The sequence below is a fragment of the Palaemon carinicauda genome, chromosome 27 (assembly GCF_036898095.1).
Source record: "Palaemon carinicauda isolate YSFRI2023 chromosome 27, ASM3689809v2, whole genome shotgun sequence".
Classification (NCBI taxonomy): domain Eukaryota; kingdom Metazoa; phylum Arthropoda; class Malacostraca; order Decapoda; family Palaemonidae; genus Palaemon; species Palaemon carinicauda.
Genome location: NC_090751.1, coordinates 1,816,847 through 1,961,025, shown reverse-complemented (window position 1 = coordinate 1,961,025; position 144,179 = coordinate 1,816,847). Strand labels below are relative to the sequence as shown.

At 40.3% G+C, this 144,179-nt stretch overlaps 3 protein-coding genes across 6 annotated transcripts in view; 1 reads left to right on the top strand and 2 right to left on the bottom strand.

Moving 5' to 3' along the window:
• AIMP1 (aaRS-interacting multifunctional protein 1) overlaps window positions 1-18,265 on the top strand; it is a 40,768-nt gene extending 22,503 nt beyond the window's left edge. The window contains exons 4-6 of the mRNA XM_068350683.1: window positions 5,693-5,848; window positions 6,673-6,843; window positions 17,976-18,265. Of these exons, the coding sequence (XP_068206784.1) occupies window positions 5,693-5,848; window positions 6,673-6,843; window positions 17,976-18,209 (561 nt within the window). The 3' untranslated portion in view covers window positions 18,210-18,265. The remainder of the gene's footprint in view (window positions 1-5,692; window positions 5,849-6,672; window positions 6,844-17,975) is intronic.
• A 12,739-nt stretch (window positions 18,266-31,004) lies between these two features.
• LOC137620500 (DNA (cytosine-5)-methyltransferase 3C-like) lies at window positions 31,005-133,995 on the bottom strand. 4 transcript variants are annotated; one of them, XM_068350678.1, is made up of 25 exons: window positions 133,889-133,995; window positions 117,610-118,339; window positions 108,892-109,023; window positions 106,381-106,545; window positions 105,146-105,391; window positions 104,429-104,641; window positions 102,369-102,611; window positions 98,594-98,696; window positions 94,163-94,254; window positions 93,398-93,499; window positions 85,383-85,488; window positions 83,305-83,460; window positions 75,848-75,978; window positions 68,596-68,640; window positions 67,716-67,780; window positions 67,001-67,148; window positions 64,990-65,113; window positions 57,771-57,916; window positions 56,896-56,986; window positions 55,198-55,339; window positions 54,554-54,639; window positions 53,303-53,370; window positions 52,260-52,382; window positions 43,835-44,014; window positions 31,005-34,720 (listed from the first exon to the last, which is right to left on the bottom strand). In XM_068350678.1, exons 2-25 carry the CDS (start codon window positions 118,327-118,329, stop codon window positions 34,715-34,717), a joined length of 3,633 nt encoding a protein of 1,210 aa, XP_068206779.1. In that variant the 5' UTR covers window positions 118,330-118,339; window positions 133,889-133,995; the 3' UTR covers window positions 31,005-34,714. The 4 variants fall into 4 exon arrangements, with proteins under 4 accessions (XP_068206779.1, XP_068206780.1, XP_068206781.1 ...); XM_068350679.1 differs by having other exon boundaries at window positions 106,423-106,545; XM_068350680.1 differs by lacking the exon at window positions 104,429-104,641.
• LOC137620434 (uncharacterized) lies at window positions 41,618-43,796 on the bottom strand. Its single transcript, XM_068350595.1, has one exon. The coding sequence runs from the start codon at window positions 43,619-43,621 to the stop codon at window positions 41,618-41,620; it is 2,004 nt and encodes a 667-aa protein (XP_068206696.1). The 5' UTR covers window positions 43,622-43,796.
• Window positions 133,996-144,179: the final 10,184 nt, after the last annotated feature.

The window sequence follows — 144,179 nt, the reverse complement described above, 5'->3', positions numbered from 1 at the left end:
CCAGAAAATCTGATCGATGCAAGTCGCGTACGCCGGACTCCTACCCTTTGTTTCTCCATAGGAGAAACAGTGCGGTACTAGGAACCTCCCTTCTTGAGTGAATGCTGAGTGTGGTCCTGTAGTGGGAAGAAAAATCAGCGCATGCAATACTAAACTGTTGTCTGTGTACTCTGTATGGGTTTTCACACACCTTTCACCAGGAGGAATAAGTGCCGATAGTTTTCCCGTAACAAAGAAGAAACATGTCGCACAACTCTAGTGCAAGCTGAGCGCACACATTGCTGGTGAGGATATAAAGGCCCTGCCACACCTTTTCCGTTCATGGATGATCCCTCTTTAAGGAGAAAGAGGGACACAGGGCATGCCAAGAGCTGTCGCGTAATGGGAAGACACATCCATACATGGTGCCGATTCAACTTTGTTTGGTCTTGGACAAGGGAAAATGACTGTGGTAAATTTTCCCATAGCAAAATTATTGTTGACACACAATTTTAGGTATATTACCGAATGTAGTGCCCACGACTGAAGACTGCTTCTTTTCTCCCAACGAAGACATCATGGAAGAAGGGTCGATCAGCTGGAGTTCTGCGTCTCCTATCAATATCTCCCCGCTTGCGTGAGGATGGTACTTATATCCCACGGCTCTGTAATTGTTCAGGGGCTACTTTCCTCTTGGTAAAGTTAGAAGAGACTCTAGCTATGGTAGGCAGTTCTTCTAGGAGAAGGACACTCCAAAATCAAACCATTGTTCTCTAGTCTTGGGTAGTGCTATAGCCTCTGTACCATGGTCTTCCATTGCCTTGGGTTTGAGTTCTCTTGCTTGAGGGTACACTTGGGCACACTATTCTATCTAATTTCTCTTCCTCTTGTTTTGTTGAAGTTTTCAGTTGATTCTTAAAATATTTTAATATTCCTTGCTTCCTTTCCTCACAGGCTATTTTCCCTGTTGGGGCCCCTGGGCTTATAGCATCCTGCTTTTCCAACTAGGGATGTACCCTAGCAAGTAATAATAATGATAATGTAACAGGATGAATAGTATATACCAGGAAGAGTTGTATATACTAGGAACATGCCCATCCACAGGCTGCTTTCGTACATAGCTTAGGTATTTAAGTGCTTGATCTTGTACGTGACATTACATACACTCTCCGATCAAGATGAAAGGTACCATACTCATCTTCAGAGAAGTTTCAGAGAGCTCCTATGTGAATGACAGCCCAGTTACAGGATCATGAGTGAGAATACGATTAATGAACAGAGCCAACCTGATGACGTTAGCAAACCATATCTTCACAGACATTTTCGTCTCCCATTCCCAGCTGACAGGTTTTATGGAGACTGCTCACCACAAGACCATTCCACACATTTGGGCTTCACATGCTTGGGCCCCGTGCACCAATTTTCGTCTCGAATCCTCACCACATTATCCATCAGTGGGATCAGTCTTCATGTGTTTAAACCTTCACGATTGGACATCACTCATGTTACAGCACACCTACCACCTGCTGCTTTCCGTTGTGCCACACTGTTGGAGTATGAAGTTCCTACTCCCAGAGATTCGCCACACTGTTGGAGTATGAAGTTCCTACTCCCAGAGATTCTTCCATGCTTTAAGATGTAATTATGCTTGGAGACCAGTCTACGTTATGAGTTTTCCCCATGCTCTGAGACCAGTGAACTACACGAGACCTTCCCAAAACCGAGACTACTCAAAAGTATAATACCTTCCCGCCAGTCATTGCACTTAGTTGAAGCAGGCGTCATCATAGGACCACTCTAAACACACGATCATTAAAACTACATTCACAGTGTATGCAAAATCAAGACTTCTCACAAGCAACAGGTCTTCATACTGTCCAGATATGAGATGCTTGGTGGCATGCTCGTGCGTTCGCTTATCAGGAGCTAAAGCGCTAGTGCTTCTTTTGTCTTCTGAACTATGTACAGTACTTTCCAAGGGCCAAGGCCCTTCAAATGCAATGATTCCAGAAATTCCATTGCTACTTTAATTGGACACTGAATAATACTGCTGTGATCTACAGGACCAGTTCAGCATCCCAAATTGCTTCCTTCCTGAGAAAGGCATGGAAAATGTACCACTCTTCACCCTCAAACTGACTGTTTCAGGTAAACGGGAAGGAAAGGGATAAGGGGTTGTTGAAGTCAGTTTTTCATTACTACAGATGTTGTTAGTGGTGATATTCCCATCTAGACGTTGAGTAAGCAACACTTACAGTGTGTAGGAAGATGGTGAGCAAGAACCCTTTATAATGATTACTGTGACCTCCTCTCATTCTCTCATCAATGACGTTCCTTACAGACTTTCTGGTATCACCCGAAATTGAGGGGACAGAAGAATAATAAGCTTGAAGTTGTCCAGACTCCAACAGTCGATGCTTCTGGATGAAGTCAGCAGGGAACTGAAAACAGAGGTCACTTAATTCTCCACTTTGGAAGAGTTGTTCCCCAGACACCATTTGAGATGGAGATGGCAAGCAGCTTACGGTCAGCTATAAGGAGTCTTCTTCCTTTTATCTGGACCTGAAGAATAATACTTTCAAATCTATTCCCTCTGCCTTCTGTTACATCTTTGGGATATGGTACCAGTTTAAAGCTCTATACTTCTGACTGGCTATTATTGTACCTCCCAAGTGTTTACGCTAATCTCTACTGAAACACACATCTTTTGTCTACTGAAGGATTTTAATGATTGCTACATGTTGGAGAGTTGCTTCAGCATTGTCAGATTTTTTCCTTTTTTGTCATGATCTACTGGTGGTGGTATTTTAGAGAAGGTCTTGTTGGACTTCCAAGCATAGGAGGATCTTGCTGTATGAGAAATGGTTCAAGACAGTCAGGCTGCCTCCCTTTTGCCACGACCTATGGATATTGGTACTGTATATCTGGGGAAGTTTCGACAAAATCCGAAACAGGTTAGAGCATCATGGATCACAAATGACATAAGAATAGCAAGTCTCCCCCTGCAGATGATCGTAGCAACAGAGGGATGCCGAATATTATCCAGATTAGCTGTTTTCTATCTACATTCATCGCGGAAACTCCATAATTTCCCCACAGAGGATACTGCTTGATCCTTGATCCAAGTAGCCAACTAGGATTTAGGCCTTGAATTTTCATGAGAATCGACAAAAGGGGGGGATATCTTGCTCTCATAGGGAGGCCGCATAAAATGCATCACAAGTCCTCGGTGCTCTCAAGCTGAGAGACGGGCGCCAGACAGGGCTTTGACCCTTGAATCTGTCTAATGTACTATCATAGCCATGACAAAGCGAGTAGGAAACGGCATAATTTTTCCTCTGTCATAAATCATTCTGAAGGATAGGGGGAGGTCTATATCATCTAGGTACAGGAGTTTATGGCCAGTAGTACCTAAACCTAGCTGTTTACGACTTCGTCTTTTAGTTTTTCCCGATAAGAAGCAACTAACGGGGACTAGGATGTCATTCTTCCTGTCCTGGAATAATGCCACACCACTCCCTACAGTGATAGACAGGATAATGAGAGATCCTAGAACAACGTTTTTCTCTCTCTCACTTCGAGGGACAATTGGATGTTCTTTTCGTGTGAAGACATAAATGGATACATATCAAGTCTATTCCAGCTCTCAGTAAGAATTCTCAGTGGCACAGTTTTTTAAGGCATGTTGGTAACGACAGACAGTCTCCATGGGCCCATTACTTACTGGCGTATACTTACATGACCTAGGATACTTTTTTCCTTGTCCCGGGGGTAATTGCTCAACATATCTTATAGCAAACCTTACTCCTTTACAGGATAAAAGACATATTGTCCAAAATAGTGGTCGCGATGTAAGCCTAGAATGAGAGAGAAGATTGACTGGCCCCTTTTACCTCTTACTTCCCATTCCGAGGGGTGTAGCAGTGGCTAATATTTGCTGGACCAGGCTGTAAATACAGGTAAACTGCATACAGTAATTGATCAACTTTGCAAATATATTTGCATCAATTCCATCCCCTGAATGTAGATCTGGGCTTGGTGAATCCCTTAATAGAGATTTGGCTAAAATTAGTTCATGGTGCAAATTATGGGATATTAAGTTGAATCCTAATAAAACTCAAAGTATGATTGTAAGTAGGTCAAGGACGGTGGCTCCTCAACATCTGAATCTCATTATTGATAATGTTTCTTTAAATTTATATGACTTAAAATTTTAGGTGTGATTCTCGACAGCAAATTTACTTTTGAGAAACACATTAGGTCTGTGTCTTCTTCAATTGCACAAAAAATTGGCTTATTGAGAAAGTCTTAAAAGATTTTTGGTGATCAATCTATTCTGAAGAAATGTTTTAATTCTTTCATTCTACCTTGTTTTGAGTATTGTTCTCTTGTCTGGTGTTCAGCTGCTGATTCTCTTCTTAATTTGTAGGACAGAAACTTACGGTCTATTAAATTTCTTATTCCTGATCTAGATATTAATCTTTGGCACCAATGTTCAATTAGTTCATTATGCATGTTGCATAAGATTTCTCATAACTCTGACCATCCTTTACATTCAGATCTCCCTGGACAATTCTATCCTGTTCGTAATAATAGGCAAGCAGTTAATTCTAATAGCCAAGCCTTCTCCATCATGAGGCTCAATACTACACAGTATTCTAGAAGTTTTATTCCATCTGTTAGCAAGTTGTGGAATGATCTTCCTAATCGGGTAGTTCAATTAGTAGAACTTCAAAAGTTCAAAGTTGGAGCAAATGTTTTTATGTTGAACAGGCTGACACAGGTCTTTTTATAGTTTATATATGACATATCTGTTTTTGACGTTGTTAATAGTTTATATAGGACATATCTGTTTTGACGTTGTTACTGTTTTTAGAATGATTTATTGTTAATTTATTCTCATCATTTATTTATTTCCTTATTTCCTTTCCTCATTGGGCTATTTTTCCCTGTTGAAGTCCTTGGGCTTATAGCATCTTGCTTTTCCAACTAGGGTTGTAGCTTGGCTAGTAATAATAATATTAATTAGAATGGTCTCCCCTATCCTTCAAGAAAAGGAAGATGGCAGATGTATGCAAACCCATTTCTCTTAAATGTCCCAATAAAGCCTCCATGGATAATATAGGTTCTTTCTTGACTGTCTGTCAGTCCCTGGTAATGACATAAGACTTATACCTACCTCATCTTTGAGCTGATAGAAGATTGACAGGGTCATCACTTTCGCTTCTATACAGGACCAGTGCTGTGACATTTCCTGGGAAAGTAGACCAGTCAATCTGGTTGTAGGGACATTGTCCCTCCCTAAGAATGAAGCTCCTATTGAAGGATGAGGGTTTGTATTCATGTAGGAACAAGTAAAAAATTTGTTAAGTAATTTTTATTTTTCATAACTTAATAATCTAAGTCTTTGAAGTTAAACTTCCTGCCCTTCAACTCTTAGGCTAAAGTCACAATGGCTATTCAAGTTTTAACAGTTGTATCTGTGAATTTATCCAGCTTCACAGAAAGCATTCTCATGTTAAAGGACTGGTTTAGTTAAGAATACAATTTACTTTAAATATTTATGATTTTAAGGTGGTTGCGTGGTAGCACATAATGTGATTTGCATGCTCCTTCATAGATAGTATTTAAGGGTGTTTGCTATTTCCCTTCAGTTCCAGCTGCATTGCTTTTTACCCTTCATTTCTCATTAATTTTTTATGCCTACTTTCAGGAGAAAGCAGATAAACCTGAGAAGAAAGAGAAGGGAGGTGGTGGCAAGAAACCCGAGGATGATCTTCCTGTAGATGTTGGACGGTTAGATTTCAGGGTTGGAAGAATAGTAGAGGCAACTAAGCATCCAGATGCTGATTCACTGTATGTAGAAAAGGTAAACTTCGCTTCACTTAATTCATTAGGTCAGTTCTCTTGTTAGTAAACAGATGTCACCATCCAGCTAGTATTTTGTTGCTTTATTCTGCATTAAATAGCAAAATTGACTGTGGTGTTGTCTTTTATATGCCATATCCATCGTTTCATACATCAGTCCCAAAAAGTATAAATATATTAAAGCTCTATTTAGTAGAATCGCAAAGGTATTCCTAGTTGGCTTTTATAATTGTTTTATCATATACATTTCTTAAATTTATTTTTCACGAATTATGCGACATTACTCCCATCAAATAGTTTTACTATTTTATAATTCTTTTTGTCTGGGATTTGCTTTTCCTGTTATTGTCTTTAGGCTTGTAGCATTCTCTTCTCCTAAGGTTGCAGCTTTGCTTGTAATGATAATACTGTATAGTAATAATTTTAACATTATAAGGCTAAATATCTCTTTCTACCCAGCAAGGAAAAAATGGTTAAGGAAATTTGGGGAGGAGATTTTTATTTGAATATCATTCTTTAAGCAATGTTTTATTTGAAACAGGTTACTGTTGGGCATAATTAGATATTGTTGTAGTTTTATGTAAGCTTTGAAGCAACTTATTGATAAAAATGGATAAAGTTTAATGTTTTCATAAACGTTTTGTTAAGATTGCTTATACTATCTTAATAAATTTTTCATTGAACTAAAGATAACCTATAAATAATCAAGCGCTGAAGATCATATACTTTTATCAGTAACACTTGTGGCTTAAAACAATACAGGACTCGTTAATTTTTGTGCAGGGAAAAAAAAAATATTTTTTCTGTCTACTTTATTTGTTACAGGTGGACGTTGGTGAAGAGAAACACAGAGTGGTTGTTTCTGGGTTAGTCAAGTTTGTTCCAGAAGAGGAGATGCAGAATCGAATGGTGGTTTTACTATGTAACTTGAAGCCTGCCAAAATGCGTGGAGTAACATCTGAAGCCATGGTTATGTGCGCCTCAACCCCCGAGAAGGTCTGTGTAAATAACTTTTTTTTTCATATTTATCGTGATAAGTATTAGTGTAACCATGTTGTGTTTCTAGTTACACCAATTTACATCATATTGTATGACATTTGGTGTGGAGTAAAAATATGAAAATTGCTTTCATAAAAAAAAAAATTGTACATCCTTGTCATTTTATAATTTGCAACTGTATCCAAAATTACTTACCTTCAGATCAAATCACCTCATCTTATATAAATGGCAAGAGTATTGGAATAACAGGTCCTAGTAATAAAGTAAAATGCATGAAACCTAAAAATTTAGGAAAATTAGGAAAAAACTACTTTTTTTATTGAAGTATTTTGTCCCATCTTTTGATTGATGTTGCCTGTTTGACCCATGTATATTTGACAAGTGCCTCAAGTTTAAAAGTCCCATTCTTAATTTAGAAGAATTAAACGTAAGCTCCTATTAGCAATTGGGTCCACTGAGAATACAAATCATCTTTTAATTGGGAGTGTCTGAGGCTTTATAACTGCGTAGCTAATTATTGTTGGGTAGATATTGTGAATGGCACCTCTCTTATCTGATACATATATCCCATCTACTTTATTTTTTTACCTGGTTAATATATACATATTTTGCTCAGAGCTTCACATGTAATTGTCTTGCTGTTGAAACCTTTACCATTTATAACTTACTGAATGGTTGATTGATGTAGGAATTGTCTACTGTTTGCATGGTGAATAGGTCTGCTTCCCCCTCCTCTTATGTGTTCATATTTGTCTCCTTTCAAATGTGAAAGGTTTTCGGTTGAAAAGGAGAGCTATAAAGCTTTCCCTGTATCGTTGCGGGATTCCTTTGTTGAATCCACAGAACCTCTTCTGTAGTTTTTTCCTCTTTCCTGCTCCCTTGATCATGATGGTTTGTTTCAGTTTGGGGTAGTACAGTACATTATTGTACACATTTATAAGGAGTTGACTGGTACACTCCCCCCTGCTCGGAGACCTCATGGTATGCATGCAGACTTCTCTCGAAATGAGGACATTATGTGTATGGAGTTGGGAATACATGACGGACAAGTGACCTTCTTTACCCTTGTTCGTAGAATACCTGTCTAATGCTTCCCACAGCAAAGTGTTGTCTACTGAAGTTGTAGAACAATCTTTTAGGGAAGCCAGTGTATATGGAAATTACTTGTTTATGTGATTTTTCATTCTTGACCCTACCTTTTGACATGCCTGTATGGTATTTCTGTCTGCTGTTTTTTGGAAAAAAAAAAAAAAGTCATCTCCTTGAATATCTTCTTGTAGCCTTGTTGGCGTATTGCATTAATTCAGACTTGTAATGCATGGGATGGTTTGATGAGACTGCTCATAAAGTTATCCCTATGCTTCCTAAGATTATTGAATAACCCTGGATTCCTCCCAACACGTATTACTTTTTCACGTAAGGGTGAGTTGGCAAGGCTTGCAGATCAAACACTTGCTCAATACCCCGGAAAGAAGGTATGCTCGAAGTCTGGTGCTTGTACTTTGCTTTGTGTGGGGCTTATGGTGCTCTTTCTCACATGTTATTTCAACATAATCCAAGTTTAGCTTTCTACTCCTATAGAGGGCTTCTCCTACCAGATGGTATCAAAAGATTTTTGCTGCAGCCTTCCATGTATTTTTCCACTTTTCAAAAGCAGTATTTTATGAATAGAACTTACCTGGCAGTTATATATACATAGCTAATTATCTCTATTTCGGCAGAATTTTTCTAAAACTAGGCAACCGCCTTGTGGTGGTTGGGTGGTAACACCCGTTAAAGGGTGGTAGGAGGAATCATTCCCGTTTTCTGTTCTTCAGTTCATCTCTGCCGGCCGGATCGACAACACGTTGGTCCGTCATTAAGAGTTTTTTCTTCGCTTTCCCTGCTCGGTGTACCAGTCTGCTTTTTTGGTGAAGTACTCTGATTTGGGGTTTTGGCGATCGTTGTATTTTGTTTTCTCTTAGCTTTTTTTGCTGTTTTTCATTATGAGTGAAAAGAGTCATTACCGTATCTGTGCGAATGAGGAATGTAAGGTGAGACTACCGAAAATGGCGGTAGATCCTCACACAGTTTGTTCTAATTGTAGGGGTTTTGTTTGTGCCCTTGATAATAGGTGCGGGGAATGTAAGGTTTTGGATGAGAAAGATTGGTTAATTATGAAGCGCTATGTGCGTAAGCTAGAGCTCGATAGAGTTAGGAGAGCTTCTAGGTCTAAGTCTAAGTCTGTTAGTGGTAAGGAAGACGAACTTAGCGTAGATTTATCTATTGATCCTATTATTGATTCCTCTTTGGAAGTTGATCCTTCCCTTGAGGTAGTAACTCCTGCACCTCCTACAGGTTCCGTATCTATGGATGACCCTCGGTACGCTAGCCTGGCGGCCGAGTTGAAGGCCATTAAAGAACAACTGGAGGCCTTTAAAGGTAAGGAAAGTGAAAGTGCTTGTGTTAGTGCAGTGGAGGTGGCGACTGACCGAATCTGTCATACCCCTAGGCCTAGACCTCTACCAAGCTCCCAGGACCAAGGGAGAAGGTACGTCGATGACCGAAAGGGGGTGAGAGGTACGTACCCTCGGTCAGCCGTCGCCTCAGACAGTCCTGTTGTCGATTCCCAGGCTGCTCTTGACCGTCACGGGAAAGACGTGTCGGATGTGTTGTTTTCTTCTCCGAATTCGTCCAGACGTAAATGGAAGTATGAAGCTTCAAGACCTACTAAGAGGAGATGGAACCGCGACGAACGGTCTCGTTCTTTCTCTCCCGGTTCTAGCAGTTATGAACCTTGTCCGTCGGAGGATGATTTCGACTCCGTGCCTGTGAAAAGGACGAAGCCTGCTGCCGAAGATACGAGTGTTATTCGTCAGCCCCCCCCCTTCGGGTCCGCAAGACCCAGCTGATGTTACTAAATCCTTTATGTCTGTCATGCAGGAACAACTTTTGACTTTAGTACAAGCCTTTAGCCGCCCTCACGCCCAGTCTGACAGACGTAAAGACGACTCGTTGCCGATTAAGAAGTCTGCTTCTAAGAGAGAACGGAGTTCTTCTTTAAAGAAAACTTCTCCCTCTCTACGCCAGGATGAGGAATGTGTGCTTTCGCCAGGCGATACTTCTTCGCGATACCAGGGCGATACGTTTTCTCGTTCTCGATACCGGGACGATACCTTATTGAACGACGCTGCTTCTCGTTCTCGATACCAAGACGATACCGCCTCCCGTTCGCTTCGCCACGACGATACCTCCTCTCGTTCGCTTCGCCATGACGATACCTCCTCTCGTTCGCTTCGCCACGACGATACCTCCTCTCGTTCACGACGATACCGACCCTAGTTCTCGACGCCACGACGATACCGCCTCTCGTTCACGACGATACCGCCTCTCATTCTCGCCGCCACGACGATACCGCCTCTCATTCCCGCCGCCACGACGATACCGCCTCTCGCTCTCGACGACAGAATGACTCTGCCTCTCGTTCTCGGTCCCAGGGCGATACCACCCTGCCTCTTCGGGACTCCAGGATGCAACCCGTCTTTTGCAGGATGATGCCTTTGATTTGCCCTTGTCGGGTTCTAAGGATCCTTCTTCTCTTTCGAAGGATATTGCAGATGTGGATCAGGACCTCGAGGATGTTTCTGATGACGATGATAATCCTGCCGACGCTGTGGGAGATTACAAAGTTCTCTCTCGCTCCCTTCTTGAACTTTTTGGAGAGGAATTCCAACCTGCTGCCCCTTAATCTCCTCAGTCCCAATTTAACAGAAAGAAGGCCAAGAAACAGTCGGCCTTCATCAAGATGAAGCTGTCTATCTCCGCAAAGAAGGCTCTCACGAAGATTGATGACTGGATGATGGAGCGGAGACAAACAGTTAAGACTTCCTTCTCGTTTCCACCAGCTCGTCTTGCTTCAAGAGCGGGTATGTGGTATGCAACTGGAGAACCTTTGGGTCTGGGAGTGCCTTCCTCCTCCAAGGGTGACTTCTCTGGTTTAGTGGACTCTGCTAGAAGGCATGCTCTCAACTCAGCCAAGGTCATGTGGTCGATGTCGGAGCTGGATCATCTCGTCAAAGGTATTTTTAGAGCCTTTGAGGTTTTTAGCTTCCTAGACTGGTCGCTTGGGACTCTCGCAAGGAAAACTGAACAGATGGAAGGAACTAGGGACCTTACCAGTATTATGTCCTGTATGGATAAGGCCCTCAGAGATGGGGCGAATGAGTTTGCTGCTCTGTTCTCAGCTGGGGTCCTAAAGAAGAGAGCTCTGCTTTGCTCTTTTGCTTCTAGGTCTGTTACCAATGCTCAAAAGTCTGAGCTTCTTTACGCCCCCCTCTCTCAACATCTTTTTCCCGAGTCCCTGGTTAATGACATTACGCGTTCTCTGGCCCAAAAAGCCACCCAAGACCTTTTATCTCGTTCTGCTTCTAAGCCCTTGGCAGCCCCTCCTTCTTCTTTGAAACGGGAGGAAAGGAGATTCCAGCAGCCCTTTCGGGGCAGGACTACTTCAAGACCAGATTTTAGAGGGAGAAGGCAAGATTCAGGACCAAGATCTACCAGGGGTTCTTTCAGACCTCGCTCCAGAAAATGAAGTTCGTCTCCTCCAGACAGTAGGCGCAAGACTGTCAGGTTTTTGGCAGTCTTGGAAGAGGAGAGGGGCGGACACCTGGTCCCTCTCAGTCATCAAGGAAGGATACAAGATCCCCTTTCTGAAAAAACCTCCTCTCGCAGATGCTCCGCTGGCCTTAGTAGCCCGGTACTCAGATCCTGGGAAACAGAAGGCCCTAGTAGACCTTGTCAACCAAATGCTAGACAAGGGGGCGATAGAACCGGTTCGGGATCTAGCCTCCCCAGGCTTTTACAATCGCCTGTTTCTGGTCCCCAAGAACTCTGGCGGATGGAGACCCGTCCTGGATGTCAGCGCTCTCAACGTATTTGCGGAGAAGACAAAGTTCTCCATGGAGACGACTCAGTCGGTGCTGGCGTCAGTACGTCCAGGGGACTGGATGGTGTCCCTCGACTTGCAGGACGCATATTTCCATGTCCCCATCCATCCGACTTCGAGGAAGTACCTGAGATTTGTAATGGAGGGCAAGTGCTTCCAATTCAGAGCTCTTTGCTTCGGTCTCAGCACGGCTCCTCAAGTCTTCACCAGGGTAATGGCGAATGTGTCAGGTTGGCTGCATCAGGAGGGGATAAGGATATCCTTCTATCTGGACGATTGGCAGATTCGTTCACGATCGAGGGAGAAATGTCTGGAGGATTTACGGAAGACTTTTATGATGGCTCAAGATCTAGGCCTGGTCATCAACAGGGAGAAGTCTCAGATCAGACCGAATCAGACTATTCTCTATTTGGGGATAGTTCTGAATTCAGTTCTTTTTCGGGCTTCTCCCTCTCAGGAAAGACAGACCAAGTGTCTCGTAAAAGTCAGAACTTTCCTGGACAAGAAGAGATGCACAGCGAAGGAGTGGATGAGTTTGCTGGGGACTCTATCCTCCCTCGAACAGTTTGTCTCTCTGGGGAGACTCCACCTAAGGCCTCTTCAGCACTTTCTTTCGAAGACATGGAACAGAAAGATGCAGGAAGACTCCTTTTCCTTCCCCATTCCAATAGAAGTCAAGACTCTTCTGAAGTGGTGGCTGGACCCAACTTTGTTAGGGGAAGGGATCTCCTTACACAAGAAGAACCCAGACCTAGTGTTGTTTTCAGACGCATCAGAGTCAGGCTGGGGGGCAACACTAGGAAGCAAGGAGGTCTCAGGCTATTGGGAAGGAATTCAGCTGGGATGGCACATCAACAACAAGGAGCTGATGGCCATTTTTCTGGGGCTAAAGGCCTTCAAGGACTTGGTGTCTGGGAAGATTGTGGAGGTCAACTCAGACAACACCACAGCTCTTGCTTACATCAGGAAGCAAGGAGGGACTCACTCTCTGTCTCTCTTCGAGACAGCAAGAGAGCTCCTTCTTTGGGCGAAGGAGAACAGGATAAGCCTGCTGACGAGGTTTGTTCAGGGACAGAAGAATGTGAGGGTGGACATGCTCAGCAGGAAAGGGCAGGTCCTTCCCACAGAATGGACCCTCAACCAACAGGTCTGTCCGAGTCTCTGGAGGCTGTGGGGGAGACCCCTCATCGATCTTTTCGCCTCCAATTTATCCAAGAGGATCCCCATCTATTGCTCCCTAGTTCCGGACAGAAAGGCAATAGCAGTAGACGCCTTTTTGATGGATTGGACGGGGATGGACACTTATGCTTTCCCCCCGTTCAAGATCATCAATCTGGTAGTCAGGAAATTCGCCCTCCTCGATTCGGGACGGATGATCCTGATAGCTCCGTTCTGGCCGATGAGGGAATGGTTCACGGAGGTGGTGGACTTGTTGATGGACTTTCCAAGAAGCCTCCCTGCAAGTCCAAATCTGCTCAGACAACCCCACTTCGAGAGATATCATCAAAACCCCCTCGCTCTCAATCTGACTGCCTTCAGACTATCGAGAAGCTCGTCAGATCGAGAGGCTTTTCAGCGCAAGCTGCGAAAGCTATCGCCAGAGCGAGGAGGGTCTCTTCGCAGAGGGTCTACCAGTCCAAGTGGGAGACTTTTAGGGCTTGGTGTAGGAAGCACAAGATTTCCTCATCCACTACCTCTGTGAGCCAGATTGCGGATTTCTTGTTGTACCTCAGACAGGACGTTAAGCTAGCTGTGTCCACTATCAAAGGGTACAAAAGTATGCCCTCTTCCGTCTGTCGGCATAGAGGCTTGGACTTGTCTCGCGATAAGGACTTACATGACCTCTTGAAGTCTTTTGAGACGACCAAGCAGACCCAGTTAAAGCCCCCTTCTTGGAACCTTGATGTGGTTCTTAAATTTCTGTGCACCAAGAGATTTGAGCCCATCTCACAGGCTCCCCTTAGGGAGGTTACCAAGAAGACCCTCTTTCTTTTGGCCTTAGCAACAGCTAAAAGAGTTAGTGAAGTCCATGCAATTGAAAAACAGGTAGGCTTCAATCTGAATGGGGCAGTTTGTGCCTTGAGATTAGACTTTCTCGCTAAGAACGAGAACCCTTCTAAGCCCTGGCCGAGGACCTTTGAGGTTCCTAACTTGACCAACCTAGTGGGTCAAGAGCAAGAGAGGCTGCTCTGTCCAGTACGAGCCCTCAAGACCTACTTGTCTCGCACGAAAAGTGTGAGAGGCTCTTCTAGCTCCCTGTGGTGTTCTGTGAAAGATCCTCAAAAGCCCCTTTCCAAGAACGCTTTGTCCTTTTTCCTAGGGGAAGTGATAAGAGAAGCGCATCTCTTGTGTGAGGAGGAACACTTCGGACGTTTAAAAGTGCAAGCTCACGAAGTGAGGGCCATTGCGACCTCGCTTGCTTACCGCAAGAACATGTCGCTCCGTGAAATTATGGATGCGACATTCTGGAGGAGCAACTGTGTGTTCGCCTCTCATTACCTCAGAGAGGTGAGGGTGGATTATGAGAAATGTTATACCTTGGGACCATACGTAGCTACGGCTTCTGTATTAGGCAAAGGAGTTACTACCTCCCCTCAACCTTAGTTTTGTTTACTTGTACATAGGTTGGTGTATTTTTTATTGGTTGTCTGAGGACTTCGACTTGTGTACAGTCACCTCAGTCTAGTTAGATAATTTTTATCTACTTTGCAAATGTTAGGTGGTTGGTTTGGTAAAGTTGCGGTTTTTTATTTTGGGCAATAGGTAGTCCTGAAGTCTAGTCAGATTGTTGGTCTCACCCCGTTGACAGACTCGATTGAGTGTTTTCAGCACTGCAGGTCACATCCTGGCTGACACTCCTAAGGGAAAGCGACTCAAGAGGCAGGAACCTTTGAAGTCAGCTACCTTAGCAGGTAAGGAATCAAGGTGTTTATTTATCCTACAACTTTTTTGGTTGTTTCCCCAACGATGTTACTGTCTATCACCCTCCTCCAAGTGTGTTAATCAGCTATGTATATATAACTGCCAGGTAAGTTCTATTCATAAAAATGGAGTTTTTATGATAAAACAAAGTTTTGTGAATACTTACCTGGCAGTTATATATACATTCGAAGGCCCACCCACCTCCCCTCAGGAGACAGGTCGGGCATAGATGAACTGAAGAACAGAAAACGGGAATGATTCCTCCTACCACCCTTTAACGGGTGTTACCACCCAACCACCACAAGGCGGTTGCCTAGTTTTAGAAAAATTCTGCCGAAATAGAGATAATTAGCTATGTATATATAACTGCCAGGTAAGTATTCATAAAACTTTGTTTTATCATAAAAACTCCATATTTCTAAGCATCAAAGCTTTCTAAATAAATAAAATTTTACATAGGGGCTCTTTTATTTTATATCTGATTGTGGGATCCTGTCATACATTCTTGTATGTAATATGTTTCTCTTAATGGAACTTGGAAGAATCACATCATTGCCTTTATTATTTTTAGACTGTTTTCTTCTTGTATTGTTTCTGCCATCGCGGGGATTGATAACTACGACTTCTAAGAACCAGGCCCTGTGCACCTTATGATTTTCATTTGAGTCTTAAAAGGTGTGCCTTCAACAGAAAAGCTCTTTGCGGTCATTACCTTCTTCTAGATCGAACAACGCTGCTCACTGATTCCCACCTTCCCTGTGGAAGGAGCTATTGATGTCAAGCTGCGTTCCCTTCTCTGCCTATCAATCTTCATTCCTCATCTGCCGGAATGTCATCACGGCAGTGGCAATATCACCGACTTGGAATGCTGACAAGAGAAGGAAGAAACCTCATCCTCCTTTCCCTTCTAGCCCTGTTACTTCATCCTCATCCCCTGCTGCTAGATCTTCGACGGCATCACGCAAACCAACGTTGAAGACCAAGTAGGCTAAGTCTTTGAAAACTTCCTTTAGTCCCTCTTCACCTAAGCGTGAATGAGTTGACAAACTCCCTCGAGATGATGATAACTTTACACCCAGATTCCTTCATGGTCTGCTTGGGTGTAAAACTGAACATTTCCAAAATAATCCCAACACCTAAATTGCAGCAAAATAGTGTGGTTGGTCTTGATCTTGAACCTTCTGCATCCTGGAAGAGATCAGTATCAGCCAGTTGTCAGGATACCTCAAGACACATCCCCTTTGAGAGGGCCCAATGTTAGTGGTGGGAAGTCCAAAGCACAGGGCTTTGACCTGACGCACTACTCCCTTGACAATGAAGGGGAAGCACTTTGACTGATGAACAGGTATTTGAAAATACAGGACTTTCAGTTCCACCAAAATATGATAACTCTATGCTAGACTGGAGTTTGAAAAACAAACTCATTCATTGGTGAGAGGTTGATGAGTGTTCTTCAGATTACTTCCCCCACCAAGAAGAGTTGACTGTGGGAATCCGGAGAACTATTTATTGTACTCTATCACATTCAACTCTGCTTCAAGGGCCAGAGCTTTTGGCAATTTTGGAGGGTATCTCTAGAACACCTTCAGAGTGCAAAGGGGGGAGGGGGGCTGAAGAAACTCTAACACCCACAGCTCTGCTTTAGGTTGCTCAATGGCATGACAGGTTACAGGCATCTTTCGTTCGCAACAGCTCCTGAAGGGGATTGCCAACTTCAGCGTTCAGTCCTTTAGAAAGCTCAAGGTACAGCACTGATAGCCCCTTTCTTGGAAGCTGTAGGTTTTGATTGGGCTTTGGAGGCATCCAGAACTTCTTCAAAGACTGTCTGCCCCAAGTTCTGACCACAGCTGCCTTCAAAGGCCTGGGGCCCTTAAGGTAACTACACTGTAGTAGCAATGTCATGGCTCGCCTTTCTTTGTCGGTTTCTCTCTGTCTTGAGGAAAGTGAGACATAGCCTCCAGAGATGGGATGGTTCTCAATGTTGATGTTACCTCTTGGCCAAGCTGTCAAACTTACCTGGAGTATAGGGCACAAACTATACCCCTTCTCTTCAGGAGCCAGTTGGCCCATTGATCCACTGACAGTTGTGTGCTATAAAGGTCACTGCCTTTGTACTAGATAGAACCAATTTGATGTACAATACTTCGTTGACATCTGTATTAGTGGTGAAGTAAGTGACTGCATTAGACCACTGGTCGATACAGCCCATGCAAAATCCCTATCAACACAGAAACTGCGGCATCAATGGGAAGAGAGACACACATTCCTGTCGAATGAGTGAGAGATGCTGAATCTTGCTCAACTGGCTAAACTGCAGTGAATTCTCATGCCTGGAGATTTTAGAATTTGTTCTGGGCAAGACTAAGTGAGCAAGTTTTGACCATAGATACTTGAATGACGTCTTTGATCCTTGATTGGCACCAAAACTTTGATCAATGAGCGTTGAGCCCACGGTAGCCTCTCCGTCATTAAACTCTCTAAGGAGTACAAGAGCATAGACAAATGAACTCGGTCTCCGGATTCTACGCCAGCGTTGACGGGAGTTGGTCCCATTGGGCTGTTGAAAACTTGCCTCATCAAGCCCCCTAGGTTTTTTTCTCCTGTGTATGCATGATCTGGACTGACAACCGAGTTGGGAGTATACCCTAAAATGATTGACAATCGGCATCCCCTTCAGAAGCAGAATATCCTTCTAAACCCACGCCCCCGAGACGTTTATGAAGTACAGTAGTACTAGAGGCTTTGTGGAGCATAAAAGTGAGTCCACTGCGTCTATACTGGTCACTTGGGGGTGAAGAACCTTGCCACTGACTGTGTGTATGCAATACTCCTTAGGTTCAGGTTGTTGTCATACTACCACACATAAGCAAGGGGATAACTGCATAGACATGACCCCTGCAAAAGGCATAAAAATTATGAGATTAATAGTGGCCTTGCAAATAGACCTTTCTCATATTTACAGAAAGAAACTGCATATTCTTTTACTTTAAGAAATCTAAATGTGTTTTGCATATCTGTAAATGCTTATATGCAATGGTAGGAATTATAATGATACATCTTTGTCAACTATAGCAAATTTCAGCAAAATTTTGAATTATACAAATGTTTAGAATTGCAATAATGTAAAGTATATTTTACCCATATTTATTAGTCTAGAACCTTCTTTTATTTCAATAGCACTGGTTGGTGTCATCATATCCCACAATGTGGTTTATCATTAAAATAGAGAATGTAGCATGTCATGTTGAAGTACAAGCTGATATAATAAATTTTCCCATTGCAGGTTGAAATTTTGGCACCACCAGAGGGAAGTCAACCAGGTGACATTGTTGTGTGTGAAGGATATCCTAGAAATCCTGATAGTATTCTCAATCCTAAGAAGAAGATATTTGAGACTTGTGCACCTGATTTAAAAACAAACGACAGTATGATTGCAACTTACAAAGGAGCCCCACTGTTAGTTGAAAGTAAAGGCGTAGTGAAAGCACAAACTTTAGCTAACGTGCAAGTAAAGTAAAATTTTGTAATTCAGAAATTTTGTTTAAATTCTTAATGAAGCATAAAACTGAATAATTATACTTTTTCTACCCTCTGTATTTTAAAAGAAAATTTGGGAGGTTTTTCACAAGTTTATATTATTTAGCAGTTCAAAGCGCTCGCCAGCACTGTTGACCTGTTGTTCACCATGGACAAGACCTGTAGCATGTTAGATAAACCCACTTGTGCACTAAGAGGTCTATGGATTTGCACTCTGGAGATTTTCTAGACATAATCCAGCAACCTTCACTCTGATTTTAACCCACGACTTGTGGGATGGATTGAGGCAAGCAGTGTAAAACGTAAATTATAAATTGCTTTAAAATTTGATTTGTTCCTACGAGGAGATTAAGCCTTAAGCAGGAAGGTTTCTATAACCAAACTGGCTAGTTTACTCACCGGGGGAAATGTCAAGGCACTTGGGTCTTGTACAGGAGCAAAAATAATGCCCCTGTCAACCTCCTAAAGACCTGAAATATTACTGGTGTTAGGCTAGGACCCTATCAGGAGATTGGTAAGTTACGTTCATGGGAGATATTTCCCAAAGGATACAGTATACTGTATGACGTATGAATGTATGGTCATTTACATACATTGCATCCATCCTCACCTTTGTCTGGAAGGAATGAGGAGTTAATTCAATAGAACCTTTGAGGTCAAAAAGTTATTTGATTGCGAGGTTTGCCTGCATCTAGCGTCTGGTTCTGCACACAACAGGATGACTGCTGTACCCAAAGGGAGGAAGAAATTAGAGGAAAAAGACCTTTTTACATTCCAGTTGATCCAGTGGTTAATTGACTGATCTGCCAAGAACATCACTGCTTTCGCCTGAGAGAAACAAGTCTGTGTACTTCCGTGTTGTAAGATTTTCAAAATCTTCGGTCACGACGACATACCCGACTGCCTATCCAGTTGTCAATCTAGGATGTTGCCTATAGGCTAACCAGCTTAGTAGGTTCCTTAGCAGCAGATTCTGCCTGGGTCGCTGCTAATGCTGGATCGATGGAAAGAGATGACGCACCTGCACTTTCCGGTACATGGAACCTCGGTTGTCGAGACAAGAGTAGGCAGAATCTTGTTCAAACAACTAGCGCGTAGGAAATTCCTTGGACTGGAAACCTGAGAATTTACGGTATCAAGATTCCCATGAACAAGAACCAACCATAGCAACGTAAGGGCTGGCTTACTGTTGAGGGGTGATATGGTAGCCTCTCTGAGGTAATGGAACTGACAAATATACGCAAAGAATTAAATGAATGCAGACTTTGTCAAGGGATTCTCAGCTTCCACTGGCACAGGACCAGAGTTGGGTGCCATAAGGTTGATGATGTCCTGTAAGTCCAACCCTCTCACGAAGGGTAAAGGGACTCGACATGTACCTCACAAGACCCCTTCCCTTTGGAGTCTTAGCGGTCCAAGAATAATAATGGGCTATTCCCAGCAGTGAAAGAAGGGACAGAAGAATGACAACTGGACTCCGGTGTCCAAACTACCCCCTAGCCCTCGTGCCCTCAGATGCTGAAGCAGCAATAGGTGGCTTAGCTTTTGAAGGGTGAACAGGAAAGCATGGCAGTCAATAGAGCTCGTAGCATGAGTGCCTGTCCATATGTGGAGAAAAACCTTACAGAACATGTGTTTGCTGAGCATGGTCCTGGATGTCACGTATTCCAGCTCCCTCTCGTATGCAAGCATTGGTAAGCCTCGGCGTGGGACAAAAACTAGTATTAGGCCAGTCACATCGTAGAAAAATATCTCGACATAGACTAGTCGTGGGGTGCCTGAAGATCTTTGTGTTTGGAAGGTCTGTGTGTTGATTGGTGTTGTAGGGTAGGAAAAGGTGAACGGTGATCAGGATCCTTGAAGAAACTATAGTCCATTTCTTTTATCGAGGCAGATTTGCACTGACTCGCAGCGGTGCCCTTTTAGCTCAGAAAAGTTTCCTGATCGCTGATTGGTTAGAATTATCTCATCCAACCAATCAGCGATCAGGAAACTTTTCCGAGCTAAAAGGGCACCGCTGTGAGTCGGTGCAAATCTGCATCGCTAAAAGAAATTGACTATAGTCGTGATCTCGGGATTGAGCATTCTGATAGCGAGGACACAATTCACAAGGTGATGGGACACGAGGTGTCTGATTACAAAGAGCCCGTTAACATAGTGATTGATCATGCAATGATGGAGCATGTGGAATACGTCCCTGGGGTGCAAAGATGGTTACAAAGGTTACAATAATGAGGAAACATATGAACTTACTTCACTTCCATGCATGCTGGAGGAAAGCTCTAGTTGCTTGTATGAGCTAGAAGAAAGATCCAAGGTTCCTCCTCCACCATGAGTAGAAGATACAGAGGAGTCAGTTGAATGTCCATGAATGTGAAGGGGGTGAGGTTGGAGCCAATCATCTTGACCAGCTCGGTCCTGTACGAGATGGAGTACTGGAAGCAGCACCATGAGCTCCTGTACCCATTTACCTTATGCAAGTTGGGTGTCAGTACTGTACTATGTCTACCATGCGTACCCGGTAAGATCAGTTAAAGAATCCATCTTAGCCTTCTTTTTCTTGTCCGAACTCCAGTACGCCTATAACGTGCGGTGGAAGAAATCAAAGTAAGGGTTGCCGTACGCCAGCTAGTACAATCACCTCATTAAAAGTTTAAATGGCCTTTTTCTGCTTTGCCAAAATCTTACTGCAACTAACGGACTCAGGTTTATTTGTGTATGAACAAATAGAAATTCTCCAATAATAAAAAATGAAAGCCATTCATATGGAACAAGCACAAAATCCCATATACTTCAATGACAAGCTATCACAGGTTAAAATGATACCAAATGGTCTGAGTGTACAGGTATGACTGATTAATTTGCATTAAATAGCACTAAATGGCCTTTGATGCACCAGTGCTTGGCTTAAGGCCTAAATTTTATATTCAACTTAACAGAACAGAATGCCAAATTAAACAGGAGAGAAAACAATGCAAAGCTGAATATAGGATTGATTCATGTAAAGATATTTATAAACTGCACTAAAAGAGACATTGACATTACATTTTGTGATAAATAACAATGGGTATTAAGAGTGACGCAGTGACCTTACACTTGACTTCAATACCTTGTGTGACTAGGCAACGGCTGGTACATATTGATATTTGCAATTCTGAGCAATCTCTTTCTTAGCTAGTGGCAGGGACACAACAATTACAGAGAAAAATCCCAATACCAATTATTACAAGCAAGAAAAAACCAGCATAAATTTAGTTATTCTATCTATATTACGGTATGTACAAAAAAAATGGTATATATGGCCACACTCACCTTAAATTGCCTGAAGTCCATGCGGTACGTTGAATCCAGAATGTTTGGAATTTAAGATTCAGCAATTAAAAGGTTTACCGAGATATGTTGGACAAGTGTATGAAACAAGAGGTAAATATATTCACCAAAGCCCAAAAAATATTTTCACACATGAAACAGTGAAAATAATTTACAACAATAACTGGCATAATTCTTAAATGGGTTATTTTCAGTAGGTATATATAAAGAACAAAATAGAGAAATATTTTATGGCTTGATAAAATCAAAACAACATTTATTACCTTAATCATACAAAATCAGTTACTGCACTGATGATCTTAATATTATAATTTTAAAAACATTTCTAATTAAAAATAATAGTTATACAGCACCAAATATCGTATAAATATCATCCTGTAAGCTTATAAGAACAGTGACAATTATTTAGGTACCTGTAATAAAAGAGAAACTTCTTATATTTTACACTGGTTCACAAGTCATACACTAGTGACATAATTGCACTCTCCCAGAATGTATTGGACCAAACACATATATATATGTGTATGGTCAGCGTGGAAGCCCCTCTCCCGAAAGTAACACCAGGTAAAGGATGCTAAAGACTCGGTAGGTAGAGCTGTAGACTCCCTCACCTCCCAACAGGGAGCTCACACACACACATGCATAAAAAAAAAAAAAAAAAAAAAAAGTTTTGGCTACTAAAGAAAACTGTCATGCTGCGAATACACCATGAAATTACAGACCACAATGGGAGTCTACAGTGTTTCTGCTACTACCACAACCATGTCAAGGCGAGTATTGCCTTGCAGTAAAAAAGTACTGTTTATAATATAATAGCACTTGTAAATACCAGCTTACAGTCATTAATTATTTGAGATTCCAAGGTGGCCCTGAAATTCATCTGCCGTATAGTAAAACGCACTTACTTTTGGCTTACTCCTTCAAATTTATATTTTATGATATACATGTAACACAGTTATTGGTTTCATTTGGAAGCTGAATAATAAAAAAAAAATTTTTAATGGTTAAAAATGAAAAAATATCTAAGCTCCATTTTCTGAGCACAAAGATATAGTTGGTTAATAACAGTAATTTCTTTATATCTTATAAATACCAATCTTAAAGGTTGAGGGGTTTATTAACCTTTTGAAACAGGAAAAAGTACAATAAATTTTCTTTCCAACGATTTTGAAAATTTTTTTGCTGCTGATGCTGGTTATTGTAGAGTACAGAAAAACACAAACAGCCAAATTTAACTATTGCTTGTAAAGGCTAGAACAGAGATTCCAATAACATGGTATACTAAGAAAATGTTTTCCCTGCCCTAAATAATCAATGTGTAAGGCATGAACTTTGATGTGTACAAGGGAAACCCTCAGGTACTATTGAATCCAACACAATACTTCCAATGCTTAATTCATCTGCTAACTGGTGACGAACCATAACTACTTACGCAGATGACAATGCATGCTTGGGTGTTTGTTTACACCTGAAAGCCATCTTTTTTTTTTCCTTTTGGAATATATCTTGGTTATATCACATACCTCTTCATGAGACTGAGGCAGGAGAGTTATGAGGACCCCACAGCACCTCCCCAGAAATAGGTATGGTATTAAAACACCTTTCTTGGGATAGGAGCTGTAAAGTCCGAAAAAGGACCAGAACTACAGCAAAATAAGGAAGTTTATACACCCATAAGGGGATAATTACCTATAACAAGGTGAACATATAATGCATGGAAAGGACAATGAGTGAATGCAGTCAGCTCATGAGACAAAACCATTGAAGGGGGAGATAGACAACCATCACGATGCTTCTACGGAGTGATCCCAATTGAGGGTACCAAGCTCTGGAGAAGCTTTTCCATCCTGGATGAGAACTGAAACCTGTCAACTTTACCTTTAATGGTCCCCTCTCTGGAGAGGCTCTCCAATCTTGGATGAGATTGGAAATGAAACCTGTCAACTTTACCTTCGAAGGTTCTCTCTCGGGAGAGACTCTCCTATCTTGGATGAGATTGGAACTGAAACCTGTCAATTTTACCTTCAAAGGTTCTCCCTCTGGAGAGACTTTCCAATCTTGGATGAGATTGGAACTGAAACCTGTCAACTTTACCTTCGAAGGTTCTCCCTCTGGAGAGACTTTCCAATCTTGGATGAGATTGGAACTGAAACCTGTCAACTTTACCCTCAAAGGTTCTCTCTCGTGAGAGACTTTCCAATCTTGGATGAGATTGGAAATGAAACCTGTCAACTTTACCTTCGAAGGTTCTCTCTCGGGAGAGACTCTCCAATCTTGGATGAGATTGGAAATGAAACCTGTCAACTTTACCCTCAAAGGTTCTCTCTCAGGAGAGACTCTCCAATCTTGGATGAGATTGGAACTGAAACCTGTCAACTTTACCCTCAAAGGTTCTCTCTCGGGAGAGAGACTCCAATCTTGGATGAGATTGGAACTGAAACCTGTCAACTTTACCCTCAAAGGTTCTCTCTCGGGAGAGACTCTCCAATCTTGGATGAGATTGGAACTGAAACCTGTCAACTTTACCCTCAAAGGTTCTCTCTCAGGAGAGACTCTCCAATCTTGGATGAGATTGGAACTGAAACCTGTCAACTTTACCCTCAAAGGTTCTCTCTCAGGAGAGAGACTCCAATCTTGGATGAGATTGGAACTGAAACCTGTCAACTTTACCCTCAAAGGTTCTCTCTCGGGAGAGAGACTCCAATCTTGGATGAGATTGGAACTGAAACCTGTCAACTTTACCCTCAAAGGTTCTCTCTCGGGAGAGACTCTCCAATCTTGGATGAGATTGGAACTGAAACCTGTCAACTTTACCCTCAAAGGTTCTCTCTCGGGAGAGAGACTCCAATCTTGGATGAGATTGGAACTGAAACCTGTCAACTTTACCCTCAAAGGTTCTCTCTCGGGAGAGACTCTCCAATCTTGGATGAGATTGGAACTGAAACCTGTCAACTTTACCCTCAAAGGTTCTCTCTCGGGAGAGACTCTCCAATCTTGGATGAGATTGGAACTGAAACCTGTCAACTTTACCCTCAAAGGTTCTCTCTCGGGAGAGACTCTCCAATCTTGGATGAGATTGGAACTGAAACCTGTCAACTTTACCCTCAAAGGTTCTCTCTCGGGAGAGAGACTCCAATCTTGGATGAGATTGGAACTGAAACCTGTCAACTTTACCCTCAAAGGTTCTCTCTCAGGAGAGAGACTCCAATCTTGGATGAGATTGGAACTGAAACCTGTCAACTTTACCTTTAAAGGTTCTCTCTCTGGAGAGACTTTCTAATCTTGGATGAGATTGGAACAGAAACCTGTCAACTTTACCCTCAAAGGTTCCCTCTCTGGAGAGGCTTTCCAATCTTGGATGAGATCGGAACTGAAACCCGTCAACTTCACCTTCAAAGGTTCCCTCTCTGGAGAGGCTTTCCAATCTTGGATGAGATCGGAACTGAAACCCGTCAACTTCACCTTCAAAGGTTCTCTCTCTGGAGAGGCTTTCCAATCTTGGATGAGATCGGAACTGAAACCCGTCAACTTCACCTTCAAAGGTTCCCTCTCTGGAGAGGCTTTCCAATCTTGGATGAGATCGGAACTGAAACCCGTCAACTTCACCTTCAAAGGTTCCCTCTCTGGAGAGGCTTTCCAATCTTGGATGAGATCGGAACTGAAACCCGTCAACTTCACCTTCAAAGGTTCCCTCTCTGGAGAGGCTTTCCAATCTTGGATGAGATCGGAACTGAAACCCGTCAACTTCACCTTCAAAGGTTCTCTCTCTGGAGAGGCTTTCCAATCTTGGATGAGATCGGAACTGAAACCTGTCAAATTCACCTTCAAAGGTTCTCTCTCTGGGGAGACTTTCTAATCTTGGATGAGATTGGCACCAAAAACCTGTCAGTTTTACCTTTAAAGGTCCAATCTCTGGAGACACTGTTCCAGTCTAAGTTCTAGGCATCTCTTTCAATATCTTGATAATCTAAATTTGGAGCTATATAAAGTTGAAGTTTGTGGTTCTCTGCCATCGCAAACAGGTCCACTGGAGTTCCGGAACAATTTCAAGAATGTAGGGAAGCTCTCGTTTATGATCCACTATGTGTCTAGAGAACAGACTGCTCATCATCATTACATATTATGGCACCATTGCTCTACCCATTGGGGTGCAATATCGTTTGCTGTTCTTAGATCCAGGTCCCAACAGGTGAGCCCTAGGGGGCAGCTACACATTGTTTGGATTGGCTCTGTCGGGACACCCAGCATTGTGTAACCCCATCTCCGAAGGTGATACCAGTTTTGTCCTTCCTCTATTCAGGGTGACCCATTTCCTCCTGTTAAGGGAAAATCTCAAGTGCAGGTCTTCACTACAATTAGGGAGAGCATTCTTGGTGGTCAGACTGTCATTCATTCTCCATTTCTGCAGTCTGTATTTTGATAGCTCTGAGGTCTAGTTGTCGATTAAGATTTTGATCTGCGGGTTCCTCATTAAATTTTCTAATGTCAGCAAGACTGACATCAGTTCCAATAAGTATGTGAAATAAGCTGCATAGGCAACCACTCCCTAAACATATAAGATATCCCCTGTGTGACCTCTCCAACCCAACTTGTATGCATCCTTATGAGCAATCATAGATATAGGAGAAGGGGAATACATGAAGAGGCATTGGTCAAGTCCAAAGTCTGAAAATCCTTTTGCAGTCAAGGGGTAACAAGGAACATCTATCCCTCCAATTGAAGACTTCCTCTGGAACTACAGTAGTCTTAATTTTGTGAAGTTGATCAGGAGGCCAAGCTCCTGAAGATCTTACAGGATGTGGTAGGTGTATGTGGACCATAATTTCTTCATTTCTGCCCAGACCAACCAGCCGTCCAGATAAGCAATCAACTGATCTCCCAGCAACCGCAGTAGCTTGAACACAGTCTTTGGTAGTTTTGTAGACAACCGTGAAGCTATATACAAGTTGAATGGCATTACTTTAAAGCTGTACAAGCTCCAGCCTAGTTAAAACCCTGGGTAAGCCCAGAAATGAGAAGTGAAAAGGACGTGGAAGTGCCTTTCAGATCTATACAGTAATACAATTTACCTTTTTCTTTATAATTCTATTATATTGTATTATAATAATCCAAACTATATAAAAATAGCCCAATAACTGTAGGAGCATCCTTGTGTGGGGAAACAATTATTATTTCCATGAATTCTTATAGGATAAATTGATGTGGTGTTTGAACACAGTTTCGGAACCAACGTATGATCTCCAAGGTACAAGAGTAATAAAAGGTCTACTGTAGACTGGCAGTAGCATGCTCTTCTTGAAAGGATTGCCTAAAGTAATGCCCATAGAACATAATATAATGCAACTGAAAACAATAATGTAAACTATATAAGAATGGAAAAGATTCTCATAAATCAGGATTAGCTACTGTGGAGACACGAGTTAAAAAACCTAGTTTTCTAGAGGTAGATTTTCCCAAGTTTACTCGTCCAAAGTCTCAACGATCATGCGTGTTAAAGGCTAGTAGATAGATAGAAAAAATTGTTGAGTATAAAACAAAATTAGTTTTTGTCTTCTTAAATTATATATATCATTCAGATCTGCATTAAGACTGCATAAAACATTGAAAGTGATGAATATACTGTACTTCTAATGTCTAAAGAAATAAGAATATCCTACGGGAGCAGAAAATTGCACAATTAAATACAGAAATGCACTGACCTGAGAAAAATGGCTTTATAATTAGTTTAGATCAGAAAGTGTGAAATCACCAGAGAAAGATGAGGACAAAAGTATAGCACCATCAATTATTACAGATTGACATGATAACAAAATTCCAATTTCAAAGACTTAAGCAGATGGATGTAAACATTATACTGTAAGAATATTTTTTAAATTAAATATTAAAGGAAAACAAATATGTTGTCAAAAACAGATGCACAACATTGTTATAAAGGTTATAAGGACAGAAAGCAAAGTACAGTGTAGGGAAAGATGTGGTTTAGGTAAACACATGAACCCTTATAGCAAAATAGGGAGATTCATGGTCTATGAGTTTAAGACCTGGAAGAAGTAAAACAAGCGATAAAATGTAGAAGGAAGATATACTACATTACTGGATTTATGTATCCCAAAAGAAGGGAAAATAATGATCCATCACCTGGATATCACACTATCTATCTACCATGGCACTTCCTACAATTAAGGGAGGTAGCCAACATTAAAAAACAAAGGGGGCATTTTTTTCTCATCGTTTCTCCCTGCCTAACGAGGGATTCAGCAGTGTTTAGTTGGCATTTCTACGGTAGCAGAACTCAGCCTCCCCCACCTGGACATAAGTGTAAATTTCCAGACACTAGACAATCCCATGGTAGAAAATTACTTTTACCAAAATCTTTACAATTTTAAAATATGAAAAAACAAATAGCAACAAAATTAACCTGAAAGATATATAGATTTAACAGCATCGCAAGGACTATTGCCACTGACACTGAAGTGTTCTAAGCTAATACCCTGACAAAGTTTAAGATAAAATTGTAGTTAACCCTTTTACCCCCAGGCTATTTGGAAATTTCCAACCCTTAACCCCCGGGGGGTTATTTTTTTCCCAGCACATTTTGCAATATATATATTTTTTAAATTGCTCTAACAGCCTTAATTTTTGTCATAGAGAGGTCAGGTTGGTCTCATTCTCTTGGAAAATGCCTGAATGTTCTGAAAAAATTATCAAAAATATGAAAAAAAAAAAAAATTTAGCATTTTTTTGCAAGGACGTACCGGAACGTCCATGGGGGTAAAGGGATGGCTTTTGTGAAACGTACCAGTACGTCCTTTGGGGGTAAAAGGGTTAACTACTGTACATCCCTTTGGATTACTACAAATCTACACAGAGGAAATACATACTCATGTACCATATACAACACACTTAGATGAAAGTGGCTTGAAATTTCAAGAAAGAAAGATAAACTCGTATACCAAGTTTTCACGTTATTTGAGGTGCTACACTCTAGGCAGTGCATTGTCATATATCAAATATAAATCTGAGGTGCATATATGTACAGGAATATAAGTGTCAATTTCTTAATACTCATAAATCACAGTGCTTTGTGTAAAAACTAAAAAGCTGTTTCCAATAACGTCTATCGTTAATTACATAGTTCCATTATCCATAGTCTAAGTTTAATTCATAATTTAAAAATTGTCAGATACTTAATTTAGTTGAATAATTGTACTTACTTAAAGGGCAGTGCTTAATTTCTATTTTCATAAAATAAACTACTTACGATATAACATTCAAAATTATGAAAATGTAATATTGTACAGCTTGTTTATACATTCTTCAAAATAACATTCCTTATTTAACGTCCTTATTCCTATCAGGTAATTCAACCCGCTTGTCCTCATTAGTCAATTGTCCAAATAAATACATGTTAATATTAATTTAGCATTAAAAATTTCAATTTTAAACTTCCAGCAGAAGCTTCTAAAGGACTAAATGTTTGGTGATAGTTTTAGCTCCAAACCACAGAAATATAACAACACATTATGATGGAATGAACTCTAAACATGAAGAATTTTGTCCATCATACACAGATCATGAAAATATGTACTATGAATGCAGACCATTCAACTGTTTTTCAGTTGTGTTTCTGTAACTTAGTACATACGGATATCAAACGACATGGTAAAAAATATTTTAAAGGAAGAGATCTTAAAAATGAAAACATCTCTAATAATAAGATATCTATCTCTAGGACACATTGCTTACATCTACAAATAGCGAGCTTTAGATCTTATAAAAGAAAAAAATTCTTTACATACTGGGGATAATAAAGGTAGGACACACACAAACTCAGGGAAGGCAGAACCTGAATATCTCGCCCAATTCTTTAGTTCTCAAAATTTGACACTGATAGAGACTTCAAGTAGTACATATACCACTTGACTGTGGGGAGGAGGGACGGCAAACATGTGACCTAGAGCTAAGTATCAAAATTCTGTTCATTTTGATTAATATACCTCAAGGTCACATTGCTGACTACTGTATCACATTCAGTGGTAATCAGACAGGACACTGAAAAGTCAATTGAAATCCTTATCAGCTATTCTTGTCTTTAAATCTACATCATGTAAAAATAAAAATACAACCAAATAAATAGAGGAACTGTGTATACACATTTCAGCCTGATACTGTCATTTGTAGTCAGAGTTAATTTCCAAAAATCTAGAGGAAATGCAACCACAAATATCTCCAACACAGAAAATTCCGTATTCAATATTTACAATGACTTTGGCAAGCCAAAATGTGCTAAAGAATATGAAATGAGAACATAACATTTAAAGCTTGACCCTCACCCAAAGAAGCTTAGTGAGGCATCAGGAGCTGATGAATGATTGCCAAACATATCCATAATGCTTATGGCAACCATATAATAATCCCATAAGTTTTGATAAACAAAATAAAATGGAGGTTTAGTTTAATTTACTTTAAACCACACTCACTATAAGAAAGCATAATATTAATAGGAAAACCAGAATATTATGCAATAAAAAACCAGAATATTATGCAATAAATAAAGCTGTTACTGCCAAAAATGAGAATTCGGGACCTTGTTGCTCGAGATATTGGCTTCCCGACTGGATGGGAACCAGTAAGCACAACCATGAGCATTTTAGATGTGTGTAAGCAAACAAGATGGCTGCTGTAAATAGGACGTGCTCTGTGACGATGGCTTCTCTTCCCCTGAACCGCTATCGAACCCACTATCGTTTTTTGTTCCTCTTCCATTCACGTAACATCAAGAGAATACACATTACTGCAGCACATTTTGCAACCGTCCCAAATTTCTGAGTCATCTGATGATGTCAGTTGATCGTGTTTTTTTACACTTTTCTACTGCTCCTTGAACCACGAGATCGCAGTGTGAAGCTAAAACTTTCGCTCGCGAGCAGCAGCTAGGCATTGGCCAAAACCTTGAGCAAGAAATGACAAGTGTGATTCAAGCATAAAGAGAGAAAGGGGGTACGTATACCCTATTGGTTCCTTCATGGCAATTTAGGTATTATCCCCTATGTTGCCAAATGTACTTCTCAGCAGTGTTTAAAGGTGTACCGTTCAAGTTTACCCATTTAAATCCTGTATGAATATCTCTTGGAAGCAATAAAGTAAATCTCTTTTTGAATCTTCCTAAGGATTATCTCGTGTTTCGAGTTAATGCACTTCTGCAATTACTAGTTTTTACTTTAATTTACCTACATATATCTGTAAATTCCAAGGTTGTAGAAGTAAAAAAGCTCTACCATTTGTTGGATGATATATATATATATATATATATATATATATATATATATATATATATATATATATATATATATATATATATATATATATATATATATTTATATATATATATATATATATATATATATATATATATATATATATATATAAAAGGCCCATAAAAGAAACAAAGAAAATAAAAATGAATCACCATAATTTAGCCAAATACACATTGGCCCTCTTCAGTAAAATGAGATAAGAAATGGAAAGAGACAATTCATATATGAAGGCAAAATGATGTTTCCCTTTAATATAAAAAGGTTTTGTGCATGGATGGATTAGCCAAATTTAATTTCATCCAAGTGCATCTTCATATTCTTGACCAGATTGGAGGTTGATGTCTTGACCTTTGATGGTAATCTGGCGGTCAATCTCGCTGGATTATCTTCTAGATAATCGGATTCAAAAGGGTGATGTCCACTATGTCGGCTTTCCACTGACCTTCGGATAAGTTCATTGTATTTTTTTGGTTTATGAAGGCCGATTCCAGAATTATTCTTTTGTACGGACTGACACTTTTAACTCTTTTTACCCCCACCATAATGTTGAATTTCGAGCACATTTTGCTATATATTTTTTCCAAATTGCTCTAACAGGCTTAATTTTTGTCCTAGAGAGGTCAAGTTGGTCTCATTCTTTTGGAAAATGCCTGAAGTTTCTCATAAAATTATCAAAAATATATAAAAACATGTAATTAACAGTGTTTTGAGTGTTTTGCAAGAACGTAACTGTACGTCCTTTGGGGGTGAAAGGGTTAAAAAGCAAAGATGACTCGTTCCAGTTAGTTTAATGCCCTAAATCTCTAAGATGAACAAAAATACCAGAGTTCTCAAAGCCATACCTGAAAAATCTTTTGCATTCAAATAATCTTTGAGATCCGCATAAACTTTTCCACAATCTCCACATGGTGCTTTGTAAACTCCGGATTCTATATGCATTTTGTTTTGATAAACATTAATAAGGGCACTTTCTATGGTCTTGAGATACGTAAAAACAAAGGGGTTCTCACTTTTAAAATGATTTGTTATATTTTTAATACCTTCTATATATAGGAGTCTTGTTGCTACTGCCAAGAGGTTGCCAGACACCTCCACGCTGCTGTCAGACATCTGTCAAAACTAAAAAAACAGCGAGTTTGAGAATTCTGTCAGTTGATTTGGAAAGTGTTAAGAAGATGGCAGTATATTCAGAATTAATTTGGGAATGAATGACTCCTTATATACCGTATGATTCATTTACCTGTGAGAATTTACATTGTTTCTAGCCTGGAAAACAAGTTCCCAATTTGGAACAAAACTGTTTTTGATACCTGCATGAGGACAGCTTTTCCCAGTAGGGGTTTAATCCCGGTGGAGGCATGGGCCATTCCACCTCTCAATGCACTGAAGTCGGTTTAAAACTTGAGATAGAATCTGACTGATTCAGTGATAAATTTTTGAGTTTTCTGGCATCCTGACATCAAAGGTCATTGACGCCAATATCATTTGTTATAAATAAACAACAAAAGGAAATTCAAATTAAACCCATAAAAGTAAACAGGCTGGTATAAAAGTTAAATAACTTTCGAAAACTGGCTTCTGAAATAAATCTAAAAACACCGGTAGTACTCTAGGACACATTATGCCCAAGAATCTTGGTAAGGACAAACCTGCCATCCCTACTGCAAGCCACTAACATAAATTAATTTCTCAAGTACCTATGAGTTGGGCATTCGGTCAACAAATGCCTCACTGTCAGGGGTACCAGTCGTTCCAATATGGCTGATGTTACCTGACATCAAAGGCCATTGACGTTGATATCATTTGTTATAAATAAACTACAAAAGGAAATTCAACTTAAACCATAAAAACAAACAGGTTGGTATAAAAGTTCAATAACTTCCAGAAGACTGGCTTATGAAATAAATCTAAAAACACCGGTAGTACTCTAGGACACATTATGCCCAAGAATTTTGGTAAGGACAAACCTGCCATCCCTACTGCAAGCCCCTAACAAATATTAATTTCTCAAGTACCCAAGAGTTGGGCATTCGGTCAACAAATGCCTCACTGTCAGGGGTACAAGTCATTGCAATGTGGCTGATGTTACCTGACATCAAAGGTCATTGACGCCGATATCATTTGTTATAAATAAACTACAAAAGGAAATTCAACTCAAACCATAAAAACAAACAGGTTGGTATAAAAGTTAAATAACTTTCAGAAGACTGGCTTCTGAAAAAAATCTAAAAACACCGGTAGTACTCTAGGACACATTATGCCCAAGAATCTTGGTAAGGACAAACCTGCCATCCCTACTGCAAGCCCCTAACAAATATTAATTTCTCAAGTACCCAGAAGTTGGGCATTCGGTCAACAAATGCCTCACTGTCAGGGGTATCATTCATCGCAATATGGCTGATGTTACCCGACATCAAAGGTCATTGATGCTGATATTTGTTATAAATAAACTACAAAAGGAAATTCAACTTAAAACCATAAAAAACAAACGGGTTGGTATAAAAGTTAAATAACTTTCAGAAGACTGGCTTCTGAAAAAAATCTAAAAACACCGGTAGTACTCTAGGACACATTATGCCCAAGAATCTTGGTAAGGACAAACCAGCCATCCCTACTACAAGCCCCAAACAAATATTAATTTCTCAAGTACCCAAGATTTGGGCATTCGGTCAACAAATGCCTCACTGTCAGGGGTACCAGGCTAATGTAACCGGGTCATCAAAAACTTACAAATTGTAGTCTCCCACTTTTGGGGTATCATATTATTTCTCCAAGGAGAAATAACACTCGTTAGTTCCCTCATCTTATTTCTGACTAGAGTATCGTAATTTTGCCGCCAAATATTATAAAACAAACAATTTACACTGGCAGCGCTGTAAAATTTACCTGCCACGTTTAAGAAGAAAACTTTTGTTTCATAGTTGTTAAAAACTAGAAAATTAGGCGGCCATTTAATAATTGGCAAAATATCATCAGAAACCAATTATATTTGCATTGTACAACTTATGCAGCTTTCACATACCACAAAACTGGCCGTGCCCTACCCTTTTCGCTACGAAGGAGACGATATAGACTATAGTTCCTTCATCCTAAAATGACACAACCAATAAGACTAGAAAAGAAATCACCCCTTTATCATATGGCAGTCAGATCACAATAATCAGAACATTACTGACAAACTTTAAATACATGCAGCAAACTGACTAGAATATAAAAACGCTAAAAAAAATGCTGTGATAAAAATCCACAAAGGGAGAAAAACTCCAAAATAAAACTTGTTAATATGCAGTGGCTAGGTAATCGTAGGCACACAGCATACCTGAATAATCCTGGCAGTAAATTGATTAAAAGAACTGATAAAATACTGCATGGACTTATTCAAAACTTGCTAAAACGAAAAATCACAAAAGCATTACGAAAAATGTCATGCTGCTCTGACAACGTAAATAGCGTGAGGATATCTTTTTCTCTTTGGGTTGGGGATCCTTCCCTGGCGATCCCTGGAGGATTGTGTACGTAAAAGAACTTTTACTTTTGTTAAACATCGAAAGCTCTTGCTTTGTAGATAAAGGCAATGTGACCTAGTAGTAAGATTCATCAAAATAATACCACAGTAAATAGGCTAATACTTGCCTAACCTTTAACAACTCTTCCCTCCATAGCTTTCTTACATTACTTACATTATTCATGAAAAATTTTGCAAACATGGCCTTTTGTCAATTTACCTTTACGAGTTGAAATGGACCAGTTTCAACTCTGTGTCTTCAGTGAAAAAAAAATCATAGCTGCATCTGTCTTATCAGTCTGCTGGGTCTATATAGTTTTCTCTTCCTTTTCCTCAGTTCTGAAATCAATAAAATAAAATTAATGATAATTATAGTATGCAATACTGCATAAAGGATAATACTAATAAACAGCAGTGTTGTAACATTAACCTGGTAACTAATCTTTTATAAGTTTGCAACTATATCTACTATTTTATATTTTTCACATTACTGATAACTTGATCTAATTCTTTGTTTTCAATGTTTAAGAAAAATAACTAGAATCATTAAACTTATTGTAAAGCATACAAACCTTACTCACTAACACTGTAATATCCTAATATCCAACAATAGACTTATAAGGTATACATGATAAGGGGTTCACACTTGAAGACCATTGGTCTGCAGCAATTCTCCTACATGTTCCAAGTCATGCCTTCAGAGCTTCAGAGAAAGTCCTTCAAGATCTCTTTCACTGTCTTGGGTAAGAGTTTTCTTGCTTGAGGATACACTCGGGCACACTATCTTATTTCTCTTCCTCTTGTTTTTGTTCATGTTTTTATAGGAAATATTTATTTAGGTGTCTATTTTCCCTGTTGGAGCCCCTGGGCTTATAGCATCCTGCTTTTCCAACTAGGGCTATAGCTTAGCAAGTAATAATAATAATAACCCCAACATAATTAAGTGATGTATGGATCGGAGTTGTGGGGAATGAAAGTGATGGAGAGACAGAAATTGAATGTGTTTGAGATGAAGTGTCTAAGGAGTATGGCTGGTGTATCTCGAGTAGATAGGGTTAGGAACGAAGTGGTGAGAGTGAGAACGGGTGTAAGAAATGAGTTAGCAGCTAGAGTGGATATGAATGTGTTGAGGTGGTTTGGCCATGTTGAGAGAATGGAAAATGGCTGTCTGCTAAAGGTGGTGATGAATGCAAGAGTTGATGGCAGAAGTACGAGAGGAAGGCCAAGGTTTGGGTGGATGGATGGAGTGAAGGAAGCTCTGGGTGATAGGAGGATAGATGTGAGCGAGGCAAGAGAGCGTGCTAGAAATAGGAATGAATGGCGAGCGATTGTGACGCAGTTCCGGTAGGCCCTGCTGCTGCCTCCGATGCCTTAGATGACCGCGGAGGTAGCAGCAGTAGGAGATTCAGCATTATGAAGCTTCATCTGTGGTGGATAATGTGGGAGGGTGGGCTGTGACACCCTAGCAGTACCAGCTGAACTCGGTTGAGTTCCTTGTTAGGCTGGGAGGAACGTAGAGAGTAGAGGTCCCCTTTTTGTTTTTGTTTCTTTGTTGATGTCGGCTACCCCCCAAAATTGGGGGAAGTGCCTTGGTATATGTATGTATGTAATTAAGGATAGGCATACCTATGGCTGGGTAGCACTTACACAACAGGTAACTTGCAAGTTGCCACAGACATAAAAGCAGCATCAAACCAACTTTTAGAGGCATTTATCAAGTTCAGGGAAAGGGATCCGACAGCTCCACCACAGTGACTTACCTCGGGAACCGGTTAGAAACAATCATAACAGCTGCAACACCTGATTGGTAACGTCTCTGTCTGGTGTTTGCCAGACGGGGGTTCGAGTCCCGCTCAGATTCGTTAGTGCCATTAGTGTCTGCAACCTTACCATCCTTGTGAGCTAAGGCTGGGGGGTTTGAGGGAGCCTATAGGTCTATCTGCTGAGTCATCAGCAGCCACTGCCTGGCTATCCCTGGTCCTAGCTTGGGTGCTGATTATATAATATATGGATAGTCTCTAGGGCATTGTCCCTTGCCTCTGCCATTCATGAGCAACCTTTAAACATGGGCCAAACAAACAGGATAAAGGCCATTCCAAGATTTATGCCCAAAAGGTGGAATATCACTGCTGACAGTTTCGGTCAAAGATTCGTAAACAAAGGCATTATAGTCATATACTAGATTACCTATGGGAATACAAGAATTCTCGTATAAAGAAATGCAATCTGATCTTGCCTTGTTTTACCTTCATGAACTCATAAAGTGACGGATTTGTACTTCAGGGGGCTGTTAATCGTTGGGATGGGTGAAGGAGGTGTCAAGATTTAAAGATGGTCAAAGATATAGAGCATTATTTCCTCTATCTCTTCCTCCTAACCATTACCGTGTCAGTCACCAACATTAGTGGAATTTTCTTTAAGATTATCCTACATCCCAAATGAATAGTAATGTTATTTCTGTAGCAGTAAAATACAATGAGTATAAACTTTGCTTTACTCTGGGTGTTTAGCTACTCATAATAACCCATGAGAATATGTTGGATACCATTCATTTTTAGAGACAGTGTTACTCTATACTGACATTCCACAGGTATAGATAGTAATACTTGTTACTCTACAACCATTTCAGTCTAAAAGACGTGAGAATTGGTTTATCTGGGATTAACGTGCCTGTGATCTAGGATCAACACCATACGTGGGTTCAACAAAAAAGTTACGTTAATTATGTTAAATAATCTAGAGTTTTCATCCAAATCAATCGACTGTTAATGGTTTACAACAGACAGATGCATTAAAACCAGTTTTCTTTACTTTCTGTTGCTGCTTAATATCAAGGTTCCCCCCTATCCCCTTCAAGGGAGCTGAGACATGAAATGGACATTCAAATTTTCCTGTGGAAATGAAAATCGAATGAAGTAAAATTATTTTCACTAATAGCTTTGGAAATTCTTAAAAGTTGCAAAACGATTTAGTTGTGATCAATAATCATTAGTGAAAGAGCACAAATGCAGTATTCATTCTGAATTTTAGGATTAAAGCTTATGTGAAAATAATACATGAATTGAAGAGTTATAGGAGAGGAAAAGAACATCAAACTGGAACCAAATTTTTGCAAACTTATACAAAGTACTTGTACTGTAGCTAAAATAATAAAAAAAGGTACCTCTCTTCATTAAGCTAATATGCCAATTACCACAAAATACACAATATACTGCGCATAAATAAGCAGAGTACTTAGCTGATTTTAAACAATATGGTTTACCCAATGGAAAGACAGGGTATTGGCAAAAATGTAAACATGTCAAAACTAATAGAAAAATACAATGAAAGTTGGACAAAGCTAGATGCGCTATACCTAAACCACTTCTGAATTAACTAAAATGAGTTTCGAATGCTTGTGTTTTTCATATCAAATAAGTCTCATTATTGCTCGTCAACAAACTTTTAAAGCAAAAAATTTTTTTTAATACAGTATTATATATTCTTTTCTTTTAACATTAATTTTTATATCAAAATCAATTATTTGTGTTTATCTGAAAATCATGTGTTATCCACTTTTCAAATAAAAAGTTCATCTGTGAAAAAATTCTTTTAAAAAATGTGTGTAAACCTTTATTCCCTTTTACTTAGAGAAAGCAGGGGAATATATGACTCAATACAAACAATTCCAACAAAAGAAGTGCTAATCATTCAATTCCAACATGAACATACAAATATATAATTTCAAATATTAAGTCTCATAATGATAAATATAAATGATTTCTACTGCAAATGAAACGAAGAGCCCATAATAACGTCTAAATTATACAGCTTAATTAATATACTGACAACAGTAAAATTTCTTTGATGTTTGCCAAAAAAAAATTAAATGAAGAGAAGAGTTATTGTTGTGAACCGAGAGCTCAAAGACGGAGCTAGCCTTATCGTGTGATGAAAACGAGATGGAGAACAGTTAATCAGAAATGCAGCAGATATGGCAAGATGGAATAATAAAAAAAAAAAAAAGCGATAGATAGGATAAGGACCTAATTAAATCTACTATAAAAGTGTGCGTAGGACATACGAAAGAACTTGCGTCATGTCTAAACAAAGCAAAATCATAAAAAAAAACTTATAATAATGAGGTATTTTAGTTTGCCACTGATTTACAACTTTTAACAAAAATTATATCACTAATTTTCTAGTCTGATACTTTCAAGGCTTACGAAAAATTAAAGAAAATACAACGCTCAATAACCAATTCACAACTGAGAAAATATAAGTACTTAAATTGAATGTTAAATTGCACATAAATTGCAGAAATTGGGAAAAATATGATTCACTTATGGCTACAATGCAAATATTAAACTTTTACAAAAAATATATTTCTAATATTAGATAATTAAAGCTTTCAATTCAGTATAAAAATATGCTATGCTCTTAAATTCTTCAGGTACTGTGATTCTGTTCTATATAGTTTGTACAATCAGGGTCCCATGACTTGGTATGGCACTTCAGACACAATAATTATATAAAGTCTACATAAAAAATACTTTTCCAATGATGCACGTAAATCAACACCGAATAAGTCCGATAGAGTAGGAAGAAAGTTCTGTCAACATTGGATTGCACTATTTTGCATTGATACACAAATACAATCACAAATGATATACAATCAAGAAAATCAACAGAAAATCAAAAAAAATAAATGAAATTGTTTAAGACTTCTCCTAATAATACACATAAAACACGAAAATACGTACTTAGCAGTAAAACCTCCTTATCTGCTGATTCGACTACATGCTGTCGAACTACTATCATTATAAAAAAATAAACTGATGTGTTATCCTTTTTCCCCAATACATACATACATATACCAAGGCACTTCCCAAATTTTGGGGGGGTGGCCGACATCAAACAAATTAAACATAAAACGAGACCTCTCCTCTCTACGTTCCTCCTAGCCTGACAAGGCACTCAACCAAGTTCAGCTGGTACTGCTAATGGGGCATAGCCCACAATCACAGTTATCCATCACAGATGAAGCTTCATAACACTGAATCCCCTACTTTCCCCCAATATAATCTATTAATTAATTTTATTTATTACTGAATTTGTATAGAAGAATTTATGGCACAAAATTTTATATAAACTTCTTTCCCAGTCTTTTCCCAAAATAAAGTATTATATTTCAGAGCATGTTGCCCATTTTTCTATCTAACCTCACCCCCTAAGAACTGAATAAGTGAAGTACGCAAGAGATAATTTTCAATAACTTCCTAACTATACTCAATTTATTTTAATGAGGCACATTTGCACCTCCTCGCAGCGGCGCCCAAAGCTAGGAAAAGTTTCCTGATCGCTGATTGGTTAGAATTATCTTGTCCAACCAATCAGCGATCAGGAAACTTTTCCAAGCTAAAGGGGCACCACTGCGAGTCGGTGCAAATATACCTCGCTAAAAAAATTGACTATAGTTCACAAAATAATGCTCGTTTATAGTCTAAAAGGAAGCTCTTTAAAGGTATAACACAAAAACATAAAATATGTTCAGCTCTACTTATCAATCTTTTTCAATGCCTAATAAACTATTGAGCGATTAACTTTATTGAACTAAATGGCTATATAGGTAAATTTTAATTTCGTTTTGACTGTAATATTTAAATTCATAATGAAATTAATATTGGGTAAAATTGAACATATACGTTATCATATTTTTATATCTTTAGAGACCTTTCTTTTAAAAGAAGTGCAAATTTTTCGTTAAGAAATAAAATTTTTCGTATAAATTCTAACTCTATTTTTTCTTCATGAAATAACACAATTCTTCTAAATAAAGAATTATTTAAGATTATGATAGAATAAAAAACAAATGAATTCCTACAAAGTGCAAATTTTTCGTTAACAAAATAGAAAAAACTTCATATAAATTCTAACTTAACTATCTTTCTTCATGAAATAACAAAATGCTTCTAAACGAAGAATTATTTAAGATTATGCTAGAATAAAAAAAAATTGAATTCCTACAGAGAGAGAAATAATTTCTATCGTGTATCTTATATCATCAAAATTTACATTATCATATATAAAACTACAATGTTATGGAATCTCTTAATCATTTTAATATGTATCTTATATCATCAAAATTTACGTAATCATATATAAAACTACAATGTTATGGAATCTCTACATCATTTTAATATGTATCTTATATCATCAAAATTTACGTAATCATATATAAAACTACAAAGTTTTGGAATCTCTTAATCATATCAATATATAATCTCCTATCATCAGCGGAACTTCTCTTGGAACGTAATGACATGACTGCAGATACGAAGGTTTTACTTGTATGTAAATCGCAAGTTAATTATGAAAATAAAATACAGTATATCATTTGAAATATAAAAATTAATAAAATAAATAATTAATATTTGCTATCAGTAGGGGATTCAGCATTATGAAGCTTCATCTGTGGTGGATAATGTGGGAGGTTGGGCTGTGGCACCCTAGCAGTACCAGCTGAATTCGGTTGAGTCCCTTGTTAGGCTGGAGGAACGTAGAGAGTAAAGGTCCCCTTTTTTGTTTTGTTTTGTTTCAATTGTTGATGTCGGCTACCCCTCAAAATTGGGGGAAGTGCCTTGGTATATGTATGTATGTATCAATCAACATTTGAATTACAAATTGAAAATACCACACGCCCTAATACTCAACCGATACCTTTACTCTGGAATAATTACTTGTTTGCCAGCAATAGTTGTATCAATTTTCCATGCTTTACTCACTCTGCAGGAATCTCGGTGTGCAATACATTGGTGGTGTCTGTAATGCATTGTGTAGGGACAATATCCCTTAAGAATCTAAGCAAATTTTTCATGAGACCCTGCATTTGTTATTTAATTATCTGAAACAAGGTGTTCACGATACTAATGGTCTCCAGGGGCCAAGTGAGAAAAATCAAATTCACAAGAAAAATGCATTTGGAAATAGGAAATTTTCAAACACATATATCTATTGCATATCTACAGATTTTAAAAAATGTTCGAGTCTTTATATCCAAGTACCCTTTTAAATGAGTTTTTTTTTTATCAGAAGACACTGAAGGAATTAAAAAAAAATAATAGGATTTTGAGGTCTAGAGACCCTTCGTATTGTGAACGCCTCTATTGTCAATTAAATCTTACGAATACCAATCAATATGTGTCATTAGAAAATAAAAACTCAAAGGCTATTATCACTTGGTGCATCAATTGCACTTCATTCAGATACATCACCTTGATAAGCATCATTTTCGAGTGATATGAACGTTCCCAGACTACAATCAGAAAAACTGTCTGTACCCCAATCTTCCGTAGGAATGTTATTTTCATCTACCACAATACTGTCTACGTTACAAGAAGTGCTTGCATTGTGTGAAAGGCTATCATTGGTGTCTAATTTCCTCTCTACTATGGGAACTCCTATTTCATTTTCATCTTTGTCACTGACTGACAAGTGCCTGCTAGAACTACTTAAAGGATTGATATCATTGCCAGTCTTGGAAATATACTGTGGTTCATCCCCGATCGTCATAGCAGAAAAACCTTCCGAAATGTCACATTCTTCCATGAACTCCGGTTCATCCCTGATCGTCATAACAGAGCTAAACCCAGAAAAACTTTCTCCATTGTCAGAATCTTCCATGAACGCTGGTAATCCTTTGCAGGCTGAAGAAAACTCGCCATCTAATGGAGGAATAGTACTGGTGTCTAATTCCAGGTTAACTAAAAGATTTTCAGTCTTTGCTATGGGAACTCCTACTTTATTTCCGTCATCATCATCTCTGTCAGGTAAGTACTTGCTAGGACTACTTAAAGGATTGATATCATTACTAGAATTGTGTAAACACTGAGGTTCATCCCTGATCGTCATAACAGAGCTAAACCCAGAAAAACTTTCTCCATTCTCAGAATCTTCCATGAACGATGGTAATCCTTTGCAAGGTGAAGAAAACTCGCCATCTATTGGAGGAATAGTACTGGTGTCTATTTCCACGATAACAAAAAGATTTCCAGTCCTCTCTGCTATGGGAACTCCTACTGTATTTTTGTCATTATCACTGTCGGATAAGTATCTGCTAGGACTACTTAAAAGTTCGATATCATTGTTGGAATTGTGTAAACGCTGAGGTTCATCCCTGAACGTCATAACAGAGCTGAACCCAGAAAAACTTTCCCCAATGTCAGAATCTTCCATGAACGCTGGTAATCCTTTGCAGGGGGAAGAAAACTCGCCATATAATGGAGGAATAGTACTGGTGTCCAATTCCACTTTAACAAAGAGATTTTCAGTCTCTGCTATGGGAACTCTTACAATATTTTGGACATTATCACTGTCGGGTAAGTAGTTGCTAGGACTACTTAAAGGATTGATATCATTACTAGAATTGTGTAAACACTGAGGTTCATCCCTGACCATCACAACAGAGCAAAAACCTGAAAAACTTTCCCCAATGTCAGAATCTTCAATGAACGCTGGTATTCCTTTGCAAGCTGAAGAAAACTCGCCATCTAATGGAGAAATAGCACTGGTGTCTAATTCCAGGTTAACAAAAAGATTTTCGGTCCTCTCTGCTATGGGAAGTCCTAGTATATTTCCGTCATCATCACTGTCAGGTAAGTACTTGCTAGGACTATTTAAAGGATCGATATCATTGCTAGAATTGTGAGAACACTGAGGTTCATCCCTGATCGTCATAACAGAGCTAAACCCAGAAAAACTTTCTCCATTCTCAGAATCTTCCATGAACTCTGGTAATCCTTGGCAGGCTGAAGAAAACTCGCCATCTAATGGAGGAATAGCACTGGTGTCTAATTCCAGGTTAACAAAAAGATTTTCAGTCCTCTCTGCTATGGGAACTCCTACTATATTTCCGTCGTCATCACTGTCAGGTAAGTACTTGCTAGGACTACTTAAAGGATCGATATCATTGCTAGAATTGTGAGAACACTTTGGTTCATCCCTGACCATCACAACAGAGCTAAACCCAGAAAAACTTTCTCCAATGTCAGAATCTTCCATGAACTCTGGTAATCCTTCGCAGGCTGAAGGAAACTCGCCATCTAACGGAGGAATATCAGAGCAGCTTTGCTTGTAACGATCAAAAACACTATGTCCGTTGTCATCCCAATACAATAAACGTCTTTGGTGTAATCTAACATTTCTCCTACTTAGTCTTAACCTTTCCGACTCACTCTCGCTGGTTGGATCAATCCCTGTCATGTCAGTCGCCCTAATTCTGCGCTGTCTCGAAAAGCCTCCACTTTCAGAGTTTACTTTATTCTGAATGCCAATCTGCAAATTTTCATCTAAATCTCTCCTATCTTCTGTGAATGTATCCTCAATGGCAGTCTGGATCCCTGAATTCCTATCATCAACGTCCTCATTTACGTCCTCATTTTCGTCAACTTCAAGCTCGATGTCTGTTCTACTTACCTCACTATTAGAGGAAGCTTCGTTTTCTTTTCTTCTGTTCTGACGAACAGGAAAATACTTTGTTAAGGGTTTCAAAATATATTCCACAACTCCTACACTCCATGACCTTCCGAGTAACGCCTGTCTTTGTCGAATATTTAGGTTTCCAACATCTGTATAATGAGCTGGGAAGCCAAAGATCTGAAAGATATAAATTAACGATTCAATATTTTAAGGCGATGAAGTAATCAATTTGTTTCTTATGATTTATGAATGATCTGATCGCAATACTGACCACTCCAAATCTACCAACAAATAATCATTAATGCTTTCAAATCAGGTTTTGCATATTTACAAACACTAGTTTTTCTTCAACGAAGGGAAGGACGAAAAAGGGAGCAAGCTGAAATGCCAATATTTCAAAATGACGCAGCTAACTCCTTTAACATGCACGCAATTAAACAAAAAACAAATAAGACAAACTATTCATGAATATACACAGTGAAAAAAATAAAAATTAATATAGAAGCAATAATATGTTATTTTTATTAGTAAAATAAATTTTTGAATATACTTACCCGATAATCATGTAGCTGTCAACTCCGTTGCCCGACAGAATTCTATGGAGGGATACGCCAGCTATCACAATACTAGAAGGGGGTGTACTTACCAGCGCCACCTGTGGCCAGGTACTATAGTACTTCTTGTTGACACCTCCTCAATTTTTCCTCGGTCCACTGGTTCTCTATGGGGAGGAAGGGAGGGTCAATTAAATCATGATTATCGGGTAAGTATATTCAAAAATTTATTTTACTAATAAAAATAACATTTTTCAATATTAAACTTACCCGATAATCATGTAGCTGATTCACACCCAGGGGGGTGTGTGAAAACCAGTGTACAAGATTAAAGGATAGCTAAGTATCCCATATTTCATATAACAGTTATCTCAAATAACAATGAAATAATAAGTACCTGGTAAGGAAGTCGAATTGAACCGTTACTCTGCCTCTTTTTTAAGTTCGTCTTCCTTACTGAGCGCAGCGTTCCTCTTGGAGGCTGAATCAACTCAAAGGTGCTAAAGTATATAGGGCTGCAACCCCTACTAAAGGACCTCTACACAACCTCTAACCCAGGCGCTTCCCAAGAATGAATTGACCACCCGCCAAATCAAAAGGATGCGGAAGGCTTCTTAGCCTACAGTAACAACCATAAAAACAACAATAAAAGCATTCAAGAGAAAGGTTAAAAAGGTTATGGGATTAAGGGAATGTAGTGGCTGAGCCCTCACCTACTACTGCACTCGCTGCTACGAATGGTCCCAGGGTGTAGCAGTTCTCGTAAAGAGACTGGACATCTTTAAGATAAAATGATGCGAACACTGACTTGCTCCTCCAATAGGTTGCATCCATTATGCTCTGCAGAGAACGGTTTTTATTAAAGGCCATCGAAGTAGCTACGGCTCTTACTTCGTGGGTCCTTACCTTCAGCAACGCAAGGTCTTCCTCCTTTAAGTGAGAATGGGCTTCTCTAATCAGAAGCCTTATATAATACGAAACCCCGTTCTTGGACATGGGCCTCGAAGGTTTCTTGATGGCACACCATAAGGCTTCTGACTGTCCTCGAATAGGTTTAGACCTATTAAGATAATACTTGAGAGCTCTGACAGGGCAAAGAACTCTCTCTAGCTCGTTACCTACCATGTTGGAGAGGCTAGGTATTTCAAACGATCTAGGCCAAGGACGTGAAGGAAGCTCATTCTTAGCTAAGAATCCAAGCTGAAAAGAACATGTTGCAGATTCGGTCGTGAAACCAATGTTCTTGCTGAAGGCATGAACCTCACTGACTCTCTTAGCTGTTGCAAGGCAGACGAGAAAAAGAGTCTTGAGGGTAAGGTCCTTGAAGGAAGCTGACTGGAGAGGTTCGAACCTAGGTGACATAAGGAACCTTAAGACTACGTCTAGGTTCCAGCCTGGAGTGGATAGACGACGCTCTTTAGAAGTCTCAAAAGACTTAAGGATGTCTTGAAGGTCCTTGTTGGAAGAAAGGTCCAAACCTTTGTGGCGGAGAACTGAAGCCAACATACTCCTGTACCCTTTAATCGTAGGGGCTGAAAGGGATCTCTCATTCCTAAGATGTAAAAGGAAGTCAGCTATTTGGGTCACAGAGGTATTGGTAGAGGATACTGCATTGGCTCTACACCAGCTCCGGAAGACTTCCCACTTAGATTGGTAGACTCTACGAGTGGAAACCCTTCTTGCTCTGGCAATCGCGCTGGCCGCCTCCTTCGAAAAGCCTCTAGCTCTAGCGAATCTTTCGACAGTCTGAAGGCAGTCAGCCGAAGAGCGTGGAGGTTTGGGTGCAACCTGTCTACGTGAGGTTGACGTAGAAGGTCCACTCTTAGAGGGAGAGTCCTGGGAACGTCGACTAGCCATTGAAGTACCTCTGTGAACCATTCTCTTGCAGGCCAAAGGGGAGCAACCAGCGTCAGCCGTGTCCCTTCGTGCGAGATGAACTTCTGAAGGACTTTGTTTATTATCTTGAACGGTGGAAATGCGTAAAGGTCGAGATGGGACCAGTTCAGCAGAAAAGCATCCACATGAACTGCTGCTGGGTCTGGAACTGGGGAACAGTACAGCGGAAGTCTCTTGGTCATGGAGGTGGCAAACAGATCTATGGTAGGCTGACCCCACAAGGTCCAAAGTCTGTTGCACACACTCTTGTGGAGGGTCCATTCCGTGGGAATGACCTGATCCCTTCTGCTCAGGCGATCTGCTGAGACGTTCATGTTGCCCTGAATGAACCTCGTGACTAAGGTGAGGTTTTGACTTCTTGACCAAATGAGGAGGTCCCTTGCGATCTCGTATAGGCTCCTCGAATGGGTCCCTCCTTGCTTGGAGATGTAAGCCAAGGCTGTGGTGTTGTCTGAGTTCACCTCCACCACCTTGCCTAGCAAGAGGGACTTGAAGTTCAGCAGGGCTAAATGAACTGCTAGTAGCTCCTTGCAGTTGATGTGGAGCATACTCTGATCCTTGTTCCACGTTCCCGAGCATTCCTGTCCGTTCAAGGTCGCACCCCAGCCCGAGTCCGATGCATCTGAGAAGAGATGAAGATTGGGGGTCTGAATAGCCAACGATAGGCCCTCCCTGAGAAGGAGATGGGTCTTCCACCACAAGAGAGTGGTCTTCATCTCTTTGGTGACTGGGATAGAGATGGTCTCGAGAGTCAAACTCTTGTCCCAATGAGCTGCAAGATGGAATTGAAGAGGGCGGAGGTGGAGTCTCCCTAGTTCGACGAACAGGGCCAGCGATGAAAGGGTCCCCGTGAGACTCATCCACTGTCTCACCGAGCAACTGCTCCTCTTCAGCATGCTCATGATGCAATCTAGGGCTTGGCTTATCCTTGGGGCCGATGGAAAAGCCCGAAAATCCTGACTCCGAATCTCCATTCCCAGGTACACAATGGATTGGGAGGGAATGAGCTGAGACTTCTCTATGTTGACTAACAGACCCAGTTCTTTGATTAAGTCCAAAGTCCAGTTGAGATTCTCCAGACAGCGACGACTCGTGGAGGCTCTCAACAGCCAGTCGTCTAAGTAAAGGGAGGCTCTGATGTCCGATAAGTGGAGGAACTTTGCTAAATTCCTCATCAGAAGCGTAAACACCATAGGAGCTGTGCTTAGGCCAAAACACAGGGCTTGGAATTGGTAGACAACCTTTCCAAAAACGAATCTCAGGAAAGGTTGGGAGTCTGGATGAATAGGAACGTGAAAGTATGCATCTTTCAGGTCCAACGAGACCATCCAGTCCTCCTGCCTGACCGCTGCTAGGACCGACTTCGTCGTCTCCATCGTGAACGTCTGCTTGGTGACATACGCATTGAGCGCGCTGACGTCCAGCACCGGTCTCCAACCTCCTGTCTTCTTGGCCACCAGAAAGAGACGGTTGTAGAAGCCCGGGGATTGATGGTCCCGGACTATAACCACTGCCTTCTTCTGGACGAGAAGCGACACCTCCTGATGCAACGCTAGCCTCTTGTCCTCTTCTTTGTAGTTGGGAGAGAGGTTGATGGGAGAAGTGGTCAGAGGGGGTTTGAGGCAGAATGGAATCCTGTAACCCTCCCTCAGCCAACTGACAGACTGGGCGTCTGCACCTCTCTTTTCCCAGGCGTGCCAGAAGAACTTGAGTCTGGCCCCTACTGCTGTCTGGAGATGAGGAGAGTCAGTTTTTTCCTTTAGAAGCCTTGGAACTTTTCCTAGACTTGCTCCTGGAAGCGTCTGGACGGGAGCTTCCTCGGCTGGGGGCTCTACCACGAAAGGGCGGTATGAACCTCGTAGCAGGAGTATCAGCCACTGGAGTGCGATAGGTCCTGGGGACTGAGGTAGAAACCTTAGTCTTACGAGCCGATGAGGCCACAAGATCATGTGTGTCCTTTTGTATCAGGGCAGCAGACAAGTCCTTAACAAGCTCTTCGGGAAAAAGGAATTTCGAGAGCGGAGCGAAAAGGAGTTGAGACCTTTGACAAGGTGTGATGCTGGAGGAAAGGAAGGTACAAAGTTGCTCCCTTTTCTTAAGAACCCCTGACACAAACATCGAAGCAAGCTCGCCAGATCCATCTCTAATGGCCTTATCCATGCAGGACATTAAGAGCATGGCAGAATCTTTGTCCGCAGAGGAGGTCTTCTTGCTGAGGGCCCCCAGGCACCAGTCTAGGAAGTTGAACATCTCAAATGCTCTAAAAACACCCTTCAGGAAGTGATCAAGGTCTGAGAAGGTCCAGCAAACCTTAGAGCGCCTCATAGCTGTTCTACGAGGAGAGTCTACCAGACTAGAGAAGTCAGCCTGGGCAGAGGCAGGTACTCCCAAGCCTGGTTCCTCTCCTGTGGCATACCAAACGCCCGCTTTAGAAGTGAGCTTGGTCGGAGGAAACATAAACGAAGTCTTTCCAAGTTGTTGCTTAGACTGCAACCACTCCTCTAAAATCCTTAACGCTCTCTTAGAGGACCTTGCTAAGACGAGCCTAGTATAAGAAGATTTAGCTGGCTGCATGCCCAGCGAAAACTCAGATGGCGGAGAGCGGGGAGTAGCGGAGACAAAGTGGTCTGGGTACACCTCCCTAAAAAGAGCCAAGACCTTACGAAAGTCAATAGAAGGTGGAGAAGACTTGGATTCATCCACGTCTGATGAGGGATCCAGGTGTGCAACCTCATCATCAGACACTTCACCATCAGAGTGTAGCGAAGAGATCGGTAAGGTATGCTGAACAGCAGAGTCAGAACGAGCAGGAACAACAATATTAGTGGCTTCCTCTTCAAGACTCAGTTGAGGGAGCACCTGAGGCTCAGTCTGCAAAGGCTGATCGACCGACGAAGCAGAAGGTAGGCGCATGGGTGGAGGAGGCTGACTCCTGGCATGAGTGGCTGAACTCAAGGGTTGCGCTTGCTGAGCGGTAGGCAGAGGCGCAGTAGCGAGTTCCTGATGAACGAGAAGAGGTTTCTGCGGTGAGAGCTGTGAGCGATGAGGTAGTGGCTGCGCAGAACGCAGTAATTGTCTCGCGAGTTGAGGCTCCTGAGGCGCAAGGCTAAGGTGTTGATGCACTTGCCTTGAGAAGGGTTGAGCTCGGTGCAGCGAGGGCTGAGGAGACCGACTCATAGGTGGGAGAGGTTGTTGTACCTCAATAGAGTGTTGCCTCACTGGTGGAACTGCAAGCGGAAGCGGAGGAAGGGTATAAGCTTCCTGTTCCCATTGCTGTCTTGAGGAAGGCGGAGGGGGCTGCACACCGCTTGAAACAGTAAACTCAGAACGTGGTAAGGTATTCTGAGGAGCCTCAACATCGTACGCCTGGCAGGCAGTACTGCGGTCAGGCGGAGCGATCGCAGGAGGAGGTGCAACCTTCTCAGCCTGACACTCACTCATCAAGACCGCAAGTTGTGAATGCATGGACTGCAGTAGAGATAACTTGGGGTCGGCAGACACTAAGGTCTGCTGAGGTAAAGCCTTAACAGACGAGATCTGTTGCGGCAGAACCTTACTCCTCTTAGGCGGAGTGCAATCAACTGATGACTGCGGCGAGTCAGAGCTGAGCCAGTGACTGCAGCCCGGTTGAGTTCTTGAGGACTGGACTCTGCGTTTGAGTGGTCTTGAGACCTGGGTCCAGCGTTTCTTCCCTGACAATTGATCAGCAGACGAGTAAAAGACTGGCTCAATCGTCTGCAGGTGGGAGTGACGGTCTCTGGAAGACACGCCCGCAACCACCGTGGATACTTCTGTGCGCCGATCAAGGCCTGCCGAACCCTTTTGCCCTTCGACATTGCTTCTCCCCTGGGCTTGGGAGCTTGCAAGAGGTCCCGGACTGGGAGGACGACTGGCACGCACAGAAGTAACCTCACGCACCGCACTGACACTGACACTAGCACTTGGCACTGCACTGACACTAGCACTCGTCACAGCACTGGCACTAATACCACCCACTGCACTCTTGACCTTAAGCTCCTTGACTTCGGCCACAAGAGACTTATGATCACTAACCACTGACTCTACTTTTTCACCTAAGGCCTGAATGGCCCGCAAAACACAGACATATCAGGCTGAGGGCAAATAGTAGGTTCGGGGGTAGCCACTACAGGGGTAGGAATAGGTAGGGGATCATGAGATGAGGAAAAAAGTGAAGAGTGAGAAGAACTCCTCCTAACTCTACCTCTCTCTAACTTAGTTGAATACTTCAGAAGACGGACAAAATCAAGTTCCGAAAGTCCGGCGCACTCCTCACATCGATTTTCTAACTGACAGGGCCTTTCCCTACAGTCAGAACAAGCGGTGTGAGGATCTACCGAGGCCTTCGGAATACGCCTATTACAAGACCTACATCGTCTATGGGTGGGGGCTTGTGAAATGTCAGCCATCTTGAATCAAAAGAGTTAGCCAAAAGGGGTTTCAAAATCAAGCAAAAGATCGTTAACCGTTAATCAGGACTAAATAATAGCTATCTAAGCTAATATAGAAGTTTTCCAGTAAAGCGACAGCCGAAATCTGAGAGAATACTTCACCAAACAGCCGTGAAAAACTCCAAGATCATAAGCGTATCCCAGAACGTCTTGCCGGAAGCACGACAGAGGAAAAATTGAGGAGGTGTCAACAAGAAGTACTATAGTACCTGGCCACAGGTGGCGCTGGTAAGTACACCCCCTTCTAGTATTGTGATAGCTGGCGTATCCCTCCATAGAATTCTGTCGGGCAACGGAGTTGACAGCTACATGATTATCGGGTAAGTTTAATATTGAAAAAAAGAAAATTATGAGTGAGAGAATAAAAACACTAATTTAAAATGAATAACTGAAAACTATAAACAGAAGACCCTTACTTAATCAGGAGGGGAACAAACAAACTTTTAACAGTGGACATGTAAGGAAAGTATCGGCTTACTCTATACACTAATTGGATAAGCAAAATAGAACTAAGATTTTGTATTTCATCCCTGATCAAAAGACATTTTATTGTATCTTTGATATTTTTTGGCTTTACATTCAATTATCTATCCAAACGCTTTCTAAAATCTTTTGTCAACATCTTGACTACAAGTTTCTAAACAAAATAAACATACCAATTAGCAATCAATGAGATTTCACACATGCTGGAAGTTTGAGTCTAAAATCAGCAATTACATAATAACTTTCAGCACAAAACAGATCTAACCCTGGAATCTATAGTTTCCTGTTCCTCTGAAAAAGCCCAATTCTTTATCTTCACTTGTTTCTTATGGTTTCTCAAAGCAAGAAATACATTATTAAATCTACCACAGAATCAAAAAACTAAATAATTTTGATAAAATATTTACTTGGAGGAACACATTACAGTAAAAACTAGAGGGGCATTCAATAGAGCGAAGACCTCTGCCGCGGCAGCTTATTTCTCAACCTTTTGCTTGACCTTGACATGTATTAATTGGTGTGGATTTTCATTGCCTCCAATATGAACCAAGTTTGAAATCTCTGTGACAACGATGTCCAAACTTATGGCTGATTGCGTGAAATGGATATTTTGCTAGACCGTGACCTTGACCTTCCAAAATTTAAACATTTCCATCTTTTTATATAAAACTTAATCCCTGCAAGTTTCATTACTCTACGATTAAAATGTGGCCAGGAAGCTGTTCACAAACAACCTTTGAGTATAACATAACCTCCTTCCAATTTCGTTGACGGAGGTAATAAAAACATTCGTGCTATTAAAACAGTAAACTGCATGCTGGAAGGATAGGCAATACAGATAGGTACATCAGGATTAAATCTCTTCGTTGTCGTCGTCGTCTTCGACGTCTTTTTCAAGTAAGTAAAGGGACAGAGAGATGATCTGAACGGATGCAAGCACCCTTATTATTAAAAAGAAGTTTTAAAAATCCAGGATTCAAAAAAGGAACCTACTATCAGACATGGAAGACCTTAATTTACCTTCTCTATTTCAGTAATCCAAGGCAAATCAGGATAGTCGTTCATCTTAAATACCGCCTTCAACGAGTTCTGGTTTGTTGTTATGCAGTTGACCTTCTCTCCGAAAGCTACCCTATTCGGCACCTAAATTCAAACAGAAAATGAAAAGAATCAGATTTTAACCCTTTTACTCCCTAAGGACGTACTGGTACGTTTAAAAAAAAACCATCCCTTTACCACCATGGACGTACCGGTACGTCCTTGCAAAAAAATGCTATAAAAATTTTTTTTTTCATATTTTTGATAATTTTTTGAGAAAATTCAGGCATTTTCCAAGTGAATGAGACCAACCTGATCTCTCTGTGACAAAAATTAAGGCTGTTAGAGCAATTAAAAAAAAAATATACTGCAAAATGTGCTGGGAAAAAAAATAACCCCCTGGGGGTTAAGGGTTGGAAATTTCCAAAGAGCCTGGGGGTAAAAGGGTTAAAGTTTTTAACAACTTTTCCTTTGTTAGAGGCCATTTGGCCTTTAGGTGAAACCATGGCTAAAACCCCGCAGTTGTAATATAAAGAATAAGTTAAAAGAGATCGAGCAGAAAGATGCAATGAAGTATGAACAGATTTAACGTAAGTGCCCCCCCCCCCAAAAAAAAAGAAAAAATAAGCATCTAGTGGACGATGGGATGTTGCAAAGTCCCATTTATGGTTATGCTCATAACTAACCACCTTACCTAAAATATTGTTATCCCACATAAAAACAGAAACGACTATGATAGTACTTGGACCTATTTTTCCATATGATGCCTCATTATCCCCAATTATGATCATAATGTTTGTTCTTTAGTTTCTACAAAATATCCAACAATACTACTTGACGTATCTTTTAATCTTATCACCTCATCAATTGCTGCGCTAATTTTATTCCCTTAGCCTACTTTACTATGTTTACTAACATCTTTGAACTTTGTTTACACCTCAAATACTTTTTTCCACATATCCCCTACCAAAGAGTAAGCACATACATGAAACAAATGAGATACTGAACAATCATGATAAACATACCTTAGATATATATTTATCTAGAGGAAAAACCCTTTTATAATAATCTTCTGGAAGAGGTTTGTACATGTCTGAAAAGAAAACAAGAACCATGATTAGCTAAATATCAAACCTTACTCGGTGTCTTCCACTTAAATTATGGTTTTTGTTATTGTAATGGGCTTGTTACGATTTAAATACAGTATTGCTTTTTAAAAATAAACTTTTCAATTACATAAATACATATAGCAAAGCACTTCCCCCAATTTTGGGGGGTAGCTGACATCAAACAAATGAAACAAAAAAGGGGACGTCTCCTCTCTATGTTCCTCCCAGCCTGACAAGAGACTCAACCGAGTTCGGCTGGTACTGCTAGGGTGTCACAGCCCACCCTCCCACATTATCCACCACAGATGAAGCTTCATAATGCTGAATCCCCTACTGCTGCTACCTCCGCGGTCATCCAAGGCGACTGGAGGAAGCAGTAGGGCCTACTGGAACTGCGTCACAATCGATCGCCATTCATTCCTATTTCTAGCACGCTCTCTTGCCTCGCTCACATCTATCCTCCTATCACCCAGAGCTTCCTTCACTCCATCCACCCACCCAAACCTTGGCCTTCCTCTTGTACTTCTCCCATCAACTCTTGCATACATCACCTTCTTCCATCCATTCATCTATTACATATACCTACTAATTAATTTCAATGTCAAACTTACTATTCCTACTGATTTCTATTAGCTTTAAGCAAAACTTCATACGTAATAAATTTCTTGCCTACCCTGAGCCCCATGATTAATAGGAGCCTTAAGTATGGCTACACTGATAAAGAATAAGCTTCATTTTGTTAGGGAATGTAGTGTCCAGGAAGCTAGAGTTCTCTTGCTTCAGGGTACACTCAAGCACTCTTATTATATGTTTCCTTATTTCCTATCCTCACTGGGCTATTATCCCCGTCGGAGCCCTCGGGCTTATAGCATCTTGCTTTTCCCACTAGGGTTGTAGATTAGCATGCAATAATAATAATAATAATAATAATAATAATAATGTAAACAATGGCTTTGTATTAAAAATATTGATATAAAGCCAGGGGCAGGGGGAGGTCCCCAGGGGCAGGGGGAGGGCCCCAGGGGCAGGGGGAGGGTCCCAGGGGCAGGGGGAGGGCCCCAGGGGAAAGGGGAGGGCCCTATATTAAAAATATTGATATGAAGCAAAGTATAATTTCCTTTCGTAATGAAATCTTTATCCATAGAAAAATTGGTTACTTTAAAATACCTGGAATATTTCCCCAAAAACAACGTGGTCGACTCTGAGGGGAAAAGTATTTGGCATCGATTACGACGGGCTCTCGACCTAAAAACCTGTAAGAGTAAAAGTAAAATATCATAACAATGCGATGTATTTACCAACAATAGAGAATTGTCTCAGAAAATAATCAAATCATGATTTAGTCCAGCAAGCAATTTCACCATTACTCTCTATTTCATGACAATCTTAAATGTATAGCATCTTAACCCTTTTACCCCCAGGCTATTTGGAAATTTCCAACCCTTGACCCCCAAGGGTTATTTTTTATTCAAGCACATTTTGCAGTATATTTTTTTTTAAATTGCTCTAACAGCCTTATTTTTTGTCATAGAGAGGTCAGGTTGGTCTCATTCTCTTGGAAAATGCCTGAATTTTTTCAAATAATTATCAAAAATATGAAAAAAAAAATGTTTATAGCATTTTTTGCAAGGACGTACCGGTACGTCCATGGGGGTAAAGGGATGTGTTTTGTGAAACGTACCAGTACGTCCTTTGGGGGTAAAAGGGTTAGTATGGAGATACTGTCTCCCCTCTCCCTTAAAAACTACAAATTGAGGACCTTTGTCTAAAATAATATTGCTAAAGCAATTCTTATGATTCGTATTACTTACGTATTGATATGAAACTTAAATTCTCTTGGCATATGATTCACATTCTCGAATAACCAAAACAGGTGCCTATCCTTATTATGTAGAAGAATAGTTTTCAATGCCCGGAAATAGTGGAAAAACAGTATTCCAGTGCCGGTAGGATCTGAAAAGTACAATAGTAAGGAATTATATCAACCTTAAAATCACAAATTTTAAGTAATATCACAAATTTTTAAGTAATTTGTATTTTTCCTAACATACTTACCTAGAACTACCTTCTTAGGAGTTACTGGTTAACTCTACCTAACCGACCAGCTTTTTGTATAGTTTACCCCCCTCTTCCCGTTTTCTACGGGGTCAACCTCTGGCAGTGTGGTACGTGCCCTGAGGCGACCCCGGGGTCAGGCAGCGTGCTAGCTCAGGTCGAATCGCCAGTAAGTTTCTGGTAATTGTATTTTTCCTAACAGTACTTACCTCGAACTACTTTCTTTACTCCATAACGAACCAGTAAAGCACCACAAGACACAGGAACACAGAGGGAAAAGGTAGGATAAGGTAAGGTATGAACACAAGAGGACCACGTGGGGCCCGCGTGGGACACAAAGGGTCGCACTGGGTAAGGGGAGCGCGGCGAGATGTTATCACGACGCGACCAGAAAACTTACTGGAGGTCGAGACCTGAGCGAGCACGCTCTCTGACCCTGGGTCGCCTCATGGCGCGTATCACTCCGCCAGAGGTTCCCCCGCATAGAAAACGGAGGTAGGGTAAACTAAACAAAATTCTGGTCGGTTGGGAGGAGATCCTATATCAACCTTAAACTTGACTTTTCTTTTACGATGGTGATATTCTCTGCATCAATTCCATCTCCTGAATGTAGACCTGTGGTTGCGAAACTCCTTCATGGGGATCTAGGTAAAATTAGTGCATGGCATAGATTATGATTGTAAGTAAGTAACCAAATATTTGCATTGACAAGATCTCATTTAAACTTCTAGGTGTGATAGCAAATTTACTTATGAGAAACCTCTCCAGTCTGTGTCTTCTTACACTGCTAAAAAAAGGAGGCATACAGTATTAAGTCTAAAAATTTTTGGTGATTACCTTAAGAAAATGTATCAAATCTTTCATTCTAACATGTTTTGAGCATTTTTCTCGTATCTGGTCTTGATTTGTTGGACAAAAACTTCATCACTGATCAGGATATTAACCCTTTTACCCCCAGGCTCTTTGGAAATTTCCAACCTTTAACCCCCAGGGGGTTATTTTTTTCCCAGCACATTTTGCAGTATATTTTTTTCAAATTGCTCTAACAGCCTTAATTTTTGTCATAGAGAGGTCAGGTTGGTCTCATTCTCTTTGAAAATGCCTGAATTTTCTCCAAAAATTATCAAAAATATGAGAAAAAACTTTTTTATAGCATTTTTTTGCAAGGATGTACTGGTACGTCCATGGGGGTAAAGGGATGGGTTTTGTGAAACGTACCAGTACGTCCTTTGGGGGTAAAAGGGTTAATCTCTGGCACTGTCATTTAGTCTTTTCTTTATACACATTATATCTTATAAAAAAATCAAATGTACATGATGCAAAAAAAAAAAAAAAAGTAATAATGGCAACTGATATTGCAGTAGACGAAAATCACATTTTTTCTCTAAAAGGCCTCGTACTGCATATAAGTACTGTATCTTCACCTCAGACTAAGAAGAAACCTGATCACTTACCAAACAACCCTTTTCTATTAGGGTTAACAAAGCTGAGATCATTACACGGTGAGCCACCTATAAGGAGATCAATGGGACACATTTCTGCAATCTGTAAGAAATATACATAAAGCCTCGTTGAAACTTCGGCTGACTAAAGAATTTTATTTTTGGGTACAGCTGTATGCAAGTTTAATGAAGACAAAAAGTACAACTTGCAATAAAAATAAGGGAAGAGAACAATACATTCCTCCAACAATTAGAACAGAGTTTACAATTTGTAAATAAAGGCTTGAGTAACAACAAACATGTCTCAACAGTGCAATGACTTCAATATAAAACAGGTGAAATGCCATGCACAAATAACATCTGGTAAAAAAACAACTGAGAAAAGAAAGTAGACTGAGGTGGTATTGTCATGTCATGAGAAGAGATGAACAGTATATTGGGAGGAGAGTGATGGAAATGGAGGTACAGGGAACGAGAAGGAGAGGGAGACTGAAGCGAAGGTGGATGGACTGCATCAAGGATGACCTTCAATCAAAGGGATTAACCGGTGATGAAGTGTGGGACAGAGGTAGATGGAGAACGCTGGCCAGAAACATCGACCCCACATAAAGGTGGGAAAAGATGCAGACAAAGAAAGAAAGAATGAATGAAAGAAAGAAAAGGGAAGGAGAGAAATTTCTTTTGGGATGCACTTTAAATGGATATTGAACAAACACCTGTTACTCTACTAGCAAGCAAAAAACTACCTGAATGGTAGATTTTCATGGAAGTATATAACCTTAAGTTTAAAGGATAAAATAGATAACCTTAAAGGCAACAAATCTAATCTGCATGATAAGAACGCAAATATAAAGATGAGCAAGAACGTGAGAATTGAATAAACCCACCTTCTTGTCTGTGACCGCTTGTACGTCACCAATGTTGACTACTCTTGAGCCAAAATTTATTGAAGCCACATTTTTGGCAGGTTCGTTGATTTCTGCTGCGTAATACACTTCAACGTCTAAGCCCAGTTTATCCAGTACAAAACGACCTGAAAAAGAAGGCAATCAGTTTTCAAACTAACTACATCATTATTTACCTACTAACAGATTGTAAAGTACTGTGAGTGGTTACAAATAACCATAGCCTAGTGATTTGAAAACATAATTCTATATTAGTGCCTTGGTAAATAGATTTTGTTATAAATCTGTCGGTGTTCAATATAACTCATGGAATTCTTCTACAAAATCATGGCTGTGGTAAGGTTTGGGGACTATCAGATAGTAATAGTTTATATATGAAAGATTTATTTCAATATTACTGTATTGTTCTTAAACTTCTCTTGCCATTTTTCCTTATTTCCTTTCCTCACTGGGCTATTTTCCCTGTTGAGCCCTTGGGCTTATAGCATCCTGCTTTTCCAATTAGGGTTGTAGCTTAGCAAGCAATAATAATAATAATGCTGTCCTAGTCCATAAAATACAGATAATGGGGAATATTAATTGTACTTTGGGTATTATAGCACATGCTCATTATCTAAATTCCAAGAGACATTAATACAATACACAGGTAACTAATTATTAAAAAATAATTTTCTTGGTTCAGCAGATAGTAAATCCTTTCTAATTTCAAGACCATAAATAATATATTTTCTATGAATTCAAGCGTTAAATTCAAAATGATAGACAGCCATCTATGTCTAGCGCCATCTTCCCTGCATATGGTGTAGTGCATGACTTTAATGGAATTCCTGAACCTTGACATAAAACTTTATCTAATAAATGATTGAAATTACCACTTCTATCGTTACCATAAAAGTAAAATAAATGAATGGGAAATCCATCTCGTGATGTGTGAAAGAGAAAACTTGAATTTAACCCTTTTGAGAAAGATTATCAAAACAACAAATTTCTAATTTGTTCAGTGTCTGACACTATTATTATTATTATTATTAAATGCTAAGCTACAACTGTAGTTGGAAAAGCAGGATGCTATAAGCCCAGGGGCCCCAACAGGGAAAATAGCCCAGTGAGGAAAGGAAATAAAGAAAAATGTTATTTTCATAAGTAAAATAAATTTTTGAATATACTTACCCGATAATCATGTAGCTGTCAACTCTGTTGCCGAAAGAAATCTACGGTCGGGATACGCCAGCGATCGCTATACAGGTGGGGGTGAACACCACAGCGCCATCTGTGGTCAGGTACTCTAGTACTTCTTGTCAACACCACCTCAATTTTTTCCTCGGTCCACTGGTTCTCTATGGGGAGGAAGGGTGGGTCAATTAAATCATGATTATCGGGTAAGTATATTCAAAAATTTATTTTACTAATGAAAATAACATTTTTCAATATTAATCTTACCCGATAATCATGTAGCTGATTCACACCCAGGGTGGTGGGTGGAGACCAGCATACATGTTAACACAGAAGCTAAGTATCCCGTATTTTATTTTATTAGTTATTCAAAAATAACATAAAATAAATAAGTACCTGGTAAGGAAGACGACTTGAACCATTACTCTGCCTTTATTAAGTACGTCTTTCTTACTGAGCGTAGCGGTCCTCTTAGGATGCTGAAGTATAAAGGGCTGCAACCCATACTAAAGGACCTCATCACAACCTTTAACCTCGGCGCTTCTCAAGAAAGAATTGACCACCCGCCAAATCAACAAGGATGTGGAAGGCTTCTTAGCCGACCGTACAATCCATAAAAAGTATTCAAGAGAAAGGTTAAAAAGGTTATGGGATTATGGGAATGTAGTGGCTGAGCCCCCGCCTACTACTGCATTCGTTGCTACGAATGGTCCCAGGGTGTAGCAGTTCTCGTAAAGAGACTGGACATCTTTGAGATAGAATGATGCGAACACTGACTTGCTTCTCCAATAGGTTGCATCCATAACACTCTGCAGAGAACGGTTCTGTTTGAGGGCCACTGAAGTAGCCACAGCTCTCACTTCATGTGTCCTTACCTTCAGCAAAGCAAGGTCTTCTTCCTTCAGATGAGAATGTGCTTCCCTAATCAGGAGCCTGAATAGGTAAGAAACTGAGTTCTTAGACCTTGGAAGAGAAGGCTTCTTGATAGCCCACCATAAGGCTTCTGATTGTCCTCGTAAAGGTTATGACCTTTTTAGATAGTACCTAAGAGCTCTAACTGGGCAAAGTACTCTCTCCAGTTCGTCCCCCACCAAGTTGGACAGGCTTGGGATCTCGAACGACTTAGGCCAAGGACGTGAAGGAAGCTCGTTTTAGCAAAAAACCGAGCTGCAAGGAACATGTAGCTGTTTCAGATGTGAAAATTATGTTCCTGCTGAAGGCGTGGATCTCACTTACTCTTTTAGCTGTTGTCAAGCACACGAGGAAAAGTTTTTAATGTGAGGTCCTTAAAAGAGGCTGATTGGAGAGGTTCAAATCTTGATGACATAAGGAACCTTAGGACCACGTCTAGATTCCAGCCTGGAGTGGACAACCGACGTTCCTTTGAGGTCTTAAAAGACCTAAGGAGGTCCTGTAGATCTTTGTTGGTGGAAAGATCCAAGCCTCTGTGGCGGAAAACCGCTGCCAACATACTTCTGTAACCCTTAATCGTAGGAGCTGAAAGGGATCTTACGTTCCTTAGATGTAACAGGAAGTCAGCAATCTGGGTTACAGTGGTACTGGATGAGGAAACTGCATTGGCCTTGTACCAGCTTCGGAAGACTTCCCCTTTAGACTGATAGACTCTGAGAGTGGATGTCCTCCTTGCTCTGGCAATCGCTCTGGCTGCCTCCTTCGAAAAGCCCCTAGCTCTTGAGAGTCTTTCGAAAGTCTGAAGGCAGTCAGACGAAGAGCGTGGAGGTTTGGATGTACCTTCTTTACGTGAGGTAGACGTAGAAGGTCCACTCCTAGAGGAAGAGTCCTGGGAGTGTCGACCAGCCATTGCAGTACCTCTATGAACCATTCTCTCGCGGGCCAGAGCGGAGCCAACCAACGTCAGCCGTGTTCCTTTGCGAGAGGCGAACTTCTGAAGTACCCTGTTGACAATCTTGAACGGCGGGAATGCATACAGGTCGAGATGGGACCAATCCAGCAGAAAAGCATCCACGCGAACTGCTGCTGGGTCTGGAATCGGAGAACAATACAACGGGAGCCTCTAGGTTATAACGGTAGCGAACAGATCTATGGTTGGCTGACCCCACAGGGCCCAAAGTCTGCTGCAAACATTCTTGTGAAGGGTCCACTCTGTGGGGATGACCTGACCCTTCCGGCTAAGGCGATCTGCCATGACATTCATATCGCCCTGAATGAACCTCGTTACCAGCGTGAGCTTTCGATCTTTTAACCAGATGAGGAGGTCCCTTGCGATCTAGAACAACTTCCACGAATGAGTCCCTCCCTGCTTGGAGATGTAAGCCAAGGCTGAGGTGTTGTCAGAGTCCACCTCCACCACCTTGTTAAGCTGGAGGGACTTGAAGTTTATCAAGGTCAGATGAACCGCCAACAGCTCCTTGCAATAGATGTGAAGTGTCCTTAGCTCCTGATTCCATGTTCCCGAGCATTCCTGTCCGTCCAAAGTCGCACCCCAGCCCGTGTCTGATGCGTCAGAGAAGAGACGGCGGTCGGGTTTCTGAACAGCCAAAGGTAGACTTCCTTGAGAAGAAAGCTGTTCTTTCACCACGTGAGAGTAGAACTCCTCTCTTCGGAAACAGGAACTGAGATCGTCTCTAGCGTCATGTCCTTTATCCAGTGAGCCGCTAGATGATACTGAAGGGGGGGAGGTGGGGTCTCCCTAACTCGATGAACAGTGCCAGCGATGAAAGTGTCCCTGTTAGACTCATCCACTACCTGACTGAGCATCGGTTCCTTCTCAGCATGCTCTGGATGCAATCTAGGGCTTAGTATATCTTTGGGGCCGACGGAAAAGCCTGAAAAGCTCGACTCTGAAGATCCATACCCAGGTAGACAATGGTCTGGGATGGGACGAGCTGGGACTCCTCCAAATTGACCAGGAGGCCCAGTTCCTTGGTCAGATCCATAGTCCATCTGAGAATCTCCAGACAGCGACGACTTGTGGGAGCTCTTAAAAGCTAGTCGTCTGACGGAGCCGGACACAAGATCATGGTACTGCTGCACAGTCTGTGAACTGTCAACCATGGGGAAGCGAGGAAGTACAGTGACAACCCGAAGCTGTCTAGACTGTCTGGGTCGTACAGACAACTCCTTATCGGGTTGCTGAGGTTGCCGCACTGCGTCACAACAAGACACTTCTGCTGGTTGTTGAACGTCTTCCCTTGCTGCCTCGAGGATGGTCTTACTGCAAGAAACTCTTGCCTCAAAGGTAGAGGAGGTTGTAAGGCATAAGACTCCTGTCCCCATTGTTGAGGAGGTTGCCGCGTGGTAAGAGGTTCCTGCCTCAAGGAAGGTGGAGGTTGCTGCACAACGCTGGTATCTGGCAACTCCCAACGCGGTAGCTCACGCATGGAGGTAGCTTGAGGAACCTCAACTTCGTACGTCTGGCAGACTGGACTGCGTAGAGGAGGAGGAGCGCTCGCAGGAGGAGGTGTGTTAACCTTCTCTGCCTGAAACTCCTGCATCAACACCGCAAGCTGAGACTGCATTGTCAGCAGCATAGACCACTAGAGTTTAAGAAAGACAACAACAAACGGAGCTACTGTCCGTTGAAACTGAGGGTCTAAAACAGCTGGTGCGGCAACAGACGGAGTTACTGTCTGTTGCGATACCACCTTGCCTCTCTGGGAGGTGTGCAGTTGTCGTACTGCAGCAAGTCCGAACTGACCCAGTGCTAATGGCACCACCTAGGAGTTGGACTTGCGCGGAAGGGACCGACTTGCACTTAAAAGCTGCAAGATTTGGTCCATGGTTTCTGCAAGAAACCTCTTCCGCAGACGAGGAATAAATGGGCTCTCTCGTCTTAGTGTGGGTGGGGTGATCAAGTCGGCTACGTGAGTTGGTTACACCCGAAACCACGGAGGGAAACGTCTGTTTGTCGATCAAGGCCTGCTGAACCCATAAGTCCTTCGACATTACTTCTCCCCTGGGCTTGGGAGCTTGTAAGAGGTCCCAGACTAGGCGAACAACTGGCACGAACAGACGAACCCTCGAACGCAACACTGTAAAACTTTGCGCCTATCACTTTATCACTTTTGATTTTCTGTTTGCACTTATTTCACTGAACTCGAAACTTTAAGTGGTTTGTACCTGAAACACGCAATTCTATCCTTCATTAAAAGTTAGTAATTGCGAAAACAGTATTACAATGTAACAGAAAAACATAATGAAAGATAAATAATTCAGTGGCTGGAAAAGAGATTAAACACTAGATCAAATAAACTACGTTTAAAATCTCTCACCGCATAAAGTCTGAGAACAAGAATAAAACTCTAGAAACGTTTACCTTCTTCCCCTAAAGAGACTAGGGAGAAGAACAAAAACGATAACGTTACCCGCTTGAACGAAACGTTTATCCTCCTCTCTCTCCCTCCGTCTCTATCTCTCTCTCTCGACTTAGCACCTGAGAGAAGAGCCCAATTATATATATCGTTAAAACATATTATTGTTAAAGGAAAAAAACTGAAAGGTTTCCCAAATAAAAAGTTCCTTTATTAGAATAGAACCATTAAGCTAAGAAAGAATGAACAAAACGCTAGAATCGGTTTACTCTTACTGCAACGTGACACCGTGATAGACTCTCTCTCTATCGTAACGATAGAGCGCAAGTTGAACGTTCTGAACGTCAACAACTGCAGAGACAAAACAAAACGTTAGTTCAACTTTGAAAACAGTACAAGACTATCAAAGAAATTCTTTCAAAAACATTAAAATAGCATAATATGTTAACAGGTAAAAACGAAATGACGGGCTCAAAGTTAATTAACTTCGTTACCAAGAAAAGACCGCCTACTATTAGGAAAGGTCGAATATAAACAAATATAAAAATTAATTTAAATAAGTTTATAATAAAAGGAAGTTAATCAAAGAGGCCTATAAAAGGCGGAGAGATATAAAATAATTCTATAACTTTGTTAAGCAAAATTAAGAGTCTATACTCTCTTCGACACCAACACTTCCGTCTAAGGGAAGGGTCGGCCATTAAAAAGTGAAAGAGAGTTCATACTCTCTTCGAACCAAAATTAAATCAACAATTAAATCAAATTAATTCCAAAAACTTGCTAAGCTAATGAAATAGCTTCCTGAATAGCGAAGGCTAAACTCTAGAGCAAATACATCACCAAATCGTGAGCAATAACTCCAGAATCAACAGCGTATCCATGTAGGTCTAGCCGGAGGCACGACAGAGGAAAAATTGAGGTGGTGTTGACAAGAAGTACTAGAGTACCTGACCACAGATGGCGCTGTGGTGTTCACCCCCACCTGTATAGCGATCGCTGGCGTAACCCGACCGTAGATTTCTGTCGGCAACAGAGTTGACAGCTACATGATTATCGGGTAAGATTAATATTGAAAAATAAAATATTTTAAGTACAGTAACATTAAAATAAATATTTTCTATAAAAACTATAAAACTTTAACAAAACAAGAGGAAGAGAAACTAAATAGAAGTGTGCCCAAGTGTACCCTCAAGCAAGAGAACTCTAACCCAAGACAGTGGAAGACCATGGTACAGAGGCTATGGCACTACCCAAGACTAGAGAACAATGGTTTGATTTTTGGTCTAAATACCATCACCGAAGAAAGCTTTCATATTAATCAAATCCCGATGATACCAGAACTTCAAAAAGGGCACGAGACATGCAATCTACCTTTCATCATTTATAAAAAAAACATGAACAGTTAACCCTTTTACCCCCAGGCTTTTTGGAAATTTCCAACCCTTAACCCCCAAGGGGTTATTTTTTCCCCAGCACATTTTGCAGTATATTTTATTTAAATTGCTCTAACAGCCTTAATTTTTGTCATAGAGAGGTCATGTTGGTTTCATTCTCTTGGAAAATGCCTGAATTTTTTCAAAAAATTATCAAAAATATGAAAAAAAAAATTTATAGCATTTTTTTGCAAGGACGTACCAGTATGTCCATGGGGGTAAAGGTTTGAGTTTTGTGAAACGTACCAGTACGTCCTTTGGGGGTAAAAGGGTTAATATTTCACATAAGACTTATTTTCTTACCTGTGGCAATCCCATCAAATAAGGAGAGAACCCTTATGGGCTTCTGTGGAAACTTTGATATATCCGGAGTTTCGTCTTCGACTTCGGGAATTTGAGTTTCAGGATTCCGAGGCTTGTCGGCAATCTGTTGAAAACGATGTCTTGAAAGATACGGCACAATTCTAATGAACGTATATCTGCGGACCTCTAAAATTAAGCATTAAAGAAAAGTTTGTTTTGCAATGAACGAAATACCTTTTACCTTTCTTGGTCAGTAAAGGTGATCAAATTAAAAAAAAGGTTATTTCACTGAGATTATCAGAGGCCATTTCATGATACAGTATACTGTACAAAATTTATTCAGCCCTGTCATTTCCATTGATGAAGGTGGCTCCAGAAGAAAACAACAGAATGGTCACTGTTCCATTCATAATTCTAACTCATGAATTGCTGATCAACACTGGGGAAAAAGTTCCCCCTTGAGTTGCTTTATATACAGTAAATCCTCCAATACACACTTTACTATTTGCATTGTTTTTACTTGCACTACTGTGATTGCTTCGTTTTTAATACCTTTAACTCTATCTACTGTTAACATCGTAAATCTTCCTAGTATTGATGGGAAAGAACGCAAATCATAATGTGCACTTACAAAGCGGCAATGTGAATGTTACATAAGGGGTAAACTAAGAATTACCGGCATGTATAAAAAATAATAGATGCATCTATATGACTTGCTCAAGAATGAACAATATAATTGCATTAAGAAATGTTTTAGCATTCAAAGAGCTTCAAAAGAGTAAGAAGGATAATCTTGAGAGCAATATAACTACCAATATCTTCAAAATAATCATCATCATCTCCTACGCCTATTGATGCAAAGGGCTTCAGTTCGATGTCACCAGTCGTCTCTATCTTGAGTTTTTAATTCAATCCTTCTCCCTTTATTTTCTCCTACTTTACGCTTCAGTCCTCAGCCATGAAAACCTGAGTCTTCAAACTCTTCTAGTGTCTTGTGGAGCCCAGCTGAACTTTAGATGATCTAATCTATCTTGGGGAGTGCGATGAGCATGCCCAAACCATCTCCATCTACCCCTCACCATGATCTCATCCACATATGGCACTCAAGTAATCTCTCTTAAAAGTTTCCTTTCTAATCCTGCCCTGCCATTAAACTCCCAATATCCTTCTAGGGGCTTTGTTCTCAAATCTACTGAATCTATTAGATATTGTTTCATTGTCATACCATGACTCATGTCCATAGTCTATAGATATCTTCAAATATTTAAAATATATAATAATGTAATGCTATCATATTGAGATCTGACTAACTTCTAACCCCTTTACAGTTTGAAGTCGCTCTCTCTTTGCTTCTTAAATAACTCCCCGAGAATCATAAAAACATAGAGGTCTGTAATACATATAAAAACATGTTTCTTACTTCCATGTTAAAATAATGCTGACTAAAGTTTAAATACATTAAAAATAAGATTACACTATTAATGTAAAAGTAACATGATATATAATGTTGGCTTATAAGATTTATGAAAATGGGGAAGAAATCCCAGTATTCCTGGAGGACATTCAATGTTCTTACACAATTAAGGGAAATCATGGCAGTTGCAATAAGAATTGGAAGTAAGGAAACAGGAACGGAAGTAGAGTCGAAGGCTAAACTGTGGGAAGTCCCATTATTCCTGGAGGACATTCAATGTCCTTACACAATTAGGGGAAATCCTTGCTGTTGCAATAAGAATTGGAAGTAAGGAAACAGGAACGGAAGTAGAGTCGAAGGCTAAACTGTGGAAAGTCCCATTATTCCTGGAGGACATTCAATGTCCTTCCACAATTAGGGGAAATCCTTGCTGTTGCAATAAGAATTGGAAGTAAGGGAACAGGAACGGAAGTAGAGTTGAAGGCTAAAATGTAGGAGTACCTAGCGGCCAAAGAGACACAGCAAAGACCCCTTAGTCATGCCTACGATGCATTGTGCGAGGTGCCATAATATACTCAAAGACTGTACATGTATTACCTTTTCCCAATCAGGTCTCGGTTTCAGGATTCCATGGGTTTCCACACTGTATGGTGTACAGAGAAAGCAAAGCCAAGGATCTGTATCCATAATATCCTGTAAAGCTTTAGGGGACACCAGGAGTTCGATGCATCCAGAACAAAACACTCTGAAAAACAAGAATAAAATGTAACGTTTCGTTTCGGAAGTCGGGTACGTTTCATGATTACGTAATGTGTTTTATGATTATTGGAGACAAACTTTTAAGTATGGAAAATGTTACATATATAGGACCACTCAATTTTCTTCACCTACTCTAGATGCTTAATTGATAAGGTGATAATGGCAGTAATTATGAAGTATTTTGAATAAAAAGAAAAATGTCTTTAGTGCTAACTTATTTCATCTATGTAACAAAATTGATGATAAAGTACAAGACGATATCCACCAATTCAAAATATAGTTTTGTTCTATCTCGGGTGCGCAGTCCCTTTCGTTTTATTCAATAATAGTAACAATAATGTACATATGTTTGCCTCTAACTGACATTTCCATTACACCAAGTGAATGCCATAATGTAGTACGATAGGAACAGCAACAATATTCGTGTTTGGTTAAACCTTACATAAAGGAGTAACTTTACCCAGAAGAAAACATCCCTATTTCCAGTTTCCTTCAAGCGTAAGAAACTTACTACGATTGAAAATAAACAAAAGAATTGTCGAAATCAACGTACTTTCCACACTCTTCGCCATCGCATATGATAAGTTCTCCGGGGCTGCCACAAATAACACAGTATCTCTGTAAACACGAAAACCTAAATTAAGTTCACTGTCAAAGTTATGTAAATGACAGGTGACCAATTCAGAAAAAAATCTGAAGGACCCTATAACTTATCAAGCATTTAATATAGATTATTATTTCAATTACAGTTTAATTATAGCATTTAAAAGCTCATTTGATTATCTAAAAGTTCAAGTAATTATTATCATTCGTAATGCAGTTACCATGTCCTTATAGGTGACTTTGAGGTTGTCAGCAGGCTAAGTTCTTTTATCATTATTTATTCTTCTCAATTTGTCTACATTTTACATTGATTAAACAATTTCCATTCTAAAATAGACATGCTTGCTTATAGACAATAAATTCTTGAGTAGGTAGGGCCTCATAAATAGCGTTATATCTTTTTGTTTATTCTTATCATTCCTTCCTATTTTAAAAATTATTTTTTCTCGTTTACTTTAAAATGTAAATATATTCATACATACTCTGAATAATTATCTTTTTCTGTATTTAATGGCTCTTTTATGTTTAATTGCTTAATTTTTAAGTTAGAAAAGTAAAAGTTACAACTGTTCCATCATTGGATCAACCTCCTTCCTACATTCGTAATTTTTAGGAAGCCTACCCTAACTGTTAGGTAATCGTTTATTTATATATTTACATTTTCTGGATTCTGATCTAACAAGTTAGTACCACAATGTTTTAAGTTGAAGTTTACATAGCAGCTTCACTAAGTCATAGTTAAAAGATTTTACAAACTGCACTTGGTTTTAGTAAAGATATTAAAGGCTACTTCGGTATCTTGAAAATCTAAAATAAAAAAATATACTTACAGTAGTGCCATCGGGAACAAAACCTGACAAGTCATCTAATTCATCCTGCAAAATGCAAAATGGAGTTTTTATGATAAAACAAAGTTTTATGAATACTTACCTGGCAGTTATATATGTATATATATAGCTGATATCTCTAAATCAGCTATATATATATAGCTGATATCTCTAAATCAGCTATATATATATATAACTGCCAGGTAAGTACTATTCATAAAAATGGAGTTTTTATGATAAAACAAAGTCTTATGAATACTTACCTGGCAGTTATATATATATAGCTGATTTAGAGATATCAGCTATATATATATAACTGCCAGGTAAGTACTATTCATAAAAACAAATTCAGAATTACAAAATATTATAAAAGGAAACTTACTCAATACTTCAGTAATCTAATTCTCCCAGCAAGAAGAAGAAGAAGAAGAAGAAGAAGAAGAAGAAGAAGAAGACGAAGAGAAAGAAGAAGAAGAAGATATAAAATTACTACAGAATTTACATATTGGAAACATCCCCACCTGACGGTCAGCGGGACGGGTTCGAGTCCCACTCGAACTCCTTAGATTCTTGATGTCTCCACAACCTCAACATCCTTGAGCTAAAGATGGGGGATTTGGGGGAGTATACATGTCTACCTGCTGAGTCATCGACAGCCATTGCCTGCTCTTCCCTGGTCCTCGTCAGGTGGAGAAGGGGCTTGAGCACTGATATGCAAATATGGTCATTCTCTAGGGCACTGTTGCTGTCCCTTGCCTCTGCCTTTCATGAGCAGCCTTTAATCCTTTAAAGACCAGACACACTATGGTCATTCTCTAGGGCACTGTCACTGTCCTTTGCCTCTGCCCTTCATGAGCAGCCTTTAATCCATTAAAGACCAGACACACTATGGTCATTCTCTAGGGCACTGTCACTGTCCCTTGCCTCTGCCATTCATGAGCAGCCTTTAATCCTTTAAAGACCAGAGACACAACGTACATTCGCTGGGTACAAGCAATGAATTCACTTCTTATATTACTTATCTTGGGCTCAAAACCTTACAGAGGAGAGTGAAAGTTCTTCATTATTAACACTCGGGTACTTTCAGGAAAATACCGTCGTACACAAAGATTATTAGGATATTGAGAAGTTATGTGATCGATACATGAATGCTGGCTTCAAATACTGGTAAATTATTAGTAATATTAGGCAGTTTTTAACTGCCTGATTTTACCTTTCAAATTATTTAAACTAAACAGTAGGTATGGAATATGAAAACTTGCAGCACTTGTTGCAACTGAATAATTACCGGTATGTATTGCATTATGAAAATGTTAACATGAAAATTTAAAAGAATCTAGAATTATTTTCAGAATTACAAAGGTTTCCAAGATTGCATACACCAAGAATAACTATCAGCCAGCCACAAGAGCAGATACAGTAATATTCGTGAATCTAATTCCCAAGAACTGAATTATACGAACGGTGAAATAAATTTTTATATTTTCTTACATAGAAAATAAAAAAAAATAAACAAGAATTCATCTACTTTTAAAAATATTCTTAAAACTCTGCTGACTTTGCAGACAACTTATGCTGACTTTCTTACCTCAAAAACTTTTTCCTCTTCTTTCATTCCCATAGAAAGGTAATTTTTTCTTTTTATATTTCACTGGTATTCCCCATCGCCCTTTTCACACAAATACAGTACAACGTCTACTCTTTCATCAATCATATCAACTTCCATAATTTCTCGGACTTCTGTAATTTTATGGACTTCCATAATTTCTCAGACTTCTGTAATTTTATGGACTTCCATAATTTCTTAGGCTTCTGTCATTTTATGGACTTCCATAATTTCTTAGGCTTCTGTAATTTTATGGACTTCCATAATTTCTTAGGCTTCTGTAATTTTATGGACTTCCCTAATTTCTCGGACTTCTGTAATTTTATGGACTTCCCTAATTTCTCGGACTTCTGTAATTCTATGAACTTCCATAATTTCATGGACTTCTGTAAAATTATGGACTTCTGTAATTTCTCGGACTTCTGTAATTTTATGGACTTCCATAATTTCTCGGACTCCTGTATATTTATTTATGGACTTCTATAATTTCTCGGACTTCCGTAATTTTATGACTCCATACTTACGAACAATCCTTGGCCCAATCAAGCACAAATAAAAGTAAACTAAGGCAGTAAAAAAGAAAATTCGAGACAATCATTAACAAGAGTTTTATAAAAGAATTAATTACGAGTTATTAAAAGAAATAATTCACTCATTTGCCTGGTTATACACGTCTACGTTTGGTCAATACGGTTATTTCATTGAAAAAAATAACCTACTGACATGATCATTCCTTATCATGCTTTCTTATAAGTAACTGCCTTAAAATGACAAATTCGAAGATAATTTGTATTTTTCCTAACTAGCTACCCCTCCCCCCCTCACACACACATGAATGCTCACTTTCACTTAGAGGTAGGACTTGTCTTGGGGGACAGGGCTGGCGGGCAAATATGTGTAAATAGCTAAGGTTTGTATGGTTAGGAAAAATACAAATTATCTTCGAATTTGTCATTTGTTCCGTAACCGAAATACAAACCACGCTATTTACAGAGAGTGACTTACCCCTTAGGTAGGGTGGAAAGTCCCCAGCCATACTGGCTTTGGCTTTACCCGGGGACTCAGAATCCGAGTGAGTCGCACTCGAGAAAAGGAGTCCCTGCACCTCACAAGTTCCTTGCTCCGCAATGAACCATGTGGCCTACGTAAGCTTGTGTGTGAAGGAAGAAGTGTGACCCGTCCTAGACAGTTGACCTGGAGTTCCAGAAGGAGCTCTGGGTTAGGACGTTCCCAATACCACCTCGTCAGGGTATGGGGGACGCGCCAGTATTGACTCAATACTCGGAACACAAGGAAGCATGGTTTACCTGCAGAGGTTCGAGGTCCTTCACCCAGACCTGAACCGAAGTTCTAGATCGCGAGGGCGAACGTGGGCGCACAGGGCGCGTAACAGGAACCAACAGGAACAGCAGGGATGATCATCACGAGAGCGCTGATGAGCAGGAGAGCGCCTGTGCGCTAGCACTGAGCAGGAGCAGGAGAGAACACAGCAGAAGGGCGCGCAGGGGAACCCTGACACGCAAGGGAAGAACCCCCGTGGGAGGCAACCCTTTGCCCCGAAGGGATCGTTGTCCGTCGGGAGACTGATGTCCGTCGGAAGACCGTTGTCTGTCCGCCGGAAGACCGTTGTCCGTCGGGAAGACCGTTGCCCGTCGGAAGACGAGATCAGACTGCTGTCAATCTGCACTAAGGCGGAAGATCAAGAAAAAGGAGTTGTAGGCTGCAAACGGAGATTCAAAAAGGCGCCTCTTAGCACCCTTATAGGGAGATGAGAGGCCCTTACGATGAGGCGGACAGTGGACCTTACGGCGAGGGAGGCCAACAGCAACAGCAGCAGAAGAATCCTCCGAAGAGGAGTCTCTATGAGTGTACTCTCTCGCGAACGAAAGAGAAACACTTCGTAGAAGAGACTGGTCAGCCAGTGACCCAAAAGGAGCAATCCTCCGAAGAGGAGCTCCTGCAGTTGCCCAGCCTCTTGAGCGAAACTGCAGGTGTGACCGCTCAGCACCAAGAGCAAAGTCGCACGAAAAAAAAGGCAAGAGAAGAACCCCCCAAAAGGGAAAAAACTTAAGCCTGGACAGGAAAAACGTCCCTCGGAAGGAAAGTTACCCGCCTAAGGAGGCAAGCCTCCTGAGAGTTCTAAAATGAACTGGAGAGCTGTCCGTCGTCACGGGAGTACTTCCAGTAGAAGGAGACACGCCCCTGACGAAAATACAAGGGGGGAGGCAGCAACAGCTGAATCCCCAGGCCTCAACAAGACAGCTCACACCGTTGCCATATTACAGAAACGAACTAGATCGGTAACTAAAAAAGAAATAAAACAAAAATTATTAGTACACATTCATTCTCCGGGAAGGCTCCGAAGAGGAATCCCGAGGGAAAGGAAACAAGAATTACACAACAGGCACGTGCCCTCACAACCACTTACACTCACGGAAGGAGAGCTGTAACCAAAACAGAATTATAACAATTATAATTATGTAACTATGTAATTATGTAATTTAAAAATGAATGAACACTAAAGAAAGAACGAAAACCCCGAAAGGAATCGTTCTACAAGCTGGAAAAAAAAAAAAAACTACAATTAGATTCATAAACTAATTGAGACAAACGTACGGCGTAGCAACCCCCCCATACGGAAAGGAAGCTACAAGGGCGTAGTAACACGTAGTAAAAGGGTGAACGACCTCAAGAGAGAGAGAGAGAGAGAGAAAGACCGAAGTCAAACTCGATCGCCACCCATAAAATACGCCGTGGTGGCCAAACTGCAGAGGACACCACGTAGATATCGTACACTACACACACAAATCTGAAAAGGAAACTTACTGATTTCTATACTCAAATATATATACAAACATGAAAAACATGTTTATATATATATTGAGTAAAAGAAAATTAAGCGATTAAGTAAAGACAAAACAAACAATGGCTGCCAAGAGAGGACCAAGACAGAGACGTCTGTCACAGTCCGAGCCAAAAGTGAAAGTGAGCATTCATCTGTGTGTGAGGGGGGGGAGGGGTAGCTAGCTACCACTCCCCTAACCCCCCGCTAACTAGCGCGGGGGTAATACACCCTCATTAAATTCTAATGGCTCGCCATTTCAGCTGAGCTAAAAGGTAAACCCTCTGTAAATAGCGTGGTTTGTATTTCGGTTACGGAACAAATAGCAATATCTTTAATGATGATCAAATTTTCTAGTAAAATATAAAATTCTTAGTAATTTGTAATTTTCCTAGCATACTTACCACGGACTACTCTCTCAGGAGTTACTCTTTAGTTTAAACTTCCGACCAGAAAATTTTCCCCCCAACCAGGACTCCATTCCAGGTGAGAGGCATAAGGCCTCAGGCCGGTAAAATGCCCCAGGGGGTGTGCCCTACGCAAAGCGACCTTCCACTGTCTTTGACCCACAAATAATTGTGAATACAATTCTAATTCAAATATCTGGCAAAAAAATTTCTTCAGTTGATATCAAAATTCTTTCTTGCTTTGTTATTAAGTAGCAACGAAAGTTTAAATGTCCACACATATAAAGAACCATATTTTAAAAATGTAAATCTTCATTCATCTTTTGGTTACTTTGTGATTTGAAAAGTTAATGATTTTTTTAATCATACCATGACATTAAAAAAGGGTAACTTTTTCTAAATTCAAACATCCTACTAATTGTTTTTAATTTGCCTATTTCTGTTTCAGAACTTAATATGAAGCATTTTCAAAGAATATTACTTACAGGAATTTGTTTTTAAATCAAATAATCTTACATTTAAAGAAAAAAAAATTTACACTTGTTTTATCGAAACATTTCATAAAACTCCAACAACTCACTATGTAAAGGCTTATAGCAAAGATACGCATGAAAAAGAAAAAAAACATATGCATCATTTTGTTGTGCTGGTGACAGTAAGACAATGACACACCATCATGCTCGCTCAACTCAAATCACCATCAGCCTCCTGCACTGAAGGGGTAAACCACTGCACTGTAATTATTTAGTGGCTACTTTCCACTTGGTAAGGGTAGAAGAGACTCTTTAGCTATGGTAAGCAGCTCTTCTTTTAAAAGCCTACTTTCCACTTGGTAAGGGTAGAAGAGACTCTTTAGCTATGGTAAGCACCTCTTCTTTTAAAAGCCTACTTTCCACTTGGTAAGGGTAGAAGAGACTCTTTAGCTATGGTAAGCAGCTCTTCTTTTAAAAGCAATAAGCCTATCCTTTGTTAGGTAGAATGCAAAGAATTATGTCAAAATCAGGCTATTATTAACAAAAAATATACCAATAAAAAGCCAGTCAGGCTGGGAGGAACATAGAGAGGAGACATCCCCTTTTTTTGTTTCATTTGTTTGATGTTGGCTACCCTCCAAAATTGGGGGAAGTGCCTTGGTATATGTATGTATGTAAAATGCCAGTATATACAGAAATTACTTGAAAACGAAGTGTAGTTGATGGCTAGTTCTATACCCAACACCTACAATTAGACAAAGAGAATAACAATAGGTACCTTCTTGCTAATTTCTTCAATGACATAAGCAAATCACAAAACCAAGGCCAATGAAAGTAAAGAAATCATGCAATCCTTAGATTAATTGTTGATAACTGCAAACAATATCTGGGGAGTCCAGTAATTGGAGAGGATGATTCATCTTTTTTTTCAAGAAAGGAACTGCTTCTAGGACACTCCAAAATTAAACCATTGTTCTCTAGTCTTGGGTAGTGCCACAACCTCTGTACAATGGTCTTCCACTGTCTTGGGTTAAGAGTTCTCTTGCTTGAAGGTACACTCGAGCGCACACTCCTATCTTATTTCTCTTCCTCTTGTTTTGTTAAAGTTTTTATAGTTTATATAGATGATATTTATTGTTGTTACTCTTCTTAAAATATTTTATTTTCCTTTTTTCCTTTCCTCAACGAGCTATTTTCCCAGTTGGAGCCCCAGGGGTTATAGCATCCTGCTTTTCCAACTAGGGTTGTAACTTAGCAGGTAATAATAATAATAACAATAATAATAATAATAATAATAATAGTATCATGGGACATGAAGTGGCTAATTATATGTAATGGGGTTTCTGGCAAAACAAATATGATTAAAAAAACATTGAATGAAATGAATAATAAACAAAACAAGTGAACTCAAAGGATTAGAATACTTGGAAAGAAATTTTCAAAAATACATAAATTAATAAGAAAGACTTTATTCACCATTCCCTATTTTAAATTTAATCATCACAGTTGTTTCAAATTCATTTTGGTCAGCATGCTCTATTACGCTTATTAACTGAACCTTAAACTGAATAGCGATCGTGTAACGTTAAAGTCTTAACCCTTTCATCCCCAAAGGACGTACTGGTACGTTTCACAAAACTCATCCCTTTACCCCCATGGACGTACCGGTACGTCCTTGCAAAAAAAAACTATAAAAATTTTTTTTTCATTTTTTTGATAATTTTCTGAAAAAATTCAGGCATTTTCCAAGAGAATGAGACCAACCTGACCTCTCTATGACAAAAATTAAGGCTGTTAGAGCAATTCAAAAAAAATATACCGCAAAATGTGCTGGAGAAAAAATAACACCTTGGGGGTTAAGGGTTGGAAATTGCCAAAGAGCCTGGGGGTAAAAGGGTTAATAAAGAAAAAATTCTGCACTATTTACCTTACATGCACTGCAAGTACCACCATGAAAATAAGAATGTGGAGCCACAACTTCGCAATCAATTCTATCGCACCCAATACAGATCTTTTCCACATCTTGCTTTCCCTCTCGGACAGATTTGATCAGAGCGGCTGGAGTCGAACGAAGAAAAAATGAACAAATGAGTAAATTGAAAATAACTTGATCAATCTAAACAGAATTTCTTGAATAAAATAACTAGTTTTTTATCCTGAAATTAATGCATTATAAAATTCTACGCTTTTTAAAGGCTCTGAAATATGATATTTTAATTATAAAATAAATTTTTGAATATACTTACCCGGTGAATATATAATAGCTGCAACTCTGCAGCTCGACAGACAACATACTCAAAAAACTCGCGAGCGATCGCTATGCAGGTTGCGGGTGTACCCACCAGCGCCAACTGTCGGCCCGATACCGCTCTCGAATGTAAACAAAACCTTCAATTCTTCTCGTCCCGCTGCGTCTCTATTGGGGAGGAAGGGAGGGTCATTTAATTTATATATTCACCGGGTAAGTATGTTCAAAAATTTATTTTATAATTAAAATATTTTTAAATATTAAAACTTAGCCGGTGAATATATACTAGCTATTTCACACCCAAGGAGGTGGGTAGAGACCAGAGTTAATATGTTTACAGCGTATAAGCTAAGAGTTTTTTCATTTTGACAGTTATCAATATAACAAAACCAAAATAAATAGGTACCTGGTAAGGAAGTCGACTTAGACGATTACTCTGCCTTTTAAGTCTGTCTTCCTCATGGAGCCCAGCGATCCTCTTAGGATGCTGACAGACTCCCAGGAGCTGAAGTATCAAGGGCTGCAACCCATACAACAGGACCTCATCAAACCCCTAATCTGGGCGCTCTCAAGAAATGACTTTGACCACCCGCCAAATCAACCAGGATGCGAAAGGCTTCTTAGCCTTCCGTACAACCCAAAAAACAATATTAAAAACATTTCAAGAGACAGATTAAAAGGATATGGAATTAGGGAAGTGTAGTGGTTGAGCCCTCACCCACTACTGCACTCGCTGCAATGAATGGACCCAGTGTGTAGCAGTCCTCGTAAAGAGTCTGGACATCTTTCAAGTAAAATGACGCGAACACTGACTTGCTTCTCCAAAAGGTCGCGTCCATGATAATTTGCAGAGATCTATTTTGCTTAAAGGCCACGAAGTTGCTATAGCTCTAATCTCGTGCGTCTTAACCTTAAGCAAAGATCGGTCTTCCTCACTCAAGTGTGAATGAGCTTCTCGTATTAACAATCTGATAAAATATGACAAAGCATTCTTTGATATAGGTAAGGATGGTTTCTTAACCGAACACCATAACGCTTCAGATTTACCTCTTAAAGGCTTAGTACGAGCTAAATAGAACTTAAGAGCTCTAACGGGGCATAATGCTCTCTCTAACTCGTTGCCCACGATCTTTGATAAGCTAGGAATATCAAAAGATTTAGGCCCAGGACGAGAAGGCAGTTCATTCTTGGCTAGGAAACCAAGTTGAAGAGAACAAGAGGCTTTTTCTGTCGAAAAACCGATGTTCTTGCTGAAGGCATGAAGCTCACTGACTCTTTTAGCTGAGGCCAAGCACACCAGGAAAAGAGTCTTAAGAGTGAGATCCTTCAGGGAGGCTGAATGTAAAGGCTCGAACCTGTCTGACATGAGGAATCTTAGGACCACGTCTAAATTCCACCCAGGTGTAGCCAAACGACGTTCCTTAGAGGTCTCAAAAGACTTAAGGAGATCTTGTAGATCTTTATTGTTGGAAAGATCTAAGCCTCTATGCCGGAAGACCGAAGCCAACATGCTCCTGTAGCCCTTGATCGTGGGAGCTGAAAGGGAGCGAACTCTTCTCAGATATAAGAGAAAGTCTGCGATTTGGGCTACAGAGGTACTGGACGAGGATACAGAAACTGACTTGCACCAGTCTCGGAAGATTTCCCACTTAGATTGGTAAACTCTAATGGTAGAAGCTCTCCTCGCTCTTGCAATCGCACTGGCTGCCTCCTTCGAAAAGCCTCTAGCTCTCGAGAGTCTTTCGATAGTCTGAAGGCAGTCAGACGAAGAGCGTGGAGGCTTTGGTGTACCTTCTTTACTTTGGCTGACGTAATAGGTCTACTCTTAGAGGAAGACTTCTTGGAAAGTCTACCAGCCATCGAAGTACCTCGGTGAACCATTCTCTCGCGGGCCAGAGGGGAGCAACTAACGTCAACCTTGTCCCTTCGTGAGAGGCGAACTTCTGCAGTACCTTGTTGACAATCTTGAATGGTGGGAATGCGTAAAGGTCTAGGTGAGACCAGTCTAGGAGAAAGGCATCTATATGTATTGCTGCTGGGTCTGGGACTGGAGAGCAATAGATTGGAAGCCTCTTGGTCATCGAGGTTGCAAAGAGGTCTATGGTGGGTTGACCCCAAGTCGCCCAAAGCCTCTTGCACACATCCTTGTGGAGGGTCCATTCGGTTGGAATAACCTGACCTTTCCGACTGAGACAGTCTGCTAGAACGTTCAAGTCGCCCTGGATAAACCTCGTCACTAGGGAGATGCCTCGATCTCTTGACCAGATGAGCAGGTCCCTTGCGATCTCGTACAGTGTCAGAGAGTGGGTACCTCCTTGTTTGGAAATGTACGCCAAGGCTGTGGTGTTGTCCGAGTTGACCTCCACCACTTTGTCTAGAAGGAGACTCTCGAAGCTTATCAAGGCCAGATGAACTGCCAAAAGCTCCTTGCCGTTGATATGCATGCTCCTCTGACTTGAGGTCCACAGACCTGAGCATTCCCGACCGTCCAGTGTCGCACCCCAACCCAAATCCGATGCGTCTGAGAAGAGGACGTGGTTTGGTTTCTGAACTGCTAGGGGAAGTCCCTCTCGTAGACTGATATTGTCTTTCCACCAATTCAGGCAAGTCTTTACTTTTTCGGAAATTGGGATCGAAACCGCCTCTAGCGTCTTGTCCTTTTTCCAGTGAAAAGCTAGATGGAATTGTAGAGGTCGGAGGTGTAGCCTTCCTAGCGAGACAAACTGCTCCAGGGATGATAGAGTTCCTATCAGACTCATCCAATTCCTGACTGAGCAACGTTCTCTCTTCAACATCTTTTGGATTACGAGCAGGGCTTGATCTATTCTGGGGGCCGACGGAAAAGCCCGAAAAACTGGACTGCGAATCTCCATCCCTAAATACAGAATAGTTTGGGATGGGATCAGCTGGGACTTTTCCAAGTTGACCAGAAGTCCCAATTCCTTGGTCAGATCTAAAGTCCAATTGAGATCCTTCAGACAGCGATGACTGGACGAGGCTCTGAGAAGCTAGTCGTCCAAATAAAGGGAGGCTCGGATACCCGATAAATGAAGGAATTTTGCCACATTCCTCATAAGCCTCGTAAACACGAGAGGAGCAGGACTTAGGCCATAGCACAGGGCCCGAAACTGGTACACCACATTGTCGAACACAAAATCTCAGAGAAGGTTGGGAATCTGAGTGAATGGGGATGTGGAAGTAAGCGTCTCTTAGGTCGAGAGAGACCATTCAGTCTCCCTTTCTGACCGCTGCTAAAACTGACTTCGTGGTCTCCATGGTGAACTTTGTCTTTGTGACAAAGACATTCAGAGCACTGACGTCTAGCACCGGTCTCCAACCTCCTGTCTTCTTCGGTACTAGGAAGAGACAGTTGTAAAACCCCGGTGATTGAAGGTCCGAGACTTTGACCACCGCTCCCTTCTCTAGCAAAAGAGACACTTCTTGTTTCAGGGCTTGTCTCCTTGCTTCCTCTCGGTACCTGGGAGAGAGATCGATGGGGGACGTCGCTAGAGGAGGTTTGCGTACAAATGGGATTTTGTACCCCTCTCTGAGCAACCTCACAGACTGTTGATCTGCGCCTCTCTTCTCCCAGGCTTGCCAGAAGTTCTTGAGTCTGGCACCTACTGCTGTCTGAAGCTGCGGGCAGTCAGAATCTGCCTCGTGAGGACTTGGTTCCTTTCCTCTTTCCTCTCTTTCCTTCGGCACGAGCACTTCCCCTGCTGGGGGCTCTGCCACGAAAGGGCAGAATAAACCTGGACGCTGGCGTGTCTATCCTAGGTCTAGCAGACAAGGTAGACGAAGGGGTCCCTTTGCGAGCCGAGGACGCAACCAAGTCATGGGTGTCCTTCTGCACAAGGGACAACGAAATTTCTTTAACCAAAAGTTCAGGAAACAAGAACTTAGATAAAGGGGCAAAGAGTAGCTCAGATCGTTGACAGGGCGTCACTCCTGCTGACAGAAAAGAGCACAGAGACTCTCGTTTCTTTAGGACTCCTGACGTAAACGAGGCGGAGAGCTCGTTGGATCCATCGCGGATGGCCTTATCCATGCAGGACATGATGAGTAAGGAAACATCCCTATCGGCTGATGAGATTTTCCTACTCAGGGCTCCCAAACACCAGTCAAGGAAGTTAAAAACTTCAAAAGCCCTAAAGATGCCCTAAGTAGATGGTCCAGGTCTGAGGATGACCAACTAATCTTCGAGCGTCTCATGGCTAGGCGGCGGGGAGAGTCTACAAGACTTGAGAAGTCGCCCTGGGCAGAGGCAGGAACTCCCAAGCCGAGAACTTCTCCCATGGCATACCAGACGCTCGATCTAGACGAGAGTTTAGTTGGTGGAAAGGCAAAGGAAGTCTTCCCTAAACTCCTCTTGGTTTCTAACCAATCGCCTAACAGCTGTAAAGCTCTCTTGGATGAGCGAGAGAGAACGAGTTTAGTAAAGGCTGGCATGGCAGCAGGAACGCCTAAAACAAACTCAGACGGCGGCGAACGAGGAGCCACAGAGACAAAGTGTTCAGGGAACAACTCTTTAAAGATGAGCATGACTTTCTTAAAGTCCATAGATGGCGGAACTGCTCTAGGCTCATCAATATCTGAAGGATGATCCTCAGGCTGAGGGTCAGCAACGTCCTCATCCGAAAGTTCCTCATCTGATAACTGATGAGAGACAAGCACAGGGGTAGGCAATGCTTGACACGCAGCGTCCGTCCGCACCGGTGTAAAGGGGACGGAGCAGGAGGCAGCGTCCTGAAACTGCTGAACAGTCTGGGAACTGTCAACAACAACAGGTGCGTGAGGACGCACAGCGTCCACCCGAGACTGCTTAGACCGCCTGGGTTGTGCAGTCAAAACAACTCTAGGTTGCGGAGGTTGACGCACCGCGTCAAAACAAGTCAACTCTGATGCTTGGCGAACGTCCAGAACGTCACCAGGCGCATCAGTGAGTTGCTTAACGTCCACATTAGGTTGAAAGTCCACACGAGACCGCATCGGGTGTGGTACAACCCCAACTGGTTGACGTGAACTGGCAACACCAATGTCAACAGGACGCACAACAGAACGCTTGGGTGGCTGACGGCCAGGATCTCCATGAGATAAACGGCTAGGTTCAACGGAAACCTTCTCTGCGTTGTAATCTTCCATAAGGGACGCAAGTTTAGACTGCATGTCCTGTAGTACAACCCATTTAGGGTCTACGGTAACGGGTGCGGTAACAGCCGGGGTTAGCGTCTGAGACGGCACAACTTTGCCTTGCTTAGGCGGCGAGCAGTCATCCGATGACAGCAACGGGTCCGAACTGTCCCAATGACTACATCCGGGATGTTGGACCTGTCCTGAAGGGACCGACTTGCGTTTCAAAGGCCTAGAAACCTTGCTCCATGGTTTCTTGCGTGAAACGCCTTCGGACGACGAGGTAAAAATGGGCTCTCTCGTCTTATGGTAGGGGCGATCTTGACGAGATACGCCTGATACCATAGAGGGAACGTCTGTTCGCTGATCAAGGCCTCTCAAACCCATAAGTCGTACGACATTGCTTCTCCCCTGGGCTTGGGAGCTTGCAAGAGGTCCCTGACTAGGTGAACGACAGGCACGAACAGACGAACCCTCGGTCGCAATACTGTTCACAACACTTTGCGCACTAATCACTTTCCCACTTTCCGCCGTGGCACTATGGCACTTAAGTTCCTTCACGTCAGCCATGAGTTGATTACGGTCACTTGCTAACGCTTCAACCCTCTCCCCCAAGGCATGGATAGCACGTAACATGTCTTGCATCGACGGTTCCTGAGTGTTAGAAGGGGGGTTAGGAACAACCACTACAGGGGAAGGATTAGGTTCAGGGGCATGTGGAGAGGAAAAATCTACGGACCTAGAAGAACTTCTCCTTACCCTATCTCTCTCTAGTCTGCGTGTGTACTTATCATATTCGATAAAATCGAATTCCGAAAGGCCCACGCATTCCTCACACCGATCTCCCAATTGACAGGTTTTACCCCGACAATTGGAACAAACAGTATGAGGGTCGAGAGAAGCCTTTGGAAGACGCCTATTACAGTCCCTAGCATTACACTTTCGAAACCTAGGTACTTGAGAAGGGTCAGCCATTTTGAATTAGTCAAAGAAAATTCCAAAAACAATCCAAGTCATCAACAAGTAATCCGATTCAATAAAGAGTTCAAGAGTTTATGTTGAGGAAAAACACCTGTACTGCGAAAGCTCAAACCAAAATAAAGTACTTCACCAAAGATGATGGGAAAACTCCAGGTTCTACAGCGAGTATAAGTACGTCTTGTCGTCAACGTCGACAGAGAAGAATTGAAGGTTTTGTTTACATTCGAGAGTGGTATCTGGCCGACAGTTGGCGCTGGTGGGCACATCCGCAACCTGCATAGCGATCGCTCGCGAGTTTTTTGAGTATGTTGTCTGTCGAGCCTCAGAGTTGCAGCTATTATATATTCACCGGCTAAGTTTAATATTTAAAACATAGCATTCAGGTTTGAACGACATTCATGCCTTGTTTATTTGTAGCTGGACAAGCTTCTTAAATTTCTATATAAGTCAGACAAGAGCTAGTGGCTCAAATTTTTGTTTTCTTTAATGGCAGACCCTTTCAAATAAAAATAGCTTATAAAATGCATTTTTGAAAATGTATGTCTGGCAAATGTTCAAACACAAATACTTTTAATCAACCTTTATGTACAGATAGCAACTTTTCTATATCTATTCACGTAATGTTATACTGCATTTTGTATAATTGCACTGCTTACTAACAATATTTTTCCTTATATCAATTACAGTATGCATTTTCCTGCTACTTTACCCTCTTTTTGTTCTTATTTCCTTTTCTCACTAGGCTATTTTCCCTATTGGAACCCTTGGGCTTATAGCATCCTGCTTTTCCAACTTGGGCTGTAGCTCAGCAAGTAATAACAATAATAATAATAATATATTTCAAGCATAAATTCCTTTAATTATAACTAAAATCCATAAAAAATAAATATTGAAAAAAGATCATAAAAGTGTAACATGGTCCAAATGAAGGACTTCATATCAGTAGCAGTTTTACCATCACCAGTAAAATTTAAAATAAATCTACAAAAAGAAAAATTCTTGTAAAAATATTCAATAAAGATTACCTTTAGGTTTCCAAGTTTTTCTCGCTTCTGCACATGGGTCATCGCCATCAGATGTGGCAGTGGGAAAGAATGAGGCCTCTGAAGAGGAAAACTTCTCCCGCGACCTCATTTTCCGGATGCGGCTAAGACACCGGGCCACATTCGGAGAACATCCTCCTGTAAGATAAAAAGTGTTCAGCTTATTCTTGAACCTTCCAAATGGTAAAACACTATCGAGTTTACATAATCAGACATTATTAGACGCAAAATATAAATTTACAGTCCATAGTAGCTGCAGACTTACGACAATGTTAGGTTCTAACCAAACATTCATACTCTATAAATAGACATTATTAGACGCAAAATATAAATTTACAGTCCATAGTAGCTGCAGACTTACGACAATGTTAGGTTCTAACCAAACATTCATACTCTATAAATAGAGTATACTGTCCCAAATTCTAACACAATTTTATCGTTTCCTTTACCCTCTTGGTGGTATATTGTCATTAACATAATAGTTATCATTCAATATCAAGTATCAAGGTTTCAGATAGCTTAATGAGTTATCAAATGAGAAAAGTCCAATTCTAGATCCACACACACTTCCAATGTGGGAACACATTATCAGGTGGTCGCTCAAGTTGTGGGTTTTCGTATCTAGCTGATCTTCTTGCTCTTTTCTTATCAGTCTCCTGTTTACGTTTTTTTCTGGAGTGCAGTTCCGGTAGGCCCTGCTGCTGCCTCCGATGCCTTAGATGACCGCGGAGGTAGCAGCAGTAGGGGATTCAGCATTATGAAGCTTCATCTGTGGTGGATAATGCGGGAGGGTGGGCTGTGACACCCTAGCAGTACCAGCTGAACTCAGTTGAGTCCCTTGTTAGGCTGGGAGGAACGTAGAGAGTACAGGTCCCCTTTTTGTTTTTGTTTCTTTGTTGATGTCGGCTACCCCCCAAAATTGGGGGAAGTGCCTTTGGTATATGTATGTATGTACTGTACTGTACTGTGTTTGCTCAATGAAACTCATTAAAAATAAGTGGGCTTAACCACCATGAAAAGCAAAACGGTTACTCACTCGTCAATTGGATTAACCTGATCTTAATATCTGTATCTCATCCCATTGTATCACCGAGTTGAATGAACATATCAAATTCAACTTTTCCCGTCATCTAAGTTTTCTCAACCCTTCATCATCCCTTTCTTTCTACAAGTATGATTTTTCTGTAAAGACTTTTCAATCTATACAGAGAAGCCAAACCCCAGAGTAAGCTTACCAGCCTGTTACAAGAATGCTTAGTTTATGAGATTTCAGTGGTTCATTGTGGTACTTCCAATGTTTATGACTTATAACCTCTTAGTGACACTTTACTATGTTATTTTTTAATAGTTCAGAGGAATTTATTATCTGGCTTTAAATGATATAATTCCAAATATTTCAATTTTGTTTTTATTCATCATTCTTGATGCTCCGAGTCCCTCAAAAGTATTATCGATGATAAAAAGTTTTCAGGCAGATTTGGGCATACAATGATCGAGACTAATTACTGCAACTGAAAAGCCGATGTATGGGATAGGGGATTTTTAAGCTTAATTAGTTTGCATAAATGTAACACTTAACCCTTTTACCCCCAGGCTATTTGGAAATTTCCAACCCTTAACCCCCAAGGGTTATTTTTTTTCAAGCATATTTTGCAGTATATATTTTTTTTTAAATTGCTCTAAAAGCCTTAATTTTCGTCATAGAGAGGTCAGGTTGGTCTCATTCCTTTGGAAAATGCCTGAAGTTTCTCAGAAAATTATCAAAAATATGCAAAAAAAAATTTAAATAGCATTTTTTTTTGCAAGGACGTACCAGTACGTCCATGGGGGTAAAGGGATGAGTTTTGTGAAACGTACCAGTACGTCCTTTGGGGGTAAAAGGGTTAATAGGCAAACACAGTAAAAAGAAGTAAGGCACATACAGAGGGTTTTGGAAGTCACCAAGAATCATGTTGAATCTAAGAGGTCTGATACAATTACTCTAGTTGATTATGACATCTACCGTACTTTCGTCAAAACAAAATCACAATGTATACTGTACAATCTTTCTAACACCGTACCTTTTCCAGGAACATTGTAGTTGAAGCCTGTCAAACCATTTTCGCCCCACTTAACATAACGTTTCTTGTCAGGGAATGCCTCCAATCCAGACTGCTCTCTACATTCCTGAAATCAAGACAAGATATAAAATGGGGGACTGAAACATACGGGAATTCAGACAGATGCATAAGACAGACGACACTGAAGAGAAATCACTTGCCTAACCTGAAATTGGACGACGGTAATTATTAATTATTCGTAGTGTAACTGGACGTGCTTGTGCGGTATTTCATAAATTATTATCTAAAACTTTGAACTTTGGTTTTAACCCTTTTACCCACCAAAGGACGTACTGGTACGTTTCACAAAAGCCATCCCTTTACCCCCATGGACGTACCGGTACGTCCTTGCAAAAAAATGCTATAAAATTTTTTTTTTCATATTTTTGATAATTTTTGGAGAAACTTTAGGCATTTTCCAAGAGAATGAGACCAACCTGACCTCTCTATGATGAAAATTAAGGCTGTTAGAGCAATTTAAAAAATATATACTGCAAAATGTGATGGGAAAAAAATAACCCCCTGGGGGTTAAGGGTTGGAAATTTCCAAATAGCCTGGGGGTAAAAGGGTTAAGCTGCAATCTTATGAAATGGTTGGTACACCATCAAATTTTCCAATTTCATTCTGAGTTTGTCGGGTACCATTGTCACTCTAGGCAGTGAAGCTGTTGATCTAACAACCGTAAAATCTACCCAAACCATACTAAGCCTACCATGAGGGTAGATCAAGTGCCTCAACTTGAAGGATATATTAGGGTCTCTCCTCCCAACACGAAACAAAATCTGGCAATGAACACGCTAACATATATAGCTTATAAAAATAATTCATTATACAGTAAATACTATCCTTTCCTATCTTACCCAATACTTTTCTTTATCAAATGTTAAGACATTTATCTACAGAAACTAAAAAAAAAGATAAAAATAAGTATACATGGGTAAGAGTGGCAAATGGAAGAGTAGTAGAAAGGGCATTAATGGATTATGTGTTGATAACTAAAAGGATGTTTGGAAGATTGAAAGACGTGCACGTGTTTAGGGGTATGGCTAACGGTATGTCTGATCATTTTTTGGTGGAAGGAAAATTAGTTGTAGCAAAAGAGTGGGGGAATAGAGTAGGTGGATGTAAAAGAAAGCTAGTGAGGGTTGAAGAGCTAATAAAACCGGGGGTAAAAAGTAAATATCAGGAAAGGTTGAAAATGGCATATGACGAGGTGAGAGTAAGAGAAACTGGTAATTTAGAGGAGGAGTGGAAGTTAGCAAAAGAAAATTTTGTTGGGATTGCAAGTGATGTATGTGGCAAGAGGCAGCATGAGGAAGGGCAGTGAATGGTGGAATGAAGGAGTGAAGGTAAAAGTGGAAGAGAAAAAGAGGGCTTTTGAAGAATGGCTGCAGAGTAATAGTATAGAGAAGTATGAAAAATATAGAGAGAAAAAGGTGGAAGTAAAGCGCAAGGTACGTGAGGCAAAGAGGGCAGCTGACCTGAGGTGGGGTCAGGGACTGGGTCAGTCATATGAAGAGAATAAGAAGAAGTTTTGGAAAGAAGTGAAGAGAGTAAGGAAGGCCGGCGCAAGAATTGAAGAGACAGTGAAAGATGGAAATGGAAGGTTGTTAAAAGGAGAGGAGGCAAGGAAAAGGTGGGCGGAATATTTTGAAAGTTTGCTGAATGTTGAGGATGATAGGGAGGCAGATATAATTGCTGTTCCAGGTGTTGAGGTGCCAGTGATGGGAGATGAGAATGAGAGAGAGATTACAATAGAGGAAGTGAAGAGAGCACTAGATGAAACGAGAGTAGGAAAAGCATCTGGTATGGATGGTGTGAAAGCTGAGATGTTGAAAGAAGGGGGTGTGACTGTACTTGAATGGTTGGTGAGATTGTTTAATGTGTGTTTTGTGTTGTCAATGGTACCAGTAGATTGGGTCTGTGCATGTATTGTACCACTATATAAGGGTAAGGGAGATGTGCATGAGTGTTGTAATTCAAGAGGTATTAGTTTGTTGAGTGTAGTTGGAAAAGTGTATGGTAGAGTACTGATTAATAGGATTAAGGATAAAACAGAGAATGCAATCTTGGAAGTACAGGGTGGTTTTAGAAGAGGTAGGGGTTGTATGAAGCAGATTTTTACAGTTAGGCAGATATGCGGGAAATATTTAGCAAAACGTAAGGAGGTGTATGTTGCGTTTATGGATCTGGAGAAAGCACATGATAGAGTTGATAGGGCAGCAATGTCGAATGTGATGAGGTTATATGGAGTTGGTAGAAGGTTGTTGCAAGCAGTGAAAAGTTTCTACAAAGGTAGTAAAGCATGTGTTAGAATAGGAAATGAAGTGAGCGATTGGTTTCCGGTGAGAGTGGGGCTGAGACAGGGATGTGTGATGTCGCCGTGGTTGTTTAACTTGTATGTTGATGGAGTGGTGAGAGAGGTGAATGCTCGAGTGCTTGGACGAGGATTAAAACTGGTAGGCGAGAATGATCATGAATGGGAGGTAAATCAGTTGTTGTTTGAGGATGATACTGTACTGGTAGCAGACACAGAAGAGAAGCTTGACCGACTAGTGACAGAATTTGGAAGGGTGTGTGAGAGAAAGAAATTGAGAGTTAATGTGGGTAAGAGTAAGGTTATGAGATGTGCGAGAAGGGAAGGTGGTGCAAGGTTGAATGTCATGTTGAATGGAGAGTTACTTGAGGAGGTGGATCAGTTTAAGTACTTGGGGTCTGTTGTTGCAGCAAATGGTGGAGTGGAAGCAGATGTACGTCAGAGAGTCAATGAAGGTTGCAAAGTGTTGGGGGCAGTTAAGGGAGTAGTAAAAAATAGAGGGTTGGGCATGAATGTAAAGAGAGTTCTATATGAGAAAGTGATTGTACCAACTGTGATGTATGGATCGGAGTTGTGGGGAATGAAAGTGATGGAGAGACAGAAATTGAATGCGTTTGAGATTAAGTGTCTGAGGAGTATGGCTGGTGTATCTCGAGTTGATAGGGTTAGGAACGAAGTGGTGAGGGTGAGAACGGGTGTAAGAAATGAGTTAGCGGCTAGAGTGGATATGAATGTGTTGAGGTGGTTTGGCCATGTTGAGAGAATGGAAAATGGCTGTCTGCTAAAGAAGGTGATGAATGCAAGAGTTGATGGGAGAAGTACAAGAGGAAGGCCAAGGTTTGGGTGGATGGATGGTGTGAAGAAAGCTCTGGGTGATAGGAGGATGGATGTGAGAGAGGCAAGAGAGCGTGCTAGAAATAGGAATGAATGGCAAGCGATTGTGACGCAGTTCCGGTAGGCCCTGCTGCTTCCTCCGGTGCCTTAGATGACCGCGGAGGTAGCAGCAATAGGGGACTCAGCAGTACGAAGCTTCATCTGTGGTGGAAATGTGGGAGGTTGGGCTGTGGCACCCTAGCAGTACCAGCTGAACTCGGCTGAGTCCCTGGTTAGGCTGGAGGAACGTAGAGAGTAGAGGTCCCCTTTTTTGTTTTGTTTCTTGTTGATGTCGGCTACCCCCCAAAATTGGGGGAAGTGCCTTTGGTATATGTATGTATGTATGTATGTTCATGCAAAACCACCATCATCAGGAAACTGAGGCGGAACTCCAACATTTGCAAATTTCATACAGCACGAAAAGTATAATTATTTTAACGCTTTATAATGACATTTTAACAACAGAGAATGAAGCATTACAATTAGTTATTCTATTGCACATCCATTGTATTTTTGCATTCTCTTGTACTTTATCTAGCTTGAGAGAAAAATATAATGAAAGTAAAGTGAAGGGTTCAGTATGTAAGGACACCAGAAATGAGATAGAAAATACAGTAACACATACATTAAGTATCTATCTATTACGAAGACTCTTGGTCCAGCCAACACCAAAAACACAATACATACACATACATATACCAAGGCACTTCCCCAATTTTGGGGGTAGCCGACATCAAACAAATGAAGCAAAAAAGGGGACCTCTCCTCTCTACATTCCTCCCAGCCTGAGGAGAGGTCCTCTTTTTTGTTTCATTAATAACAAAATTCCCCCAACACAGCAACCAATTATAAATATCTCTCTCAGAATGACAGATTTTATTGTTTATCCATTCTACCTAAAATATTTGCAATATTTATAACTAAAATATGAAAACAGTATTTATGTAATTCTATGTCAAATTCAGGAAAAATATATCTAAAGGTGTTCAATCAATTCATCCACTCTTAATTCTTGTAAAATACATAGCAATTTTCCCATAATGCTGTAGTAGAATGTTTTTATAATCTAATCCAATACTGCATATTCAACTCGATAATTCTAATGTGTATGCATATAACGTTAATCAAATACATTACTGCCTAAATTGACGAAGAAGGACATGTTCAAATCATGTTGAAAATACTCCTACAACTGAAGGACAAATGTTGTTACATGTATTGGCATAGGAGCAACCTGATGTTATACTGTCTGTATACCAGTCATTTGAATTCTGCAAGGCTATCTGCTATTCATTCTGATTCATTTTGAGACAAATGTTTTTGCAAATGTACGAGAGACTGGAGTGGTCACTGCAAGTCATTCCCTTTCATCATTAAACAAACTTGCAATGTATACAACAAGTGTATGTCAATTTGTATAAGTACAACAATGTATAAGATTGTGAAATAAAATATGAAGTAAGGACAACAAAAGCCCGCTATAGTACAAAATCATGAGCTGGGATAGGTATTTAGTTATATGAAGAAAATAATTTTGAAATTTGATTAACACTCAAGCAAGAATAAAGCAATAAAAATGTCAAAATGGTAAAGGTAACAGAACCAATTGTCTCCCGGATAAAATGGGAGATCCAGTCTAAATATGTTAGAGAGGCAGTTTATTACTATTATTTTTGTTTTGGTGAATAGCTACAGCTACTAAAACTGAAAGCAATATGAACGACGAGTTGACATTGACATGAGTTCCCCTTCTTTCTGGCCTGAGAGTGCATTAGGGTTAATGAGCATCGACTGTGGTGGAATATTTGTCACTTCTTGTCCTGTCTATACCATCTGCAATTAGGAGGGGAGAGAGGATGGAATTTGTTGCGAAAAAGTAATATATATTTTGCTTTTAAAATCACATTTGTTAGAAAACAAAACCGGGGCATTACAATGAAATAAAATTATATTTATGAGGGAAGGAATTGTTCCGCAGATAATGAATCGAGTAAGGTGACTGTGCAAGCATAAGAACTTAGATTGAAGGGATTGTCAAAACGCTCTGAAGAACAAGAGTTATGAGCGAGGTAATGGCTTTGTCAATAGTTATAGGTTGTACAATTTAGGTTCATTTCAAACTTTAGTAGCAACTAAATTAATTGAAGCAGACACTAAAACCAACAGAAGCACCAATCAGCAGAATCAGTAGTCACAGTAAGTATAATGGTAAGACCTACTGGTATAATATGTACAGAAGGTGCAGAGGAAGAGCAAACACAAAGCTGAGAAACGTAGGCTCTTTCAAAGTCAGGTAATTGAGTGGAGATGAGAAACAGACATTTGGACGGATAACTGAGTGAGCAGGTTCGGCAATGGGGAAATGCACATCATTAAAAGACAGTTACTACTTCACCTTGATAAACGACAAGGAAGCTCAGGAGGCCAACTACAACAGGCGGGACACATAAACACTGGCAGTAGTTTGCTCATTACTATGGATACTAATGTAGCAAGAGTTAGATGTGTGCAGGAAACTAGTCCTGGCCACAACAAAGAGCTACATATCAGATGAACGTATACCTTCGGCGAGGAAACAAAGTTATGATAGGACTCCCTGGATTTCCCAAGCAAGGTTCCTCAAGCATATGTATGGTACCTTGGGACACATACACAATAGAAACAAATAGCAAGAATACAAAACCAAACTACCATGACTAACACAAAGCACTAGGAGGCTTAAGAAAGATTTTCTTTTTACAAATACCAGCTAGAGGACATAAGAAAAGCAGTTGACATTTGTCAAATATTCAATTAGAATAACAATATAAACACTGGAGAATAACAAGAAAACTTGGAATACCTGCACATGTACAAATACTTCACAAGGACATTATTCACAAAAGCCACTCCTAAATATAGGACGATGATGATACAGGATGTAGGCGAAGACAAAACCTGTAAGTATCAAAGGTTCTAGTTACAGTTTTCAAAACAGGAGATACAGTAAAACAGTGGATAATTAGACCTGATGAACTTAAAATTAATATTGATCGATCAATATTGAAAGCAAATTATCGAAAACAGGTCAAATTTGCTAAGCACTAAAATGCTTTGGCAATGTCTTGGGGATTCCACAAGGAGCAGTTTAGTACCTCCTAACGTCTCCATGTTGCACATGTGAAAATGGTCACTCTTGTTTGAGACAAAAGACTGAGTGTCAGGGACAAGAGAGGCCATGAATGTAGGTGAACGTAGATACAACACAACTGAATGGATTATCATTTCAAACTGCACATCTGTATTTACAAAATGTAAAATGCAGTACAAACAAAACAGGAGACATATATAAGGGTAAGCTACGAAATAGTCTGGTAAACAGAGGAGTAAATTTTGTCAAATGTTTCTCATACAGGGCGCATAAATGAATGAAAATATATTCTCCGCTTCATACTACTGGTGCATTTATCTATTTTCAGATACACCAAATACACGATGATATACATGTTTACAGAACCATAATCATTCTATTAGCTTGCATTAACACATGCCCGCAAAATCATGGATGGGACGGACATACTGAGAGAAGGGAATCTGAACAGGTAAGACATAAAAGTGGTTAAAAAGTTACATAAAAAAACACAAGAAGTCTCAAGAAATTATAAAAATTAAATACAATAAGATGCCAGTCTGATGAAAAGAATTACCTAACATGCATAAATAAAAACTAAAAGTCATATAACAAAATGTCCACGAAAATATGCTAACTTCATTATCATTATAGTAATGAATTAATGCACTGTTTTGTTAATACGTCTATTGGTATTGAAAGTCAAAATGTAAATTTTGTTGGAAAATCAGACTAGCTACATGAACAAGAACTTCAATAAGGAGAGCATGCTAATATCCAAAATTCAAAAGAGAAATAGAGAGTAAACTAATAAAAAAAAATGAGGATGAAAAAACAAATACAATAGCTACGATAAATAAAAAACTACAAAGTTCAACTTATGTTATCTAACTTGTAACAAAACAGCATAAAGTTTGATATTTTAAAATACCAACAATTCAAAAAGATTATTCCATAATTTAGTAACAGCCAGTATAATGCTTCTTCAATACGGTGTGGCCCAAAATCTCACATTAACCCTTTTACCCCCAAAGGACATACTGGTATGTTTCACAAAACTCATCCCTTTACCCCCATGGACGTACCGGTACATCCTTGCAAAAAACTGCTATTATCATTTTTTTTTTTTTTGCATATTTTTGATAAATTTTTGAGAAACTTCAGGCATTTTCCAAAAGAATGAGACCAACCTGACCTCTCTATGATGAAAATTAAGGTTGTTAGAGCAATTTAAAAAAAATATACTGCAAAATATGCTTGAAATAAATAACCCCTGGGGGTTAAGGGTTGGAAATTTCCAAATAGCCTGGGAGTAAAAGGCTTAAAAATTAAATACAATACTGTAACACTTAACCCTTTTACCCCCAGGCTATTTGGAAATTTCCAACCCTTAAGCCCCAGGGGGTTATTTTTTCCCCAGCACATTTTGCAGTATATTTCTTTTAAATTGCTCTAACAGCCTTAATTTTTGTCATAGAGAGGTCAGGTTGGTCTCATTCTCTTGGAAAATGCCTGAATTTTCTAAAAAAAAAATTATAAAAAATATGAAAAAAAAAATTTGTATAGCATTTTTTTGCAAGGACGTACCGGTACGTCCATGTGGGTAAAGGGATGGCTCTTGTGAAACGTACCAGTACGTCCTTTGGGGGTAAAAGGTTAATAAGAATCTCCCTTACCTTAAGACATTCCACGACTGCAATGTTGTAGCTTGAATTGTAAGAAGTTACAAAAGTATTTTTGAAGTTCTTTACAAAATCAGTGACTTTGATTAATGGCACCTGAAAAATAATGAAATACAGATTAACAAAAAAAAATTGCTTTCCCAATTTAAGCTAAAAAGTTTGAACTTTAAATTTTAAAACATAGAATACTGATCTGAATTCTTCAGAATAATGATTAAATATCATAGACCAAGCATGATTAACTATAAGCCTTTGATTCTATGGAGAAAGAAGAGATGGCTTACCTACTACAGGCTAAAAGTTAGAACTTTAAATCTTATAAAATTTTGAAACAAAATACTGATCTAAATTCTTCCGAACGATGCTTAAATATCTGAGACAAATCATCATCACCTTATTTGAAACTGGTACTAAAGTACTTATTGTCAGTGCGAGTAAATTCTTTAATTCTTGTTCTTTTCTTTTCTGTCTACTTTTTCACATCATTTTTTTCTATTTTATCACCTACTTCATTTTCCTTATATCAGTTTCCATGTGCATGCAATACGTAATTTCAAATGTAATTAGGAGTTTTTTTAATCATTTCATAAGATGGAGATTTTCATACTAAATTAAGCATCCTAGGGACTATAACAAAGAACTAAAACTGTTAATGAAAGCAGATATAACGTAACTTTTATTCATATATGTGAATAACCTTGACGTTAATTTACTTTTAAAGAACATCGAGTATCAAAAACTACAAAACCAATATTCTACCTGCGTTATTCGATAGTCTCCAAACCACAAGACCCATGCTTTCTCATTTGGCGGCTTACTTTCTCCACAATGCTCGTAATTCACAATTACAGCTGAAAAAAAAAAATAATATTAATCGGGTACTAAAATTGATTTATAAGAACTTCAATTGTAATTTTGATATACTTCCTATAGAAAATATCTATCATGATAATAGCAAGACTAAAATTAGAGAACAAAAAATAAAACTCCATTTCCTCGTGATCAAAAGTTAAGATGTTTTAGATATTTTTTCTTATGGTTACTGAAGAGTAAACATTCTTGGGAAAATAACAGCGTCATTTTAACAAATTAAAACCTTTTAACATATTTCCCAAGGCAATTTTACCTTTAACCTACTTAAGGAAAACAAAGTAAACCTTGTAGAGGGGACAACAACAATGTTCACTAGTAAGGATGAATTATCCGGAAAACAAAGCCACAGGAAAAATACGCATGCAATATTTTGCATGGGGTGGGAGCCCACATTAAACGAAGGATGCTCAATCTATAAAAGAACTTACCAAACTAAAGGCGGTCCACATCATCACTACATAACAATTTGATAGGGCATGCGGCTCAATGACATTCCTTGAATACGGAGAGGTTACTATGAAAGCAGTTTTCCTGATTACGTGGTGGGGACAGCTACACAGGCAATTAATTTTAGGACCTAGCATAGCTTTGGAGTAAACGGATTAAAGAGACCTCCCCCCTTAGGTACCCAAATCATGATGATACCTCTCTCCAATTAGTGAGGCCATTTCATAGACTTAAAGTACTGACTCTCAAGAGAAGGGGGCACTTTAAAGCTCGTGCTTGGAGACATGTTCTTCATAGGGTGTAAATGGGAAAAATTGAGTCGGCAATAGAAATAAAGGTGGTGAGAAGATTAAAGTCTTCCTCCTTATACCAACTAATTACTCTATCCTTTACATAAAGGTTGATGGCCGATGGGCTGTTGGAACAGAAGTGATAATAGTAATGACTTATCAATAGCCTCACACTCTGAGAATCTTTTGGACGAGACTTAGAGACCTGCTCAATAGTTTCTAGCAGCGTCTGCAACCTCATTGTCCTGTAGGCTCTGGGGGAGCCTATAGGTCTACCTGATGAGTTATCAACACCCATTGCCTGGCCCTCCATGGTCCCAGCTTGATGGAGAGGGAAGCCTAGGCTCTGATCCTATGTATATATGGTCCTTTGCCTTTGCCATTAATGAGCAACCTTTAAAACATTTAGACCTTTAAGCTGTAAAAGCCCCTACAAATCTCGTGTGTGTGTGCGTGCGTTGGATTTAATATCAATTATATATCAACTTTGGAAGAGGTTTTGCATCTTATCAGTAAGCATTGTTTATCTTTATTTGGAGTGGTTGTGAATGAGAGAAAGTTTATTAATTGTCTTTGATTATAATGCAAGTTAAGTTAGGTAGAGTGTTGCGAGAGGTACTTTTTTCTGAAGGTGGACTTATTGATGCTGACCCAGTTTCCTAAAGACTTTTATTAGACTGATCTCTTAAGACTGTACAACTGTTGATGACCTGGCCTGTAAATTAAGATTCCGTTTGATGATGACGATGATGATATGATTTTGATATCCATGACCCCGATCAACTGAGGCAGTGTTCTGTGAGCCACAGAGTGGTGGCTGTGCCGATAGACTTCAGCTTAGTGAATGTTAGTTAAGTGTATTTGCTATTAGACAGAGGATTTGGGACGGTGTTCGTAAACACACGCGCACTACATATGCTGTATTCGTTTTATATTGTTTTGAAGTTAAGGTTACAGCGCATTTTAGTTTTAAGTTTTGTTTGTTTTAGTGTTGAATTTTGCGATTGATTTTTGGGGGTTTCTTTGAATGTTGGTTAGTTTTCGTGTAATGTAATTTCTAAGGAATATAGTTTTAAGGTTATGTTCTGCTTAAATGTCATTTTTGTTCAGTAGTTCAGTTAAAGATAAGTATAACGTAAGGTTAAGTTTGTGTTGTAGAGACATTTGACAGTTAAGAGTGATTAAGGTTGTGGGGTTTGTTTTTTAATAAAATGGCTGCGTCCACTCATGTTTATTACATTCATACTGAGACAAAACCATCACAAACATATACGGCAATCTTTTATAATTTCTCTAAAATAACACGTCACACTCCTTGACTACTTCCAAAGAGGAGGAAATTGGAACAAAGTGAGGTGGGGTTTATTTTCAATAAAATGGCTGCGTCCACTCACGTTTATTACATTCATACTGAGACAAAACCATCACAAACATATACTGTACGGCAATCTTTTATAATTGCTCTAAAATAACACGTCACACTCCTTGACTACTTCCAAAGAGGAGGAAATTGGAACAAAGTGAGGTAGATATGGGACAAGAAACTCTGTAGATAGTAACTCACTTGCAAAGACTTACATTACACCCACAAACTCATAGCAAAAATTACCACAAAATTATTAAAATTCTTAGTTGTTTTTAAATAAATATGAAGTACATGATAAAATCAGTCGGTCTGGTTAGCTACACAGATGCCATTAACCCTTTTACCCCCAATGGACATACTGATACGTTTCACAAAACTCATCCCTTTACCCCCATGGACGTACTGGTACGTCCTTGCAAAAAACTGCTATCTACATTTTTTTTTTTTGCATATTTTTGATAACTTTATGAGAAACTTCAGGCATTTTCCAAAAGAATGAGACCAACCAGACCTCTCTATGATGAAAATTAAGGCCGTTAGAGCAATTCAAAAAATATATATTGCAAAATGTGCTTAAAAAAAAAAAAAAAAAAAAAAAGCCTGGGTGTTAAGGGTTGAAAAGTTCCAAATAGCCTGGGGGTAGAAGGGTTAACTCGTTAACTCGAGATGAATCAAATATATAAAAAAAGAAGAGCATTCAGTGTCAAACAGTACAAGGCCTTCTCTAAGCTACGGAAGTTTCAGGCAATGTCTAAAAACAGCTTCATTCATCTTCATCTTTCCACTTGTAACATCCATCACAGGTGTAAAAAAAAGACAGCATGTTTTATGGAGAAAGTTTCAGGCAGTGTTTAATCTTAGCTTCATTCATCTTCATCTTTCCTTCCACTCTTGCTTAGTGTAAATGCAACATCAATTATAGGTGTGAAAAAAAGACAGCATGTTTCATGGAATATCTTGTATAAAAACTGGAAATATTAAAGTAAAATTAGAATGAAACAAAAATAAAAACAAAAAATAGCAGCTACTAACTTTGAAACTCTTAAATAAAATAAAAATTCAAACTGATTAAAGAAATTAAACATAATACTCAGAAGCAAAATAAGAATATAACAAAAAAGCAACAAAAATGAAGCATTGTTTAACAAAAAGCAGAAAACATTCTGTAGAAGAAGCTTAGATAAGCACTTTACCGTGAATGAGCCAAGCGAGACAAAACATGCAAAGCAGACGACATACAGGTGAGGTATTCATGCAAGTAGTATTTTGGCTAAAGGGAACCTAAAGGGATACGAAAAAAAGAGATTAGCAATTATTGTAAATGAGAATCCTAATGATAAAATTTATTCTTATACACACTTGATGTTCATAAAGCTTCCATTTGATGTGTCGATGTCTACCTCCAAAATAAAAAGCTCCTGTTTCCTACCCTAGTAAAATGTCTTGCCCACATGCCAGTAAATTCTATTAAAACTAGGCTTCTTTCAATAATGTAATGTTTTGTTAAAAGCGACTATCTAAAAGATACTGAAAAACTGCTCAACCATTTCAAGTCTTCTGTGGATAAATCCCCTTTCCTTTATAAAATCACGTTTCTGTTTCTTTATATCTGTAAATGTTTCCCTTGACACATATAAGTAATTTTCATTCCTTTCATAAGCATGTCAAACTGACCCATAGCAAGTCTAAAAGAGAACCATTCTGTAGTAGAGTGAATCCTTTATAAAAAATATTCAACACAAAAAGAGAAGTAGCTGAACTACCACTTTGTGAAATTATACCTTCAAGTCCTTCCTCTGACTTTAAACTAACTTGATGTGTGACGTCACTGACCTCTTATCCAGAAACAAAATGTAATATTAGGAAAAATAACAGAATTTAAAATATAATCAATGACTATTACTCTCAATATGTATATCAATATTATCATAAAACTTACATCTCTCAGACATACACCTTGTTCTCCGAATAAAGGAATGTGACAAATAGTGTCTAACATCTAGTTTAACAAATAAATGGTTCTGAATATTAATATCTTAAACTAGATACTGAGGCACGATTTATCTCCAATCACAATTACTCGCCATTCATTCCTATTTCTCGCATGCTCTCTTGCCTCTTTCCAATCTATCCTCCTATCAACCAAAGCTTTCTTTACTCCAAGATCATAAATAATGAACAAATATAATGGCACAACTACACCAAAAGACTTACCTGGCCAGGGTCTGGAGGTGCCCGTCTTTGCCCAAACTAATCGTCCGTAATCAGTGTTGCAGATAACTTTGGAAGATCTTTTCGATTGTCGGGAATCACTTGCCTGCGACAGAAAATTCTTGATAAAATTTATTATATCAATAATTCCCGTGCGGTTGCTGTGCTTTAAAAATTGGAGTCACATTCCCTCCGACCTCAAACAAAACATGTTAACCCTTTTACCCCCAGGCTATTTGGAAATATCCAACCCTTAACTGCCAGGGGGTTATTTTTTTCCCAGCACATTTTGCAGTATATTTTTTTTAAATTGCTCTAACAGCCTTAATTTTTGTCATAGAGAGGTCAGGTTGGTCTCATTCTCTTGGAAAATGCCTGAAGTTTCTCAAAAAATTATCAAAAATATGAAAAAAAACATTCTATAGCATTTTTTTGCAAGGACGTACCGGTACGTCCATGGGGGTAAAGGGATGGCTTTTGTGAAACGTACCAGTACGTCCTTTGGGGGTAAAAGGGTTAAAACATATGAATCATCAGCATCATCATCAGCCATTGCTAGCCCACTGTAGGCCAAAGACCTCCGAAATCCTTGCGCATGCATCTGTTTATGACCTTTCTATGCCAGCATACACGGTATTGGCAAATTTTCTTATGTCGTCAATTCATCACCTTCTATTCCTTTTGCTGCTCTGTTTGCAGTATCAAGGGACCCATTCTGTTATTAATCTTGTCCATCTATTATATATATATATATATATATATATATATATATATATATATATATATATATATATATATATATATATATATATATATATATATATCTATATATATATATCTATATATATATATATATATATATATATATATATATATATATCTATATATATATATATATATATATATATATATATATATATATATATATATATATATATATATATATATATATATATATATATATATATATATATATATATATATATATATATATATATATATATATATATATATATATATATATATATATATATATATATATATATATATATATATATATATATATATATATATATATATATATATATATATATATATATATATATATATATATATATATATATATATATATATATATATATATATATATATATATATATATATCTATATATATATATATATATATATATATATATATATATATATATATATATATCTATATCTGTATATATATATATATATATATATATATATATATATATATATATATATATATATCTATATCTGTATATATATATATATATATATATATATATATATATATATATATATACATATACATATATATATATATATATATATATATATATATATATATATATATATGTGTATATATATATATATATATATATATATATATATATATATATATATATATATATATATATATATATATATATATATATATATATATATATATATATATATATATAATAGATATGAAGAGAGTAAGGAAGGCTGGTTCAAGAATTGAAGACAGTAAAAGATGGAAATGGAAGGTTGTTAAAAGTTGAGGAGGCAAGGAAAAGGTGGGCGGAATATTTTGAAAGTTAAATGAATGTTGAGGATAACAGGGAGGCACATATAATTGCAGTTGCAGGTGTTGAGGTGCCGGTGATGGGAGATGAGAATAAGAGAGAGATTACAAGAGAGGAAGTGAGGAGAGCACTAGATGAAACGAGAGTAGGAAAAGTATCTGGTATGGATGGTGTGAGAGCTGAGATGTTGAAGGAAGGGGGTGTGACTGTACTTGAATGGTTGGTGAGATTGTTTAATATGTGTTTTGTGTTGTTAATGGTACCAGTAGATTGGGTTTGTGCGTGTATTGTACCACTATATAAGGGAAAGGGAGATGTGCATGAGTGTTGTAATTCCAGGGGTATTAGTTTGTTGTGTGGTGGGAAAAGTGTATGGTAGAGTACTGATTAATAGGATTAAGGATAAAATAGAGAATGAAATCTTTGAAGTACAGGGTTGTTTTAGAAGATGTAGGGGTTGTACAAATCAGATTTTTACAGTTAGGCAGATATGCGAGAAATATTTAGTAAAAGGTAAAGAGGTGTATGTTGCGTTTATGGATCTGGAGAAAGCATATGATAGAGTTGATAGGGAAGCAATGTGGAATGTGATGAGGTTATATGGAGTTGGTGGAAGGTTGTTGCAAGCAGTGAAAAGTTTCTACAAAGGTAGTAAAGCATGTGTTAGGATAGGAAATGAAGTGACCGATTGGTTTCCGGTGAGTGGGGCTGAGACAGGGATGTGTGATGTCGCCGTGGTTGTTTAACTTGTATGTTGATGGAGTGGTGAGAGAGGTGAATGCTCGAGTGCTTGGACGAGGATTGAAATTGGTAGACGAGAATGACCATGAATGGCAGGTAAATCAGTTGTTGTTTGCGGATGATACTGTACTGGTAGCAGACGTGGAAGAGAAGCTTGGCCGATTAGTGACAGAACTTGGAAGGGTGTGTGAGAGAAGGAAGTTGAGAGTTAATGTGGGTAAGAGTAAGGTTATGAGATGTGCGAGAAGGGAGGGTGGTGCGAGGTTGAATGTCATGTTGAATGGAGAGTTACTTGAGGAGGTGGATCAGTTTAAGTACTTGGGGTCTGTTGTTGCAGCAAATGGTGGAGTGGAAGCAGATGTACGTCAGAGAATAAATGAAGGATGCAAAGTGTTGGGGGCAGTTAAGGGAGTAGTAAAAAATAGAGGCTTGGGCATGAATGTAAAGAGAGTTCTATATGAGAAAGTGATTGTACCAACTGTGATGTATGGATCTGAGTTGTGGGGAATGAAAGTGACGGAGAGACAAGAAATTGAATGTGTTTGAGATGAAATGTCTAAGGAGTATGGCTGGTGTACCTCGAGTAGATAGGGTTAGGAACGAAGTAGTGAGGGTGAAAACGAGTGTAAGAAATGAGTTAGCAGCTAGAGTGGATATGAATGTGTTGAGGTGGTTTGGCCATGTTGAGAGAATGGAAAATGGCTGTCTGCTAAAGAAGGTGATGAATGCAAGAGTTGATGGGAGAAGCACAAGAGGAGGGCCAAGGTTTGGGTGGATGGATGGAGTGAAGGAAGCTCTGGGTGATAGGAGGATAGATGTAAGAGAAGCAAGAGAGCGTGCTAGAAATAGGAATGAATGGCGAGCGATTGTGACGTAGTTCCGGTAGGCTCTGCTGCTTCCTCCGGTACCTTGGAAGACCGCGGAGGTAGCAGCAGTATGGAATTCAGCGTTATGAAGCTTCATCTGTGGTGGATAAGGGGGAGGGTGGGCTGTGGCACCCCTAGCAGTACCAGCCGAACTCGGTTGAATCCCTTGTCAGGCTGGGAGGAACGTAGAGAGAAGTCCCCCTTTTCTGTTTCATTTGTTTGATGTCGGCTATCCTCCAAAATTTGGGGAAGTGCCTTGGTGTATGTATGTATGTATGTATGTATGTATGTACGTGTATATATATATATATATATATATATATATATATATATATATATATATATATATATATATATATATATATATATATATATATATATATATATAGATTTGTATGTATGTATGTATACTGTTAGAGCTCTCAGGCTCATAGTATTCTGCTCTTCCAACTAAGGTTGTAGCTAAGCAAGTAATAATAACAACCTACTACTGTACAGGAAATACATTTTATCACACTGAATTTGTAGTCAAGATAATAAAATAAAAAACACTATATGCAGTACTGTACTTACATTCTCTTTAGTTGCCTTTTCTCCACATTCATTATCTTTCGGTGCCTCTTCACTTTCATCCGACCTTGCGGGCGTAGATCGTCCACTGGTTGAGTCCGCCTCTAAATTTGTCTTACACGAGGAAGATCTTTTAAACTTCTTCTTCTGTGAGTTTTCATTAGATTCGACATCAGAGTTTTCCTGATTTTGATCTTTGCTTGAATTTCTCTTGTCTTTCGACGACTCGTCTAGACGGCTTTTATTCTGTGGAAGTACTTTTGTTAATAGAATTCTTCTTTGTAAATTACGAAAGAATATATTTAAAGCAACTTATCTTGCCGCTATACATATACCCAAGGAATATTTGACCCAAATTTTAATTGTATACTCTATTTTAGGATTTTAACCCTTTTACCCCCAAGCTATTTGGAACTTTCCAACCCTTAACCCCAAGGCATTTTCTTTTTCAAGCACATTTTGCAATACTGTATATATTTTGTAAATTGCTCTAACAGCCTTAATTTTTGTCATAGAGAGGTCAGGTTGGTCTCATTCTTTTGGAAAATGCCTGAAGTTTCTCAAAAAGTTATCATAAATATGCAATAAAATGTAATTAGCCGTTTTTTTGCAAGGACGTACCGTTACGTCCATGGGGGTAAAGGGATGAGTTTTGTGAAGCGTACCAGTACGTCCTTTGGGGGTAAAAGGGTTAACATACAGAAGACCCTCGACATTCGGCTCACAAACACCCAAATATAGAAATACAAATCTAACTGAAATCTGAAATCATATATCCTTGATACCGTATTAAAAATTCATAATGAAAAACTGAAATAAAACAATATCTTATAGTTTAATATAGTAAGCAAGACAACGTTTGCCATAAAAACGGGACGAGTTGTTGACTTATACAACTGAAATCGTAGGCATGCGACTTAGCTGAAGCCTACCCTAGGCGAATATTTTACAAATTTGGACTTGAAAATTGCATCATGAAACATGTCAAGTTTTTATTTGCGGACATTCTGTATACCAAAGTAATGTTTAAACCTAGGATCAGTTACTATATCTGAAAATTGGGATAAAAACATGTTTAAATCTAGTTTCTATATCCGAAATTTGGAATCAAAACATGATGGTGCAAATTTTATGTTTGCAAACAGTACCGTAACCTAATTGAAGATTGACATCTTTAAAAAAGCTAATAGCTTTAGAATATGGCTAACAATATGGTCCTGAAATATGAGCGTTCGGATCGAGCAATTCCCCTTTTATGCGTCACTACTCAAAAATAGATTTTTTTTTGTATCTGCAGACATTTCGGATCTGCAATTCATGCGCCACAATATTTATCAAATCTCTTGTCTTATCAAGTATTTGTAGGTTAGCGTGAGCTTAGGTATGGTAACTGATAATAAAAGGAACCATATTTACCCTATATATCGCTGGCATAATTTCATAATAAATAGGCTATTTGAGGAGAAATAACATAACCAATGAAATCAACTTTTATCTATGCGAGTCCAGCTGAAAAAAATGTAAACACTGAGTTTTGATTGCATTCTCATCATCCCTTATCTTCCTCTTTCTCTGACCTATGGCAGTGGTAATGATGGTACATGTAATATATTAATTTTTCATTAACCCTTTTACCCCCAGGCAATTTGGAACTTTCCAACCCTTAACCCCCAAGGGTTATTTTTTTTCCAAGCACATTTTGCAGTATATTTTTTTAAAATTGCTCTAACAGCCTTAATTTTTGTCATAGAGAGGTCAGGTTGGTCTCATTCTCTTGGAAAATGCCTGAAGTTTCTCAAAAAATTATCAAAATTATGCAAAAAAAAAAAAAAAAAAAAGGCAGTTTTTTGCAAGGACGTACCGGTACGTCCATGGGGGTAAGGGGATGAGTTTTGTGAAACGTACCAGTATGTCCTTTGGGGGTGAAAGGGTTAAAAATCTGTCATGATTCAAAATATCACTTTCTCCAATCACGCACCCTCTCTGTCACAAGGCATATATGATACAGAAATTTTAATAAAAATAATAAAATGGATAAATCACTACGGCAGTAATGTACTTACGATATCTTTTGCTGCCTCTTCTCCACTTTCCTCTGACCTTGCGGGCGTAGATCTTCCACTGCTCGAGTCCGACTCTAAATTTATCTTGGGAAATGAAAACCGCTTCAACTTTCTCTTCAGACGCTTTTTATCAGCATCCACATCAGTGTTTTCCTGACTCTGACTCTCATCTAAATCTTTCTTGTCTTTGGACGGCTCATCGGGAAGGTTATTCTTCAAAGAAAGTAATCTCATAAGAATTCATCATTGTAAATTACAAAATATATTCTATGTCAAATTATTTGTTTACATATATGTATTTTCTCCTTAGATTTTCAAGGGCCAACATCTATGCCCAAACATATGTTAACCCTTTTACCCCTAAAGGATGTACTGGTACGTTTCACAAAAGCCATCCCTTTACCCCCATGGACGTACCGGTACGTCCTTGCAAAAAAATGCTATAAAATTTTTTTTTTCATATTTTAGATATTTTTATGAGAAAATTCAGGCATTTTCCAAGAGAATGAGACCAACCTGACCTCTCTATGACAAAAATTAAGGCTGTTAGAGCAATTTTAAAAAAAAATACTGCAAAATGTGCTTGAAAAAAAAATAACCCCCTGGGGGTTAAGGGTTGGAAATTTCCAAATAGCCTGGGGGTTAAAGGGTTAAATGATTCTGAATTTGCAGTAAAAATAAAACGAATAAAAATATTACCTACAGTACTGTACTTACATTATCTTTTGCTGCCTCTTCTCCACATTCATTATCTTTTGCTGCCTCTTCTCCACATTCATCTGACCTTGTAGGCGTAGATCCTCCACTGCTTGAGTCCGACTCTAAATTCGTCGTACACAACGAAAACCGTAACAACTTTCTCTTCAGACGCTTTCCATTAGACTCCGCATCGGAGTTTTCCTGACTGTGACCCTTATCTGAATCTTTCTTGTCGTTTGGGGACTCATCGAGACGGCTTCTCCTCTGTGAAAATACTTTAATTAGTAAATTTTCACTTGCATTCAAAATATTTAAAGACCATACTTTACTACAAATAAAGTCTCATAAGAATTCATCATTGTAAATTGAGAAAAAATATATTCTAAGTCAACTTACCTAGTCAATATGCATATATATAAATGATTTTATCATTCTAGTCAATAATTGTAAACTAAACCAGAATTTAACATCTTAAAACGTTGTATGTGAACACTCTGAGTGTAATCGATTGCTGTCGGATCAACGGAGAAACCGAAAACTATGTTTCCCAGGGCAACAGCCTGCGATTCCTACCACAAACATGTATTGTTTGAAATGAAAGAAAATTTGAAAAATTTTAAAAATTCTGAGTAAGCATCAATTAAACCAGTCTTTTAAAGAATCACTTTCAATGTTATAGATGCATTCTGAGCAATGATCTGGCTGTAATTTTAGTCTTCCTGAAGCGTTTCAAACGTTATAGATAATATGAGCATTAGAGGAGATTCATGGAAATAAAACTAAATGTTGTTATGGCCAAAGGGGTATTAAAAAGCAAAAATAAAAGTGCCTACAGAGCACTTCTCATTGAAGATTGTAGTAGGCGTGAACACACTGAAGGGTATACTGTATACCAGTGGTTCCCAACCTGGGGGGAAATTTGAAGCTTCCAGGGGGGAAATAATTACACTACCTACTAACTAAAACAAGCGGAAAATGTCCACATAGTACGTGCGGCAATTTGTTGTTAGCCATTCAATTGAGATATGATCATATCATTTCTCACTGACATGATAATCAAGGGGAGAATTGGAATATCATGCCCATTTCTGAGGCAGGCGAGTGGGCATGAGGGCTGGGCGGGGCATGAAAGGGGAAATCTGGATGGTTGAACTGGGTGCAGAGGGAAATGACTGAAAAAAGGTTGGGAACCACTGCTGTATACAGTAAATTGAACCTTAAAGTAAAACACTACAATACATTACTGTACTTACAATATATTTTTCGGCCTCTTTTCTGCAATCTTCTAAATTTACCTTAAGGACTTTAAACTTTCTCTTCTTCGGGTTCTCACTAGAATCCATATCAGAGCTTTCCAGGCTTTGGTCCTTATTTGAATCTTCCTTTTCTTGAGGCGATTTCTCTGGACTGTTTCCCTTCTGAAAAAGTACTTTAGTTAGTGAATTTTCACTTACAATCTATTATTATTATTATTATTACTTGTTAAGCTACAACCCTAGTTGGATAAGCAAGATGCTATAAGCCCAGAGGACCCAACAAGGAAAATACCCTAGTGAAGAAAGGAAACAAGGAAAAATAAAATATTTTAGGAACAGTGACATTAAAATAAATATTTCTTATATAAACTATAAAACTTTAAAACAATACATGAATTCACATACTGCATAAGAATTAAACTTTCAGCCAGTTTTTCCTTTTTCTGGTGTCTGTATAACAAACACTAAATGAAATATCTTGTATCTGTATTGTGACGGTGCTGTCAGCCCTCCTACACAACATCCAAACTAAAATACTTTTAATAACTAAGCAGTTCTTCTAGGACACTCCTATATCAAGCCATTGTTCTCTACTCTTGGGTAGTGACATAGCCTCTGTACCATGGTCTTCCACTGTCTTAGGATAGTGTTGTCTTACTTGCAGGTACAGCCAAGCACACTTTTCTACCTTATTTCTCTATAGTTTATAAATGAAAGATCTACTTTTATGTTGTTATTGTTCTTAAAATATTTTAATAATTGTAGTTTATTTATTTGTGCATTTATTCATTTATGAATTTGTTAAATTAATGGTACTTAGTTTCCACGACCTTTAATGTCAAGACGCCAGAGAACTTCAAATCAATCAAAATAATAATCTATCTATATACCAAGGCACTTCCCCCAAATTTTGGGGGTAGCCGACATCAAACCAATGTAAAAAAAAAGGGGACCTTTCCTCTCTATGCTCCTCCCAGCCTGACAAGGGACTCAACCGAGTTCGGCTGGTAGCCTACTGCTAGGGTGCCACAGCCCACCCTCCCCCGTTATCCACCACAGCTGAAGCTCCATAACGCTGAATCCCCTACTGCTGCTACCTCCGCGGTCATCCAAGGCGACCGGAGGAAGCAGCAGGGCCTACCGGAACTGCGTCACAATCGCTCGCCATTCATTCCTATTTCTAGCACGCTCTCTTGCCTTTCTCACATCTATCCCCCTATCACCCCGAGCTTTCTTAACTCCATCTATCCACCCAACCCTTTGCCTTCTTCTTGTACTTCTCCCATCAACTCTTGCATTCATCACCTTCTTTAGCAGACAGCCATTTTCCATTCTCTCAACATGGCTAAACCACCTCAACATATTCATATCCACTCTTGCTACTAAAGCATTTCTTACACCCGTTCTCACCCTCACTACTTCGTTGCTAACCCTATCTACATTCAATTATTAAGACAAGCTTTCAATGTCCTATTTTCCTCTTTTCTCCACTACTTCACTAGATAAAAAGCTACAAGTTATATTGATCTGTTAGTAAGAACTTATTTGTTATTCTATTAAAGAGATTTTCTTATTTTGGTATTTTGTTAATTGTTCCAGTCTGTTTCTTCTGTCTTTCACTGTCTTGGGGTAGAGTTCTCTTGCTTGAGGGTACACTCGGGCACGCTATTCTACCTTATTTTACTTCCTCTTGTTTTTAAAAGTTCTTATAGCTTATATATAAGATTTATTTCAATATTGTTACTGTTCTGAAGATGTATCTTAATTGTTAATTACTTTCTTGTAGTTTCCATATTTCCTTTCTACACTGCGCTGTTTTCCCTGTAGGAGCCCTAGGGCTTATAGCATCTGCTTTTCCAACTAGGGTTGTAGCTTAGCAAGAAGTAATAATAATAATAATTTTATAGTTACAGTATTAGACCTCTTTCAGGTAGATGCTGTCAGTTAATTCATGGAAGATTAGCTACAGATTACCCATGAAACCAGGAGGTATATGTTGAACTACAACTGTTCTTCAATCTAATAAATAAGTCTAGAATCTGAAACCGTAAAAAGATTTGCAAGGAAAAAACCACTGTTTTCCATAATTAAACATCTATTAACCCTTTTACCCCAAAAGGACGTACTGGTACGTTTCACAAAACTCATCCCTTTACCCCCATGGACATACCGGTACGTCCTTGCAAAAAAATGCTATTTAAAATTTTTTTTGCATATTTTTGATAATTTTTTGAGAAAATTCAGGCATTTTCCAAGAGAATGAGACCAACCTGACCTCTCTATGACAAAAATTAAGGCTGTTAGAGCAATTTAAAAAAAAATATACTGCAAAATGTGCTTGAAAAAAAAATAAAACCTGGGGGTTAAGGGTTGGAAATTTCCAAAAACCCTGGGGGTAAAAGGGTTAACCACAAGACACGGAGTACTGCATACAGTACAAAGCTTACAATATAACACTGAGAAAAACTTAAAAGGCACTAGTTCTCCGAGAAATACTTCTACACCTACATTTTCTTTCGTAGCTTGTTCATTTTCATCTGTATTCTCCTCCGCATCATCAGAATCATCAAGCGTTGTCACATCCGTATCTATGGGTGACGATGGTGGCTCTTCTTCTGCCTGAGAGGAACGTAGTCGTTTCTAAGTATAGAGAAAATTACATATCTTATGAAAAGCTGCATATAAATATGGTTTAAGAATCCCCCATGTAAAGGAATGACCAAATATATCTGAGGAAAGTCTAGGTTTATCCAGTATGTAAACTAAAACATGACAAATTCGTAGATAATTTGTACTGTATTTTTCCTAACTATACAAACCTTAGCTATTTAATATGGGTATTACTTTCGGCGTAGCTGAAATGACGAGCCATTAGAATTTTAACGAGGGATTACTACCCCCTGGCTACTTAGCGAGGGGGTAGGGAGGGGTAGCTTGCTACCCCTCCCCCCCTCACACACCTGCGAATACTTCACTTTGCTTAGAGGTAGGACTTCCCGGGGGATGTGGCTGGCAGGCAAGTTTGATTAAATAGCTAAGGTTTGTATAGTTAGGAAAAATACAAATTATCTACGAATTTGTCATTTGTTCCGTAACAGAAATACAAACCACGCTATTTAATATGGGTGACTCAACCCTTAGGTAGGGTGGTAAGTCCCAGCCATTACTGGCTTTTGGCTTTTTTCCCGGGGACTCAGTATCTGAGTGTGTTAGTACTCAAAGATAAGGAGTCCCTACACCTCGCAAGTCCCTTGCTCTGCAAGGACCGCGGCCTACGTAAGCTTGTGTGTGAAGGAATGAAGTGTGACTCGTCCTAGGAAGTTGACCAGAAATCCTTTAGATGGAATTCCAGGATAGGATGCTCCCAATACCACATCGTAATGGTATGGGGACGTGACAATATTAACTTAATATTAGGAACACAAGGAAACATAGTTTACCTGCAGTGGTTTGAGGTCAGCTGTGCAGAGAACCCAGGATGCTGCTTTCCCCAAGAGGGGAGAATGAAGAAAAGAATAAGGGCCAGGCATACCTTTTCATACATGCAGACTAAAACCGGGTAACAATGCCCTCAACCATCTGCTACTTCTCCATTGAGGAGCCTGAGGTTTAAACCAGCTGTTGTGCAGCCACCACAGGGCCGATAGAGAACGTATCGAGCCTCCTGTGGGTCACGTCTTGCAGGTAGTGGGCTGTGAAGGTCGTCTGACGCTTCCAAACCCCTGCTTGTAAAACCTGCGTCACTGAGTAGTTCTTCTTGAAGGCCAGGGACGTAGCAATGCCCCTGACATCGTGTGCTCTAGGGCGACGTGACGGAGGAGGGTCAGGATTCAGGGAATGATGGATAACCCTGCGAATCCATGCTGAGAGAGTGTTCATAGTGACCCTCCTCTTCGTCCTTCCGGTGCTAACAAACTATGCCTGCACCCGCGGACGAATTGCAGCTGTTCTCTTAAGATAGAGCCTCAGACTCCTCACTGGGCACAGTAGGAGATGGTCTGGGTCATCTGTTACAGAACGAAGACTTGAAATCCGGAAAGAGTCGAACCGAGGGTCCGGCACTCCTGGATTTTGAGTCTTAGCAACAAACTCAGGGACGAATCTGAACGTTACCTCCCCCCATCCCCTTGAATGGGCGACGTCATACGAGAGACCATGAAGTTCGCCGACTCGCTTGGCCGAGGGCAAATCAAGTAGGATCACCGTCTTCCAAGTCAGGTGGCGATCAGAAGCCTGGCGTAATGGTTCGAAGGGAGGTCTCTTAAGAGACCTGAGAACTTGAACCACGTTCCATGGAGGAGGTCTTACTTCCGACTGAGGGCAGGTAAGTTCATAACTTCGTATGAGTAGAAAAAGTTCCAGCGAAAGAAATATCCATTCCTTTGAGCCTGAAGGCAAGAGTTAAGGCTGAGTGATAGCCTTTCACTGCCGAGACTGAAAGGCGCATTTCCTCCCGCAAATACATGAGAAACTCCGCTATTGCTGGAATAGTGGCATCGAGGGGAGAGCTACCCCTTCCACGACACCAACCACAGAAAACTCTCCACTTTGCCTGGTAGACCCCTGCGGATGACTTTCGCAGGTGTCCAGACATCCTTTCAGCAACTTGTTGCTGGATAGTCTCCAGGCGTGAAGCCGAAGCGAAGCTACGGTTTTGTGAAAGATGTTGGCGTGTGGTTGTTTGAGTAGTTCGTGTCGTGGAGGAAGTTCTCTCGGGAGTTCCGTCAGGAGCTGCAGAAGGTCCAGAAACCACTCTGCGTGATGCCATAGCGGAGCTATTAAGGTCATAGACAGGTTAACCGATATTCTGGTCTTGTTGAGTACCCTCATCATCAGACAGAACGGGGGAAAGGCGTATACTTCGATGTTGTCCCACCATTGTTGGAAGGCATCTTGCCAGAGTGCCTTGGGGTCCGGGACTGGGGAGCAGTACACCGGAAGCTTGAAATTCAAAGCTGTCGCGAACAGATCCACCGTCGGGGAACCCCACAAAGTCAGGACTTTGTTGGCTACTAGACGATCCAAAGACCACTCGGTACTCACTATCTGGGATGCCCTGCTCAGACTGTCGGCGAGCACATTCCTCTTGCCTGGAATGAAGCGAGCTGATAGTGGAATCGAGCGGACTTCGGTCCATCTCAGTATCTCTACTGCAAGATGGGATAGCTGCTCTGAAAAGGTACCTCCCTTCTTGTTGATGTAAACCACTACCGTGGTGTTGTCGCTCATCACCACCAAGGAGTGACACGCCAGGTACTGTTGGAACTGTTGAAGTGCCAGGAATACGGCCGCCATTTCTAGCAGATTTATGTGGAGGCACTTTTCTGATTCTGACCACAGGCCTGAGGTCCTGTGGTTCAGAACATGGGCCCCCCACCCTTTCTTTGAGGCGTCCGAAAACAGCATCAAATCTGGGGGGAGGACGAGAAGATCCACTCCCTTTCGTATATTCTCGTCTGTCACCCACCACAGAAGGTCCGTCCGTTCCGCAGGACCCATAGGGACCAGAATGTCCGGGGAATTGAGGCCTTGATTCCACCGGGACTTGAGTCGCCATTGCAGGGATCTCATCCTGAGGCGACCGTTGGGAACTAGACGAGCCAGGGAAGAAAAGTGACCGAGGAGACGTAACCACGATTGGGCTGGGAGTTCTTCCCGTCTGAGGAAAGGGTCTGCGACCCTCCTCAGCCTTGCTATCCTGTTGTCTGATGGGAAGGCTTTGTGAAGATTGGTGTCCAAGATCATGCCTAGATATACCAGTCGTTGAGTTGGAAGCAGAGAAGACTTCTCGAGATTTACCATGATCCCTAGATCTTGGCAAATTCCTAGAAGCTTGTCTCGGCGTCGAAGAAGGGTCGACTCCGAGTCTGCCAGGATCAGCCAGTCGTCCAGATAACGGAGGAGACGGATGCTGATCCTGTGTGCCCACGAAGAAATCAGGGTAAACACTTTGGTAAATACCTGAGGTGCTGTGGAGAGACCGAAACACAGCACCTTGAACTGGTAGATCTTGTTGTCTAGGCTGAATCTTAAGTACTTCCTGGAAGACGGATGGATTGGGATCTGGAAGTACGCGTCCTTCAGGTCCAGTGTATACATGAAGTCTTGAGGTCTCACTGCAAGTCTGACCGTGTCTGCTGTCTCCATGCTGAACGGAGTTTGTTTGACAAACCTGTTCAGAGCTGAGAGGTCGATGACTGGTCTCCAGCCTCCAGACGCCTTCTTTACAAGAAAGTGTCGACTGAAGAAGCCTGGGGAACTGTCGACGACCTCCTGGAGAGCGCCCTTCTTTAACATGATCTCGACTTCTGCCCGTAGGGCTTGCCCCTTTGCCGATCCCATGGCAAAGGAGCTCAACGACAATGGATCCACTGTCAGGGGAGGTAGAGATGTTGTGAACGGGACGCGATATCCCTGACTGATTACGGAAATCGTCCAGGAATCGGCCCCTAGTTGCTGCCACCTGATCGCGCAACTTTGTAGGCATCCCCCCACTGGTGGACATGCAGGGGGATTGCCAATCCTAGTGTTTGCGGCCTCGGCCACTCCCTCTAGGAATTTTCCCTCCCCTGGAGGACTTTTTGCCTTTCTTGTCTTTGACAGGAAAGGGCTGCTGTTTGGACACCGTCGTCTTTGCTGCCACTGCCGGTTTCGTCGTCTTGGACGGGCGAGGTTGTTGAGGTGCTGGAGGTTTATAGGGCTTTGATGTGAGACCCCTCTGGAGGAGAGAGTCCTGGTTGGATTTCCTCCACCTCTCAGCTGCCTGTTCCACATCTTTAGGCTCAAACAGATTCTTTCCCAAGAGGGAAGAATGTCTGAGCCTGCTGACTTCGACGGCTGGGACCTTCGAGTGGAACCTTTCTGCCACCGCATCACGTCGTTTTAAGATGGAATTGGCCCACAAGTTCGAGACTTGGTGGGCCAGAAACTCAATGGTGCTGGTGCCCGAAAGGAGGAAGGTCTCCAGGGTTTTCCTGGTGCTCTCCTTAGACAGGTCCTCGGATCGCAACAGGATGCCAAGAGACCCCAGCCTGATGTCCAGCCACTAAGTAGCCTCCATGGCACACTTCGCGACCTTCTCCTGACTTAGGATCTCTGTCGCCGAGAAAGTCACTTGCCGGCTAGAGCCTCTCGAGAGGGACTCCATTGGTCAGCCCTTCCACAAAGTGATGTAAGGGAAGAGTCAAACAAGACCTCCTCAAAGTACCTCCTCTGGTGGATGTGAGGAGGAGGGAGGAGCTTGTTGCCGGCAGTGAAACGGCTAGAGGAGGCGAGCTCGGAGAGCTGGCCCTCAACCTTATCCCTGGCACTCTTCACCCCTTGGGACCAGGGCAAAGCCGCATTGGCCTTAGCGGGCTTCTGGGTGCCAAAGACTCGGTCCAGGACCGTGTCCTTGCCCTCTCGAGGAGGAATCTCAGGGTCCGGGAACCCGTTGAGATGCCTCATCAGGGTCAGAACCTGCCAGAAGGCATGCTCTGACTCCTGTTGCTCTCCTCCTGGAGAACTGGCAGCAGTCTCCCGTCCCCAAAGGCTCTACTTGGGGGGACACGTGGACGTTCTCTGTGGGTCTCGTTGGCTCTGGTCGAATCCTAGAAGAAGACATGGGGATGGTCTTAAGAGTCCTTAGGTTCCCTCCTAGGAGGGATACAGGACTCCAATAACGAAGTCTGGGGCTCTTCTCCGCCCCAACCCGAGACAATTCTCCTGCTCGAGGTGGGGTTTCTCCCATTGGTGCAATGGGAGAACGTCTCACCTTGGTAGACTCCCCTGAGGACGGAAAATCCTCGTCCATAGGAGAGGGAGAGAAAGTCTGAGGGGGGGAAGGAGCCTTCCTCAAGGATTTCCTAGGAGCCAGCTTGGCCCTGGGAGAAGTTACCATGACTTCTACTCCTCTCTTCTCTTCAGTGGGGTCGGAGCTGCCATTGATTTGAGGCCCATCTCAGAGAAGGCAAGTTTGACAGCCTGCACGACACCTCTGATAAGGGACCCAAACCATGGCTGCTTACTGACAGCTGATGTGTCAGAGACTCCCTCTGGCGGGAAGGGAATCGGGCGATCCTTCGGAGTAGACACTACAACTGGGCCTGCCTGAAAAGAAAGGCAAGAAGAAGAAGGTTGGTTCCTGGACCTATCTGAAGACTTCCCCACCTCCTGCGAGCGCGCTGATCTGCGCTTGCGCGCGGGTGTGTGTGTGTGTGTGTGAAGAAGACGACCTGGATGCTCTCATTCCTGAAGCCTCGCGCTGTGAATCCCGATGGGAATCGCACGCGGGCGAACGTTCGCGCGTGCGCGCGGAGATTAAGGCGAGGGAGCGCGTGGGTGAGCGCTGACGAACAGGAGAGCGATAGCGCACAGGCGAGCGATGGCGCACAGGCGAGCTATGGCGCGCAGGTGAGCAACTGCGCACAGGCGAGGGGGCGCGCAGGCGAGTGGGAGTGCTGGCGAGCGATGGCGCGCAGGTGAAGGTGCGCGATCTGGCGAAGGCAGAGGGTGCGCAGTAGGGACAGCAAGCGCAGTTGCGCGCGAAGGTGACTGCTCGTGGGCGCGCAGGATCTCGGTGACCTCTAGAAGAGCGCACAGAAGGGGCAGGAACATGTGCGAGCGCAGGCGAGGGCTGACGAGTGGGTGAGGTCCGAAGGCGCGTAGGAGATCGCTGACAAGAAGGAGAAAGCAGTCTTTTCCCTTCTGCGCCAAGATCAGGTCGTAGGCGCGCAGGCAAACGTTGGCGCGCAGGTGAGCGCTGGCGAGCTGGAGATCATGGGCGCACAGGAGATCGTGGACATGGATGACGCGCATCAGGATAAGGGCGCGCAGTTGTGAGCTGGCGAGGAGAAGATCGCTGGCGTACAGGAGATCGCTTACGCGCAGGAGAGGGCTGGCGATTAGACTCTGCAACAGGAGATCGCTGGCGCGTTGTCCCTGGAACAGGATGTTTCTGGATAGCAGTCTCCGGAACAGCAGGAACAGCGGGTGAGCGCTTGTGAGCAATTGGGCGCGCAGGGGATACCTGGCACTTAAGGGACTTACTCACAATGTGAGAAAGCCCCTTTGGCCCCGAAGGGACCGGTGCCCGTTGAATAACGGGGTGCATGGACGCCCACAGCGTGTCAGCAGCCAGGAACGGAGATGGGAGGTCAGCAGGTCTGGCAGGAGAAGGAGATCGCGAACGATCAGCAAAGAGGTCCAGGGATGCAGCTGCAACGGTCGGTGCACGGCGAGGAGAATCCGCTGGAGGGGACTGCGAAGGCGAATAACCGAAGAGGCGCCTCCTCACTCCCTTGTGGGGAGAAGGAAGGCCTCTACGGCGAAGAGGAAGACGAGCCTTACGTCTGATACGTCCTCTGGGGGCAGCAGGCAGACCATCATCAGTCCTTCGAAGAGGAGTCTCTGTTAGTGAACTCCCCCGAGGGGGAGAATCACCTGCAGGAGAGATCGTTGGACTTAGCTCCTCCCTCGAAGGATGTTCGGAGGGGGGAACTAAGCCTTCAGCAACATCAGCAGCCAAAGCAGAGGTTTGACCTAACTCGTCGGAAGCCTCTGCCACAACAACGTCGACGATAGACAGAGGGTCAACCTCTGTTATCGCCGGCGACTGTTTGACAGCAGCGCCCAATCTGATTATGTCCAACAGGGCTTCCTTGGAGGGCGAACCCTGAAGCCCCAAGGAAGCCAATAGCTGCAATAAATCATCATTAGACACGTTAGCAGAAATAACCTCGCCCGGGGGAGGAGGAGCAGCTGCCTCGCTATGGGACGCAACGCCCTCTCCCGAACCCCGAGGATGGCGAACACAAGTACGGCCTACGCTACCACTCGACGGCCTCTCGGAAGAGACCGATCGAGTGGGAGCTTCGGAGGAGGTTTGGGCTACGAAAGAAGAGTCCTTGGGATTTTTTTCTCTCTTCAATAAAACCCCAGTGGCCAGTTGTTGGGATGTCGCAGCCGGAGCCATTTCCTGGTTGTCCCCAGACGTCTCCACGATCCCTGGCATTCCGTCTGTCGAACTGTACACACCCTCTTTTCCATCGTCGTCGTCTCCGTCTCCATCATCCTCCACAGAGGGGGTAATTTCCAGGGGAACCAGATGGCTAACAGCTCGCTGTGACTCGACCCCCTCAAACAACACTTTGGCCGAACGTACGACGCCGTCGTCGTCCGGATACGTTTCTACAACACGTCCAAGGGGCCACGTTTAGACTTCTTCTTCCAGCGCAGTGAAAACCTCTCCCACGGGGAGATAGACCACTCCCTACACTCACCACACACTTTATTTCTGTCACACCGTTGACCCCTACAAAAAGGACACAAGGTGTGAGTGTCCATGTCGACCGCTGACATATAAGTACCACAAAGGCAGTCAGGTAAGCCGGGACACTTCCGCATGATAGAGGCCAACTTCCAAACACACAAAAGAAAAAGCAAAAACAAGATCAAAGTCTGTCAAGTAAGCGAGGGTGGGAGCAGACACGTCTGATCGTCACCCGAGCCAAAAGCAAAGAGAAGTATTCACAGGTGTGTGAGGGGGGGAGGGGTAGCAAGCTACCACTCCCTAGCCCCTCGCTAACTAGCGAGGGGGTAGTAATCCCTCGTTAAAATTCTAATGGCTCGTCATTTCAGCTACGCCGAAGTAATACCCATATTAAATAGCGTGGTTTGTATTTCAGTTACGGAACAAACTTAAATTTGTTCAACAATAAAACTAAAAATAAAAGACTATTCAGCATAGAAACTTAAAATACCAGAATGAATTCAGTTACAATCTGTTGCATATTGAGACAACAACAAATTAATATAAATGAATAGAATACTGTCAAGATGAACCAGGCTATTAAGAAAATGAGGCTTTCACTAAATTAAAAAAAAAAAATCCAATTCATACTACTAGACATGATGAGATTCATATCAGTACAAAATACAACTGAGTTCTAAGGTAGAAGTGTATTAGACAAGAGAGTGCTGCCAACGCTTCAACCATTGAAGCCACAGTAACTAGTATACCAAGCTAATGAAAAAAAAAACCAGCTTCGGGGAATGCCACCGCTTCACCTGAGCAAAAAAAAAAGGAACCGATTTCAAGGTCCTTTGCTTTAGCCTAACCACTGTGCCCAATACTCAAAACACTTTTCCCTAGATTCTTACATCAGGAGCTACACTGACTTAACCACAACTTGAGGACTGGTGATACCACTAACAAAAACAGAAAGGGGTTTAAAGTGATTAACTTACCTCACATTTCTGATCGCTGGAGGGAATAGAAGGCCTCATTGCAGCAAAGGAACGTCGCTTCAATTTTGGAGTAGTGTATGTGCCATTCACGTTACTAGTATCTATACAAATTTGTGATTTGCCCAAAATCGAAGGGGAGTTTTCTTCGGATAACTGACTTGTAGGAAGGGAGCTTTCTTCGGATAATTGACTTGTAGGAAGGGAGTTTTCTTCGGATAATTGACTTGTAGGAAGGGAGTTTTCTTCGGATAATTGACTTGTAGGAAGGGAGTTTTCTTCGGATAATTGACTTTTAGGAGGGGAGTTTTCTTCGGATAATTGACTTGTAGGAGGGGAGTTTTCTTCGGATAATTGACTTGTAGGAGAGGTGTTTTCTTTCTTGACTTTCACCCACTGAAATCCCAATTTCCTCTCTCTGTAAGGAACTGTTTGTCCGAGCGGCAATCTTCTCCTTACGTTTCCGGGCCTTCCATCCCATATAACTTCCTCGACAATTTCTAAGTCGTCATACAGCATTCTGCTGGCACGACCTTCTGCTCTGATACGAAAGCCACTGAATCCAGATTCACTTCCACTTGAGCTCAAGGACTTTGCGCTTTCAATTTTAGGCATATTGAAGCTCAGGGATTTCGTGCTTACAATCTTAGGAATGTTTCCTTCCCAGTCACTCTCACAGTCACTATCAGAAAGGACAAGTACTTCATAGTTTGATTCCATCATTCTTTGATTTCTGTAAATATAACATTATGTAATAAACATAATTAAAACAGATACTGTATAAGTAATCTGAGCATTTAGAAGCTCTTAGGTTTGACAAACAGCAATACAAGTATATTGCTAAATCATAAAATCTTCCAAAAAATGTTTTTAAATACAAAATTTTTTAAAAGTGATTTGTATTTTTCAAAGCTGTACAAACTCGAGTCCTTTAAATGTATTTTTTCAGCTCGAGATGAAGCAACCGTTCAAAATGTTGAAAGGGTAGTTAATAACGTGGGGAACGAAGGTGGCGGGTTGAAAGCTCTTCACTTGTGACCTCTCGGCTAAAAATCAAGCATCATAGGAGCAGACAAATCCCGAGTACCCTCCTACCCAGCCAGACAAGAAGGTACACTTATGTTCCTCTGGTGATTCATTCCTCCCAAGAATTGTTCTGTCCCATGGAAAGGACCGACAATGTAATAGAGGAACTTAGGAAAGAAGACTACAGTGGGGAAAGAATCTCAGGCACTGAGATGGAAGGAGTAAGGAGTACTTACACTACTCGTACTCTTCCCTCAGTTGAATGGGGAAGAGGAACGACCATGGCCCCGAGCCTCAAGAAGGTCCCTCTGACCCCAACTCTTGGGCTTCCACTTCATGCAAGAGCTCAATGATGGAGTACTTACACTCCTCATACTCTTCCCTCAGTTGAATGGGGAAGAGGAACGACCATGGCCCCGAGCCTCAAGAAGGTCCCTCTGACCCCAACTCTTGGGCTTCCACTTCATGCAAGAGCTCAATGATAGTCTCAAGTGGTGGCATCCTCTCAATTCGCTCTTCTGAAGTACCGCAGGTTGAAGGAGGAGCAAGTCTCATGTTCTGGCAGAAAGGGGATGGAGTGCCAAAGCTCCTCTAACAACTGGGGGATAAAAGTGGAAGTGGCCGTACACTCTTGTCCTCCTCTGGCTACTGGGATAGTCGGGGAACTCGTGGCACAACTCTTGGGGCCTGCAACAGCTGGCCGTAACACGGAGCCATGGCCCTGGAACCTGAAGCAAGGGACCAAATCCCAGTCCCACCTGGCTACTGTAATAGCCAGCAAACCCAAGCCATGACTCTGGGGGCATGCGGCAGGGCTGTACACCAATTCCACTCCACTACCGGAGTAACAGGACCCCAAGCCGGCACCCCAGAGCCTTGTCTAAACATGGGACTGTACACACCTATCCAGCATGACTACTGGGGTAGCTGAAGACTCAAGCTATTTCCTGGGTGCCTGAAGTGAGGGGCTGTGACTGGGAGCCACTCCACCGAAAGAGAGGAAGGAAACCTTTCTTGACAACAATGGCTGACTGGACTTCTTTGACCACCTGTTCATAGTACAAGTGTCACAGCAAGCCAGACGTCAAAGAGGATGACAAGGAAGAGGAGTTGGAGGAGGAAGAAGAATGAACATGTTTTTTCCTCTTTCCAACCTTAACCTCAAGCTCTACAAGCAAAGATACCAAAGTCTGAGCGACCAACAACAACAATGCATCCATGATGGGAGAAACCATAGGGGTTGCTCCAACAAGAACCACAAAATTGGGGAACTCTGTTATGGGGAAGGAGTAGGCACACTTACGGGATCCAAACCCCCAGGCACAAGGGTAGGGGGTAACGAAACAGGGGAAGGGGGAAAACAAGGGATGACTGTGTCAGAAGGGATACACAGGCAACACCCGGCACCGTTCAAGAGACAGAAAGCCCGATATTTTACCTGATACAGCCTACTTACAGAGAGAGACTCTTTCCATGCAGTAAACCCTTCCTCTGATTGTGTTTATAAGATGCATGGAATGAAAGTTTTTACTAGATTAGATTTGGTGCGGGGCTATTACCAGATGCCTCTGGCAGAGGGGAGCAGGCCCATTACCGCATTTTCAAGTACAAATTGTCACTTTCAATTTAAAAGGTTGAGTTTTGGTCTTGCTAATGCGCCTGCTGCCTTCCAAAGAGCGATGAATGTTGTATTGGCTGGTTTCGATCGACAGAAGGTGACTGTTTTTATAGATGATATTCTGATTGCGAGCGAGACTGTTGAGGAACATATGCAGTTGCTTGAGGCAGTGTTGAGGCGGTTAATTGAAGTTGGTGTGAAAATTAAGCTTGAGAAGTGTACATGGTTGTCCAGGGAGGTGGAATTTCTTGGGCATGTAGTGGGTGAATCTGGTATAAGGAAGAGTGACAAGTTTGTGAATAAGGTGCGAGAATTTCCACGTCCCCGGACTGTGCGTGAGTTGCGAGGTTTTCTTGGTTTGGTTGAGTTTGGGCGCAAGTTTGTTAGAGATTGTTCAGGTATAGGGAAGCCTTTGAATGAATGGACGGGTAAAAGGAATAGTACAAAATTAAAATGGGATGATCGGATGATAGAAGCGTTTGAAAGGTTGAAGGAAGAGGCCGCGAAAGACGTCACTTTGGCATTTCCAGACTACAGTGAAAATGCGAATATGCTAGAGTTGTATACGGATGCGAGTGGGGTTAGTATGGGTAGTTGTTTCGTTCAAATGCAGAGAGTAAATGGAGAAAAGCTATTGAGAGTAATAGCGTATGTTAGTAAAGCATTTAATAAAGCTGAGCGGAAGTATTCGACGATTGACAGGGAATTGGCTGCAATACGATTTTGTGTGAAAGCATTGAAAGTATTTTTGTATGGTGTAAAATTCATTGTGCGTACTGACCATCAGCCCCTAGTGTATATGATAAGGAAAGAGTGTGTGAATGCAAGGGTTGCTAGGACCATAGAGGATTTGAATGAATTTGATTCTAGGTTAGAATATGTACTGGGAAATAAGAATGTGATAGCAGATGCGATGTCGAGGATGCATGGGAGGATGGAAGATAAAGAGAGTAATCAGAATTCTGAAAGGTTGCCTGAAGGTTTAGTTGTGGAGCAGAGTTGTGAAGGGGAAGATATGGTATATAAGTGTATCCTAATGGGTTTAAGTAAGTTAATACAAGAGGGGTTAAATACGGAAATACCGGGTAGCGTAAGCGAGCTTAAAAGAAGGGTGATGAATGAAGTGTCAAAAGAAATGGTATATGAGGAGGAGAGTAGTGTACTAGAAGGGGAAGTATTATCAAAGATATTAATGGTGGTAAGCATGTTGTATGGTGTAACTGTGTATTTGTATTTTGGATGGAATCGACCGATGGAATATAGGGCAAGTAAGGAGAATGATAGGGAATATATCTTGAGGATGCAATGTAATGAGGAATGTTGCAAATTGTTGAGTGAGAAGGATAATGGTGCAAGTGACCTTAATCTAAGATATGATGGTATAGAGGACAGTGAATATGATGATGAACATATTGGTGAAGTGAGCGACAGAATTGAAAGGAGAGTAAATGTATGTATGCATGGTGTAAAAGGAAGGATGATGACATATGTGAATATAAATGAGAATGAATATTGTAGTTTAATTGATACGGGTGCTCAAGTGTCATTAGTAAATGAGTCGGTTATCAGGGAAATTGAGAGGTACAATTGGGAAGTGAAAAGACAGTGTACGAGTGTGAGAATTCATGGAATAGGTCAGGGAAGTTTACTTGTTTGGGAAGAAGTGAGGTTGAAGGTGAAACTAGGGAGTATGATAGTTGAACATAATTTTATTGTAATGGGAGAGAATGAAATGCCTAGTTGTTTTTTGATGGGAATAGATTTTTTGAGGTTGCACCATGTGTCAGTTGATGTTGGTAAGGGTTTGCTTTCAAAGAATGGCTGTAAGGTAATAGTAATTGAGGATAATAGTGTATTCATGGCGAATTTTGTTGGCATGATTGATATTGCAAAGAGTGAAGAAGATTTGTTAAGCAAAGAAGAGGTGGAAGAAATGCAAGGTGAATGTTTCGAAATAAATAGGTTACGTGAATGTATTTTAAATGGTATTAGGGTGGAAGAATGGCCGTGTGATTTGGAAGCGTATAAGAAAGTTGTTAAAAGATTTATTGTTTGTAAGAATATTGTGTATTTTTTGCATAGGGGAATGGATGAAGATATATATGTTCCTGTATTTCCAATGCATGCAGCTGTAAGTATGTGTATGTTAGTGCATGACAGGTATGGGCATATGGGGAAGAATAAATTGTGGGAATGCATGCGAGAGGGGTTGTTTACGCCTGGGTTGAGTCAAATTTGTAGGGATGTAGCGACTACTTGTGAGGATTGTCAGAAGGGAAAGTATCAGAGCATGCATGCAAGTCCGCCTGTTCTGAGGTTACGTATGAAAGAGCCATTTGAGATGTTTGTGATTGATTGTGTTTCGTTGCCTGTGACTGCGAGGAGACATGTGGGAATGATTATTATGGTCGATCATATGAGTAAGTTTGCGTATGCAGTACCCATCAAGAATAAAAAGAAGTGAGACTGTAGCGAGAATGGTAAGTCAAGTGATGTTGCCGATGAGTGTGTGTAAGCCTGCAAAAATGTTAAGTGACAATGGTCCGGAGTTTGTTGGATGGGTGTTTGAGCAGATGTTAAGAGAATGGGGCATTGAACATGTATATTCGACTCCGTATATGCCAAGTGCGAATGGTTTGGCTGAAAGGACGGTAAGAACCTTGACAGAAATTTTGCGGATGATGAGTAAATGTGATAATGATTGGGATTTATATGTTGGGCGTGCATTGTGGGCGTATAATGTGACGGTGCACAAGAGTACTGGTATGTCTCCGTGTAAGTTTGTGTTGAATTTTGAAAAGATAGTAAGACCGAGATTGAGTGTGTCCGAGAATGATAGAGATGTTTGGAAGAAAGCAAATGAGAGATTTGAAAGCTACAAAGTAGGAGAGAAAGTGTTAAAAGAAGTAATTGAAAAAGGAAGAATGAATGTCAATAAGGTACGTGATAAGTTTGAAGGTCCATATGAGGTGTTAGATGTTGGTTCTAGTTGGTTGAGTTATGTTTTAGGTAAAGTAAGTGTGGATGGTAGTGTGGAAAAGGTTAGGGCACACCACAATCAGTTGCGAAAATGGAAGGAGGTACCAAGATATATTCAGGAGAATGGTATGAATAAATGGCTGAAAACGAACAAGTATGAACCGAGTATGTGTGAGGCATTGGGTTTAGAAGATAAGCAATTGGTGTTAGTAGAGTATGGAAGGAAAAAGAAGTCTGAAAATTTCACTGGGAATAAAAGACAGGAAAATTTTGTAGTTGTTGGCGGGAATCAGAATAAGCAGGACAAGGGTGTAAATGTACAGGTGAGTATGGAAGATAAATGTATTAAAACAGATGAAACTTGGATGAGTATGAATGATACTTAAAGTGTGTGTGGTTTTTCGTTACATGAGGCAAGAGAACGTATGACGAACACGAGAATGAAAGATAGGAGAATGATAAGCAGTATGAATGATTCTTTTGTTAAAGTAGAAAATGGTTTAGATGTAATGGATGAATTGTTGACAGAAAACAGTGGGATTTTCGGGCCAGATGAAACTGAGGTAGATGACATAGTGAATGATATCTTAGACGAGCAGAACATAGACGGGAATAGTAATAGTACGTTGAATGAAAACGACATGGAAGAAGTGAATGAGAGAGTGCAGGTATATGAAGGCCCAGTTACTTGAAGCCGAGGCCCTGTTCCTGATTGCGACTGGGTAATGAGAAAATAGGTAAGTGTTGTGTGAGGATTTGGCAAAGTAAGGGGGGAGGAATGTTGAGGATTAATTTTATTTTAATTTATTTTTTTGTTTGCCAAAAAAAGAGAGAGAGAGAGAGAGAGAGAGAGAGAGAGAGAGAGAGAGAGAGAGAGAGAGAGAGAGAGAGAGAGAGAGAGAGAGTTTATTTGTTTTAGTTTTGTCAAAGAGAGAGAGAGAGAGAGAGAGAGAGAGAGAGAGAGAGGAGAGAGAGAGAGAGAGAGAGAGAGAGAGAGAGAGAGAATTTCATTTGCTTTAGTTTTGTTAGATCGCGCGTGCGCGAGAGAGTATGTGTTTGTGTGTGCGTGTGTTTGTGTGTTTGTGTGTCCGCGGTGCGCACCGAAGAACAAGGGTAGTTAGCGAATGATTGTTTGTAAGGGGAAAGACTGTCGGTATATTTGAGGTTGTTTGTTTACATTTTTTTAGCTAGGATAGGGCGGTGATGAATGTCTTGGGCGAAAGCATTGGATATTTGACTGTAGCAGGAGTCGGTTGTGATTTTTTGTTCATTGGCAGCCGGCTTTTAAGTGTTTTTCTTTTTTATTTTGGCAGGCCGTGATTCCTCCTTTGGGGAGAAGATTTATTTGAATTTGATTGGTGACGACCTGGCTTGTTTAAGGAATTTGATACGACTGCTCTTGGGATTGATCGCTTGTTAATGACCTGGATTGCGTTAATGAACCGGATTTGATTGTTCTTGTGCTATAGAATTATGACGATGATGATGATGATAGTGCTGATATAGACTGCCAATCAAGTGAGGCAGGTGTAGCAGATTGCCACAAAATTATCTGTCTGCCACCGATTGTTGCGTCTGCCAGAGAGTTGTGGCATTGGCCTGGAAGGACTGTTGGCCCTTGTGTGGATCAGAATTCCACACATAAACAAATATTGGTATTGGGGTGCGGGTAATTTTAAGTTTGTTAGGGTTTTATATGAATGGTGTTACGTTATTTTGGTATATTTATGAATTTAATGATTTGTTTTACGTGTAATTATTTTGGTTGTTGGTGGTTTCTATGTTAAGCTTACTTTGAATGCAGAATTTTTTGAGTTTTAGTTTGTGAGAAATATAGTTTTAAGGTCATGTTTTGTTTTTGTTGCCCTTCAGTCTAAGAGTCCAGTTTATGATAACGTCAGGGGAAAGTTTGTGTTGTGGAGACAATTGTCAGAAGTAAGATTCAAGGGTGTGGGGGTTGTTTTTGTTTACATCCCGCCACAATTCTAGTCCCAACTACGCTCAAAGTTGCAAGTTGATTCGCTAATATGTTTCCATTCTTTACTATATATTCATCATCATCATCTCCCACGACAACCGACGCAAAGGGCCTCAATTAGATTTTGCCCGCCGTCTCTATCTTGCGCTTTTAAATCAATATTTCTCCACTCATCATCTCCTACTTCACACTTCATAGTCCTCAGCCATGTAGGCCTCGGTCTTCCAACTCTTCTAGTGCCTTGCAGAGCCCAGTTGAAAGGTTGGTGAACTAATCTATCTCTTATGGAGTGCCAAAATCATGCCCAAACCATCTCCATCTACCCCTCATCATGATCTCATCCACATATGGCACTCAAGTAATCTCGCTTATAATTTAGTTTCTAATCCTGTCCTGCCACTTAACTCCCCAATATTCTTCTGGGGGCTTTGTTCTCAAATCTACAAAATCTGTTGGATATAGTTTCATTGTCATACCACGACTCATGTCCATACAGTAACACCGATCTCACTAAACTGATATACAGCCCCATTTTTATATGTAATTTCAGGCAATTTGATTTCCAAATTTTACTTAACCTAGTCATTGTCTGATTTGCTTTTCTCACTCTCAATAAACTTCATTTCTAAAGAACCTGTATTAGAGATCATAGTTCCTAAATATTTAAATGATCCCACCTCATTACAATATTCCTTTCTCCTTCCAATGACATTTCATCTTCAATTGCATATTCTGATCTCATCATCTGTCTTTCTTCTACAGTATATGAAAGATTTATTTCAACGTTGTTACTGTTCTTAGAACATTTTATCTTAATTGTTAATTACTTCTCTTACAATTCATTTATTTCCTTTTCTCACTGGACTATTTTCCCTGTTGGAGCCCTTGGGCTTGTAGCATCTTGTCTTTCCAACTAGGGTTGTAGCTTAGCAATAATAATAATAATAAATTATATAAAGATGCCAAAACAACCAAGGTAGGCGTCAAAGTTAAAAGACGATAATTTGAGACATGATCTTAAAATCAGATAACTGATTGTTTTACGGTTTTCGACTCTGATCATCTCAGTGGGAATCTCATACCCCAAAGATCATAGATTACTACCTTCTGTAATTACCACCAACGGGTCCCTTTACCGAGAATGCATTGGCTTGATTGGCGATTGCTGCCTCGTAGAAAATATATTGAGGGAAATGTCCCTCAACTATTCAACCTGGTCTTTGAATTTTTTTTTTATCTTAAGACATTGCAGGGCAATATTTTGTTTGCTATCACAACAGAAAAATTATTTGGTTAATATATTTTAATTACTAGCAAGATTAGGCTGGGAGGAACGTAGAGAGTAGAGGTCCCCTTTTTTGTTTTTGTTTCATTTGTTGATGTCGGCTACCCCCCAAAAATTATGGGGAAATGCCTTGGTATATGTATGTATGTACTAGCAAGATTTGAATTCGCTAGGAAATGGACAGGTGCTGGCTAGTTTGGTATTTTTCTTTAAATATCTAATGGGGGCCTGGGGCACAATAACATACATACTGGTCGATTAAAATGTGAAGTATATCTATAACACTAAAATAATTGTTTACATTTGAGAGACTGACGGCGAGTTATTGTGCATGCATTGATTACGATCGGTTTGGGGAGTTTTCTGTGTATTTACGATGACGGAATTATTACCTGGCTTTTTTTAACCAATTAGGAGTTTCCAAATATTTATGCACAAGTTCCTGGATGTTGTTCTACAAGTTTTTTCCACCCTCCCCTTCAGTTTCAACAACACTACCATCATGATAGGACGTCTCCAAGAGGGAAGTACAATCTATTTCGAAATTTACTGTAATTTAATCTATATTGGCAGTTGATTATGATGATAACGCTCTCCGTTCAGTGTATAGCTATTGTTGCTCATGCGAAAGTAAAAAATATTCCAGAAATAATGATTGACGGGGTTGGTGTGTGCAGAACATCCAAGTACCACTTGCCAGAACATAGGAGCAGTAAGATTGTTTATTTGCGAATGAAGCGAGCCACATCGAAGCAAAAACCATTAGGAGGGCATGAAGCTCTTCTAGGAGAAGGACACTCCAAAATCAAACCATTGTTCTCTATTCTTGGGTAGTGCCATAGCCTCTGTACCATGGTATTCCACTGTCTTGGGTTAGAGTGTTCTTGCTTGAGGGTACACTCGGGCACACTGTTGTATCTAGTTTCTCTTCCTCTTGTTTTGTTATAGTTTTTAAAGTTTATATAGGAAATATTCATTTTAATGTTATTACTATTCTTAAAATATTTTATTTTTCCTTATTTCCTTTCCTCACCGGGCTATTTTCCCTGTTGGAGCCCCTGGGCTTATAGCATACTGCTTTTTCAACTAGGGTTGTAGCTTAGCATTTGATGATAATAATAATAATAAGAGAATCATAGAAAATTGTGATATTTTAATTTTCATCCCCTTACATGAACCATATATTTTACCAACTGGTTATCTTCTATTTATTTAGCCTTTCTGACCATTATCATTGCAGCAAATCACTCATTCTTGGCATTTCCCCCACCCAAAAACAAACCCCGGTGTCTGACTGCTGTCACCCATAATTGACTTTTTAAGGGGGGGAACAAAAAATTCATGAACGGGTGGTTTGCCCCAATAATCAGGGTCAGAAGTGCATAAAAGACAAGATAGCGAGTAGGGAAAATATACCAATCATTTACTAATACATCAAAACCCCCATTTCAGGAAGCCAGTTGGGAAACAAAACACATTGAAACTTGGTCTTACATTACTGTAATCTCGGTGTTCATTAACCAACGAAATAAATGTCATTTTCAAATAAAAGAAGTTTTCCTACGGGAAAAATAGTATCTTTTATTAGAAACGGTGTCCTTACCGGAATCATCGTCGTCGTCAGTCGTCGTCGGCGCCCACTCGTGTCCGAGTATTGGGTTCTGTCGTTAGCCATCAGCCTCCTATCTATGGGGTGGGTGCTTATGCCTGATGTGGCTGTTAAGTCCTAGTCTGTGGTGGAAGAGTCGTGGACAGTGTTCACAAGGGAGGGTAGGTGGTGGACGGGGCTGTTCTAATCGCTCTCTCCTTCTTCTCCTCCTAGCCTCCTCATTTTGTCTCCTCCTCTCCTCGAAGTCCACAGTGCCATGGTGTACTGTACTTCTCCAGGTTTTCCTGTCCCTGGCTGTTTCTTCCCATGAGGAAGGATCGATGTTAGTTAGAGCTAGGGTGTGCTTTAGTTGATCTTTATAGCGCATTTTCGGGGCTCCTCGTGGTCTGGTGCCCTGGGTCAGTTCTCCGTAGAATATTTTCTTTGGGAGCCTAGATGGATCCATCCTATGCACGTGTCCTATCCAGCGGAGGCGGTGGTGGATGATGGTGGCCTCCACGCTGGTCAGCAAGGAACGTTCTAATACTTCAATGTTGGTGGTGTGGCTCTCCCAGGGGATTTTCAAGATCTGCCTCAGTTTCATTTATTGGAAGCGTTCTAGGTTTTTAATATCGTTTCTATATAGCGTCCATGTTTCACATGCATACAGGAGCGTGGAGAGGACTACTGCCCTGAACACCATTATTTTGGTGGTCATTGTCAGTGCGTGGTTGTTAAATACGCGGCAGTTGAGTCGGCCAAAGGCGGAGTGGGCTGCCCTGATCCTGTTCTCCACGTCCTTTTTGCTTGTGGGAGCTGTTGTTAGGATGCTCCCTAGGTAGGAGAACTGGTCCACCTGTTCTAACGGATGGTCATTCATTGTGATATTGAAGTTTGGGAGCATCAGTCCTGGTGGATGTTGGACGAGGGTCTTGGTTTTATCTGTGTTGACTTGCATCCCAAAACGTTCGTAGGCAGAGTTGTATGCATCAGCTAACGACTGCAGGTCCTCTGCCGTCTGACCTGGGGTGGCATTGTCGTCAGCATACTGCAGTTCTCGCACTGCACACAAGGTGGTCTTGGTTCTGGCGCGGAGTCTGGCGAGGTTGAAAGCGCCTCCATCCATGCGGAAACGTAGGTCGACTGAGGGTGTGTCTGGGGGAATCTCGTTGAGCATTGCTGCGGTGTATAGCGAGAAACACGTTGGGGCCAGAACACAGCCCTGCTTCAGGCCGCCGTTGATGGGGAATGGGTCTGAAAGAGAGTTCTGGTGGCAGACTCTCCCAACCATTCCGTCATGGAGGGCACTCACCAGCTTGATAAAATCGGGTGGGCAGCCATATCTTTTGAGGACAGCCCACATGGCAGGTCGAGGTACTTTGTCGAAGGCCTTTTTCAAATCCCAGAAGATGAACATTATGGGCTGTTGTTGTTCGAGGCTCTTCTCTTGTAGTTGTCGCGCACAGAAGATCATGTCTATGGTCCCGCGGGAAGGTCGAAAGCCGCACTGGGACTCTGGCAGGACGTCTTCTGCGAGAATAAGGAGGAGAATCCGAGCGAAAATCTTACTCGCTATGCTTAGTAGTGATATTCCCTGGTAGTTGTTACAGTTCTCCCTGTCTCCCTTCTTGAAGATGGTAATTATGTTTGCATCGCGGAAGTCACTGGGGAGGGTCTTGGTCTCCCATATTTTCAGTATAAGGAGCATCAAACGGTTCCTCAAACCGGGGCCACCGTGAGTGAGGAGCTCCAACGGGATGTTGTCTGGCCCTGGGGCTTTGCCGGGCTTCATGCGCTGCAGGGCCTTGTTGAAGTCATGGATGGAGGGTGGTAGTGCCATCCAGTGACGGACGGGATGCTGCGGGGTCATTCGCAGGAGATCATCTGGGGTGTCTGCTTGGTCATTGAGGAGGTTCTCAAAGTGAGACCTCCATCTGGCCAGGATGCCCTCGCTGTCGGTGATGGTCGTGGCCCCATCCGCGTCCTTCAGGCTGCCCACTGATGACCGTGTGGGACCGAATATTTCCTTTGTTGCTACATAGAAGCTGCGCAGGTCACGTTGGTCAGCGAAGCTCTGTATTTCTGCAGCTTTTCTTTGCCACCAGGTGTTCTGGGCTTCACGGATCCCTCTTTGGCAACCAGCTTCAGCCACCTTGTGAGCACATTTGTTAGCTGCTGTTGGTTGGTTTTCCAAAGTCAGGCGTGCTTGTCGTTTGGTTTCAATGAGAAGAGAGATGGTAGCATCATTCTCATCAAACCAATCCTGCCGTTTCTTGGTGGTGTAGCCTAGTGTTTCCTCCGCGGCACGGGCCATGGCGTTTCTGAGGGTGGTCCAGTGGTGCTCAACAGTGGCCTGACCCACGGGGTCTGCGAGGTGTTGTTCGCAGGCCTCCTTGTAGTTCTGTGCCACCTGTGGGTTGCGGAGCTTACTACAATCAAAGCGTTGGTGTGGTACGCTGTCAGGTGCCCTTCTGGGTGGTCGTAAGGTCGTCACGGAGAGTCGGGAGATGAGGAGTCTATAGTCCGTCCAGCAGTCGTCCGCTCCGGGCATGGATCGGGTGATGCGGACATCTCCTCGGTCTCTGGCTCTGGTCAGGACGTAGTCCAGGGTGTGCCAGTGTTTAGACCGTGGGTGTCTCCATGTGGTCTTTTGTCGTTTTGGTAACTGGAAGATGGTGTTGGTTACCACAAGTTGGCGTTCTGCACACAGACCCAGTAGGAGTTGGCCATTGGCGTTGCAATTTCCAATGCCATGGCGGCCGATGATTCCCTCCCACAGGCGATGGTCTTTGCCTACTCGGGCATTAAAGTCGCCAAGCACGAGCTTGTCATTTGCGGGCACTGCCTGGATGGTGCGGTCGAGCTGGGTGTAGAAGGCAGCTTTGTCATCATCGGTTGAGGTCATAGTCGGGGCGTAGACAGAGATCAGGGTGAGATGTCTGTCCCGCGTGATGGGGATGCGGACAGTCATCAGGCGCTCACTGATGGCCTTGGGAGCGAGGTTGTGCTGCTGCACTAGCTGGGAACGGATGGCGAAGCCGACACCGTGGATGCGAGGCTCCTCTAGGGCCTTGCCTTTCCAGAAGATGGTGTAGCCTGTTTCAGCTTCCCTGATGTTGCCCTCATAATCATAATAAACCAGAAAATATCAGTCTAAAAGGGGGATGCAGAGGGGTCCGTACTACACTAGGAGGATTAATACTACTGGAGATGCCCTGACTCAGAATTCTTTCCTGAACCCGTGAGGCCAGGGTTTGGCCAGATTCACCCCTTCAGACTGTCAAATCTCGATCCCGAGTTAATCCTCCGACAGCATACTGGTACTTAGTCTGTTTTACTCAAACCTTTGTTTATAGCCGATAACTATTTTCTTGAGCTATTTTATTAGCGATGGTCCCTTCCTGTGATGCTTTTATCAAAAAAAAAAAAAAAAAAAAATGTTAAACTTGTTGCTCAACTTATTGGTGAATCAGTTACAAACTCCTTGGAATAATGAACTACAGTAAAATCGTTGACCTTTGTAGCCGTCTATGGATGACATTGAACACAGCTTGTGATAATCTCACAACTGTTGTTACTGATTTTTGCCTAAAGGCAGGCAACTGATTTTTTTTCGTACAACCAAGAGCAGCACAGGAAGGAGCCATCGCTAATGAAAGCACAATAAGGGTTACTGTCTCTAAACAAAGGTCTGAATAGAACTGACTACAAATTCCAATACAGTGACAGAGATTAACTTGAAGGATCATGAACTGACAGTTTGAAGGGTAAAAACCTGGTTTCCCTTAATCCGGGTCAGGGCATCTCCAGTTATTTTTCCTCCAAGGTACTACATCCCCCCTGGTAGGTACGTAGGCAAGACTATAACTTCTAGGTTAGGGTAGGTGAGAACCTTAGGTCAAGGGAGGCTTGTAGTTGGTTGGGTTTTTTTATTAAAGTTACAGACGGGAAAAGCTTTCAAAGAAGAAGAAGAAGAAGAAGAAAAAAAAAAACAAGGTTTCTCCTATTGAAAAAGGCCTGTTTTCTTCAAAAATTAAACTTATTGATATCGCAATTAAATACTTAGTGAAATATCTATTTATCTATCTGTGAAATATCTATCTATCTATCTATATATATTCATTGATAAAGGGGGACCCCCAGTGGGAACCCATGGTTTTGGGTAGGGAAAACATAATTGGAAAACAGTATATAATGGTTGGTTGGGGCAGGCATAAACTTTCTTATTACTAGTCAGACCAACTTTCTCCATGGGAAAAATGTAGGTATGGCTACGGCTCTAGTTTAGGTCAGGTAGTGTTCTTGCGTTTATTAAAACATTAAAAATGTCGATATTTGTTTACAAGACCACACTCTCCATATACAGCCAAATTATACAAAGCTATTGCTTTCCTCTATTACTTTTTCATAATTTAAAACAATGCCACATGGGAAACTAGTAAAAATTATAAAAAAAAAACTTTAGAATTATTAAAAAAAATTGCCTGGTTCCCTCACTTAACGACCTGGAACTGACATCGTCAACAAAGTCAGCCAAACAGAAGTTCGTGATGCCAGCGTACATTTGATATATATTCGGAGCCTTTGTATATCAGTGGCCAGTTCTTCGCACGTTAATTGAAAATAGACATCAACTAACATAAACTTTCCCCCCTAACCTAATCTACGAGCCATGTCCTTACCTACTCACCTAATGCTAAGACCCCCTTACACTGTCGTATTTTAAGCTAGACATAATAATACATACAGGTGGCCGCTATCATACATACATCCCATATATTCAAAATAAATATATAATTGAATAAGGAGTAATTACTCAATAGGGTAACTATTTGTAAATTGTATATTTTCTGGACACTTGAGTAATTACTCCATTTTTAATCTCGTATAAGTTTTCAGTATACATCAAATGTACGCTGGTATCACGAACTTCTGTTTAGTCGACTACGTTGACGATGTCAGTTCCAGGTCGTTAAGAGAGGAATCCAGTCTAGTTGTTTATAGTTCTATAGTTTTTTTTTAATTTTAACTTGTTTCCCATATGTCCATTGGTTTTAAATTATGAAAAAGTAATAGAGGAAAACAATAGCTTTGCTCTTTAGGGGTGTAAGACAGCGGCCACCAGTATGTATTATTATGGCTACCTTAGAATACGGCAGTGTAAGGGGGGGGGGCGCGAGGGGGGAGGGCGCAAGGGGGCCATTCCCCCCCCCCCCCCCCCCCCCCCCGTAGGTATGTAGGTAAGGACACAGCTTGTAGGTTAGGTTAAGGGGCTAAAGTTTAGGTCCATTTTTAATCAATGTATGAGGAACTAGCCGGTGATGTACAAAGGCTCCGCTCTTTAGATATAAAAAGCATGGTCTTATAAGCAAATACCAAAATGTCTTAAATTCATAAAAATGGGTTTCCCCCAATCATAGGCATCAGAACTGTTCAAAAGACCTACAAATATACCTCACAAACTTTAAATTTTCTTCATTAGGAATATTGTACTATAGTAAAGGTTCACAGATGGTAGCCTTATTTTTGTTTAAGACATTGTCTGAGAATTTTCGTCCCTTGCAATTACCTTATCAAAGTTAATCTGCCTGACATGAATGTGGACATGTCCTAGACCTTTGTCCTACAGTTTAATACAAATGACAATTGCATATATGATATATGAATGATGAAAATACGAGACTACGTGAACGGCCATTTTCATTCATGTTGGCGTTACCAAGCATCAAGTTCTTTTAACTTAGATTAAAACTTAATCAATAATGTCAACAATAGGAAATTAACTCAGAAACAAGGTACGATGCTTACCAAACGCATTTGGACACGGACTTCTTTCGAACCACTTAAAGAATAAAAGTTTTAGACTAAATTAGTGAAGGCACCACACCGCAGTCAAACGGAACAGCGGGAAACGGACAGCAAGCAAAAATTCCCCAAACTCATAATAAAAATCCCCAAAACAACGCAAAAAATCCCTATTTCAAAATCCCTATTTCAACATATTTTTGTTCTGATCATGTAGGCTTTGCTAATATATAAATTAATCGCTATACTTCATGTAAGTGCAATTAAACTAATTGCAATAATATAAATGTTCACTCATCCGTTTTTTTTCTTCACAGAAAATTTAGAAAATTTGTACAGCATACCCACCTCAGACACCGAAAATCCCCAAATCTAGGGATATATCTCCATATCTTGGGAAAACAGGCAACAAGTGACCGGCAGCGTTGCCATTTCTAATTTTCGAAAAAGCACTGCAGCAGCTTCCAAAAAACGCGCCAGAAATGCGCTATAAAAGAGAGAGAGAGATTATATTTAATTATTAAAATGAAAACGATTATTTTAAATTTAAAATATCAATGAAAAATAAAAGTGGCATAAACTTTGACCCTTAAAATGTGTCACGGGTCAGCTATGGGGATTCACTAATCGGATTTGGCCAGTAAAGGAACCCCCTGCTGGGAGGGGTCCCTAGGGAATGCTGATAGGAAACCATGGAATAAGAAAAGGAAACCGGGTAAGAACTAAGAAAAACAAATAATTAAAGAAAGGCTGTAAAGGTAGAATTTAAAAAAGTAATACAATTTTTTAAAAAATAATAATAAAATTACTATTGTAAGCGACGAATCCATGGATTGGGTTATTATTATTATTATTATTATTATTATTATTATTATTATTATTATTATTATTATTATTATTATTATTATTATTATCTCAATATATCCCAAAGATGATGTCAAAAATATAATGGGATGAGAAGGTATATGTACTATGATGTAGGAAATTTTATAGACTTCACAGGTTATTTTAAAATGCCATAGTAAATTCTTAATAGATATAAGATTCACATGAATCTTTTTTAAAACAAATTAATAAATCAATAAGATGAAATTATAGTAAATCAATCACTTTTCTATAGAGTAAATAAAAAGATATTCTTGTTTATCAATTCGAGTTCACTAAACTCTGGAATGTCATTCTTTATAGATATAAGATTCAGATGAATCATTTTTAAAAACAAATTAATAAATCAATAAGATGAAATTATAGTAATTCAATCACATTTCTATAGAGTAAATAAAAATATCTTGTTTATCAATTCGAGTTCACTAAACTCTGGAATGTCAAAGTTCAAACTTTGGTCTTCCCAGGGGAATAAGGCAGTCTTATTGACACTGGGCAAAGGATACAATGGCAGGTCATTTGAAGGGTCACAAATGCTTGACCTGAAAGCTAGGCTTACTCCTCCTAGTACCCATCCTTTTTGTAAACAACCCAGGAAATATCCTTACACTATCCTACTTGAATATCTATCATTTTACTAAATATTTCTTTTTTCATTTATTATTATTATTTGCTAGTTCTTTTACTGAGTTTTTTTTTTTGCTTAATATCTACAGTTTTTTTCAATGTATATACCATTAGCTTTCATATACCATCTTTCCTTATCATATAAATATGCATTTCCATTTGTTTTTAGGTTAAGATTCTCATTTATATGTATCTATTTGTATACATATGATTATGTATATGTATGCGTACATTTTGTATATCTATATCCATATTTACTTTATTTTCTATTTTTACTTAATTGATGATATTATCTTGTTGTATTATTGCCCGAAGAGCTCTGCTCCACATGGGCTTGGACTGAGTCTTTTTTTCTTTTTGTAAATCTTTGAATGTAAATATCTTTTGTCCAATAAACATTATTATTATTATCATTATTATTATTATTACAATCGTAATTGGAAAAGCAGGATGCTATAAGCACAGGGGCTCCAACATTATGATTTCAAATTATTTTATGGACAATATCTATCTTTTAACTCAATAATTGTTTTGTATAAAGTTACATGATAATCATAATTTCTTATGTGTTAATTTAAAGATAAGGCCAGGTAATGTATCGTCTGATTTATTATAGAAATAGATTTACCGTAGCTTGAGAGTACACCCAGGCACACTATTCTATCTGATTTTTCTGCCTCTTGTTTTGTTAAAGTTTTTATAGTTTATATAGGAAATATTTATTCTAATGTTGTTACTCTTCTTAAAATATTTTATTTTTTCCTTGTTTCCTTTCCTCACCGGGCTATTTTCCCTCTTGGGGCCTCTGGGTTTATAGCATTCTGCTTTTCCAACTAGGGTTGTAGCTTATCAAATAATAATAATAATACTATATTGAAAGATATGAATGCTATTAACAAACACAGACTGGCGTCTCAGGTTAGCGTCCATGGCTTGGTATCCTTTATCTATAGGCCTAGGGGCCCAGGGGGTCCTCTCAAATATCAGTTGTTTACAAAGGAAGCTTAGTCGGGTTGTCTTTTAGTCAATAAGATCGATTTTTCATTGACATTCAAGGTTTCTGCGGCCTTATATCTCTTGGTTAACTATAGTTTCTAATTTGTTTCCAAAATATCAGAAAAATTCGAATATACACATATTCAGTGTTTCCTTTAATGGACAAAGTCATAGACAATAGAACGAGGTCAATAAATTAACTTAAATTAAATTAATAAAAGACTGAAGGACATATTCCTCCTACCAAGTTGTTCCCAACTATCTCAGCCACTATATTGATATAATATTGATAAAGTTAACATTATTTAATTAAAGTAAATCAAAATATTGTGAAATGCAATTAGTTTATCATATATAATAATATACTAAATTTCGCGCTAGATTTTTCCAAAACGCGTTAAATAGGATAAAAGACGCGCTAGACTTTCGAGAAACTCGCCAAATCTAGCGTGAAAGTCGCTGAAATGGCAACTATGGTGACCGGACAGCATCCGTCGGCTTGTCTAAACGCGATATGAGATTCCAGTCAAGCTCAATATATGATTTCGTTATTACCTTTGTAACGGCTCCTCTGTAAATTTTTTGTGTTTCTTTTATATTATTATTATTATTATTATTATTATTATTATTATTATCATTATTATTATTATTATTATAACTATTATTATTACAAACTCAGCTACAACCCCAATAGAAAAAGCAGGATGCTAAAAGCAGCGAGGAAAGGAAATACGGAAATAAATAAACTACAAAAGAAGTAATGAACAATTAAAATATATTTTAAGAATCGTAACCACAGTAAAATAAATCTTTCAACTACAAACTATTATTACTTAAAAAAGAGGAAGAAAAATAAGATAGAATAATGTTCCCAAGTGTACCCTTAAGCAAGAGAACTCTAACCCAAGACAATGGAAGACCATGGTACAGAGGCTGTGTCACTACCCAAGACTAGAGAACAATGGTTTGATTTTGGAGTGTCCTTCTCCTAGAAGAGCTGCTTACCATAGCTAAAGACTTTCCTCTACCCTTACCGAGAGGAAAGTAGCCACTGAACAATTACATTGCAGTAGTTAACATATTTCGATTAATATTTCTTTTTGGGTTTCCACAATTCTTAAACATTTCTATATTTAAACATATTCTTTTTTATATATTTAACAGCACTAGACTATTAGTTTCAATATGAATTTATATTGCCTCTTGTAGAGATCTGTATAGAAAAAGTATACTATTGCTAGAAACAGAAACAGAAGAATATATATATATATATATATATATATATATATATATATATATATATATATATATATATATATATAACTATTAATTTCAAGTAGTGTTAATCCAGACAAGAAATATTAAACGAAGTTAAAAGAAAAGGAAAACAGATAATGGGATTTTTACGCTGATTATTAAAAAGTGTTTTCTCTCTCTCTCTCTCTCTCTCTCTCTCTCTCTCTCTCTCTCTCTCTCTCTCTCTCTCTCTCTCTCTCTCTCTCTCTCTCACGCAAATAATAACTAGAGATTTAGATAAAAGAGCAGTGTCATATGAGAACATGAAGCAAGAATTGCAGAGTTGGAGAACTATATCTGAAAGAGTTGTTGATTCAGCAGTTTTATCCAGGTCACCTCACTGAGAACGTTGCTAATTTAGCTAAATTTTGAATCAATTAATACTTAAAACAATGACGGTCCCAAAAATGAGGAAATGACTTAGCCTTTAAAGTTGAGGAAAACAAATCTATTAATAATCAGATAAAAAATAAGCTTCAACTAAAATTACTATTGGGAAAAAATAAGTAAAAAAAAAAACTCTAAGATTTAACAATTACATTTGAAAAAAAAATCTATTAATAATTAGATAAAAATAAGCCTCAACTAAAATTAACGTTGGGAAAAAATAAGTTGAAAAAAACCTTTAAGATATAACAATTACATTTGAAAAAAAAAAATCTATTAATAATCAGATAAAAATAAGCTTCAACTAAAATTAATATTGGGAAAAAATAAGTTGGGAAAAAAACCCTATAAGATATAACAATTATTGATATGAGATATGAAAATGATATTGTAACATTTACTGAAATAAGATGATTGCTCATACCGAGACAGAAAAATTGATTGAATAGAACAATAAATTATTATATGCAATATAGTCAGTGATGAAGAGAATTTAGTATATTTTTCTCTCAGAGCTCAAATGGATAACGTAGTAAAAACACAGTAACAGGTTGCTGTGGCCTGATTAGTAACTCTCTGCCTGATGTTTGCTAGTCCAGGGTTCGAGTCCCGCTCAGACTCGTTAGTGCCATTAGTGTCTGCAACCTTACCATCCTTGTGAGCTAAGGTTGGGGGGTTTGGGGGAGCCTATAGGTCTATTTGCTGAGTCATCAGCAGCCACTGCCTGATCCTCCCTGGTCCTAGCTTGGGTGGAGAGGAGGCTTTGCAACCTTACTATCCTTGTGAGCTAAGGTTGGGGGGGTTTGGAGGAGCTTATAGGTCTATTTTCCGAGTCATCAGCAGCCACTGCCTGGCCCTCCCTGGTCCCAGCTTGGGTGGAGAGGAAGCTTGGGCGTGATCATATAATATAAGCAGTCTCTAGGGCATTGTCCTGATTGCTAGGGCAATGTCACTGTCCCTTGCCTCTGCCATTCATGAGTGACCATTAAGCCTTTAAACACTGGATATCGCCTTAAGAAATATTATTATTGTAAAGAATTATCTGGATGAATATTTTGTAAAGAAACTTCTGATTAACTGTGTTAATACTAGAGCTAACCACTGTAACTCTACATATTACAACTTACCCTAATTGCAACTTAAGAAATTACATTAACTTAAAGGGGAGCAAAATTGACATAAGGTTTCCCATCCCAAGAAAAAAATATCTCTGTACTACGTGAATTACACTGGCTGCCCATTAAAGCTACATTAGATTTTAAGATATGTGCAATGGCTCATCAAATTATCAGAACCAGACATCCAAAATATTTTTTGGGCTCAAGCCATGACGTCCTAATGGAAGGTTCCTTTAGTAGCTTCCCAAGGGTATATATGACTACAGTGATATTCCCAGAGAATCAAACCAAAGGTTTCACAGAATTCTAACTTCTGGCGCGAGTACCCTTAAGATTACTCTCAAGGGTATCGTTTATCATCAGGGGACGTATTCTTGACACGCCACATGGCAATCTGCACCCCGAATAGCCTTTACGCCTCGAGGGGGAATACGTGGCAGAATAGAAGGGTAACCGCAACAAAGATTACCCTGGTTCCCCTACTACAATCGTATCACAACCGCGCCAACTCCCTCTGGCGGTCATTCCTTTATCTGTAGCGACTCGCTACGGTGGTGTTCCCTGTTGATCGACATCCAAAATATTTAAGAGGCCTGCTACACATCATGCAGCCAACAAATTTTAACACTTTAATACTTACAGATGGTTTCAAGACTTTCTTTGCTTCGCTCTCTTTCTACATAAATTGGTGCCCTGTATTTCAAAAGCACAGTATTTCTCTAATTGCATCTTTTTTTCAAGAAGTACATGTTCACCCTGAAGATTACTACCTTAACTTGGCTATGAATATAGCGAGCTTGAAGCAGGGCACCAGCCACCCGTTGAAATACTACCCCTAGTCACTAGCCAGACAGTACTATATATTGAATCCTTCTCTCTGGTTATGGCTCATATTTCCTTTGCCAACACATACACTGAATAGTCTGGCCTACTCTTTACATATTCTCCTCTTTCCTCATACACCTAACACTGAGATTACCAAATAGTTCTTCACTCAAGGGGTTTACTACTGCACTGTAATTGTTCAGTGGCTACTTTCCTCTTGGTAAGGGTAGAAGAGAGACTTTAGCTATGGTAAGCAGCACTTCTAGGAGAAGTACCCTCCATAATCAAACCATTGTTCTCTAGTCTTGGGCAGTGCTATAACCTCTGTACCATGGTCTTCCACTGTTTAGGAGTAGAGTTCTCTTGCTTGAGGGTACACTATTCTATGTTACTTCTCTTCCTCTGGTTTTTTGAAGTTTTAATGGTTTTTATATGAAAGATTTATTTCATTGTTGCTACTGTTCTTAAAATGTTTCATTTTAATTACTTCTCTTGTAGTTTATTTATTTCCTTTCCTCACTGGGCTATTTTCCCTGTTGGAGCCCTTGGGCTTATAGCACTTTGCTTTTCCAACTAGTGTTGTAGCTTTGCAAGTAATAATAATAATAATAATAATAATAATAATAATAATAATAAAAGGTCATAAATATCATTTGTGCATGAACACTCCACAAACATTTATGGCCATACTCCGAGTTAAAGACAGATACCAAGCTTCTTACCATATGTTATTTGGACATCTTTATATGTGCTAATGGCATAGAGTACAAATAAACATCCTATATTTCATTTTGCAATTTTTACTCTATGATACTTTTCTCCCAGATTTAACAACTCTATTCCTTTTGTAAATTACAATCTGCATACTTTTTACTTCAATGCTTTACATTATAAATAGGTCTTAAATTTCTGTTTTAACCCTTTTACCCCCAATGGACGTACTGGTACGTTTCACAAAACTCTTCCCTTTACCCCCATGGACGTACTGGTACGTACTTGCAAAAAACTGCTATTTAAATTTGTTGGCATATTTTTGATAACTTAATGAGAAACTTCAGGCATTTCCCAAAAGAATGAGACCAACCTGACCTCTCTATGACGAAAATTAAGGCTGTTAGAGCAATTTAAAAAAAATATATTGCAAAATGTGCTTGGAAAAGAAAATGCCTGGGGGTTAAGGGTAGGAAAGTTCCAAATAGCTTGGGGGTAAAAGGGTTAAAATAAGCACACTTTCAATATACTGTATCATATTTGTCCAGGTGCCATGTATTGTATTAAGTTTTAAATGTTTTATACTTCTATTTCTCTATACAGTATAAATGCATCTGAAGCATTATGTTTTCTACCTGATTGATGGGACAGTACTTGTACTTTTCTGTATATCTAAAGCCCTGTCCACACAATCGAGCATGCCCGACGGGCAAACAGTGATACCAGGCCACAATAGTCAGTGAAAATGAGGGTTGATGACGTCAGAAGCGGGAAAACTAAAGCCAGGGATCTGGCAACACTGTATGATGCCAGATCCCTGTCTGTGGTTTTCCCGCTTCTGACGTCATTAACCCTCATTCTTACTAACTATTGTGGTCTGGTATCACTGTTTGCCCGTGGGGCATGCTCGATCGTGTCGACAGGGCTTTATACATATTCCGGTGGCATATTAGCAGTCAATCTTTATCTCTTTGGATGCAAGAGTATTGTGTACCTAAATGATCATTCATCCAATTTTAATCAACTTCTGTTAGTAACAATATACTGATAATTATTAGTAACAATCTCATTGAAATTGTTAAATTTCATAAGAAAAAAAAAAAAAAGGGGCAAATATAGTTTATTGATTAGAGTCAAGGTAATTGCTAAAGAAACCATTAACAAAGGATGGTGTATTAGCTTTAAACAATGTAAAAATATTAAGTGCGATATACCTTTAGTTAGGAAACTTAAGATAGGAGTAATTTGTCAAAGTAATCAAGTTAAATGAATATTGTTTCTATCATATCATAAATGTATAAAAACAAATTTACTGTATTCAGAAAGCATATACTGTTAATCACCACTTATCCCTTATTTCAAAAGCAAAGAGGACAAGTCTAGGAAAGCCAGTTGCAAACATTCTTAAATACTTTTTGAATACATAGGCTACATGTTTATCAAAACTTATTCATCATTTAGTTGGGGATTTGTATGAAGAGTTTGAATTAACAAAACTAAAAGCCTGTGATGGCAGTGACAACAAAAAATACAATTCTATTGTTAAAAAGGGATTTTGACGAAGGAAAAATCTATTTCTGGGCGAGGAACCTGTGTCGCCCAGTGAAATGCTCCTCTAGCACCATTTCTAAGGCATAGTTATTGCTGAATATACCAGAGCAAAAAGAGATGCATGGAATGCCAGGAATAAACCTAAATCGCTCACTCATTGAGCGTCTGTATAAAAATGTTATTTTTATTAGTAAAATAAATTTTTGAATATACTTACCCGATAATCATGTAGCTGTCAACTCCGTTGCCCGACAGAATTCTATGGAGGGATACGCCAGCTATCACAATACTAGAAAGGGGTGTACTTACAGCGCCACCTGTGGCCAGGTACTATAGTACTTCTTGTTGACACCTCTTCAATTTTTCCTCGGTCCACTGGTTCTCTATGGGGAGGAAGGGAGGGTCAATTAAATCATGATTATCAGGTAAGTATATTCAAAAATTTATTTTACTAATAAAAATAACATTTTTCAATATTAAACTTACCCGATAATCATGTAGCTGATTCACACCCAGGGGGGTGGGTGAAAACCAGTGTACAAGATTAAAGGATAGCTAAGTATCCCATATTTCATATAACAGTTATCTCAAATAACAATGAAATAATAAGTACCTGGTAAGGAAGTCGAATTGAACCGTTACTCTGCCTCTTTTTTAAGTTCGTCTTCCTTACTGAGCGCAGCGTTCCTCTTGGAGGCTGAATCAACTCAAAGGTGCTAAAGTATATAGGGCTGCAACCCCTACTAAAGGACCTCTACACAACCTCTAACCCAGGCGCTTCTCAAGAATGGATTGACCACCCGCCAAATCAAAAAGGATGCGGAAGGCTTCTTAGCCTACCGTAACAACCATAAAAACAACAATAAAAGCATTCAGGAGAAAGGTTAAAAAAGGTTATGGGATTAAGGGAATGTAGTGGCTGAGCCCTCACCTACTACTGCACTCGCTGCTACGAATGGTCCCAGGGTGTAGCAGTTCTCGTAAAGAGACTGGACATCTTTAAGATAAAATGATGCAAACACTGACTTGCTCCTCCAATAGGTTGCATCCATTATGCTTTGCAGAGAACGGTTTTTATTAAAGGCCATCGAAGTAGCTACGGCTCTTACTTCGTGGGTCCTTACCTTCAGCAACGCAAGGTCTTCCTCCTCTAAGTGAGAATGGGCTTCTCTAATCAGAAGCCTTATATAATACGAAACCCCGTTTTTGGACATGGGTCTCGAAGGTCTCTTGATGGCACACCATAAGGCTTCTGACTGTCCTCGAATAGGTTTAGACCTATTAAGATAATACTTGAGAGCTCTGACAGGGCAAAGAACTCTCTCTAGCTCGTTACCTACCATGTTGGAGAGGCTAGGTATTTCAAACGATCTAGGCCAAGGACGTGAAGGAAGTTCGTTCTTAGCTAGGAATCCGAGCTGAAAAGAACATGTTGCAGATTCGGTTGTGAAACCAATGTTCTTGCTGAAGGCGTGAACCTCACTGACTCTCTTAGCTGTTGCAAGGCAGACGAGAAAAAGAGTCTTGAGGGTAAGGTCCTTGAAGGAAGCTGACTGGAGAGGTTCGAACCTAGGTGACATAAGGAACCTTAAGACTACGTCTAGGTTCCAGCCTGGAGTGGATAGACGACGCTCTTTAGAAGTCTCAAAAGACTTAAGGATGTCTTGAAGGTCCTTGTTGGAAGAAAGGTCCAAACCTCTGTGGCGGAGAACTGAAGCCAACATACTCCTGTACCCTTTAATCGTAGGGGCTGAAAGGGATCTCTCATTCCTAAGATGTAAAAGGAAGTCAGCTATCTGGGTCACAGAGGTATTGGTAGAGGATACTGAATTGGCTCTACACCAGCTCCGGAAGACTTCCCACTTAGATTGGTAGACTCTACGAGTGGAAACCCTTCT

What these genes read in the sequence shown, in the direction of transcription:
- LOC137620434 (XM_068350595.1), bottom strand. Translation starts at nt 43,621, where the DNA reads ATGACAGGGATTGATCCAACCAGCGAGAGTGAGTCGGAAAGGTTAAGA.
- LOC137620500 (XM_068350678.1), bottom strand. Translation starts at nt 118,329, where the DNA reads ATGATGGAATCAAACTATGAAGTACTTGTCCTTTCTGATAGTGACTGT. An exon ending in CACCTCCAGACCCTGGCCAG is followed by an intron (nt 94,255 to 98,593) that starts GTAAGTCTTTTG and finishes TTTTTTTTTCAG; the next exon opens with CTGTAATTGTGAATTACGAG. An exon ending in TTTAAGTTTCATATCAATAC is followed by an intron (nt 54,640 to 55,197) that starts GTAAGTAATACG and finishes TTACTCTTACAG; the next exon opens with GTTTTTAGGTCGAGAGCCCG.